Here is a 144,179-nt window from a genome sequence, read left to right on the forward strand (position 1 = left end):
CAGCGAGCTGCTCCCCGACCACGTTGCTCTCAGGCTCTTTCACCATCAACCATTCGAGCCAGTTGGACCCCTTCTCCTCATCGTCGTCACCCTCGTCATCATCATCATCATCGTCGTCATCATCTTCGTCTGTCATCGCGCCTGGGCCCCTCTGCAGCCTTCGAAAGCTCGCCATGGCTTTATTCTTCTTCCTCACCGCCTCCTTGTCCTTCCTCCTCTTCTGCGCTTCGGCGGCAAAGTGGTTTCGCATCCTCTACTCCACATCCTCTGGCAACGGTGGCTGGGAGCGTATGGTGAGGTTTAAGTTGCCCTGCAGATTTAAAAACCCCGCGTCAAGATGACAAACTAGGGAAAAGCAGGAAAAAAGAACGAGAATGCGATTTTCTCACCAGCTCGATGAAACCCTCATCCGGACGCATCAGAGGGTGCCCCGACACCAGGAACTCGACATCCTTGTCGCCCAACGCCTCCCGAACGCGCTGCTCGATCTCGGCATCGGCAATCCCCTCTGTCGGGAGGACAGTGCCGTTGGTCAGCGTGCTAGGAACCATCTTGTCGAGTGAGTGGGCCCGCAGCGTCAACGGTGCCACCCTCCGGGCTTGATACGCCCCGATGACCTCAGCCCCGGTCAGGCCCTTGTTCTTCAGACGATTGAGGGCCTGGAGGAGGTCCCAAATCTGTTTCTTCTCCTTCTCGACAGGGTCGTAAGACCACGTCACCAGCGCTTCCTCGATAGGGCGGCCGGTGTACTCCGGCAAGGAGACGTCGGCACGGTTCTTCATGTAGAACCACTGCTGATGCCACCCCTTGTGGGAAGATGGGGTCTTCATTGACGTGTACTTCCTGGTCCGGTTGCCACGGAGGTGGATACCGGCACACCCCACCGGCACCAAAATCTGCCGCGTCTGGTTTCCCCTCCTCTCGATCCTCTGATAAAGAGTAACCGCGAAGAAGTACTTCCAGAGGGAGAAGTTGGGCTCGATCCCCAAATATCCCTCACACAGCGCAACAAACACCGTGATGTGCTGGATGTCGTTGGGGTTGAGGTGCTGCAGCTCGATGCCGTAGTAGTGCAGCAGCCCTCGGAAGAAGCGGCTTGGGGGAATCGCGAACCCCCTCTCATGGAAGTGCGCGAAGGAGACCACGTACCCGTCTGCCGGGTGCGGCTTGGCCTCATTCCTGGGAAACCGCCACTCGTTCGTGGTGGTCCTATCGCGAAGAAGACTCTTCTTCATGAGGCCGGTCGCGCGCGCGGTGTTGAAGCTTGACGGAGACCACGAATCCATCGCCAACTAAGGGGAAGGTTTGTCGGCGGTGGCAAAAGGAACAACTGCTCCGGCTCGAAGGAGGACAAAGAGTGGGCAAGGGGGTGAGAAAGCTGAAGGCAAGCCCGGGGCAAAACCAGCGAGGAAAACTCTTTCGCTTTATAAGGGGCGCGCGGCGGACGAGAGATGAACCGATTGCATTTATTGCGACAACAGGTACATCCCATCACCCCCATCTTTTTTCGAAAGTCGTGTGCATGATCCCGTTGTAAACCACAGGGAATGCCGCGCCTCCTCGCCCCACACGCCCGGCATTGTCTTCCACTTTGCATCCTAGAGGCCATGCGCACAAACGTCGCCCACCAGTGGCCCAAGGCCTACTTCATGTAAAAAAGGGATACAGAGCTGAAAACGCTCTTACGTCCCACTACGGTCCAGGGGTTCGAAGCCTGGCCCTCCCATGGGTTCGACAGCCGCCCCAGGACACTTCCCGAGCAAGGGGTGAGATGGGATGGGTCCGCTAGCGGCCTCTACCTTGGCGAACGAAAGCCAAGGGCATCCCGACCTCACGTTCGAGTCCTGACTGGCAATTAAGTTCATGGTTTTTCCCCGAAGAAAGGCAACGAGCCCCCGGATCCAGTCAAACGGATCCGGGAACTATATGAACTAGCCGTCCGGAATCATGAGTGCGCCACCAGGTTGGCCCAAGCTGGATCCCCCCTAACGGGGACCGAGACTCCACTCGAACTGACCCGTTAGCAGCTCAACGAGCACCATGGTTCGTCCGACGAGGATAACATGGCATGGCTCAGCCCCTCGATAAAAGATAAAAGATGAAGGGTAACGATAAAAGATGAACGGATCCGAACGGACGCTTGAAGGGTAACGATAAAAGATAAAAGATGAACGGATCCGAACGGACGCTTGAAGAGTAACGATAAAAGATGATTCGACCTCTCGATCGGTCTCCTGTAGTGCGCAGGGGCTCGGGGGCTGGAACCGCAAAGAACCAGCCATGTAGGTGGTCACATTTGGTCCTCAGGTAGAAGTGATAAGCGGAACGATGGGAATCTGCCCAAAACTCCCCAATCAGGCCAACGGCGAAACATTTTCGCTAACCAAACCCAGCTACGGTTATACAAACACTCTGCCCAGAGCCAATCACAGCCTCTGGAGGAGCACATCGCTCCACCAGAGGCTCGGGGGCTACTATCGGGGAGAAATATTAACGGCCTCCATATGCTCCCTAATCAACAATCATAAGGATCAGGGCCCACCCCCGGCACCCGTAACCTCCACCGACCAAAACACACCCTAGAGATACCTCGCTCCACCTCGCCCGACCCCAGGCGCAAGGTCGAACGCGCCCGACCCCTCAGAGCAATTTTCCACCCCGCTCGACCCCGGTCGCGAGGGGTCGGACGCGCCCGACCCCTCGAAGCAAGTTTCCGCCTCGCCCGACCCCGGGCGCGAGGAGTCAGACGCACCCGACCCCTCGAGGCAAGACTCCGCCTCACCTGAAGGCACGTGCAGATCATCAAACGGAGGCACAGGTCTTGTGGGTCCCCCGATCTCGCCAAAACATAACCGATGGGATGCACGCTCCAGGATACGGTTATGACACATGGAGAGGCGCCTGCATTCTTCAACGTGACCTGTCGGAATGGTGAGCTGCACATCGCTGCCACGACAGCACAGGACTACGACTGCACCGTCTTATCCCTCTGCAACACCTGTCATAGGGCACTCATCGCCTATGCCGTCTAATAAAGGAGGGCAAACCGCCTGGTTTCCTGCGTAGCTTGGCAAGAAGTGCACATTAACCGCACCGCCCTATCAGAACATATGGCTACAGTGGTCGGCCGCCTCCTACCACTTACACGGCTACAGTGGCCGGTCGTCACCACCAACTTGCACGACTACAATAGTCAGCCGCCATATGCGATCGCGTGCTCAGCTACAGTGGCCGACCACCGAATCATCGATGAGACCTAACGGCAACCGCCCTTTCCCAGTAGCAGTACCAACAAGACGTAGAGACAAGAAAGGAAGATGGCGTCTCTAGTAGCTCCTCCCGCTCCCTTGTTTTACCTTTTTACCTTTTTACCTTTCTTACTCCCGGCTCATTATGTAACTCCTGTGTCCTCCTTACACTATAAAAGGGGGACTAGGGGGCCCGAGAGAAGGAGGAGGACAACGGAACAACACCGAACACACACAACAACTCCCGTAGAATCCTAGAACTCAAGACATTTTGAGCATCGGTACACACCCACAGAGACCTGGGAACCAGCTTCCCTCTCTCGCCTGTTTGTAGCCCCTACTGCAGACTTGGTACGAGTAACACGAGCAGCCACTCGCACTGGACGTAAAGCTATTCCTGCCCGAACCAATATAAACCGCGTGTCCTCCCGTACAACCATCCGAGCCTAACGCGCAAAGAAAATAAATTTACTAAGCTGGTAGTCTCGACCCGTGATTCTTGACACCGACAGTAATAGTGTGGAATCTAAGTACTTGAAGCATGGAGATGAAATATTATCACAGTACAAATAACAGTACAATGGCATGTGAGGCACCCAACATGACAAACCTAAAGAGCACCTTGCTGTTTTGGAGGAACATTCTCCCTAATGCTTCTTCATCTTCTTCTGTCACTCTTCTTCCTAGAGGAGTTGCCCCTGACCAGCTTCAAATTCTTCCTTCTGCCGTTTCAGTGCTGCCTCTCGAGCACCTAACTAGTCGCGCCGCCTCTGCAGTTCATCCTCCTTGCCCTTCAAACGGATCTGTTGTTGGTGGATGCGTCGCTCTTGCTTGAGCAAGATGTGCCGCGTCTCGAGCCGCTTCTAGCCTACCATATTATTGGGCTTTGGTCTATAGCACCACTAGAATTATACCCACCTCCCCTAAAGGCCTAGTGTCGATCCATTCCATAAATGTGCAAGCCTGCATGTTGATTCGTGATTAGTTCTAGGTACCAGTACATAGATAACATATTGAAAATGTTTATGAATAGACTAACCTTGAAATCATCATCAATATTGGGACACTTGAAGTACCTACACCCCTTCTTCCCCTAGGTACTCGATCCTCCCATACTTGCAACCACGCACGGAAGTCGCAGTGGCATTTGGGGTGCTCATTCTATGATGGAATCCCATTTTGCTTATCCCTCCACGATGCCATTTCTTAGAGGAAGAAGCAACCTCACTACAAGCGTTGCATTCGGGTTGGGAAGTGGTAGTAGTGCGTTTGAACGTTGCCTGGACGTCCGATATATAGAACGCTAGTGACATGATTCGTGGACCATGTCCATAATGGAAAAAGGAAAAGTACATGCATGGACATCATAGTCTGCACCGGTCTACCTATCAGAGTCTATGCACCATCCTTCATAATATAGTCTACAAAGGACCACACATCATAGTCTACAACATGGTACACATCATAGCATGCACTAGCCTACAAAAGATAAAGGAGGCTTGTTGACGCTTGATTTTGACACGTATGGAATCGGCGTCAAGAAAAGGAAGGATTAGCCGATGCGGCGAGATGAAAAGGTCACGATTGGGAATCGGCCGATTGGTGCTACAGTTGGGGATCGGCCGATTGGCGCTGCAGTGTTTTGGCGGATGGAGTTGGTAGAAATCGGCCGATTGAGGGACTTAGGCAATTGGGCCAATATGGGCTTAAAGTCGATTACGACGAGAAATTAAAGGGGGATTGGCCCATAAGGGCGCAACGACCAGCTCCGATGCGAGTTATACTTGTAAATATTCATTTTCGTTTAAAATTAGAGAGAGAATCCTAGTCGGTTAAGAGATTGGTTGTAACAGGCTATAAATAGCCATCCTTAGAGATCTGTAACATCAACATCAAATCAATACAACAATCTACTATTTCCTCGTACTTTACTTTCAAGTCGGTGACTTCGCCAGTACTTTTCTTTTCACGAGTTCGTACGGGTTGGCGGGGCTGCATCAACTTGATCTCCAGCCGATTCTGTACTTTACTGATAAGCTTCCTCGAGATCGGAACCTTAGCCGATCGTAACCTTTGGGATCTGACACGTTTCTTTCCTTGCCAATCAACAGGTCAGATTGGCTGGCACGCCGCGCGAACCACACCAGGGCGATCACCCGAACAGGAGTTAAGCAGATTCTCCCGGGTAGTGTGTCCGACGCTCAGGTTCAATCGGTCGATCTTTAGTGCCAACACACTTTTGACATGCCCAGTGGGACCAGTACAACCACTACCATGTCGAAAGCTGCCGAAATCTCCAAAGACAACGTCATCGAGGTGACGGAAGCAGACCTCAAGGACGACCAGAAGGAGGAGTTGGAGAAGCAAATAGCACAGTACCGAAAGATATGCCTGCAATCCTTCAGCCGTACCAGGAGTGGGGAAACTGTCAAGAAAGCTCCTTTTCCAACTCCCCGCTAGATTACAATCACCGAGGACTCGGGCAAGATGTCCGAGATGGTTCAACAGTCTGTCTACCAGGCTTTCATCGATCAATCCTCGGTGATAACCAATACGGTATACAATGCTGTCATTAGCTCCCTGGCCAATGGTGTGTCTCAAGGATATCAAGGGCCGGCGTACACCCAACCTATCACAGCCCCGGTCAGGAGGTTTCAAGCATACCCTACTCGGCTCCTCAGTCAATCCAAGCTCAGCCTGGAGGATCCAGCGCTCCTTCGCCATCAATGCATCTGGGTCACAACGGCACACCATACCTCCAGTCACATACGCCGCCTCAATCCATCCAGATATCCTCCGCGCAATCGTCTTCACTAAATTCAATGCCTTGGAGGGCACCATCGACGACGGCCGTCCAAGATCAATCAGCTGTCTATGGAGGCTCTCCGACCCAGGCACCCTTCCAATCAGTCGTACGGCCGACAGCTCTGCAGTATCAACCAGTCACGTCGGTGATGGGCAGGGGGGCAGAGACTGCAGAAGCACTTCGGGGCACTGCGCCGATTATACTATATGAAACGGTCGATTCACTGAGACACCAGATGCCGACTACAGAACCGGCCACGTCACCACAGAACCCACCGCACGCTTTCGTCCATCACCCGGTCATCCCTCCGCCGATCTACCAACACGTGCCAATCCCCCAGCCAATAGTTCATCAACAAAAAGCAGACTGGACGGCACAGATAGCAGAAGTGATTCAAGATCAATTCGGTTTGAAGCCGAAGGTACAAACTTACACATACAGAACGCCGTACCCACCCACCTACGACCTACTACTGTTTCCCCATCGGTACGAAGTTCCCGATTTCACCAAGTTTTCGGGGCTCGATGATACCTCAACTGTGGAGCACGTGAATAGATTCATCATCCAATATGGGGAGGCGGCTACACAGGATACTCTAAGGGTGCGTCTCTTCTCATCGTCTCTATCCGGGTCGGCCTTCCAATGGTTCACTACGCTACCACCCAACTCCATAGTTACTTGGGCCGACTTGGAGAAGCAGTTCCACAAGTACTTCTACGCGGGAGTGCATGAGATGAAACTCTTAGATCTGACCAGCCTCAGACAAAGGAGTGACGAGCCAGTGTCCACATACGTGCAGAGGTTCAGGGAAGTCAGGAACAAGTGCTACACCCTAATCTTGACCGATGCACAGTTGGCCGATATAGCCTTCCAAGGTCTCCTGCCTCACATCAAAGAAAAATATGCTTCACAAGAGTTCGAGAGCCTGAGTCAAATCGTACATCGACTGTCTGGTCAGGAAATACACCCCTTTGATCAACAAAGAAATTTTTAGAAGAAGGTGGCATACTTAGAAGGATCTGAATCCGAAGAAGAGGCAGAAATCGGCCTGGCAGAGTGGGTTAAGGGCAAAAAACCGATATCGTGTCCTTTCGGGAAAAAGGAACCAGAGGCGTTCGGTTTCGACACGTCAAAGGCTGATAAAATTTTCGATCTACTCCTCCAACAAGGACAGATCAAACTCTCACCCTACCATACGATCCCATCGGCCGAGCAACTAAAAAAGATGAAGTATTGCAAATGGCACAATGCCACCTCCCACGACACGAACGAGTGCAAAATCTTCTGATAGCAAATACAATTGGCCATTGAGCAAGGCAGGCTAGAATTCAAGGTCCCGACGAAGCCAACAAAGTCGATGAAGATCGATCAGCATCCTTTCCCTACCAACATGGTTGATATGGGAAGGAACGCACTCCATACCAGGGTGCTGACATCAGAATCGGCTAAAAAGAGCGGTGCCGTAGACCCTAGAAATCAAGCTGCGCCCGAAGATGTCAAAGGGAAGAGACGGATGGATGATGAAGGCGAAGGATCGGGAGAGCCATGCAGGCCCATCACTTCCCAATTTTTGCTCAGCAAGTATCAGCGGCAACAAGAAAAAGTTCAAGGTTTCGTGAAGAAATGATGCGACGACATGAAGATCACTGGCGATGCCCGTTCTTCATCCAATGCTGGGAAAATAACCTTAGGTTGCCGTCGGCCGACAATTGCCCAGAATGTAGCGGTCCATATCGCAACAATCATCCATTCAGAAGGTCTCGCTCCAGAGATGGAAGGCCAGAGCCGATCAGCAGAAACTGGCGCGAGCATGAGGATCGGCACCTTTCAGTGCATGATTGGCTGGGGGGCAGAAGTGACCGATATGATTGGCCAAGAGACGGGCGCGAGCGATACGATAGGCCGGGGGGCAGGACCGATTGGCACGACCAACCAGAGGGTAGAGTCAGCGCACACGATCGGCTGGAAGAGATGGCCGATGCTCGGGTATCAGACGAAAATCCCTTGGGGCGGGAACCAGAATGGGAACACGCCAAACCATCGGCTAAACCAGTAAACCCCAGGTGGTGCCCTGATGGATTGACCAAATCCCAAAAACGAAGAATCCAGCATCTCCGCCAATGGGAGCAACAGGAAGAAGAACGACAACAGATGATAGACAAGAAGAATGACAGGCCTCGGGTTTGGCACCCCAAAAGAAACGACAGGGAAGGCGATGACAACCAGGAATCGGCAGCCGATGTCAGCATGGTTTTCATTCTGCCGATGGAGTTCGTGACTCCCGCTGACCGACATAACATGTCGGAGATAGAAGAGCAGATGGCGCAACTGGCTTTGGAGCCAATGACAGCCACGTTCGAGAAACCCGAAGATGAAAAACAGCATCACCTCAAGGCGTTGTTCCTCAAAGGACATGTCAACAGCCGACCTGTCACTAGGCTGCTAGTAGATGGAGGTGCTGCAGTCAACATCATGTCGTACACCATGTTCCGAAAGTTGGGAAAAAGCGACGACGATTTGACCAAGACGGACATGATGCTCAAAGACTTCGAAGGCAACGTGTCTCCCGCCCGCAGCGCGCTTTGCGTCGACCTCACTATCGGTAGTAAGACTCTCCCCACCACTTTCTTTATTATTAATGGCAAAGGGTCCTACAACATGTTACTCGATCGAGACTGGATACACGCAAATTGCTGCGTCCCATCTACATTGCATCAATGCCTCGTAACATGGGTCGGCGACAACATCAAAATAGTCACCTCCGATTCCGCATACAGCGTCGCGGCGGCCGATGCATAGCAATGGAGCTGCGAACACGTCAAGTGCATATCTGGGAAGACTTGGGACACTGATTTTCTGAAGGTGTCTGATTTTGGCCTACAGCCGATCCGAGCAGTCGGCTCTAAAGATTCATATTAAATGGATCAGTTCGTCCGGGAAGACGGGAAGCTGGGGCACGGGTTTACGTCGGCTGATTCATTAGAGATGATGGATTTAGGTGATGGCACCAAGCCAAGGCCGACGTACATTAGTGCTAATTTGGATCCGGAATACAAATGTAAATTGACAAATTTATTGAAAGAGTTTTCCTACCCGATCACAAGGCTGAGATCACAAGGCTAACGTAAATTAGTGCTAATTTGGATCCAGAATACAAATATAAATTGGCAAATTTATTGAAAGAGTTTAAAGATTGCTTTGCTTGGGAATATCATGAGATGCCTAGATTAGACCGGTCCATTGTTGAACACCGGCTGCCCATAAAGCCGGGATATCGACCATATCAGCAACCCGCACGGTGATGTAATCCTAAAATTCTACCCGATATAAAGGCCGAGATCACAAGGCTGATTGAAGCGAAATATATTTGGCAATGCCATTATGCCGAGTGGATCTCCAACATTGTGCCCGTATGCAAGAAGAACGGGAAGCTGCGCGTGTGCATCGACTTCAGGAACCTTAATCAGGCTACACTGATGGACGGATACTCGATGCCAACAGCCGATGTATTAATAGACGCCGCCGCAGGTCACAAAATCATTAGTTTTATGGACGGAAACGCCGGATACAATCAAATACTAATGGCCAAAGAAGACATTTCAAAAACGGCTTTCAGGTGCCCAGGCCACCTCGGTTTGTTCGAGTGGGTAGTAATGACTTTTGGGTTGAAGAACGCTGGCGCTACATATCAACGAGCCATGAATTACATATTTCACAAACTCATCGGCGTACTAGTAGAGATTTACATCGACGACATCGTGGTCAAGTCAAAGGGACACCTGGAACATCTGGCCGATTTGCGGCAGGTATTGGAATGCACGAGAAAGCATGGGTTGAAAATGAACCCGAACAAATGCGCTTTCTACGTGTCCGCCGGACAGTTTTTAGGATTCATGGTTCACGAGCGTGGGATAGAGATCAACCGGAAAACCATAGCGGCTATCAATAAAGTCGTGGCCCTGCAAAATAAAACCGAGTTGCAATCCTTGATCGGCAAAGTCAATTTCATCAGGAAGTTCATATCCAACTTGTCCGGACGCTTCCAAGCCTTCACACCGTTATTAAAATTGAAACCCAACCAAGAATTCGTATGGGGAGACGAACAACGCAAGGCACTAGAAGATATCAAACAATACTTGGTCTCGCCACCCGTGTTGGTCCCACCACAAACTGATAAGCCATTCAAGCTATACTTATTGACCGATGAGCGAGCTATCGGGTCGGCACTGGTCCAGGAGTTTGAAGGAAAGGAACGGGTGATATATTATGTCAGCAGAAGGCTTCTGGACGCCGAAACAAGATACCCCCCCCCCGGTAGAGCGACTATGCCTGTGTCTTTACTTCTCATGCACCAAACTCAGACACTACTTGTTATCGGCGGAGTGCGTAGTCGTATGCAAAGATGACGTGGTAAAATACATGCTGTCATTGCCGATTTTGAAAGGGCGGATCGAAAAGTGGATTTTAGCTTTATCGGAGTTTGATCTAAGATACGAGTCGGCAAAAGCCATCAAAGGTCAAGTCATGGCTGATTTCATCGCCCAGCACTGCGGACCAGAAGTCGCTGTCGTGGAGCAAGTTCTGTGGACTCTATATTTTGATGGCTCATCATGTAGGGCCGGATCACGAATCGGCATCGTCCTCATATCGCCTCGGGGGCAAGTTATGATTTCTCTTTGCTGATAGAGGCATCCGCTACCGGGCTGTCCTAAAAGGGATACAATTGTTGAGAGAGATTAAGGCCGACACTATGGAAATTTTTGGAGATTCCATGCTTATCGTGGACCAATTGACAGGAAGATCCGAGTGCAAAGATGATGTTTTGAGGATTTATTATGAGAATTGCCTCCAACTTTTGAAGGAATTCAAGTCCGCGGTTATTGAGCATATCCCCAGGAACTATAATGAAGAGGCCAACAGGCTTGCCCAGCATGCATCCGGGTATCGGCCGATTCAAGGCGCCATGCCTCTGGAACGCACGGGCGACGACTGGCGAAAAGAGATTGCCGATTATTTAAAAGATCCGTCCAAGAAAGTGGATCGGTGAGTGCGTTTTTCAAGCCACGAAGTATGTATTTGAAGATGATTTGTTCTACCGAACGATTGATTGCGTTCTGCTCAAATGCCTGGGGGCGGAGGAGGCAAAAATCCTGATGGGAGAAATCCACGAAGGCGTGTGTGGAGCTCACCAATCGGCGCATAAAATGAAGTGGATGATTAGGAATAATGGATATTATTGGCCGACGATCCTTGAAGACTATTTCAAATATTATGAAGGATGTCAAGACTGTCAATAATATGGAAACATGCATCATGCACCCGTATCGGCCATGAATCCAATTATCAAGCCATGGCCATTCAGAGGTTGGGGAATAGACCTCATCGGACAAATTTACCCTCCATCAAGTAAGGGGCATGAATTCATTCTAGTAGCTACAGACTATTTCACCAAATGGGTGGAAGCAATTCCATTAAAGGTCGTAACATCGGCCGCTATGGTCAATTTCGTAAGAGACCACATTGTCTATCACTTCGGCATCCCTCAGACTATCACAACCGATCAAGGAACGATGTTCACGTCGGAAGAATTCGAGGAATTCACGGCCAATATGGGGATCAAGCTGCTAAACTCCTCCCCGTATTATGCTCAAGCTAACGGCCAGGCCGAATCTTCCAATAAGGGGATAATTAAGTTGATCAAAAGGAAGATTGAGGAACAGCCCAAAAAGTGGCACTTATGTTTAACTGAAGCTCTGTGGGCGTACAGGATGGCTTGCCACGGGGCTACCAAGGTATCTCCTTATCAACTGGTGTATGGTCACGAGGCAGTATTGCCATGGGAGTTGAGAACGGGCTCAAGACGTACATCGCTTCAGGATCAGCTGACGGCCGATGATTACTCCTCACTCACTAAAAGGGAACTCGACGATTTGGCGGGTCAACGATTGAGGGCCTTGATCAGCATTGAGGAAAACAAAACGAAAGTAGCCAGGTGGTATGACAAGAAGGTCAAAGTCAAGCAGTTCTCCCAAGGGGATCTGGTATGGAAGTTGGTACTGCCGATTGGATCTAAAGATCCTAAATTCGGTAAATGGTCTCCCACTTGGGAGGGGCCGTATAGAATCGGCCGATGTGCCCCGGGAAACGCATACATTCTTGAGACAATCGAAGGGGAAGAATTTACTAGGGCCTTGAATGGGAGGTACTTGAAAAGATATTACCCCAGTATATGGGTCGATGCATAAGAATCATTATGGGGCATGACGAGACAGAGTGGTTATTTCCTGGATAATCATGTAGCCGATGCAGAAAAAGGAATCGCCTAGAGGAGAAAAGTAATCGTTCAAGTTGGTCGATTTATCATTCGGTACGGATGATGAGTTACACGGCCGACACGGTACAAGTCGCCCTTAGAACAAAAAATACTCAACTACGCTTCTTCTCAAGCTCCTTCTCAATCCGACCTAATTCCATCAGAAGGCGGGCACTTTGTTCTTCCACATCTTTCATTGTGGCCTCCGCCTCAACCTGGCGAGGAAGAGGATGGCTCCGATCTAGCACCGGACGAGACGTTCCCGCCACGGCGTTCTCAAGGGCAACCGGGTGAGGGAGTGGGTGGCTCCTGTCGACTTGCGGCCACCTGTAACAGTCGCCGTCGATGAAATCCCAGATCCGTTGAATGTCGCTAGGGACATGATCTCTGAGTTCTTCACGGTGTGCCCTGATTAGGTCCCTATCTTCCTGCGACAATGGCTCGTCGGAGTGCATGAGTTCGATCGCCCGTTCGAGTTCAGGGCTAAGGCGCCTTGGCTGAAAAGGTTAACATATAACCGCCTAAAGTTAGATCGATCAAACTGGAAGGGAAAAAGCGAAGACGGATCTCATACCTGATTGATAGAAGAAGAGGAGAAAGAAGAAGACGAAGAAGACATTTCTGCGAGTATTCCGATGAAAAAGCAATCGGAGGGAAAAAGAATCAAGTGGAGCAAGTGCCCTTGAAAGCAATACCACGGCTGGTATTTATAGGAAGAGAAAGGGCGAGGGTTTGGTAAGACGCGTCCCGTCAGAATAAAAAGGGTAATAAATAAAGGGGTGCCACGAAGGACGGGTCAAGATTGAGTTCGGGCGTCAAACGGTCAAAGGGTATTAATGTTCTTACAAAATGACCAGTGCTTTTACAGATCATCCCAGAAGGGCATTAATAGCCACAATCGCTCGTCCCCTGATCTGATCGGCCGAGTCTAAAACCCGCTGGTCATCCTCCACCGATCCCGGGACCTCTGGCATGTGGCGATGAAGTTTGAGGGCCTCATGGGCCAGGTGCTGTCTCTCCTGCTTCAAATTGGCGATGACGGAGGGGAGATCTTGAAGTTTCTGCTCTTCGATGGCTATCTCCTTGGCCACCTGCTCCATTTCTTTAGTGAGTTCCGCCCTTCGGCACGTGAGGCGATCTATCGTGCTGACGATTCCAGAGCGGGAGTTCTCGAGGAAGTGGATCCGATATTGTACCTCTTGGGCCCGGTGCTTGTACGAGTCCTCCTCCTTGCGAGCCTTGGCCAGCTTGGCACGATCGGCCATATGGCGCAGAGCCCTAAACACCGGGATCCACATCGATTCAATGTATGCGGCGGGCGCCAAGGCTTCTTCCACCTCTTTTGGGACTCGGCCGCTGACGTCACCAAAGAGCTGCCGAATCGGCGAGGCATCCTCCACTAATCGACCGATGTCTTCTTGGAGAAGGGTTCGTATGCTCTCAAGTTTGGCGCGGACATCGTCGGGGACGGAGCTCAGGGTAACTTGACGAGAGGCGACTTCTTCGTAATCAGAAAGTGCAACCGCAAATGAGAAGAGGCTATTATTGGGAGTGTCCTGTTCCTGCAAAAAGGAAAATAAGTCAGCTGACGATGATAGCGAATCGGCCAGTTCAGATAATAAAATTACTTACTGCTTTGAAGCAGATTTCCTCTATCTGCACCTGCGGTATCGTTACCCTCGGTTCGAGGGCTGGTGCGATTGGTTCATCGGAGGAGGAGGATTCGACAATTATCAGCATCCGGCTCAGACCGGCCTCCTGAGGAACTTCTCTGGCAGACGACTGTTCGGAAAGCACAGTTAGTGTGCCGATAACCTGCATTAAAAGTGGTAAGGTCATTGTTTAAATGTTAAAGGATTGAGTTAAGAGACCATGTACCTCAGTGGGAGGGAGCACTGGTACCTCAGTTTCTGCTTGGGGCGTTGCCGATTGCTGTGGATCCACCGGGGCGGTTCGTGCGGCCTGGTATAGGGAAAGGTCAGTATTTGAAGTAACGACTGGGAGGAATTAGATGGTGAGTTTACCTGAATGGCTTCTACCAATAGTGATGCGACGGCCGCTCCAGCTTCTGTAGCAGCCTGGGGGTCAACCTCCTCAATGACTGGGAAGGTTGACGCAGCCAAAGATTCCGCCGATGCAGTCGCGGATGGATCGGTCGATTCCGTGCGGGCGCGCACCCGGCGGCTTGTTTTCTTTATAATCTTTCTCTATGCCTGCTTCAATCGGCCAGTGATGTCGTCAACGGAGGGGGCGTGATAGCCGATGAGGGGAAATTCTATGTACGGATAACGGTTCTCTATCGGCCGACCGCTCCGACTGCGTTTTAGGGGGGACACGGCTCTCAGACTGATAGAAAAATAAGAGTTAGTGGTATAAAAAGAAAGAAGGAATTAAAAATCGGCTAAAGGGGGAGCGATAACTCTGCATTCGGATCAATGTTGTCAGGGTCCAGGATGTTGCAATATATCGCCGCAGAAGCGCAGAAGAGATGTTGTTTCCATTCTGCCCACCATAGCTTGAACTGTTGAACGGCGAAAAGAGCCACTACCCAATTGGTCTGGTCTACAGTGCTGGAATCTGGGACCTGATCGTACAGCCAGCTGTAATCGAGGCCTTTGGTGAGCTCGTCTCGGAATTTTGCCCGACCGGTGAAGTATGCATAAATCGGCAGTTGGCCCAAGCCGAATTGCCGTGCTGCGACAGATGGATTATAAAACTCATAGGTGGGGGCGTCCTTCCCCGAGAAGAAATTCGCCGGCAGGATCCCTGGCTTGATCAACTCATCCGTGAGGTTGTCATCAAATGTGTTGGTCGTCGAGTCAAAACAAGAGGGGAGCTCGATGAGTGGTTCCGACCTCTGATAAGGGAACCAGCTGGTTGCGTCCTCACTAAAGCCATTATAGAAACATCTAAAATACTCGGCTACCTTGGTGGCAGAGTACGGGCAACCAGAGAAAGCCGATGCTGCTTCGCCGAAGGAAGTACATGGGCGCCGTACTGTGGGATTTTCTGCCGATTCAATATTGGGAAAAGTCATGTGCTCCACTCACTGCTGCAAGATCTTACTCATGTATAGATTAAGTCATAAGTTGATAAACCATCAGGGTCCACTTGGATTTCCAATCGGCTCTCCCTTGGATAACTTGACGCCTATCTGATGCAGCATATGATAGGCTGATCCTAGTAGATGATTTCCGAGAGGAACAGAAGCTCCTATCGATAGCGCCTCGGCCAGAGCCTGTGTGTTAGAAGATGGACCAGCTGCCCTCCCGCAAAAGAGGTGCTTCTCCAGCCACATCATCAGAAAGGCCACATGCTCCCTTTCTACGACTGTCCCGATCCTTTTGTTGCTCTTGATAAACCCTTTCCACCCGCCGATTCCTTTTGTTTCCAGCCGATGGGATGTTTTGACCAGGTAACGGAAACGGGTATCAGGGGAGGAGATGTCAAGGCCGGTCAACATCGGCCAGAGTGGGAGTCATAGGCCCATGTCCGAAGAGAAACGCGTTGAGGGCGTCTAACCAGAAATAGGAAGCTGCTATCACTAAAGGCTCATTCCTTTCCATCTGGGACAAGGACAAGTCAATACACTGGCATATTTTTCGCTCATCCCATTGAACTCTTTTGGAGGCGGCTATCCTTTGATACCATTCTCTCCAGCCAGGGGTTTCATTCGGCCATGATCTGAAGGTGCCTAACTAGTGATCTAGGTCCATGGTTGATTGCTTAAATGGAATTCTATGGGTTTCCAAGTTGATTAGATCAGTTGGATCTAGGTTTCCCATGGGACCAAGACAGATAAGACCGGGGGTTTCGATAAGGCGAATGGTGATCTAGTGCCTAACCACCTAAAAAAGGTAAAAAGGGAGAAAAAATAAGAACGGATCTAAGGTAAATGCCTTGGCATTGAAAAGTGAAAAGAAAAGTTTTCAGTAAGAACCTCTGGTATGAAGCTCATCGTGGTTGGCGGGATTACTGGCGGAGCTGCAGATGCCGAAGCTGTCGGTGGGGCCTCTGTTGGGATACGAGGTAGGCTACACTAGCGTAAATCAAAATTTCTACCGCGTAAAACCAGGAAGAACTGCCGTATAAGGATCACGGGATTACCACTCGACGCACTACAGGTGCGGAAGATGTAGATTTGCGTCGATGCAGTGAAGACGATCAACGTAGTCGTACGTAGTCGATCAACGTAGTCGTCCAGCAGCTCCTCAGCAGCTCGTCCACATGCAGCAAGATCGCCCTCGTGCCGCGGCTCGTCATCGGCTCGTCGTGGCTCGTCAGCGACTCGTCGTGGCTCGTCGGCGGCTCGTCCAAGTGCTACAGGCGCAACACCTCCAAGGTATCCACACGTGCAGGGAGGAAGCGTCGCAAGCCGGACTGCTAGATCCGCGAGTTGCAACAGGCGAGGGCGTGGGAGGCGCGGCAGGTGTGTTTCGCCAAAAAGGTGTGAACCCTAGGGCGTCCCCACCCCTCTATTTATAGAGATTCCTGACGGGCCTCTGGGTCTGAGGCCCATTAGTACTTCTAAACCTAATCCAACTCGGATCAGATCTGAATTGGGCTTCCAGCCCCTTAAGTGTGTGACCCTATGGGTTCGGATACGTATAGACATGGCCCGAGTACTCCTACTCGGCCCAATAGTCAGTAGTGGCCTCTAGCAAGACGTGCCAACTCCTATACGCACACGAAGATCATATCAGATGAACCATCACAACATAATATACATGCTATTCCCTTTGCCTCACGATATTTGGTCTAGCTTCAAGCCGACCGCTCTTTCTCGATCCTGTGATTCGGAATCCCTTTGTAGGTTAACTCTTAACCGTACGTAGCATGGCCATGCATTTTCCGATCCGATCACTCGAGGGGCCCAGAGATATCACTCTCAATCAGAGAGGGGCAATCCATCTTGATTGACCATGTCTCATAGCATGCTTCTTGACAAACCCGAAAGCTACCTTTATAACTACCCTGTTACGGCGTAGCGTTTGATAGCCCCTTAGTAGGTCGATCCACATCTAGAATACATGCGACAATCTCAGGTCTAAGGACAAAGCGTATATATTGTTTAAAGAGAGAACTACTTCTCATGTTGGGTCAGTCCTAGCACATGTCTCCACATGTGTCCACATTATTAGTTCAACATCTCCATGTCCATGACTTGTGAAACATAGTCATCAACTAATACATGTGCTAGTCTAATATTCATGTGTTTCCTCACATGAACTCCGACTAGGGACAACTTTAGAATAACCATACAAGTAAAGAGTTTCACATACAATTCACATAATTGCAAATCAATTCAAGTAGCCTTTAATGGATATTCAATGAACACAATATACAAATCATGGATACAAATGGAATATCATCATCTCTATGATTGCCTCTAGGGCATACCTCCAACAGCCTCCATCATCGATGAAACTCCCGCTCCTGCCAATTGAACTGCTGCCACTGCCGCTGGAGCCACCGCTGGTGGAGCCGTCTCCCGGGCCTCGGATGTTGGTGAAGTTCCTGAAGGCGTTGCCATTGGGGAGGTGGAATGGAATGCAGATGGAAAAGGTCGCCGGAGGAGGAGATTGGAAGCTAAGGAGGCACCGGAGGAAGAAGGAAACCAGTGCACCAAAGAAGGAAGACGTGGGCTTGTGAAAAAGAAGTGCGGGATGTGCTGATATTTAAGGACGGTCTGAGAAGGGGTAAAAGTGGGATTTTTACTGCGCCGTCGATGCGATTTTTTGGGAGGAGTGGTTGTCATAGGCGCCCGTTTTGAAAAGATTGCAATCATCAGGCAGAAGATCGCGAAACGGAAAGGTATTTTTTTTAATGCGTTTGTTTCGGAAGGGAAGTTGAAAGGAATTTCGAAGTAAAGATTATGTTTTACTCCGAAACTAGGGGGCATGTGTTGACGCCAGATTTTGACACTATGGAATCGGCGTCAAGAAAAGGAAGGATTAGCCGATGCGGCGAGATGAAAAGGTCACGATTGGGAATCGGCCGATTGGTGCTACAGTTGGGGATCGGCCGATTGGCGCTGCAGTGTTTTTGCGGATGGAGTTGGTAGAAATCGGACGATTGAGGGACTGAGGCAATTGGGCCAATATGGGCTTAAAGTGGATTACGACGAGAAATTAAAGGGGGATTGGCCCATAAGGGCGCAACGACCAGCTCCGATGCGAGTTATACTTGTAAATATTCATTTTCGTTTAAAATTAGAGAGAGAATCCTAGTCGGTTAAGAGATTGGTTGTAACAGGCTATAAATAGCCATCCTTAGAGATCTGTAACATCAACATCAAATCAATACAACAATCTACTATTTCCTCGTACTTTACTTTCAAGTCGGCGACTTCGCTAGTACTTTTCTTTTCACGAGTTCGTACGGGTTGGTGGGGCTGCATCAACTTGATCTCCAGCCAATTCTGTAAGTTCCGTTTATCAAGTAATATCTAAGCTTTTACTTCAGGCGCATCGCTGTCGTTTCGTTTAGATTTATTCATTAGTTATTGATATTTACTAGAATTCTAGATTTTACCTACTGTTCTAGTTTTATCACCAGTTATCCAGCTTGGAATTAGAGCTTTTGGCTTACTTATATTTTATCGCTTATCTGCCGCTTTTGCATAGCCGATTAGATCTGTTCCAAGTGTTGCTATTGTCGCGTTCTTTAGTTTACTCTGGTAGTTTTCTTCACGAACGTTACCTAGTAGTCAACTGCGCTATAGCCGATTTCCTTATTATAGCAAATCGACCGATTCACTGATAAGCTTCCTCGAGATCGGAACCTTAGCCGATCGTAACCTTTGGGATCTAACACGTTTCTTTCCTTGCCAATCAACAAGTCAGATTGGCTGGCACGCCGCGTGAACCGCATTTGGGCGATCACCCGAACAGGAGTTAAGCAAATTCTCCCGGGTCGTGTGTCCGACGCTGAGATTCTATCGGCTGATCTTTAGCGCCAACAAGGCCCTATGGACTTAATGCGTCATTTCTTTTGACGCACAACACAAGGACCATGTCTCGCGGCCCGCTGCGCTGCTCTGGTCTATAGCTGGTCGTATGTAAAGAGCTCCAGAGGGGCAACCTCGCGACCCAGATGTCCTGGTGCGTCTGCAACTGGTGGAGCCCTGTGTTGGAGGCACTGGTGCTTCACCTAACTGCGAAGGACCTATCTCCCCAGCGGCTTCTTCATCATCCAGTGCTCCCGGTCTTGTAGGCACAACATAGACAGCCCATGCGGGGCACGAGCGTGGATGTCCACTGTGGTGTAAGGTATCCACCTGACGTCGGTGTCGACAAGAGCGTCAAACTACCCGGCAAAATCTGGGTACGACTTCTTCATCTGAACTCCGACCCACGATCGCTACAAATTTTTTTTTCACAATCAAGTGTAGTACTCGAAATGTCAATACATGCAACATATGAATGAGTACGAAAAGTAATTATAGGTTTAGTATCGTAGCTTTCTAAAAGCACAACATAGACCCCATCGTGGGTCTGTCAACGTCGTCGTGGTCGAAAAGCAACTCCGAGTAGGGTGCCACGCTAAATAGTGGCCGACCTATCGGGAAGTGCTCATACGACCAAAGCTGAAGAAGCAACGAGCAACTAACAAATATGGGCTCCATGGAGTTTACCTTATAGTAGCCCGTGCAAACCCCCTATAGGTCGCCACCAATACAGCTTAACCCCAGTTGTATTGTGGAACCTCATCAAGCGGGGCCTCCACTATAGCCCTCACATAAGGAAGGAGGTGCTTCGGCACCGAGTTCCCTCGGGACGTGCAGAACATGAGCCACCCAAAATGCCATAGTAAGTACGCCTCCAAGTGCCTCACAACTGTGGCGTCGTCGGTGTCGGCTCTTATGTAGTCGGCCTGCACAACCATACAAGTTAATTTATACATTCACAAACGTTAGTGATAACGAAATAAAAAGACAGGTAATTAACTACTAACACTGAACTACATGAACCACTTCTTTGTGGGTCCGTGTGTGGAGCTGAACGTGGGCAAACCGGTCCAAAAACTCCTCACACCAACTATCTGGCACGTCCTGCTCGCCAACGGCCCTGCCGGCACATGGCAGTCCCAGCAGGAGCAATGCGTCCTGCAGTGTAGGGGCCATCTCACCCACTGTGAGGTGGAACATGTGAGTCTTAGGCTCCCAACAGTCAAGAAGAGCTGCTAGGAGTGACATGTCAGAGTAGAAATGTGTCATCTTGTCCACGCGCTTCACTCCTGTGTCCACCATGTCTCCCTCAACCAACCTCGCTATCGGGAGGAGTCCCGCAGCGCGTAGCCTATAGCATGGATAGCATTTATTATTCAACAAAACACAATGTTAGACCTAAAATTGAGTGAACTAAGGAAAATGTACCTCGGAATCCACCGAGCGTAGATCGACATCGTCAAAAGCGGCACACGTGCGCGAAGCATGCCGAGGTTGGCACCCCGTATGGCTGACATGAACGACCGGTGAACGGCGTCCACGCGAGGGTCGAGCAACTTGGGGGTCTTATACCCCTCTCCAGGCTCCTCCGCCATACCTGCAACATGTATAATATTATTACATGACGAATGAAATATATACGACTGACATGGAGACAAAATAATATAATTACATATATTTGAAATAGAATTTACAACACATATGAGTTATATGAAATACAACATAACTGAAATATTACAGGATATAGAATAATTAATATGTCTTAATATTATAACGTAGCTGTCCACAGAGCGGAAACATGACGAATTACGTTACGTATGACTTAATTGACGAAACGTAGGAGTTCATAAACATACAACACACATTACTAGTGGTGCATACATTAATCACAGAACCCCATCGTTGTTTCTATGTGCACGATGACCCCGACCACGTGCTGGAGCATTTGCATCACCTGTTGATGGTCCAGCTTGGTTACTCCCGCCTCCATATGTCATTGCAGGGCACTTCTTGTACGTGTGACCTGTTTCTTGGCCCTTCGAGCAGAGGCGCACTTTATGACTAGCTTCAGATTGATCCATGTTGTTCCGGATGTGTCTGTTCTTGCGTCGCCCAACCCCTTAGAACATTTCTGGATTAGGGTCAGGAATGTAACACGCAGCATTCCCAGGATTATTTATGAAGTTTCCTAGTAAACGATATCCTAAACCTCGTTCCTCCAAGTGGCCCATATAGTTTCCTTGAGGAAGTAATGTGGTACGAACCTACGAGGCTGAAGTCTCCCTGCCTCAAGGCATGCAGCAATGACATAGGTGCAAGGCCTATGAAGTAGTCTTGGCTTCTGGCATGAGCAAACACATTCTTCATTGCTAATGATGCACTCCTGTGTGCGTTTCTCGTGCATCCCTCCCAATCGACCTTTACCCCTGCAAACAACCTCGTACCGACATTCAATGGCACCCACTTCAGTAACACGATGCTTACGAGCCTTTTTAATCGTCTGGTCCATGTGCTCTATCATTTTGTATCCATAAATTTTATGATTATCAGCCATTGACTTATTAGCCACCGCGTAGCATTCCCTGAAGTACTTCATGGTGCGGTATAAAAAGAATTCCACGATACCAACTAGAGGTAGTCCCCTAACACCATGCAAGACCCAGTTATACACCTTAGCTAGGTTTGTAGCAATTATACCCCACCTAGCACCTCTCTCATCATATAGCAATACCTACTTTTCCTTCGGCTCATGCTCAATCCACTGTGAGAATGTCTTAATGGACCTACCCCGTCTTCGCCTGACATTTGGACCATCCATTCCAACGTCCTCCAGAGACACAGGGTGGTTGGCCTCGCTGTTTACCGGCCTCTTACCTAGCTCTTCAGATTATTTCTTTGTAAGCTCATCAAGTTTCTTCCAAAGTAGATTGAATTTCTTCTCCTGATTCTGGGTACATAGCATTTAAACATTTGCATAAGGGTCTTGTTTTTGCATTGGCTATGAAAGTTTGCCCCCATATGCCTCATGCACCACCTACTCTTCAAGTTCGGCAACTGCGCCGTCCAGCGACGTTCCACATAGCCATTTTGTAGGTCTTCGATTGCTTGTAGAATACCTTTGTGCTGATCATGAACTATGCAAACGTCCTCCATGTACTTCACAATCATCTTCTTAACCCTTTCCAAGAACCAATACCAACTACCTCCAGAATCTTTCCCCACAAAGGCGATCGCCAGCTGCAACACCTGGTTGTTACCGTTGGACCCAATAGCTGTCAAGATTGTACCTTTATACCTTCCAGTCAAAAACGTGCCATCAATGCAAATGAGTGGGCGACATCGTTCAAAAGCCGCAATGCATGGACCCAAGGCCAAGAATGACTGCTGCAGAACCTGTTTGCTTGGATTTCTGAGCACAGGGATAGGTTTCAGGTTGTAGTAGTTTCTTAGATTCCTCTAAGCATATGGTGTGCAACAGGGCAAGGAGGTTATCATACGATACTTTGCATGTATCCCACTTCATCTCTAATGCTTTCTGCTTACCTCAGTAAGCTTTGTGGTAACTAATCTTATATTTGAATTTCTCCTCTATGGCACGAATAATCTACTTGGGCTCATAGCTAGGATTCTCCACTATCTGAGGATACATGTATTGAGCAACAAAATCAACAATGAGGTTGTGGTGTTGTGGTTGCAATTCATCCAGCAAGCATTGGTGCTCCACCAGTCTAATCACCTCCCAGTAATCCTTCCACTTCCCCTTGCATGTGTGCACCCTATACGGGCAATTTCTTTTAACACAACACACATCATACATTGTCGGGTAGCTCTTTACCATCCTGAACTGCCGTTGCAAAGATAAAGTTGACCATCACTTCACAGCTGTCTTCACCTCATCCCCACTAGGGTACAAAGCACTGACACAAATCTCATTCTCCTTGTACTCCCAAGGGACATTTTTCCTTTCATTGACTGCTAGATTTGAATGGTCATAACTTGACCAGTTCCGTAGGATAGGATTAACATCATCCTCATCTGATGAGTCATCATCCATGTACTCTTCTCCTTCCTCTCTACCTGCTGAACAAACCTAGGGATGTGCCCTCATCAGCCTCGCCATTTGGCTCACGGGTGCCTCTTCATCCTCTGCATCTCCTTCTTCTACCCCATGTTCAGTATCTTCTTCAGTTTGCCTATCAGTAAACTCCAGACCTTCCTCGCCTCTAACTTCCCCACCTTCAACTTTTTCTTGCGACTAACCCCTAGACCCAATCTTCTGGAACACTTCAACAAACAATATCAGCGATAAACCACGCTCAGTACAAGCATTTACATAGGCTCTCCAGTTCTAGGTTCCTTCAAGCAGCATCAACTCCCAAAATATTATGTCAGTTCGAAACCTCACTACAGCCCTAACAGACAGCTCAACTTGATCTCTATCAGGATTGAAAGCCTTGAATAGTTAGTTGCATATTGATGCCCAAGTCCTCTCTCTTGCTCTTGGTACTTGTTTGCAGAACGACTAAAATTCAGACAAATCTACCCCCTATGAACCATATCTAACCTCCCCAGACCATAGAACACTTGGAAAAATAAACTTGCCTATCAATATCCACGACATGAACAGATATTATTACTAAATGTTAAACAACACCTACATTTCAACAACTAATAAAGATATAACTTATGCATTGCCAATAATAACAATTTTAGAGTTATCTAAATATATCAACAAATTAATTTTACTTTACCTTGTCAATATACACGACATCAAGAGAGATCATTACTCCCCGGCCTCCTCCTCCCGCCGGTGGCGCGGTCCGCGCCACTCCGCCCCACACCTCCTCTACCGCCGACCACTCCTGCGCCACTCCCCCGCGCCCGCCGCTCCACCGCTGCACCCCTGCGCCCCCTCAGCTCCTCCTCGGCCTCGACCGCTCCACGCCTCCTCCTCCACCGCTACGCCCCCGCGCCGCCCGCGCCCGCTGGCGCCGCTCCGCTCGAACCGCCGGCCCGCCTGCCCTTGCCCCGCTGCCGCTCCTCAGTGCCAAAATAAATAGTATCACTTTTGCTATGTATCTATGTAGAAAATCCAAAACGAATAATAATTTGGGAAGGAGGGAGTAGTTTATTACTTGTATATATTTTCCAGAAATAGCAACTTAAGAAAGTTACTATATGTGTACATCATCCAAAAGGGACCTAACAATTAGTACTCCCTCTGTTTCAAATTATAGATCGTTTTGCTTTTTTAGGTTCATAGGTGTTTGTATGCATCTAGACATACATTATATTTAGGTGCATAGCAAAACATATGCATCTAGAAAAGCCAAAACGACCTACAATTTGGATGAAAGGAGCAATAGATATTTTCCAAAAAAAAAAAGTAACTTAGGTAGGCTACTATAAATGTACATCATAAAGGCACCTAACATCAATTTTTTTTAAAAAACAAATCATGCAAATTCATCTAAAACCAAGAAAATTGTCATGAATAGGCAGTGGCATGGTCTATACCTATGAGAAGTATCATAAACGCACCTTAAAAAAAGTATCATGAAGAAAAACGATGTCGTCTGCATGACAAGCAGGGGAGAAATACAACGTTTAACAGTGTCATATAGACCATGCTCTGATCTAGGCCAGACATTTCTTTTAGATTTTATGAAATTATTTTACATTTCATTTTTTTGCTGGAGTTTGTACCATTTTTACAAAAAACACTTTAATGTGATTTCTTTTCTAATTTTCATTTGGATGCCACTAGAAGTAAACTGTAGACGTTACACATCACCTTTAGCAGAACGGCATCCGCAGGCGGGATGAACTAAATTATTTTACATTTCCTTTTTTTTGCTGGAGTTTGTACCATTTTTAAAAAACACTTTAATGTGATTTCTTTTCCAATTTTCATTTGGATGCCACTAGAAGTAAACTGTAGACGTTGCACATCACCTTTAGCGGAACGGCATCCGCAGGCGGGATGAACTCCACCATGTCGCCTGCGACGGTGTCGACCAGCCCATTAACCGGAGCAACAGCATCGACCACCTGCGGAAGTTCCAGCACCGTGCACCTGATGCTCGGGAACGCCGCGGCCACCGCGCCGGTGCCCCCGGCGACGTCCACCAGCGACGAGATCCCCTCAGCTCGAACACCTGGGGCGACCCACGGATTGCCATGTCCATGACGAACCGCGTGTCCGACGCGAGCGCGTCGTTGAAGAAGCCGCCCAGCGCGGCGTCGCGGCCGAGGACGCCCCAGATGTCCCCGCCGTGCGTCATCTCGAACGCCGTCGTCGTCGCAGCGGCGCTGCCGCCGCTCCCGTCGCCGGCACCGGCGAGGACCCACTCGGTCAGGTTCATCACCGGCGTCACGAAGGGTGGCGCCACGAACAAGAGCGTCGCCGGCGCGAGGCCGCCGCCCTGGCCACTGTCGCCGTCCACGAGCAGGATGGAGACGGCGGTGACGCGGTACTCGCCGTCGTCGCTCCCCTCGGCGAAGACGCCCGACGCGGCGAGCTCGCGCATGACGCCGCGCAGGCAGGGGAGCCTGCTCGCGTCCAGGGAGAGCTCGGCGAGCAGGTCCTCGAGGGACGTCGCAAAAATCTGTCTAATTTGTGGTCTTTGATCAACTTTGGTATTTTGTGAGGCCTTTGATCAGATAGACAGTTTTTTTTTTTATCCATGAAGGCATTTGTATCGTACTGATCGGAAAGGTACTTCACTTTGAGTGAACCCTGCTGAATCGATGACCGGCGAGAATGTTTTTATCGATCTGCAGGTTGTCATAACCACAAATTAATTTTTCCTCGTTTTCGAGATGTGGTTCTTGTTCTTTTTTTTCATGTGTTATTACTTATTACTAGAATTGAAAATTAAGGATGTTCAGGATAAAACTAAGGACCCGTTTGGTTTTCTCAGAAATTAGCAGAGCTAAATTTAATTAGGCCCAAATCTGAATTATGTGTTAAAAATCTGTCTAATTTGTGGCCTTGGATAAGAGGGGAATAGCTAACTGGTAATTAGGTACTCTGGGTATTAGAAAGACTTTCTACTTTATTAGGGGCGAATTCAGCCAAGAGCATCATCGGGGTCATTAGGAATCATTACATTATATGACTTTTTATGAGTTGTAATAGTGGTTTACTAAGGATTTGCAAATTTCATCGGGTCAGCTAACCCCGATAAACAGTCTTAGATCCGCCCCTATCTTTATTATACGTGAAATCTGGTTTCGTATTGGAATTTCTTATTAGGGTTTAGTATTTTTTAAGGGGAATTTGTGTTCATATCCCTGTTTTGAACGTCGATGGTGATTTTACCCTCGTATTTTCAACTTTATGATTTTGCCTCTACTTTTTGAAATCGAAGAGAGAGTTTGCCCCTATTATGTGAAGTGCATTTAACGGTGTTAAAATTGGTAAAAGAAGACAAGTTTGTCATTGCGGATTTACCCTTACTATTATGAGTTCTTTGTGCTTTCACCCCTGTTTTGACAAAAAAAATGGATAGCATTTTGACAGGCTTTAACAAAAAATTGTCAACCAATCTGATAAAGATATTTGGATCTGACACAAAATTTGTCAAAGTATTAGACCAACATCATGACACAAATATCTGATAGGAAAAGCACCAGATCACATATATTAGACCAACAACAGCACCATATGACATATATGCCCAACATAAAGCACCAGATCACATATATTGGAAAACAAAAGCACTAGATGTTCACATTTCATCCCATCATATCCATATCACAACCCAACAAGTTCACATGTCATCCCATCATGTCCGGATCACAACCCAACAAGTTCACATGTCATCCCAACTACTAGAGAACGTACATGGCAAATGGAAAACAGGTCATTCAAGCATCTATGCCTAGCAATGCAGCCAAGTTTCTTAAGTTTCCGCCTCTTCCCCTTCCCCTTCCACCTGCACCTGCTGCTCCCCTCCCTCTTCCCCTTCCCATTCCCCTTCCAGTTTGTGTTGCACTTCCACTTGCACTTGCATTTCATATGACAAGAGTAAAAGTGTGTTATTAAACAAGTTGGTGGTACAAAAATGAATAAATAAGCAAATAAATTGAAATGAGTATCAATCCATGACTCAGATTGATGCTTGTGCTAAATTGAAATAAATTGAAATGATGATCCCTCTAATCTATCTTTGACATGAAGTAGTTGAACTTGTCAGTTGTGAAGCTCTTTCTTGTTGCCCACATATTCTTGCCATAAAGCTCACCATTGAATCCATTATTCTTCATATTCTTCCACAAATGCCTCATGCACTCTCTATGTTCCACTCCTGGGTATACATCTTCTACATCCCTCTCTATCCTTTTACCGGCATTTGTACTAATGACCAAACCCGTAGGATGACCAATTGCCTTCTTCAAGTTGTTGACAAATCAAGTCCAACTGTCCTTGGACTCGGTCTCATTCACTCCATATGCCACTGGAAATAGCTAGTTATGACCATCCACTGCCACAACTGCTACTAACTGACCTCTTGCCCTTCCTGTAAGATGAGTGGCGTCCATGGCAATGTAGGGCCTACATCCTTGCAAAAATCCATCAATGCATGTGTTGACGCCAAATTTTGACACGTATGAAATCGGCGTCAGGAAAGGAAGAAATCAGGAGATGCGGCAAGACACAGAGGTCACGGTTGGAAATCGGCCGATTGGTGCTACAGTCAAGGGTCGGCCGATTGCCCTTTAAGAGTGCAACTCCGCTTCGCCCGACCCCTGAGTCCTGGGGTCGGATGCGCCCGACCCTCTGAGGGAGGAACTCCGCCTCGCCCGACCTTAGGTCCCAGGGTCGGAGTAGTCAGAACCCCCGACATGTGGGCCGTAATCGTCTGTCCCTTGCCGATGGAGTTGGTAGAAATCGGCCGATTAGGAGGCTGGAGCAATTGGGCCGGTGTGGGCTTGAAGTGGATTATGAAGATAAAAAGGGAGTCAGCCCATGAGAGCATGATGATTGACCCAGTACGAGTCGTACTTGTAAATATTCTTTTTTTGTTTAAAATTAGAGATAGAGTTCTAGTCGGTTAAGAAGTCATTTGTAACAGGCTATAAATAGCCACCCTTGTAGATCTGTAATCATCATCAAATCAATACAACAAACTACTATTTCCTCGCACTTACTTTCAAGCAGGCGATTTTGCCAATACTTTTCTTCTTTTTCACGAGTTCATACGAGTTGGCTGGGCTGCATCAACTTGACCTCCGGCTGATTCTATAAGTTCCGTTTACCGAGTAATATCTAAGCTTTAACTTCGGGCGCATCGCTGTCGTTTCGTTTAGATTTATTCACCAGTTATCGATATCCACTAGAATTCTAGGTTTTACCTGTTGTTCTAGTTTTATCACCAGTTATCCAGCTAGGAATTGGAACTTTCGGCTTTCCTGTGCCTTATTATTCAATCTATTATTTTACGCATAGCCGATTTAGATCTATTCCTAGTGTTGTTACTATAAGCATTGTTTAGATTACTCCAGCAGTCTTCTTTATTAACGCTGCCCGGTAATCGGCTGCATTATAGCCGATTTCCTTATTACGGCAAATCGACCGATTCGCTGATAAGCTATCTCGAGATCGGAACCTTAGCTGATCGCAACCTCTGGGATCTGACACGTTTCTTTCCTTGCCAATCAACAGGTCAGATTGGCTGGCACGCCGCGCGAACCGCACCAGGGCGATCACCCGAACAGGAGCTAAGCAGATTCTCCCGGGTCGTGTGTCCGACGCTGGGAATTCGATCAGCCAATTTCTAGCGCCAACACACTTTTGGCACGCCCGGTGGGACCAATACAACCGCCACTATGTCAAAAGCTGCCGAAGTCTCGGAAGACAACGTCATTGAAGTGACGGAAGCAGACCTCACAGAGACGAACAGAAGGAAGAATTGGAAAAGCAGATGGCATACTACCGGAAGACGTGTCTGCAATCCTTCAGTCGTACCAGGAGCGGGAAACTGTCAAAAAGACTCCGTTTCCAACTCTCCACCAGATCACAATCGCCGAGGACTCGGGCAAGATGTCCGAGATGGTTCAACAATCTGTCTATCAAGCTTTCATTGATCAATCCCCGGTGATTTCTAATACGGTATACAATGCCGTCATCAGCTCCTTGGCCAACGGCGTGTCCCAAGGGTACCAGGGGCCGGCGTATGCCCCACCTATTACGGCCCCGACCAGGAGTTATTCAAATACACCCTACTTGGCTCCTCAGCCAATCCAGGCTCCAATTGGAGGTCCCGGCACCTCCTCATCATCAATCCCTCTCGGGCCTAACAGCGCGCCGTATCTCCAGCCGCAGTCCGTTCACTTGTCCTCCGCGCAGTTGTCTCCTTCGAATTCAATGCCTTGGGGGGCACCATCGGCGTCGGCCGTACAAGATCAATCGGCCAGCTATGGAAGCATTCCAATCCAAGCACCTTTCCAATCGGCTGCGTGGCCGATGATGCCACATATCAGCCTATCATGCCGGAGATGAGCAGGGGGGCAGAAGCAATGGAAGCACTTCAGGGCATTGCGCCGATCGTGCTATATGACGAAGCCGTCGGTTCACTCAGACAGCCGATCCCGACTACGCAACCGGCCACGTCACATCAAGCACGTTCTCACCCACCACCCAGTCATCCCGCCGCCGGTCCACCAGCACGTGCCGATTCCCCAGCCGATAGTCCATCAGCAACAACCAGACTGGATGGCACGTATAGCGGAGGTGATTCAAGAGCAATTCGGTTTAAAACCGAAGATGCAGACCTACACATACAAGACACCATACCCGCCTACTTATGACTTACTGCTGTTTTCCCATCGGTACAAAGTTCCCGATTTCACCAAGTTTTTGGGGCTGGATGACACCTCCACTGTAGAGCACGTGAACAGATTCATCATCCAATGCGGAGAGGCAGTGGCGCAGGATGCTCTACGAGTGCGCCTTTTCTCATCATCCCTGTCCGGGTCGGCCTTCCAATGGTTCGCTACACTGCCACCCAACTCAATAATTACATGGGCTAACCTAGAGAGGCAGTTTCACAAGTATTTCTATGCGGGGGTCACGAGATGAAGCTTTCTGATTTAACCAGCCTCGGACAGAGAAGTGATGAGCCGGTATCCTCGTATGTGCAGAGGATCAGGGAGATCAGGAACAAATGCTACTCCCTAGCCCTGACTGATGCACAATTGGCCGACATAGCCTTCCAGGGTCTCCTGCCTCATATCAAAGAGAAATATGCTTCACAGGAGTTTGAGAGCTTGAGCCAAATCGTGCATCAACTGTCTGGCCAGGAAGTACGCCCCTTTGATCCATGAAGGAACTTCCAGAAAAAGATGGCGTACTTAGAGGAGGTTGAATCCGAAGAAGAAACAGAGATCGGCCTGGCGGAGTGGGTTAAAGGAAAACAGTTGATATCGTGTCCGTTCGGGAAAAAGGAGCCGGAAGTATTCGGTTTCGACACATCAAAGGCCGATAAAATTTTCGATCTTCTCCTCCAAGAAGGACAGATCAAACTCTCGCCATACCATACGATCCCGTCGGCCGAACGGCTGAAGAAGATGAAATATTGCAAGTGGCATAACGCCACCTCCCACGATACAAATGAATGCAAAATCTTCCGACAGCAAATACATTCGGCCATCGAACAAGGCAGGCTCAAATTTGAGGTCCCAACAAAGCCGGCCAAGCCGATGAAGATCGACCAGCACCCCTTCCCCACCAACATGGTTGACACGGGGAAGAATTCGCTCCAAACCAAGGTGCTGACATCTGAATCAGCTAAGAAAAGCGGCGCCGTGGACCTCAGCAATCAAGCGACGCCCGAAGACATCAAGGGAAAACGGCGGATAGAGGATGAATACGACGGATCAGAAGAACCACACAGGCCTGTCACTTCCAAATTTTTGCTCGACAAATATCAACGGCAGCAGGAACGCTCAAGATCCCGAGAAGAGGCGATGCGGCAACATGAAGATCACTAGCGATGCTCATTCTTCATCCACTACTGGGAAAGCAACCTTAGGTTGCCGTCGGCCGATAATTGTCCTGAGTGCAACGGCCCGTATCGTAATAATCGGCCATTCAGGAGGTCTCGCTCTAGAGATGGAAGACCAGAGCCGATCAGCAGGAATTGGCGCGAACAAGAAGACCGGTGCCCTCCAGTGCGTGATCGGCTGGGGGCAGAGGTGACCGGTATGATCGGTCGGAAGACAGGCGCGAACGAAACGATAAGCCGGGGGGCAAGTTCGATCGGCACAGCCAACCAGAAAACAAGGTCAGCGTTCATGATCGACTTGAAGAGATGGCCGATGCTCGGGTATCAGATGAGAACCCCTTAGGACGCGAACCAGAATGGGAACGCGCCAGGCCACGGACTAAACCGGTGAACCCCAGGTGGTGCCCTGATGGATTGACCAAGTCTCAAAAACGAAGAATCCAACGTCTCCACCAGTGGGAACAACAGGAAGAAGAGCAACAACATACGGTGGACGAGAAGAACGGCAGGTCTCAGGTCTAGCACCCCAAAAGACACGACAGGAGGGACGACGAATCGGCAGCTGACATCAGCATGGTTTTAATACTGCCGATGGAATTCATGACTCCCGCCGACCGACAGAACATGTCGGCAATAGAAGAGCAGATGGCAAAATTGGCTTTGGAGCTAATGATAGCCACGTTCGAGAAGCCCGAAGACAACAAACGACAACACCTAAAGGCATTGTTTCTAAAGGGGCATGTCAACGGCCGACCCATCACCAGATTGCTAGTAGACGGAGGAGCTGCTGTTAACATCATGCCATACGCCATGTTCCGGAAGCTAGGGAAGAGTGATGATGACCTGACTAGGACAGACATGATGCTCAAGGACTTCGAAGGCAACGTGTCTCCCGCCCGCGGCGCACTTTGCGTCAACCTCACCATCGGCAGTAAAACCCTTCCTACTACTTTCTTTATTATTAATGGCAAAGGGTCCTACAACATGCTACTCGGCCGAGACTGGATACACGCAAATTGCTGCATCCCGTCTATGATGCACAAATGCCTCGTACAGTGGGTCGGCGACAACATCGAGGTGGTCACCGCCGATTCCACATACAGCGTCGTGGCAGCCGATACGCAGCAATGGAGCTGCGAGAATGTCAAGTGCATATCCGGGAGGATATGGGACACTGATTTCCTGAAGGTGTCCAATTTTGGCCTACAGCCGATCCGAGCAGTCGGCTCCGAAGATTCAGACTAAATGGATCAGTTCGCTTGGGAAGATGGAAAGCTAGGACACGGGTTCACGTTGGCCGATTCATTAGAAATGATAGATTTAGGCGATGGCACCAAGCCAAGGCTGACGTATATTAGTGCAAATTTGGATCCATAATACAAATGTAAATTGACAAGTTTATTAAGAGAGTTTAAGGATTGCTTTTCTTGGGAATACCATGAGATGCCCGGATTAGACGGATCTATTGTCGAACATCAGTTACCCATAAAGCTGGGATATCGGCCGTATCAGCAGCCTGCATGGCGGTGCAATCCTAAAATCCTACCTGATATAAAGGCCGAAATAACGAGGCTAATCGAAGCAAAATTTATTCGGCAATGCCGTTATGCCGAATGGATCTCCAACATTGTACCCGTATACAAGAAGAACGGAAAGCTCCGCGTATGCGTCGATTTCAGGAATCTCAATCAGGCCACGCCAATGGACGGATACCCAATGCCGACGGCCGATGTGCTGATAGATGCCGCCACGGGGCACAAAGTTATTAGTTTCATGGATGGAAATGCTGGATATAATCAGATACTAATGGCCAAAGAAGACATATCCAAAATGGCCTTCAGATGCCCGGGTCACCTTGGTTTATTCGAGTGGGTGGTAATGACTTTCGGCTTGAATAACACTGGTGCTACGTATCAGCGAGCCATGAATTACATATTTCACAAACTTATCGACATCCTGGTTGAAATTTACATCGACGATGTCGTAGTCAAATCAAAAGGACACCAGGAACATCTAACTGATTTGCGGCAGGTATTGAAATGCACAAAGAAACATGGGCTAAAGATGAACTCGAACAAGTGTGCTTTCGGCATGTCCGCCGAACAATTCCTGGGATTCATGGTTCACGAACGAGGGATAGAAATCAACCGGAAGACCATAGCGGCCATCAATAAAGTTGTGGCCCCGCAAAATAAGACTGAGTTGCAGTCCCTAATCGGCAAGGTAAATTTCATCAGAAGATTCATATCTAATCTATCCGGGCGTATCCAAGCCTTCACACCATTGTTAAAGTTGAAACCCGACCAAGAGTTCGTATGGGGAGAAGAGCAACGCAAGGCACTAGAAGATATCAAGCAGTACTTGGTCTCGCCACTAGTATTGGTCCCACCTCAAACTGGTAAGCCGTTTAAACTATATTTATCAGCCGATGAACGAGCTATCGGGTCCGCTCTGGTCCAGAAGTTCGAGGGGAAGGAACGGGTAATATATTATGTCAGCAGAAGACTTCTGCACGCCGAAACAAGAATGTGTAGTCGTATGCAAAGATGACGTGGTAAAATACATGCTGTCATTGCCGATCTTGAAAGGACGAATCAGAAAATGGATATTGGCCTTATCGGAATTCGATCTACGATATGAATCGGCAAAGGTCGTCAAGGGTCAGGTTATGGCCGATTTTGTTGCCCAGCACTGCGGACCAGAGACTACCTTCGTGGAACCAGTGCCGTGGACCTTATATTTTGACGGTTCGTCATGTAGGGCCGGATCAGGAATCGGCATCGTTCTCATATCGCCTCGGGGGGCAGGCTATGATTTCTCTCTGCCGATAGAAGCATCCGCCACTAACAACCAAGCAGAGTACCGAGCTGTGTTGAAGGGGTTACAATTATTGAGGGAAATCAAGGCCGACGCCGTCGAGATTTTTGGGGATTCCATACTTATCGTGGACCAATTAACAGGAAGGTCTGAATGCAAGGATGATGTATTAAGGATTTCTTACGAGGATTGCCTTCAACTTCTGAAAGAATTCAAGTCCGCGGTTATTGAGCACATCCTAAGGAATCATAATGAGGATGCCAACAGGCTTGCCCAACATGCATCCGGATATCGGCCGATTCAGGGCGCTATGGCTCTAGAGCTCGCGGCCGACGACTGGCGAAAAGAGATCGCCGATTACCTGAAAGATCCATCTAAGAAAGTGGATCGGCGGATACGATTTCAGGCCACAAAATATGTGCTACTAGAAGACGACTTGTTCTACCGGACGATTGATGGTGTTCTACTCAAATGCCTAGGAACAGAGGAGGCGAAAACTCTGATGGGAGAAATCCACGAAGGAGTATGTGGAGCCCACCAATCGGCACATAAGATGAAATGGATGATTAGGAATAATGGGTACTACTGGCCGACAATCCTCGAAGACTGCTTCAAATATTATAAAGGATGCTAAGATTGTCAGAAATACGGGAATGTACAGCGTGCGCCCGCATCGGCCATGAATCCTATTATCAAACCATGGCCGTTCAGAGGATGGGGAATAGACCTCATCGGACAAGTTTATCCTCCGTCAAGCAAAGGGCATAAATTCATTCTAGTAGCCACAGATTATTTCACCAAATGGGTGGAAGCAATTCCGCTAAAGGCCGTAACATCGGCCACCATGGTTGATTTCGTAAGGGACCATATCGTCTACCGTTTCGGCATTCCCCAGACTATCACAACCGATCAAGGAACGATGTTTACATCAGGAAAATTCGAAGAGTTCACGGCCGATATGGGAATCAAACTGCTAAACTCCTCTCCGTACTATGCCCAAGCTAATCGTCAGGTCGAATCTTCCAATGAAGGGATAATTAAGTTAATCAAGAGGAAGATAGAAGAACAGCCAAAAAAGTGGCATTTGTGCCTGACCGAGGCTCTATGGGCATACAGGATGGCTTGCCACGGGGCCACCAAGATGTCTCCTTATCAGTTGGTGTACGGTCACGAGGCAGTACTGCCGTGGGAATTGAGGACAGGATCGAGACGCACGTCGCTCCAAGATCAGCTGACGGCCGATGATTACTCCTCACTCATGAAAAGGGAACTTGATGACTTGGCGGGCCAACGATTGAGAGCTTTGATCAGTATCGAAGAAAACAAGAAAAAGGTGGTCAGATGGTATGTAAGAAGGTCAAGGTCAAGCAGTTCTCTCCGGGGGACCTGGTATGGAAGTTAGTGCTGCCGATCGGGTCAAAGGATCCTAAATTCGGTAAGTGGTCTCCTACGTGGGAAGGGCCGTATAAAATCGGCCGGTGTGCTCCGGGAAACGCTTACATTCTGGAAACGATCGAAGGAGAAGAGTTTACTAGGGCTTTGAACGGGAGATACTTGAAAAGGTACTACCCTAGTATATGGGTCGGAGCATAAGGATCGACCGCAAAATATGATAAACAAACGCACAGCCGATACAAGAGAAAATCGCCTAAAGAGAAAACATAATCGTCCAAATCGGCCGATTTATTATTCGGTACGAACGATGGGTTACACGACCGACGCAGTACAAGTCGCCCTTAGAGCAAAAAAATAATCAACCACGCCTTTTCTTGAGTTCTCTCTCAACCCGGCCTAGTTCTATCAGAAGACGGATGTGTCGTTCTTCTATGTCTTTCATCGCGGCCTCCGCTTCAACTTGACGAGGAAGAAGATGACTCCGGTCCATTGCCGAGCGCGATGTCCCTGCCGCGGCATCTTCAAAGGCAACCTGACGAGGAAGCGGGTGGCTTCTGTCAACTCGAGGTCGCCTATGGTCGTTACCGTCGAGGAAGTCCCAGATCCGTTGGATGTCGGTGGGGATGTGTTCTTTGAGTTCTTCACGGTGAGCCCTGATTAGGTCCTTGTCTTCTTGCGATAATGGTTCGTCAGAATATACGAGCCCGATGGCTCATTCGAGTTCAGGACTAAGGCGCCGTGGCTGGGAAAAGAGACAGCATATAACCGCCTAAGATGAGGTGTTTCAGAGGAATCGAATTGAAATGAGGCGGAGGCAGATCTCTTACCTGGTTAACAGAGGAAAAGGAAGAAGATGAAGAAGACATGACTGTAGAACGCTCCGACGAAAAACAAGTCAGGGAAAAGGAATCAAGTGGAACGGGCGCTCTCAAAGGCAAGACCAAGACTGGCATTTATAAGAAGAGAAAGCGTGGATGTTTGGTAAGACGCATCCCATCGGAAGTGAAAAGGGCAATAAATAAGGGGACGTCGTGAAGGACGGTCAAAAGAGGCATTAATATTCGTTCAAAAACTACCAGTACTTTTACAGATCGCCCAAAAGAGCATTGATGGCCGCAATTGCTCGACGTCGGATCTGATCGGTCGAGTCCAGAACCCATTGGTCATCTTCTGCCGACCCTGGGACTTCTGACATATGGCGGTGGAGTCTAAGGGCTTCGTGAGCCAGATGCTGCCTTTCCCGCTTCAAATCGGCGATAACGGAGGGGAGCTCCTGGAGCCTCTTCTCTTCAGCGGCTATTTCCTTGGTCACTTGCTCCATCTCCTTGGCAAGTTCTGCTCTTCGGCGCTTGAGGCGGTCTATCGTGCCAATGAGTCCGGGGCGGGAGTCCTCCAGAAAATGAATCCGTTGATGTACCTCTTGAGCCTGACGCTTGTATGAATCTTCTTCTTCACGAGTCTTGGTCAGTTTGGCGCGATCGGCCATGTGACGCAGAGCCCTGAAGACCGGAATCCGCATTGACTCAATATACGCGACCGGCAGCAAGGCTTCTTCGGCCTCCTCTGGTACTCGCCCGCTAACGTCACCAAAGAGCTGCCGAATCGGCGAGGCATCTTCTACCAATCGGCCAATGTCCTCTTGAAGAAGGGATCGTATGCTTTCAAGCTTGGCACGGACGTCGTCAGGGATGGAGCTCAAAGTGACCTGACGGGAAGCAACTTCCTCGTCATCAGAAAGTGCGACCGCAAACGAGAAGAGGCTGTTATTAGGGGTGTCCTGTTCCTGTAAAATAGTAAATGAAAAGAGAACAAGTTAGCCGATGGTAGTAGCAAATCGGCCAATAAGGGTGGGAGATCTCTTACCTCTTTAAAACGGATTTCTTCCATCTGCGTTTGCGAGACCGTCACCCTCGACTCTGGGACTGGCACCATTGGCTCGTCAGAAGAAGAGGACTCAACGACAATCGGCGCTCTGCTCGGGCCAACTTCTTGAAGGGTGGCCAATGGTCGATCAGGCAACGCGCTTAATGTACCGGTAACCTGTGTAAAAGTTAGTAAGAGCATCATCCAAATACTAGAAGATCGGGTTGAAGGATCGTATACCTCAGCAGGACAGAGCGCTGGCATTTCATTAGCTGCTTGGGTTACTGCCAATTGCTGAGGGTTCGCAAGTGTAGTCTGTGCAGCCTAATATAAGAGGAGTCAGTATGGAAATAGCAATCGGGGAGATCGGACAGTGAGTTTACCTGCATAGCCTCCACCAATAATGACGCGGCGGCTGCTCCGGCTTCTGTGGCGACTTGAATGTCTACCTCTTCAGCAGTCGGAAGGATCGGCACAACCGAAGTTTCTGCCGATGTAATCATGGGTGGATCGGCCGATTCTGTATGGGCACGCACTCGGCGACTGGTCTTCTTGACAACCTTCTTCTGCGCCTGCTTCGCTCGGCCGGCGATGTCGTCTACAAAAGGGGCATGATAGCCGATGGGGGGAATGTTGTGTATGGATAACGGTCCTCTATCGGCCGACCACTCCGGCTACGTTTTGGGGGAGCGCGGCTTTCAGACTGAGTCAACAGCAAGAGTTAGTATATATGTGTAAAAAAATAAGGGGAAATGAAAATCGGCTACGGAAAAGAAGAGTACCTCGGCGTTCGGATCGATGTTGGCTGGATCCAGGAGGTTGCAGTATATCGATGCAGAAGCGCAGAACAGGTACTTTTCCATTCGGCCCACCATAGCTTGAATTGCTGAACGGCGAAAGGGGCTACTATCCAACCATTCAGATCTATGGTACTGGAGTCTGGAATCCGATCTCACAGCTGGTTATAGTCAAGACCCTTGGTGAGTTCATCTCTGAACTTTGCTCGGCCCGCGAAGTATGCGTAAATCGGCAATTGACCTAGGCCGAATTGCCGTGCTGCGACGGAGGGGTTGTAAAACTCATAAGTAGGAGCGTCTTTCCCCGAGAAGAAGTTTGCCGGTAAGATTCCCGGTTTGATTAATTCATCTATGAGGTTTTCATCGAATCGGCCAGTAGTTGAGTCAAAACAAGAAGGGAGCTCAAAGATTGGGTCATCCCTCTGATAAGGGAACCAGCTGGTTGCGTCTTCGTTGAAGCCATTATAAAACATCTGAAGTATTCGACCACTTTGGTAGCAGAGTACGAACAACCAGAAAAGGCCGATGCCGCTTCGCCGAAAGATGTACATCGGCGTCGAACAGTGGGGTTCTCTGCCGATTCAATGTTGGGGAATGTCATGTGCTCCACTCGCTGCTGAGAGATCTTGCTCATGCACAGGTTAAGCCATAAGTTGATAAACCACCAGGGCCCACCGGGGTTTCCAATCGGCTCCCCTTGGGGATAATTTAACGCCGATTTGGTGGAGCATATGATAGGCTGCCCCCAGTAGGTGCTTTCCAAGGGGAACAGAAGCCCCTGTCGATAATGCCTCGGCCAGAGCCTGTGTGTTGGTGGATGGACCGGCTGCTCTCCCACAGAAAAAATGTTTCTCTAGCCACATCATCAGGAATGCCGTGTGCTCTCTGTTCTCGACTGATCCGGCCCTTCTATTGCATCTAATGAATCACTTCCATCCGCCGATTCCCTTTGTGTCCAGCCGATGAGATGTCGTCGCCAAAAGGCAAAAAGGGGTATCTGGGGAGGAGATGTCAAGGCCGGTCAATATAACCACATCGGCCAAGGTGGGAGTCATAGGTCCGTGGCCGAAGAGGAATGCATTAAGAGCGTCGGACCAAAAATAAGAGGCTTCTATCACTAATGGCTCGTTTCTTTCCATTTGGGATAAAGATAGATCGATGCACTGGCCGATTTTGCGCTCATCCCATTGGACTCTCTTGGAGGCGGCTATCCGTTGGTACCATTCTCTCCAGCCGGGGGTTTCATTCGGCCATGACCTGAAGGTACCTGACCAGTGATCTAAGTCCATGGTTGATTGCTTAAAAGGGATCCTATGGGTTTCCAAATTGATTAGGTCAGTTGGATCCGGGTTTCCCATGGGATCAAGACAGATAAGGCCGGGGGTTTCTATGAAACGAATGGTAATCTGATGCCTAACCGCCTAAAAAAGGAAAAAGAGGGTGCGAGAGTAAGAACGAATCTAAAAGTAAATGCATTATTAAGGAAAGTTTCGGTAATGACCTCCGGGATGAAGCTCATCGTAGTTGGCGGGATCGCCGATGGAGCTGCAGATGCTGAAGCCACCGATGGGATTTCGGTTGAAGCCCCAATTCCCGCTGATGGAGCTCCTTCTCCCGTCGATGGAGCCGTCGCCATTGCCGCTGGAACTTCCGCCGATGGGGCCATCTCCAGGGCTTCGGGCGGTGGTGAAGTGCCTGAAGGTGCCGCCATTGGAGAAGTAAGGGGGAATGTAGATGGAAGGAGATGCCGGGGAAAAGCTGGAAGCTAAGGAAGGCGTCGGAGGAAGAAGAAGGCCCGTGCGCTAAAGAAGGAAGACGTGAGCTCATAAAGGGAGTACGGGACGTGCTGATATTTAAAGGTGGTCTGAGAAGGGGTAAAAGCGGAATTTTTACCGCGCCGGCATTTCGATTTTTTCGGGAGGAGTGGTTGTCGTGGGCGCCCGTTTCGAAAAGATTGCAATCATCAGGCTGGAGACCGCGAAACGGAAAGATATTTTCAATGCGTTTGTTTCGGAAGGGAAGTTGAAAAGAATTTCGAAGTAAAGACTATGTTTTACTCCAAAACTGGGGGGCATGTGTTGACGCTAGATTTTGACACGTATGAAATCGGCGTCAGGAAAGGAAGAAATCAGGAGATGCGGCAAGACACAGAGGTCACGGTTGGAAATCGGCCGATTGGTGCTACAGTCAAGGATCGGCCAATTGCCCTTTAAGGGTGCAACTCCGCTTCGCCCGACCCCTGAGTCCTGGGGTCGGATGCGCCCGACCCTCTGAGGGAGGGACTCCGCCTCGCCCGACCTTAGGTCCCAGGGTCGGAGTAGTCAGAACCCCCGACATGTGGGCCGTAATCGGCTGTCCCTTGCCGATGGAGTTGGTAGAAATCGGCCGATTAGGAGGCTGGAGCAATTGGGCCGGTGTGGGCTTGAAGTGGATTATGAAGATAAAAAGGGAGTCAGCCCATGAGAGCATGATGATTGACCCAGTACGAGTCGTACTTGTAAATATTCGTTTTTTGTTTAAAATTAGACATAGAGTTCTAGTCGGTTAAGAAGTCATTTGTAACAGGCTATAAATAGCCACCCTTGTAGATCTGTAATCATCATCAAATCAATACAACAAACTACTATTTCCTCGCACTTACTTTCAAGCAGGCGATTTTGCCAATACTTTTCTTCTTTTTCACGAGTTCATACGAGTTGGCTAGGCTGCATCCACTTGACCTCCGGCTGATTCTGTAAGTTCCGTTTACCGAATAATATCTAAGCTTTAACTTCGGGCGCATCGCTGTCGTTTCGTTTAGATTTATTCACCAGTTATCGATATCCACTAGAATTCTAGGTTTTACCTGTTGTTCTAGTTTTATCACCAGTTATCCAGCTAGGAATTGGAACTTTCGGCTTTCCTGTGCCTTATTATTCAATCTATTATTTTACGCATAGCCGATTTAGATCTATTCCTAGTGTTGTTACTATAAGCATTGTTTAGATTACTCCAGCAATCTTCTTTATTAACACTGCCCGGTAATCGGCTGCATTATAGCCGATTTCCTTATTACGGCAAATCGGCCGATTCGCTGATAAGCTATCTCAAGATCGGAACCTTAGCCAATCGCAACCTCTGGGATCTGACACGTTTCTTTCCTTGCCAATCAACAGGTCAGATTGGCTGGCACGCCGCGCGAACCACACCAGGGCGATCACCCGAACAGGAGCTAAGCAGATTCTCCCGAGTCGTGTGTCCGACGCTGGGAATTCGATCAGCCGATTTCTAGCGCCAACAGCATGGCTTAAGAGCAACAAAGAATCTCGTGAAACACACATCACCATTGTGCTCTTCAGTGTCTAGCTCAACAATACTACCAGGAACAGATCTCAGTAACTCAGCTTGATATGTGGGTAGCAAATAGCTGTCCTCCCACTTTCCATATATCATGTCCAGCGCTCTCAGCTTTCCTCTAACAACTCTATCATATGGAACTTCAATGGAGTACTTCTTCTTTAACTTGTCCTACAACTCCCTTCGTCCGTTCTTCCCGTAACAAGTTGACCACTCTATCAGCTACTCATTTATTTGAGGCCATTGTATCACCACAGTTGTTGACTGAACCACAAGTATGCTTTGGTCCACTTATCTTAACCTGCAACAAAAAAACAACAACAAAAAGTAACTTTTCTGAGTCAAAACAGCAACAAAAAGTAACTATGAAAATTAGAAACAGCAACAAAAGTACTGAATTTACCTTGCATCCAATGTACTTCTTGCTTGTTGATGCATAAAATTTCCAATTGCATCCCTCTTCGGCTCTCTTGCAGATTGCTCTAAATCTGCTCTTATCCTTTTTCACGATCTCAAAAGCATTATCATTCAAGATAGCATGATGGGTAACCGCTGATTTGCATTAGTCCACATCTGGGAACACCACATTAACATCAATACATGGATCATCAACATCATATGAAAATGGAGGAGGATCAAACTCATCAACTATTTCACCATCAGGATCAAATTCAGGGTCAGACTCGTCAGAGCATGAAGATGCAGCCAAAACAGTGTCATAGCTGCTATCACTTGGTGCTAGAAGTGAATCTATGTCGGAGTACATGCCCTCCTCATCAACTCCTACCCTCTCATACATGGCTCTCTTCTTTTTAGATGTGGATTTGGCTCTCAAATTTTTGGCTATCTCACTTGTGTCTCTCACATTTGTGGCTATCTCACTTGTGGCTGTCTCATTTGTGGGTACTCTATTCCTTAGAGAAGGGTGGCACCTACATTTTGTTGGAGAAAAGTATAATGGGCCCTCAAAATCATTTATCTGGGCAACAATACAGACTACTCCATTCTCTAGATTGAGTTCAAACCATTCAGACAGATGTTCATCAGATTTTATCTCAAAAGAGTTATTGTCCAACTCACGACACAAATATATATATTGCTTTGAACCCCACAAGTAGTATTCAGCTATGAAGTTAACTAACTGCATCAACCCATAGTTATGTGTGTCAACAACTTGTGGTGTTAATGTTTTACCCTGCAGCCATGACTTTAGGCCCCCATTAGGCAAGCTGAAAAATGAACGAACTCTAACAACAAGTTGCAAATCATAGCACCGAATATGAAGTTAGCTAAATCGCTCTAAAGACCATAGCTATAGCACATTCCTACAGACCCATTTCAATTAAAATCTATGGCATACATGGATATTTAAGATCAGGAATTACCTAGCCTTTTCCATGGTGTTGCACTCTCCCTCGCTATCCTTCTTGTACTCATGCTAGAGCAGAGAAGGCGTCGGGGTTGGAACCCGTATCCGACGTTGGGGCTGGAACTCGTGCCCCCTGCGCTGGGCCCGCGCCCGGCATCGGGACTTCAACCCGCGTGCCCGGGGCCGCACCCAGGCCAGGCTGCCTCCTTCCGCTGCCATCGGGGTCGGACGGGCGCAGGTGCGCCTCCTGCCGATGCGTGGGGTCGTCTCCTGCCAGTCCGCCGCCTGGATGGCCTCCGCCCGACCTCCCCAGTCCGCCGACGCCAGTCGCCGGCTGCCGGCCGTCCCTAGGGTTTCGTGGGAGAGGAGCCGGCCGGCACTATGGTGTTTGGCTTGGAGCAAAAACGAGCGAGGGAGGAGAATAGTAGATGGATAAGGTTAGGGGTAGTTATGTCTTTTCCCATTGTGTTTAGTATTTTTCCTATTTCTTTTATTTTTTTAAAGGGTTCATCACTTAACAGAGTTAGAACCACGGGTAGACGGAGGCTTCGTCTACGAAAAGGAGGGGCAAAATCACAAAGTTCAAAAATTGAGGGCAAAATCACCATTAGACTTCACGATAGGGGCAAGATCACCAATCTTCCTTTTTTGAACCTACATTGATAATAAACCTCTTGAATAACCAAAAAGTTTTTTTTGTTGTCTTTCATTTTCTTTTGCGTACAGAGCCAGATCCAGAGACTCACATACACGCAACCACACTCACCCCTATGAGCACTTTCAAGAGACTAAGTCGGCAGATTCGCGAGATTGACAAAATTATCACTAGTTTCTCGTTGTCGTTGAGCACATTATCTACCAATGAAAGAATAACTTTGCTTAAATCGTGAAATAAATTCAAAAAATGCGAACACGAGTGTTAAGTCGATGACTCAATCTTTAATGAGTAGATTACACCACAAGGAATCTTAACTGATGAGATTTCCTCTCTCGTATGGCTGCTTTTCGTCGGCTGAAATTACAGATAGATAGATAGACAGGCTGCTACAGTCTTTTTCAGGAAGAGGTCTCACGAAACTGACACGACACCTGGCAGCTCGACCGCCACCTGCTGTTGGTAGTCTGGGGCTGAAGGGAGTTTCAAACGGGAAAGCAACGAGAGCGTGTAGGATTCACCCATTTCCATTTGTATTCTCAACGAATTTTTTTTTAAAAAAAGTGTTCTCAACGGATAACCTGCGCGTGTTTGCTATCTTCCCGTAGGCGCAGCGCATGCTCCAGCTGGCCCTTCTCGGCGTCTCCCCCATCCCCTCCCGTCGTCTCCGGCTCTCCGCCTCGGCGCCTCCCCTCCTCTCCGCATCAGATACCCGCACAAACCGAGCCAAAACCACGGGGGGAAAGGAGAAGCCGTCAGCGCCATGGCGATCTCCACCTGGAGCGCGCGCCTCCTCCTCACCCCTGCTCCCTCCCGCGCCGTCCCACTCCCGGCTCCCCCTCGCCCTGCCGAGAACCCGACCCGCGCCCCCTCCATTTCAGTCTCCCGCCGCCGCCTCCACCTCGCGCGCCCGCGCCCGCCGCGGGCCTACATCTCCGCGCCGGCGCCGGGCCCTGAGGCCGCCTACGCGCCGCCCTCCCTCGACGCGGCGGCGGCGGCGGCCGACGTCGCCGCCGCGATCTCGTCCTCCGACGCCGTCACCTGGGCGGGCGTCTGGGCGCTCCTCTCGCGCCACAGGGCCCGCATCGCGGTCTGCCTCGCGGCGCTCGTCGCCTGCACCACCTGCACCCTCTCCATGCCGCTTTTCTCAGGTGAGGCGCTGGGCAGTCGGGGGGCAACTAGCACTTGCGCTCACGGCACCGCACAGCACGCCTGCCCCTGGGTACCATTAGTTTCTGAAATGTGGTGATGAATGCAGGCAGGTTCTTCGAGACGCTGATTGGGCGGGGGAAAGAGCCACTGTGGAGGCTCCTGTCCAAGATAGCCGTGCTGTACACGCTGGAGCCCATCTTCACAATCATGTTTGTGATCAACATGACCGTCATCTGGGAGCAGGTTATGGCCAGGTTGCGGAGCCAGATATTTCGGAGGATTCTCATCCAAAAGGTACTTTTCCTCCGAGATCAAAACTGGAAGTCCTGGACATAGAGATTTAGACCCTACCGTTGTGCTGCATTGCGGTAATCTTGTTGCTAAATATAGCATACAATGTTTGCTTTACTTGTTAGATATCTATGATAACTGAATTTATATTAGCTGATGTTTAGGTGACTTTCTATCTTGTCCACGGAGCTGATCTAGTTTATCCGCCATTCTGCCAAGTACAACTCAAACGAAGCTAGAATTTTTTTGACTTTTTGGTACACTTCCAAAGTTGGCACCAGTTTTCATGCCATGATGGAATGATTCATGTCATTTGCTTCCTAGGTTGCAGAGGCACTTACTTAATACAGTTCTACTAGGTAAACAAACTTCTATGTACCTGACAGATGTTTACAAGTTATTTAAATATTTGTGGAGTGGAGTAAAACCAGACTCCAGTGCCTTAGTTATTGCACTTGTTGATTATGAATTCTTAAAGGACTGGAAACATGCTATGTGCCTGTTTATGACAGTTAGTGCATAGACTGTTAAGTTCCATGTACTATGGCAATTTCTCTCATAATATTATTTTGGGTAATGCATACATTGTTTTCTCTCTAGAAATTATTTGATGTCACATTTTCTCATTACGTTTTCAATTTGGTACCGACCAAAAGAGTTTTTATTTACTTCTTGCTGTTCACTGCTCCTTGTTTTTAAGGCGCTTTCTCTAAATATTCCTGTTTCTGCTTTTTGCAGATGGTGTTTTTTGATCGCCACAAGGTAATACATTTCCTAGTGATTCCCACGCCATCTTCATACTCAATCATGACAGTTACAAAGAGGGGAAAAACCTCAATAACAAAATGCACATGGCATTTTAAAATATCATCAATAGTACTGTAGATTGGAAAGAAAATATATGGTTTTATTTATACTGTTACATGTAACATGCGCCGCTTCTTCCATAATGGCATAAATGGAACTAATGTTGATCTGAGCTGCCTGATTATTGAAGAATTATATAAGATTTACTCAAAGATTAGATGAAAATCCAGCTTTCAGTAAGAAAATGGTTGATGGTGTTAATTATTCTGCAGTTTACGAAGTAGTAAAGATAAGAGAACTGTCTTGCTTCTGCGTCAACTAGTTGTAGTATAGTATCAATGATTTAGCTTATTTAGTCTATAATGCAATGTATAAGACACCATCTATTACGAACATATTTTTTTAAAAAGATTTGAAGTAATAAATCTATTGGTCAACCCAAGTTCCATGTGTTCTGAGTTCTAAAAAAGAGTAAAATGCACTGGCGGTCCTTAAACTTGTCCAATAGTGTCATCAAGGTCCCTAAACTCATTGCACATCTAGGTGCATAAACTTGTTAAGTGTGTCATAAGAGGTCCACATCACCCTAATCAGCAAGTAATTACATATATGGCACACTTCCATGGAGTTCGAGATGTCCCCATGTTCTACGAAATGTTCATGGCCGTCCCCAGTACTACATGCTCATGGCCGTAGCCACTGTCGTGTATAGTGCATATCAAGTGCCATGTTTGCGTGCCACACAGATTAAGTTTGTGCTGATTAGGGTGATTTGGACCTCGAGTGGCACACTAAACAGGTTTAGGGACCCATATCTGCATTTTAAGAGTTTAGGGACCTGCATGGCACCGCAGAGCAAGTTTAAGGACTGCTGGTCTGTCACATTAGGTAGCATATAATGATGAGCTATTTCACTCTGTTGAGTTAGAGTATGATTTTGTCTTTGGTTGCGTCTCAAGCATGTGTTTTAGTTGTATATATCTTTCATGAAAACATAGGAAACTAGTCTCAATAAATTGGAAGTGATTTATCTGCTGCATGTCTTGGGGGTAAATATCTTGCTATCGTTTGACGGCAGGTTGGTGAATTGACCGGCTTGTTGACATCTGATTTGGGTTCCTTGAAGAATCTTGTAAGTGACAACATATCCAGAGACCGGGGACTAAGGGCACTCTCTGAGGCAAGAAACTTTACACTATGAGAATGTAAGGTTGATACTGCTAAGTGCTGAGAATTTGATTAGTACAATTGCAAAATCTCTGAGGTGTACTAGTAGTTATCTTAAAATATTAACTTCTACCATATTTGACCTTATGTTCTCTTGATATCATATATTCAATTAATTTTGTGGTCCATGTTAGTTACACCTTATTTCAGGTGAGGGTATTTAAATATAACTTGCTTTTACTTTTTCAGATCACCGGTACACTTTGTATACTTTTCACACTATCTACTGAGCTAGCTCCTGTTCTCGGGCTCCTAATGGTCTCCGTCTCCGGGCTAGTTGGTAATTTTCTAGAAATTTAGTATCACCAGCATTTGTCACTTACTGTTAGAACATAATGTCATATATGATAAACACAAAGCACTTAGCTAAAAAATTAGGATAAAATGATGGAATCAGATCCCTTGTATCCTATACTGTCGCAGTTTGTTTTTTATACTTGGATGAACCTAAAATTCAATCTTTGCTGTGTGCATGTCTGATTTCACTTGAGAAGGTATTGTATATGCTGAAAAGCCATCATGCCTCTGATGGCTGTCCTGTTTATGTGGTCTGTATGTAGATCCAGAGATCATGTTTATTTGTGAGTTCCACTTGTATAAATGTTCATAACACAGTCAATTCTGCACAGTAGTATTTGGTCATCAAATATGATTCCTTGGCATGGAGTACTAAATTCTTCTAAAAGATAATTTGCTATGGTTTTTGTTGCATATTTTAAAAACATTACACATTTACATATCCTTTAACATGGTTGTTTCTGTTATTGTTGTTTGATCAGCTCTTTTCAAGAGGTCAACTGTTCCCACTTTTAAATCTTATGGAATCGTGCAAGCACAAATATCAGATTGTGCATCAGAGACATTCTCAGCTATTCGTACAGTGAGTGCTACTGTTTTGCAGACATTCACATTTAGACGTTGCTTTACTTTCACTATTCTATTGTCATGTTATACTGAAATGGTTTGTCTCCTATCATCTTCTATACCTGTTAACTTCTTTAGTTATCCTTTATTCAAAAGTTCATTTTCAGGTTAGGTCTTTTGGCGGTGAAAAACGTCAAATTTCTTTCTTTGACAATTTGGTAAGCCATGAATCTCTTAGTGTTGTTCTCTAATATTTAGCAATCATCGTGCTTTTGTATTAGTAATTATCATGACTAAGGGTGTATACGGGGGTTGAGCCAGAGTTCTGTTGGGTCCTGGGCTCAGCTTGTTAAAAAGGCTGAAAAACCTTGTGGCTTGAGTATTCTATATTTTCTTAAGTGGGCTTCCATGGAATTTTTTGGTTTAGAAGCAGGGCCGGAGCATGCTCAGGCCATGTCTTGTCTCCGCTACTGGGCATATATTAAAGTACATACTGCCATTTATTGTTTATGAAAAAGACTAAACCATTTTGCTTCTGAACTTTCTCAAACATCCACATTTTTTCTTGAACACGCAGGAGAACTGCGTATCATTGTATTAATAGAAGAAGAAATGAGTCATACAGAAGGACCCACACCCACCCACCCACCCACTAGTTAGAGAGACTTAATTGCCTGTTACAGAAAAGATCGACCTGAGACCAATTAGGGCACCAGAACAATTAGGGCTTTCCCAGACATTTCGGAGACCCTGTGCATAACTTAGCATGTTAGAGCTGAGCTCTAGCTCAAAGAATTCTTAGAGCTGGGTATCCCTAGATAAAAAAAATTCATGGAGCTAGAGCTGTGGATAGACTGGTATTATAAACTAAAAACAAAGACTTTTATTCCCACATGAAAAGAACATACCAATTAATAGCTCTAAGCTCTAGTTTTTAATTTCATAGCCTTGAGTCATGACCCTTGAATCCTGAAAGGGAGTGGACGAAGATATCTTCTAAGGACCTTAGTACGTACAGTAGTAAATAGTCATGAATAAGTTTGAAGTGGCAGAGTTGGCACAGAAATGAATTAGGTAATGCACGCAGAGTTGGATTGCTAAATGTTTCTCATCTTCTACGTTTAATTCAGTTTTTGAACATAAAAGCAGGATACAGTTAGTAATTTCCTATCTAATCTTTCAATTAACACACTTGTTCGTATTTTGGGATCTTGTTCTATAGATCCTGAAAGTCAAGAGAACGATGATGCTATCTGTTTGGTCCCTAATAACCGACATGGGCATGTGTCAGGGTGATATTTTTGTACAGAAGTACTGTAGCAGTATGCTTACGTAGTTGAGTTGGGACCTGCTGGTCCATTATTTAGTTGGAAACACAGATAGTAATAGCTGGTTGAGTTTGAGATTTGTTTGATGTATTTAGAGACAAGTTCCCATATCTATAGGATTGTTCCTTAGGGCTCAAGTCAAATCATCGCTAGAAATGGCATACCACTGCTTCCGTTATTAATAAAGCGAGAAAGTTGAAACCTCTCCTATGTTATGCTTTCTCAACCCAGTGTATGTCTATCCCTCTCATCTAGAAGCCTTAATATCTTTCAACGCATGCTGTCTATCTACTGTTGCGAGCTAAAGTTGAACAGACTAAGTTAAACAGTATATAGGTTTGAGTGTTTTGTTAAAAAAATTAATGAAGGAGAAAAACAAAATGTACTCAATATGTTTAATGCACCAGTTCAGTTCCTAATAGGCGGTGATACACTTCATGAGCTCACCAGTTCATTTCATTTTCTTTTTTGGTTTAACAGGCACGTGCTTACCAAAATAGTGGCACAAAATTAGGAGTGCTGAAATCTGCTAATGAATCATTAACTCGTGTAGTGGTTTATGTATCCCTAATGGCGCTTTATGTTCTTGGTGGAAGCAAGGTCAATGCGGTAAGCCACAGAAACACTTACAATTATAATATATGCATTATTCTATTCTTACTTTGATTTATATTTGGAAACTATGCTGCACTCGTTGGTTCTGTTATGGAAAGTTCCGTGTCGTTCAAAGAATCATCTAGGTTTTGAATGTGTAACATATAAGGTGTAAGCTTTAGCAGATCAGTTACAGAGTTGGTAAGATAATCTATGCATGGGCAGTTGCGTGATGCGCGTAGTTCCAGTCCCTGAATGTGTGACTATGTAGTTAGTTTGCCACTTTCACGATTGTTTTGTTACCCCTGATTTCTCCCAATGCTCATTGCTATATTAGCTACAGCCCTGAATTCCACAATAGAGCTCTGCTGTTTGGATGTTCGTGCTATCTGTTTAGTGAATTGCTAGTGTTTTAGAACTTTTGGCACATATGGTGATAAATAAGTATATTGTTGTGCTAGATTCTGAAAATATTTGAATCTAGTGTATCTAGATTACCCTTAATTTTATCCTTGGTGTCTATGATCACACCAGTTCACATCAAAATGCTTCTGAACCACTGTAGCAAATTTATTTGCATGAACGCGCTTGCAGATTGTAGTGGAATTGAATATGTGTACCTTTAGTATAAAAAAGGAATATGTTTAAAAACAATTCACTTGTCTTGCTCTCTAGAGCACAAATTACACCTGCCTTAGGACTGCATACATGGAGAAACTCAGTTTTAATAATTAATAGTCAGTAGGATCCCATTTGTGTTTTGAATTTCATCTAATGCTGCAAGCTTGGACTGGCTGATCAAGAATAAAAAAAATGATTCATATTTCAGGGAAAATTGTCAGTTGGAACCATGGCATCTTTTATTGGTTACACCTTCACGTTAACCTTTGCTGTAAGTAGTAATATTCAAGATGTTTTTGTAGTTTCATGCTGTTTTGTTCCATATTTAACTATTTTGAACATATATTTTAGGTTCAAGGAGCTGTTAATACCCTTGGTGATCTACGCAGCACACTGGCTTCTATAGAGAGAATAAATTCTATTCTGTCAGCAAAGGACATTGATGATTCACTTGCATATGGTTTAGCCAAAGAACTCGATAGCAAAGAGATTGGAGATTCCAATGGTGGACTGTATGAAAATGGATCTGTTAACAAACATTTCATGTCAGAACTGAAATCATCGAGTAGCTGTAGTAATCTAGCCTGGTCTGGTGACATTCATCTGAAAGGTCTGTTTTGCATTTGTATCTAGGGCTACCTTATATCTAAACTTCTGCTATATTTCACCTTGGTCTGCATTATATATTACAACATATTATTCCTTAGCTTAAAGTTTCATTTTGAATTTCTTGGTAACTCAAAATTGTACTATAAGCTCATAATATTTTCATCTTACTTCACTTTTCTTTTTGTATAAAGAACAGAATTAAGATGAAATATGTTCAGGCATCAATTTTTTGAATAATCATGGACATTTATAATATAATATTTAACGATAGTTGTAGAGAGATAGGATTTGGGGAAACACCACGCACCCTAATGGGGGGGGGTTGACCTTTAATATATAGCCAATATGGCTTGGTATACAAGGAATACAATCAAGTATACATGGTAAGCATAAATCAGCTATACAATTCCCTAATACCCGCCTGCAGTCGCAGCGGGAGGATCTCGGACGCAAAGACTGGACCTGAAGTCAGTGAACAGCTGAACTGGTAGGCCTTTCGTCATGATCTCCGCGAATTGATGGGAAGACGGGACATGGAGGACCCAGACTTGCCCCAAGGCGACCTTCTCGCGGACGAAGTGGATGTCAATCTTAATATGCTTCGTGCGCCGATGATGACCCGGGTTGGCTGTCATGTAGACAGCGCTCACGTTGTCACAGTAGACAACTATGGCCAAAGCAAGAGGGACGTGGAGATCCTGAAGAAGCTGGCGAAGCCAACAGCATGAGCCACGGCTCGGTACTCAGCCTCAGCACTGGACCAGGACACTGTGCTCTGGCGCTTGGAGGACCAAGACACCAAGACACCAGATTGTCCCCGAGGTAGACGTAGAAGCCGGAGGTAGAGCGTCGAGAGTCCGGGCAGCCAGCCCAGTCCGCATCAGAGTAGGCGGTCAGAGACTGGACAGGGCCGGTGCCGATGTGGAGCCCGGAGGAGAGAGTGCCCTTCACGTAGCGCAGGATGCGCTTGATCAGCGTGAGATGGGGCTCGCGTGGACCATGCATGAAGAGACACACCTGCTGGACCGCATACGCCAGGTCGGGTTGAGTTAGGGTGAGGTACTAGAGGGCCCCCTGCAAGACTCCTGTACTCAGAGCCATCCTTGAGCTTGGCGTTGTCTGTAGCTGAGAGCTCGACATGAGTGTCAACAGGGGTCGCCGTAGAGTGACACTCAGCCATGCCGGCGTGCTGGAGAAGATCCAAGGCATACTGTCGCTGGGACAGGAACAGGCCATGGGTGGAGCGTGTGACGGAGATGCCGAGGAAGTGGTGGAGATCGCCGAGGTCCGTCATGGTGAACTCGGAGTGAAGACGAGCCATGATGTGCTGGAGGAGTGTCGAGGACAAGGCTGTGAGGACGATGTCGTCGACGTAGAGCAGGAGGTAGGCGATACTCGTGCCCTCTTTGTAATTTGTAACAAGTTACAAAGAGGGAGGTGTTGGAGGTGGAGGTGACAAACCCGAGCTGTCGGATAAAGGAGGCGAACTGCTGGTACCACGCTCGTGGGCCTGCTTGAGGCCATACAAGGACTTCTGTAACAAACAAACGTCAGCGAGTGGACAAGTCGAGGCAGCAATACCCCTTGTGAGAGGATGGATAACCAAGGAAGACACAAGAGGTAGAGCGAGGGGCAAGTTTGTGGCGTGCCGTGGCAGAGAGGTTAGGATAGCATAAGCACCCAAATACGCGCAGGTGGGAGTAGTCGGGGGGCTGTGCATGGAGTAGGTGGAAGGGGATGTCATTCTGAATGGCGGAGCATGGGCGCCTATTGAGCAAGTATGTAGCGGTCGCTAGGGCCTCAGCCCAATAGGTGGCGGCCATGTAGGAGTGAATCAGCAGGGTGCGGATCACACTGTTTAAGGTGCGGAGGACACGTTTATGTTTCCCATTTTGTGGAGAGGTGTATGGACACGAGAGGCGCAAGTGAACACCCCGAGAGGTCAAGAAAGACATGAGTCTTGCTGACAAACTCAGCCCCGTTATCTGCTTGGATGCTCCGAACGGGTAGGCTAAATTGTGTTTGGGTACAGGCACAGAAGGTAACAATGTGTGTGGCAATATCGGATTTGTGAACCAGGGGGAAGGTCCAACAAAAGTGTGAGTAGTCGTCCAGAATGACAAGGTAGTAGCGGTAACCAGATATGCTAGCGACGGTGGAAGACCAAACATCACAATGCACTAGTTCAAAGGGGGTAGTACTGCGTGAACTAGAAGAAAAAAAAGGTAACTGCACATGTTTGCCTAGCTGACACGAATGGCATAAGGTAGGAGTCCCTTTATTACAAATAATGGAGGAATTATTTCTAAGTGTGTCGATGGCGGCGGGACCAGGATGACCGAGACGAAGGTGCCACAAGTTGGAGGAGATGGCGAGGCTGGCGTGAGGAGCCGCAGTGTTGGCGGCTGGAGGGATGGTGTAAAGATCACCGACACTATTGCAGCGAAGAATCACGCGTCTGGTCGGAATATCCTTGACAGAAAAACCAAGAGCGTCAAATTCTATAGTACAATTATTGTCCCTAGTAAACTGACGAACGGAAATTAGGTTACGGATTAAAGATAGAACAATTAGAACATTATCAAGGCGAAATTGCGAGTTAGGGGTGGGAAGGGTGGAGTTGCCACGGCACGTGATGGGTAGGGTTTGACCATTGCCTACTGTGATGAAGGAGTGAGAGGAGGGTAGGTGGGAGAAAATACCATCCGAGGACGCCATGTGGTTGGAAGCATCTGAGTCGACGACCTAGCCACCGTTCTGCATCGCCATCTGGTTGAGGGCAGCAACAAGCCCAGCCTGATCCCATGTGTGGGTCGGGGGGATGCTTGGAGAGGAGCAAATGCCGTGTGGGCTTGAGAAGGCGGCCCGAGGGGTCCTGGAGCAAAGGCGTGCCAACCCCCACTCCCGCCAGAGGTATACTGGCTGTTGGCTTGCTGGTGGCCCATGTTGCCATAGGGGCCGACCCTTGGACTGAAGCAGAACCACGGGCCGGTGGGGCGCGGTGGACCGCCGCCGTGCTGGCCGCCGTGCTGGCCGCCACCAGCAGGCGACTAGTAGCTGCCGCCGGCCTGCTTCCCCTTCCACTTCTTCTTCCCTCCGCCGCCGCCACCGCCCTTCTTCTGCTGGAAACTGCCGCCGCCGCCGGTCTGAACAGGGCCAGAGGTAGAGTGGCACCCGCCCGGGCAGCTGTAGGAGGAAGACGACAAGCTGGTCCCCGCGAGGAGGGCGGTAGTGTTGGAGACCTTCTTCTCGTTGGCGAGGCAAAGTTCTTTCAAGGCGAGCATGTCGCGGGCTTGAGCGAAGGTCAGGAAGCTGGCGGTGGAGTTGGTGATGTCGTCGGCGGTGTTGGAGTAGCGCGGGTTGAGGCCGCGGAGGAGATTTAGCACCAGCTGGGAGTCCTGGACAGGATGACCAATGTCGCGGAGAGCATCGGCGAGATTCTTCATGCGTTGGCAGTACTCCGAGATGGAGGAGTCCCTTTGCATCATGGATTGGAAGTCGTGGCTGAGGAAGATAGCCCGGGATTGCTTGTTGGCGTGGAAGAGGCTTTCAATGGCGAGCCAGAGAGCCTAGGTGGTCTGCTCGTCGTCATCCGTGGTGAGGTCGAGGACGGAGTCATCAACGGAGCTGAAGATCCAGGAGCGGACACAACAATTTGCTTGATCCCAATCAGGATCGTCGGGGCGTGGTGCCGCAGTGCCGTCGATGTGCGACTTGAGGCTGAATTTGCCGCACATCGACTTGAAGAAGGAAGCCCACTTGGAGTAGCTGGAGGTCTTCATCGTCAGGGTCATGGGGATGTGAGACTTGATGGAGATGGTGGCATAGGGGTGGACGACAGCCGGCGCCGCCGGGTAGAGGATGAAGCCACCACCACCGCCCTGTGCCGTGCCATCACTTGCGCCGGGAGGGGATCCAGAGCCGAACACAAGCTCGGTGCCGACGCCCGTGGCGGGCGTGGTGTTGGCGCCGATTGCCGGCATGGTACCAGCGCCCATGGCGGGCAGAGAGCTGGCACCGATCGCCGGCATGGTGGCGACGCCTGTCGACAGCAGCGTGCCGGACATGGAAGACTGAGCGGTGGAGTCCTGGGCCATGGGTGCCGCGCAGGGAGAGGAAGGGAGCGGCACCGCCTAGGGTACGGCACGCTGAGGAGGTGGACGCGTCACGATGAACTCGCGGCGCGGTTAGGGTGGAGACGAGTGGAAGGAAAGGCCAGATTAATCCCGGACTCGTGATACCATGTAGAGAGATAGGATTTGGGGAAACACCACACACCCTAATGGGGGGTTGACCTTTGATATATAGCCAATATGGCTTGGTATACAAGGAATACAATCAAGTATACATGGTAAGCATAAATCAGCTATACAATTCCCTAATAATAGTGATTTGATAATTTTTTATTCTTTTGATTGTGTTTCTCTAAATGTGAAAAGTACTTACAGCATACAACACCTATTGCAGTAATATATACATTCAGGGGCGAAGCTAGCGCTGAATTGACCGTGGTGCACTGCTTAAGAGACTTGAAAATTTTCCTAGAATTATATGATATTTTGAGCCTAATTAGTGGTAAAATAAAAATTTTACCTGGTGCATGTGCACCGGGGAGAGGCAACATGGCTTCGCCCCTGTATACATTCTTGGATGTTTGGCATGTCTACTCATCATCATGTGTTCCTGGCAGATGTCCATTTCTCTTATCCACTGAGATCTGATGTGGAGATTTTGAATGGCCTTGATCTTATGATTGAGTGTGGGAAGGTCACAGCACTTGTAGGGCCTAGTGGTGCTGGGAAAAGCACTGTGGTGCAACTTCTTGCACGGTATTATGAGGTGCTGCTACTTATATGTAGTGATACTGATAGTTTTCATTATTGTAGCAACATCTGAGTGTTCTTCATTTTTGCAGCCAACTCAAGGCTGCATCACTGTGGCAGGAGAAGACATCCGCATTTTTGACAAAAGAGAATGGTCTCGAGTGGTATCTCTAGTAAATCAGGTATGCCATCACAAAAACACAAATTTCCACACCATGTATTTTGCTGCTATATCTACGAACTTATTACTCCTTCCGATCAAAAATATAAGCAGTTTTGGACAGAGACAAGGTCTTACAAGGTGGACTTGGACTGCCAATTTCTACAACAATATATTATTTTAAATAGAAATGGCTTTATATTATGAAATGACTATATTTTGAAATAACTTTTCATGATTAATCTGATTGCATCAACCTTATGTTGCTACACTATTTGGATTGTTAGCTCTTAATGATCAAAATTTAAAAACTTTGACTTAGGCCAAACCTAAAACTGCTTATATTTGTGGTCGGAGGGAGTATATATTTTGAGAATAGAAAAAAAAAACTCGACCGGTGGGGGAAGAACCGCCCCCACGGCATTGCATTAAGAAGGGATTGTATGATCCCGGTTGAGAAAATCCCCCGAACCCTGGCCCATGCCTGTTTAGGTCCAAACTGAACTTGGGTCGGCGACCACCGTTACACACAGGCTGGCGCAGCGCACCGTAACCTGGGCCGGCGACGCATCAGCAGCCCAAGCCAACGAGGTGCAAATACCAGGGTTCGAACCCTGGCCGGTGGGCACAACCAACGACCGCCACACCACTGAGCTATCGCTCAGTTTGCTTTGAGAATAGAAACATGTCCTTTTTTCATATGGTGTTATGAGATTTCCTGTATCTCCTTAAGTCTCTTGCAATTAGTTTGATGTGGTTACAATTTACAATGCTCAATTTCGATGTTCAATGGCCGCAAAAAGTGTTTTTAGAGAAACAAATTTAATGTAGCATCAAGAGACAAAGCTTTAGTGAGTGTGGTGATATTTTGTGTTTCTTATCAGTGCACATGTAGCATTCAAACCATAATTATTACATCTCGATAAGTTATCACCTTGATGCTTGGTTCATAGGTTCAGCCGTTGGTTCACTGGTTGAGCTGGTTCAAACTTAATGCTCATCGGTGGATGCTATCCTTGAGTCATTAGTCAGTGGTGTGCACAGCTACCTACCCTTAAGCATAAGTCTTGTATTTGAGTGCCACCATCCACAAATTTCTCACATTTATTGTACACATTGCCTCTTGAAGAGTGCCCTGGGTTTGAGGTGGTTTCTGGGAAAAATTCAAGTTCAACTGCTATCTAATGTGCAACGCTAATACTTGAACTGCAGTTCACCCTTGCTTGGGTTTTGGTTGTTTCCAGAAATTATTGGCAGTCGAGCAATTCTTAGTTTTATTCAAGGCTATTATGGCATGGAGCATCCCGCACCAGACAAAGGACTCGTTTCGTTTTCTTTTTTCCCCCATTGAGCTGTCTGGCATTGGCTATAACGATTTGGACAATTGTACTTTTTTGGCAAGCATTCCTCAATTCCTTAGAATAAGGGCATACGGATATGTTTCGTCGTACTATCGCTGTTTATAAAGGTATATCGTTTTGAGCAGGTGAAGTCAAAATTATCAAACATTTACTGATGATGTGCACAAATATATCATGGTTGACCATGTGAAACTGTTATTGTAAGGTTAGAGAGTGAAGGGGATAGGAGTTGGAGGTTAGCTCTTCACCTTATATGTCAAACTGGAGCTTTGTGGACAGGAGGGAGAGCAAGACAATGTAACGAAATAACTACAGTTAAAATTTAACAAGCGTAGTGTTTCCTAACTCAATTTGCAGGGAAAGCTGTTCTCTTGCTAGCTGTGTTGGGGCTCCAGGTGGTTGGGTGTTCATGTCCACCCTCTGGCCCTACTGTTTTAGTGAGGGCCCATCATAACAAAAAATAACACATAGTTATTTGTTTGTTACAAATTACATTTTTAATCATCATACTATATTTTCACTGTTTGGACCTACATTTATCATAGAAATTAGTAGTCAAAGTTGTTGCCTCTCATTGACCATGCCATGTTTGAAACACCTTATTATATATGGAGGGAGTAGTTATTTATTTTATATAGATGTTATTGTAAGATTTTTTTTTTGTTTTATGAAGGACCCAGTCCTATTCTCGGTGTCTGTTGGAGAAAATATTGCTTATGGTCTCCCAGATGACGTTGTCTCCAAGGATGATATAATAAAAGCTGCTAAAGCTGCCAATGCTCATGAATTTATCATTTCTCTTCCACAGGTAGCCTATCATTGATTGGTACTCCCTACGTCCCAAATTATTATTCGTTTTGGCTTTTCTAGGTACATAGCTTTACATATGCACCTAGATATATACTATGTCTAGATACATAGCAAAAGTTATGTATCTAGAAAAGCCACAATGAATTGTAATTTGGGATGGGAGGGAGTACTAGTTATCTCCAGTTGTATGCTAAAATCTTTGTTTCATTGCATTTTAGGGGTATGACACTCTTGTTGGTGAACGAGGCAGTCTCCTAAGTGGGGGACAGAGACAGGTGATCTGCTATATTATTATTTAAAGGAAGTTCATAATTATTCCATAGCCAAGTACTGTACACTCTTTGTTGCTTTGTAGAGAATTGCAATTGCACGAGCCCTTCTGAAAAATGCTCCTATTCTAATACTTGATGAGGTATCTCTTTCTTACTATTGAACTGGCTTTATTCTATTCTTTATATTTTCAAACATTGTATCTAGAATTCTAGATTGTGCGCTAACATAATTTTGATGTGGAGAAAAATGACCTAGGAAGGGAATGCACAATTGATCAATTCATGTGGCACAGGAGATAAAAAAAGATGAATTATAACTATGGTCTGCCATTGCCCATGCTTGGGTGTAATGTAGATATGTTGACAACATTAAAGGTGTTGGCACATGGCTAGGTTTAAATTGGTTTGGTCATTTGGTGTATGGACTGAGGGAACTCCTTTTTTTCTTTTCTTTTTTGAGACAAGGACTGAGGGAACTCAAGGCCATGAATACATTGATCTGGCAAAATAAAACAAAAAACATGAATACATACACATGAAGCAGGTCAAGGTCGCTGGTGATCAAGTGTCAACCCTCAGAATAATTTTTTGGACAAGCTAAAAGTATTTAGAGTCTCAAGCTTCGAATTTAGCCTTTTTACAGTACTATATATAGATGGATATCTGCTAATATTCTATACTAAAGATGTGATAGATGTGGGGTCGCTCACCCTTAATCTTTTAAAAAGTTTCAAGATGATGAATTTATAAAGTAGGAGTATAAGTGAAGAATATTGGTGGCAGCAGGCCTTGTTTCTCATTCACTGCCAATACCTCAGGCTGACTCAAGAACTTATGCTGTTTGCAGGCTACTAGTGCACTGGACGCGACAAGTGAGCGGCTTGTGCAGGAAGCTCTCAATCTTTTGATGAAGGGAAGGACTTCTCTGGTGATTGCCCACAGGCTAAGCACTGTGCAGAATGCACATCGAATTGCTGTTTGCTCAGAGGGCAAGATAACTGAACTGGGGACACACGCCGAACTGGTTGCTAAGGGAGGCAGTTACGCATCACTTGTCGGGACACAAAGGCTTGCTTTTGAGTAATAATACTTCAACAACCGAGTAACAGGTGCATTCTATATTACTCTATTTTCCTTTTACATCATTAGATTCTATAGTTTCTCTCTAGGGACAAAAAAGGAGGAACTGTACATGAATCAGGAACCACATGTAATGAAGTTGAAAAGCAAAACAAAGGATAAACAACTTCTCATCTTACATTTCATATTTGATTTCCTCTATCACTGATAATTGAAGTCTTACATTCAACTATCTTTCTTATGAAATGAAGTTCAGATGTATTCTCTCAACAACCTAAAATCTGTGATCTACTGCCACCAGTAGATTAAGGGTTGCGTCAACACAGTTTTCATTTTCTTGTGACATGTTTAGTTGAAAGTAAATCTCTGTCGTTTGTAAACAAACGCAGTGTTTTTTTCCTCCTCTCTAAATAAGTGGATTAAGTTTTTGAAACTGTTGCATGTCCTGCAAATTATAGTCACCTGGACAAACGAGTGGAAGAAAGTCTATGTACGCTGCCCGGACATAGGTTAGTTGTGAAGCCAAATATGGACCGCAAACTATGAAAAATGACCTTAACATGTTCCCGTGTTTGATTAATTTGTTCATTCTGTCCAACTCTTTCTAGATGATTGTCAAACAGAAGAATAATTTGTTCTTACGAAAATCATGCAGACCTTTGGTAGTCTCTTCGTAAGAGACCAACAGGCCAAGGCTATGCAAGTTTATACTGACTGACCACAAGCTATGAAACAGGACCACAAACGGAAGAACGGGACCTTCTGTAAAACAAAAGCAGATGTGCTAAACTGATCAGAAATAGCTCGCTAGATGAGAAAATAGTACTGTAAACTGCAAAGAAAGGAAAACACTATACCCTAATTATGCCTTCTTCGTTGATGCCTACGCCGACGGTGGAGGGCTAGGAAGATCCATAGGCGGGATGTGGTCCTCTGTTTTGATGTATTGGAACCCGTTACATGAGTCTTCCAACAAGTGTATATATTGTAGATAAAAAAACCATGATGCGGAAAAAACTTAGTTACACGACTTAACTCAACGTGCTGCAGAGGTCGGACAACGCATTTGGTGTAATCTGGAAGTCACACGCGATCAGGAGGGGAACGATGCGCCTGTGTTTCAATGGCGCCGGCAGTAGCTGGGCGATGTCGCCGTTGGTGAGGTGGCAGAGGCAGGTGAGCATGGCCGCGTCCTTGTAGAATGGGTCGAAGGCGGCGCAGCACTCGCTCGAGGGCGCGAAGACGCCGCTGTCGGTGAGGAAGCCCGCGCAGGGCGTCATGTTCTTCAGCGACGACCGGCACTCCGTTACCTCCGGCGGTGGTGGCGGGGAGGGTGTTTTGTAGCAGGGGATCAGCGGGATCTTCGGGAACAGCGGAGGGCAAGGAAGCAGCGCCGGAATTGGTAGGTCAGGGATACTGAACTCGGCCTCCGGGTGCAGAACCTCGCTGTTGGCCGGTGATGGAGCGGTAGCCGTGCCTTCGGCTCTGATCGCCGCCAGGTTGGGCGTGACCACGGAGAAGCCGACGAGCAAGAGGATCAGGGAGCACTTATTGGAAGGAGCCATCGCGTTGGGATCAGCCTAGGGGCAAGGCAACGTCGACGATGATGAATTTATAGGGATGCATGGACTGGTGTTGACTTTGACGTAGAGAATCTAAACCGAACTGCGCCGTACAGTCTCTCGCCGGCTGTTTATATCGAGTTACTGGCCGTCTAGTCTGTTGAGTTTGTTAGCTGTAACAAGAAGTGGAATTGATCTTCTCGATCCTACTGATCTGATTGAATCGCAGCTGGAATTCATCAGTTCTGTTTGGCTGATTAGCTCTGTGTGTGTACATTTAGGCTTATAGATCTATGCAGAAATGAAGACACGCACGATAGGAACGCGGAGTTGGTAGAAAGATATGCATACGTGGATCTTAGTTTTCCAAAGCGATTTGATGGAATAATGTCATCTCTTGATGGATCCAAAAAATATGCTGGCATCGGAGTTTGATATCTCCATTTCTTTTCTGAGTAACTCGTCCATCTCATGCGTAGGTGTACTGTTCATTTTCCAATCCGGAATTTAGTTTTGGAGAAAGATAAGCACTTTGCTAAGTTTGGGGCTCGAACTCAAGTGTACATGATATCCCAACTAAGTATATGGGCGAACAAATAATATCATATTAAAGCCTCACGCAAATGGAAGATTATTTATATGTTGTAAATTAAACAAATTGAGAATGTTTTTTATGGAACAAATGTTACTAAACAAATTGGGATTTGAGAATATGCCTGAGATAATATTATGATTTTTTTTTGAATCATAAACTTTGCAAATTGACGATGTTACTAAACTGAAGTCGCTTCCCTGGTGGACTGAGAACATATATTATCTGGCATTCATGAGAACACAGGTTACATGCATGGACTCATGCATGGATTTCAGAGGTATATATATGCACATATGCAGCTATCCAATCTACTACATAATAAACAGCGCTACGATAATCTTAAGTTGAATAAATATCAAATCAAATCCCATCTGCTGCACTCATAATCGAATAATGTCTGCATTAGTTACCGTCCTTGGTTGCATAGAGGAACAACGACTGCTGCTATATGACGCATGTGTCACTTGGCAGATACATTCAAGATATATTACCTCCTCCTAGCTACTTTCTCCATCCCAAATTACTATTGATTTTAGCTTTTCTAGGTACATGACTTTTGCTACATATCTAGATATGTTATATGTCTAGGTACATAGCAGAAGCTATGAATCCAAGCCAACACGAACAGTAATTTGGGATGGATGGAATACCAAGAGGTCTTCTCAACACCACCACTAATATTGCTCGTCTTGACGACAGAATGCTACTTATGTGCTCCAGCTGCAAAAGAAAATCCAAACAAAGAAAACATATATAGATTTTACACGAAAACAATTAATTTTCTGTTGGAGAAATAAACTAGTAACCGATAAGAAAAAACACGTACCTTAAGCCTTGGTCCCTGCTGCTGCCGATGATGAACTCGGAGGGTCAATCGGCGGCACTTGGTCTCCTGTTCAATGCAATCGATATCACTATGGATTAGTTTCGAGTTCAAGGATCTTCTGACAATCATGGGAATGAAAAAATAGTTAAAATATATACTTACTATTATTTTTGCAGAACCTTGACAGTGCGTCTATCGGTAGGCCGAGACCACACACTTCCATGATGGACGCCGCGCGCGTGTGGTTCATCGGCGCCGGTAGAAGCTGGGCGATGTCGGCGCTGGCGATGTGGCAGAGGCAGAGGAGCGCTGGGCTGCTTTCGTTGGCGAAGAAGGGATCGAAGCCGTCGCAGCAGGTGCTCGGAGGCGCCCGGACGCTGGCGTTAGTGAGGAACCCCGCGCACGGCATCAGGCTCCTCAAAGATGATCGGCACTCCCTCGGGTCCGTCGGCGGCGGCGGCGGCAGCGTTACGTTGAAGCAGGGGATCAGCGGGATCTTCGGGAACCACGGAGGGCATGGAAGTATCCGTGGCAATGGCAGGTCAGGGATGTTGAACCCGGCCGGTTGCAGAACTTCTCCATGGGGCGACGGAGCGGCAGCTGCGGCGGCCTTGGCTGATCCTTCGACTCCGGTCGCCGCGGATGGACGGAGGCTGGGCACGGCCACGGCGAAGGCGACGAGCAAGGAGATCAGGATGCGCCTGTCGTCGGATGATGCCATCGATCACAGAGAGCTGAGGGATGCTCTCGTGAATGGAGGCTCTCTTTCGACTGTTTGGCTAATGCCCTAGAGAATGGGTGCGGTGTGAAAAGAACCAACGTGGAAGGTGATGATCGATTTATAGGAACGGAAGTGTTGAGATAGAAAAGAATCTAAACGCAGCAAACGTCGTACAATCTTCTGCGGATACCTAACCCTAACGTCGTACAATCTGTAGCAAAGAGCAGAAATGATCTTGTAGATCCTCTCGGTTGTAATCCTAACTAGCTAATTCTGTTGATGGTGTAGATTGTAGCAAAGAGCAGAAGAAAAGTAAGATCGATGGGAATGCATAACGGGTTTCGATATACATGGGAATGTCATTCAACAGATTAATCTCAAGGATGTCTATTCGGTCGTTCTTAAGATATAGTTTGAGGACAAAGCTAGAATGTTTTTTTAAGGACCGAGCGATCAAATGGGGTGAATGGAAGCCTTTAAAAAATTCTCTGCGAGAACAAGATATATACCCCGAATACAACCCAACCTGCATCTCTTCTAATCACTAAGATCTCAATCAGTGATGTGTTAACTCTAAGAATGATTAGGAAAACTCAAAGCAACGCGGAAATCAAAGAGCTGCTCACTGATTACCGGCTAAAACAAGAGCTCTAGTTAACCAACTAGAAAAATAAATAGAGCAAAACTAGCTGCACAAGCTGCTATAGAACCATTGCTACTCCCATAGATAAGCATGTACTACTATAAAAGCAAATGATCAGAGTACGTGCGCTATTACAAATAGGGACTTTCCTATTATCCGTCTAGTTCTTTTCCTTATTTGGTCAGTTATGTTGTCCTGCACGTAGCTTCCATACTGAGTTTTAGAAAAGAAGTCTCATGAGTTGTCCTTCCTCGTGCATCATCTATGATATTTGTGAAGCGGTTTCTCTATTTTCCGTACCAAACATGTTGGCACCACAAAAGCTCGTGAAGTTTTAAAGTATAAATAAAATAATACATAAACCAAGACTTCTGTGGTGGCTCTTTCATGCTTCCGATCCCCTTGCACAAACACAAAGTGAAAATTTTTCATGCTGATTCTGAGCACTCTGCAATATTTCTGGTATTAAAGCATTTATCTGCAGCTAAGTTAGTACCGGTTGGTAACAGTTAGTACCCTTTAGTACCGACTTGGCGGTACTAGTTGCGAAACCGGTGTAATCGGTATCTGCAGAAGGTATTTTGGTGAAGTTGATAAAGAGGTTGGTGAAAGCTGAAGAGGATGCAAGTATCTGGCAAGAAGAATGGGGAAATGCTACGAGGGAGCTCAATGAAACTGCTAGTGAACTGAAGAAGATGATGCGATACCATGGGGAGACCACCTTGCAGCTGCTGAATATGAAGTTGAAAGCTAAAAGATCATATGCAAGGATGTGGGAGCAAAAATTGGGAGAGACACGATGGGCAGACGATACAGAGGCGGATCTTAAGGAAGGTCACCTTGGAGATGATTGGTTCGTGGATCTTAAGGAAGGTCACCTTGGAGATGATTGGGACGAACCAGAAAGGTGAAAACGATGCAAGGATGTTGTAGGAAGAATGCACAAAGGTCAACATAGAGTTTAAAGAGACTGCCGATGAGTTATAGAGGACGAAGCTATACCTAGAGCAGGCCACCAATGTGGTGATGAAGGTCAAGCAATCGTTGTAGGAGACCAAGAATGTGGGAGCAAAAATTGTTAGCGCTCGTTATTGCCACACTTTTAGTGCTATTTAAGTGGTGTATTAATTCTTATACTAACCTACTACTTGACATATGAAATTACCCCATATTGGAATATGTCTCGTGTTTTGGATCATATTGCAAAATGACAAGAAATAGGGGCTAAACGAGATGATTTCCACAAGACCTACTTAGAAGCACAAGCCCAACAAATATCCACGTGCAATGAATCTTGGGCTAAGGAAACTTAAGCATGAAGAAATTGGAGTTTTGAAAAGTTATCCACAAGATCAATTCAACTCAAGGGATATTCGCACGGCTCAGGACAACATGAATTTTCGGTGCAGATTTGGAAATGTAAATGACATCTAATGAAGAAAAGTTGACTACAAAGTTGTAGCCATCGTCGAGTGTTTCGATTTGGACATATGGAAAGCATAATTTGGATTCCGAAGCCCCCAAAATGCATGCAGCATAGAGAAGTTCAAAATCAGACTTCTTGCTACTTATTACGAGGATCTTAACTTTGTTTTCAAGGCAACTGAATACAAAGTTGTAGGACCTTTCTTATTTGAAGTTTGGATTTGGGAAATATGACATCTGGAAGGAAGGGCTGTGAAAAAGAAAAGTCTGACGAATTAGATTCCATGGAAATCAAGTTCTGCTAAATCCTAAGCAAAGGGCTCATGCTAAGGAAAGTTGAGCACACCCCAAGGATCCTCAAGGGTATAAATAAGATGCCCTAGGCATCCTCAAAGCATAATTCATTCATCAGAAGTCAACAAAATAGAGGGACACACACTATAGGAGCTGAGGGCCGCTACAAGTCCTCAAGATTTCCTAGGAGATTGCTTAGGCTAGACCCTAGCCACCATGATCGTCCTTGTGTGGTGAAGCCTTGGTGGAGTTTCAGAGCCAAACCTTGAATTCATCAATGCATGTGTACATTCGATGATGATATCAATATGTTCTTGTCTCTACTTTGATCTACTATAATTCTTGCTTATTCATATGCGTAGCAACTAGATGCCTTTAGTAGGAATAGATGTAATCATGGTGATTAGTCTATGTCTTGCTGATAGATCATAGTAGTGTTCAGGAAGTCACTGTTTTGACTCTTGTGTGGTGATGACATGCGAGAAGGAAAAGGTCGAAAGATTGTGTAATGGATGACTCTTTATCAAGGTACAAGATGGGTTGGTAATCGCTTTAGCTAGAGCTGCTACTAGAAGACGCTAGGCTCATGCTACCTTTGATCACGTTACCTCGTGTCATGAAATTGTGATCTATTCCTAATATTCATCTCATACTTGTGTTTACCCTCATATGTGTTAGAGTATATTTGGTAGTACGTCTCATAGACTGTCATATGTATCGGGGAGCTTTGCCCCCCCCCCAGCCTTGTACTCTATATATTTTCCATAGCTTTTTTGACAAGTCTCAGCAATTCCATAAATCTCTCTCTTCATTTGATAATATTTCAAATATAATATTTTGCAAGGATTGTTTTTACCTAACAAGATCCACATAAGCTGATGGGAACTAGGGTGCTTGATTTTCCGTCAGGTAAGGATAACTCTCGATTTGGTGGAGTAGCAATACACTCGATCTGGCTTCTGATCAGCAAGATCCGAACCCCACAATCAAAGTACCATTTCTCCTCTAGCTATCAACCGTGCACAACACGGTTGACCTCGCCATGAAAGCTATCTCCTGCAAGCGAATTAAGGACACAAGCAAGAGCAAGGAAGAATGTAACTCAATTGCAGAAAATCTTGGATTAAGCACACGAAGTTGGGGTCTCACAAACCGATGAATGGCGACTGTCAATGACAGATTGAATCTAAGAAAAATCCAAACCCTAACTTTGGTGACTCTACTGAATGTAATGTGTCTAGGGACTAGCAACATCCCTGGATGCGCCCCTAATGGGCTCCAATACGATACACGGCCCGAAAGAAGGTGGCGCAACACCCTGACAGATTTTGAACGTCCGCTTGTTTTGACGATTTCTGTTGACTCAGATGGGATTTTTACGTGGGATTGGGTCCACTTGATGGGAAAGCGTTGGGATCAGAATCAAATCTTCGAAACCAACAGGAAAACAAGCTAGCCCGACATGGCGCCGTTGTTGTCTTCATCCTACGAGAAGACCAAGGAGGCCATGGTGGCTGCGACATCCGTGGTGGCATCCATGATGCTGGTGCGGAGGCTCACCAACGACTTGCTCACCCATGAGGCACGCAACCTGCTCTCCTCCTGCCTCGCCGGCCTACGCTCGCACCTGATGTGGCACTACGTACACCAACCGCGTCTTCTCCGCCATCAAGACCTACCTCGCCACACGCTTGGACACCATCGAGCAGAACGACGGGTGGTACACCATCGAGCAGAATGACGGCTGGTACACCAACCGCGTCTTCTCTGCCGTCAAGACCTACCTCGCACTACGGGAAATAGCAAATTTGCCGAGTGCCATAGGCACTCGATGAAGACCCAAAAACACTCGGCAAAGAGTTTGCCGAGTGTAACACTCAGCATATGGCACACGGCAAATTTTGTGTCGGCAAATAGATGTTTGCCGAGTGTCAAAACTCGTGCACTCGGCAAACATTTTGCCGACGGCCAAAAACACACTCGGTGAAAAAACACACTCGGCGACAACGACGGTGACGGCGTCCAGGCTAACGGCGAGTTTGCCGAGTGCCAGACGGCAGACACTCGGCAAACACCTGGACCTTTGCCGAGTGTCGGCCTTGAGGCACACGGCAAAGTCGAGGCTGTTTGCCGAGTGTTGGTGCCTTGGCACTCGACAAATACGTAGATCTTTGCCGAGTGTCATGGTCGTGGGACTCGGCAAATACATAGATCTTTGCCGAGTGTTAGCCCAAACACTCGGCACACAAGCAACAGGAGGTGGTGCAATTGCCCATTTTGCCGAGTGTTAAAGCCAAAACACTCGGCACTCGGCAAAGTGGACAGTACCCCCTTTTTTACCCGTTTTGTCACGTATAACGGACCCCTCTGAATTCACAATACACATCATCACAGGCATTTGTAATAAACAATCACAGGCATAATTCACAACCACCATTACAAGCATTATTCATAAACATCACAGGCATAATCCAACATAAGCATGAAACAATCCATAAATCTAGTTCCGTGGGGGCCGGGGCGCTGCCGGTGGGGCGGGCGGAGCGCGCCGGCGGCCGGGGGTCGGGGAATGGCGACCAGGGGTGGCGCGGGGGCTGGCCCGGCTGAAGGGGGGCGGCTGGGGGCGGCGCAGGGGCCGGCGCGGGGGTCGGCCGGGGGTGGCGCGGGGGCTGGGCACGTGGGCGGCACGGGGCCGGTGGCCGGGCGACGTGAGTCCGGCGGGCGGCGTGGGTTCGGCGGGCGGCGCGTGTGGGTGTGGGTGTGTGCGTGTGCGTGAGTTAGGGTAGGGGTGGGCCGGATTAATTTCCAGGCTTTGCCGAGTGCTAGATCGCGGGCACTCGGCAAAGGCCTTTTTTATTTTTTTTCGGATTTTCCAGGCTTTGCTGAGTGCTAGATCGCGAGCACTCGGCAAAGGCCTTTTTTATTTTTTTTCGGATTTTCGAACGGTACCATCACTGGGAAGTGGACCCGTGGAAATGTTTGCCGAGTGTCCTAGGTTTGATGCGACACTCGGCAAAGTACGCTTATATTTCATGTTCAAACCACTGTTTTAGTAATTTAAAGTCTGTAAACTTTGCAAAAATCTAGTCAAATTCACTAAACAATGCGTATTTCATTTTTTTACTAATAGTATTCCATTATTTCATGGATTTATAGCTTATATTGAGTTTGTATCTATTAAATTTATATAATTGCAATTAATAAATAAAAATTATCAAAAGGATCCGAAAAATTCCAAAAATTTGACATGAACCAATCTATGTTGTCTATGGCCTATAAGAAAAATTTGAACTCAATGACAAATTCAAGTATCGATTCGACTCAAAATCTTACCGGATCGTTCCAACTTCTACGAATCCTCTCCGGAGATGCTTCGATTTCTAAGAATCATATGTCAAAATTTGTGCGAAACCTTCTCAATTTTTTACCATAGCCTCCACATATGAAATCATAGCATCTTGGCAAATATTGTGATTTTCAAACTTTGTTTGTATTTTTAAGAATTAATAAATCATTCGGCCACACGTTCATAATCGTATTTTCTTAACAAAATGTTCGAAAGTTCTTTTCATTTCCTGGATGAGACCTCAATTCGGACTCATTAACATGAATACGATTTTTCCACTCATATTATTCCATTAATCCAATCACTTGCAGTTCAAATTTGACTTAAATCAACAAATTACTCTAAATGAAATTAATTCATTAAATATACTAAACAGGTCAATAAATAGTCCACCTTCTAACATGCAGTGCCAAATGTCATACATGGGGAGTACAAAAAGTTTGGAGGGTGGAGGAGGGAAAAATTGTTTTGGTTTTGCCGAGTGTCGCAAAAAACACTCGACAAACCTTCATGTTTTGCCGAGTGTCGCAAAAAACACTCGGCAAACCTTCATGTTTTGCCGAGTGTCCCATAAAGCACTCGACAAATATTTAGTATTTTTCGTGTGTCCCATTAAACACTCGGTAAATCTTCATCTTTGCCGAGTGTCGCCAGCGGACACTCGGCAAACAACTAACGTCCGGCACACCCCTTAACGGACGCCGCACGTGCCGGTCACGTGGTTAAGGGTTGCCGAGTGTCTGTTGGTTGCCGAGTGTCTGTTGTTTGCCGAGTGTCGGGTGCGAGTTTGCCGAGTGTTTTTTGTTTGACACTCGGCAAATAGGATTTTCGCCAAGTGTATAATGTTTGCCGAGTGTTTTCACGGAGACACTCGGCAAACACCGCCTTTGCCGAGTGCCCGAGAGAATGCACTCGGCAACTTTACTGTTTCCCGTAGTGTCGCCACGCGCTTGGACACCACCAGCGTGCAGTGCGTCCGCCTTAGCGGTGGAGTGGACGTTGACTTCAATGACGACAAGCTCCTCCTCGGCATGGAGGAGGGCGAGGATCTGGTGGAGGTGTTCCAAGGGGCGGAGTTCACATGGTGCCTCTACTCCCACGAAGTTCCCGCCAGCGACAGCGACACCACCAAGCACATCGTCGTCGGCTGCGTTCGCAAGCTCTACTTTGAGCTCAGCTTCCACAAGAAGCACAAGGAGAAGGCGCTCAAACTTACGTCCCCTACATCATTGCCACCGCAAAGGCCATAAGAGATCAGGAGAGACCTCTCACCATATGGATGAACGACGGCTCCGAGTGGTCTCCCATGGACCTCTACCACCCTTCCACGTTCGGCACGCTCGCCATGGACCATGCGCTCAAGCAGTCGGTCATGGATGACCTCGACAAGTTCATCAAGAGGAAGGATTACTACAAAAAGATCGGCAAGGCATGGAAGAGGGGCTACCTGCTCTATGGTCCACCCGGGACCGGCAAGTCCAGCCTGATCGCCGCCATGGCCAACCACCTTAGGTTTGACATATATGATCTTGAGCTCACTGGGGTCGAGAACAACTCACAGCTCAAGAAGATTCTTATTGAGATGTCCAACCGATCCATCCTCATCATTGAGGACATTGACTGTACGATCGAACTCAAAAAAAAGGAAGGAATCAGGCAACAAGAAAACTCGCAAGTCCTCCAATTCTAAGAAAGGAGACAAGGTAACATTGTCCGGCCTTCTCAATTTTGTGGATGGACTATGGTCCTCGGGTGGGGAGGAGAGGATCATCGTCTTCACAATCAACCACAAAGAGTGTCTCGACCCGGCGCTTCTGTGGCCTGGCAGGATGGACATGCACATCCACATGGGCTACTGCACCAGAGAGGCTTTCAGGATTCCTGTCAACAACTATCACTCCATTGACGACCATGTCACGTATCCGGAGATCGACGAGCTGATGGCGGAAGTGCCAGTGACACCTGCACAGGTCGCCGAGACCTTGATGAGGAGCGAAGACCCAGATATCGCACTCCGTGATTTTATTTAGCTTCTAAAGTCAAAGAGGGATGGAAATAACCAGGGTGGAGGAGGAGGATGCCAGTGAGGATCAGAGTAGTGATGACGATGATGATGATGATGAGGAAGAGGCTGATGATTATGATTAGTAGATTTAAAAATACTTTTAAATATCTGATGCTGTCCATGTAAATTGCCATGATATAATAGTATCAAAGATTCTTGAACTGGGAAGCTGAAAAAGTCAAGCGTCCAACGATAGTCTGACTCTGACCCTTCGAATACAAGAAATTCTGAATTTTTAGGATAATCTTTCATGCTTTTATGAAGTTATTGATTGGCCAATTACTGGCCATACCGGTGCCTGATTAGCTAGAGATTGAAAACTTTAAAAATGTTATATTTATGGGCAAAATTATTCAAACACCAAAACTCCTTGCATTGTGGACGGAGAGACTTGTAGCTATCGTGGCAGCTTCTTTCGTCGTGAATTGGCATTACGATCGATGCACAAAAAAAACTAAGAGCATAAACGTTAGGTTTTACTTCACTGCCTCAATGATATACAAAAATAAATAAACTTGAAGTATCAGTGTTCCTGTATTTTAGTCTGCTGACACAATACAAATGTTTAAAAGTTCAGTTGAGCATATTATCAGCTAGATGCACATTAAAAAGTAACTTTAGTCTGCTGAAAATGATGGAACTTTCAATCGAGGTTTAAATGTTCAAAAGTTCAAATGATCGAACTTCGAGGTTCACCTAAAAGCCCAAGCCCAAAGGAATCGAGCCCAACAAATATCCATATTCAATGAATCTTGAGCTAAAGAGACTTAGGCCCTGTTTGGCACGGCTCCACTCCTAAACTCCAGCAACTCCATCAAAAAATTCAGCCAAACACCCCAACTCCAAAACTCCATGGAGTTGCCAACTCCATGGAGCTGTAGTGCAAATGGAGGTGGAGTTTTGGAGCACTTCTTTTGCTGCTCCAGAAACCTCTCTTTTGAACCTCCTCGTGGAGTTGGTGGATAATTACCCACCAATGCCACTGGTTATGAAAAAAAAATGTTTCGTTCTATTCTATTGTTCCCCATCGTCAAGGCGAGTCGCCCGCCCAGCGCTCGTCGCCGTCGCCGCCCAGCGCCGCGCCCATCGCCGCCCATCGCCGCCCGCCGCCCGTCGGCCGTCGCCACCCCGTGTCGCGCCCGTTGCCGCCCGCCGCCCGCCGCCCATCGCCGCCCGCCGCCCGCGTCGCCCGTCGCCGCCCACCCCGCCGCCCGCTGCCCAGCCCCGCTGCCCGTCTCGCCGCCCGCCGCCTGTCCCGCCGCTCGCCGCTCAGCCCGCCGCCCACCCTGCCGCCCGTTGGCATATTGAAAGTGGAAGATTTTGACAGACCATGGGAAACATTTGCAAAAGTCTTTTCAGTTTCACTCCTCCTGACCATGTTCATCCATTCATTTACAACATATGTTGGGATATTGAAAGGGGATGGATGGATGTAAAATACACACAACCCGTTGGCATATTGAAAGGGGAAGAAGAAGATGGGATAGAGAGGATGACAAGTGGGGTCTTAATTGGGGGGCAACAATGGCAATCCACACTGAAATCGATCTTTTTTGGAGCTGAGAGCACCCATCTAGCCAAACATCCCATTTTAGTTCTGGAGTTTTGGAGCGGAGCTGGCTCCATGTGGAGTTCTGGAGTGGAGCAGCTCCACCCAGAGTTGGAGCCATGCCAAACAGGGTCTTAAGCATGAACAAATTGGAGTTTTGGAAAGTTATCCACGACATCAATTCAACTCAAGGGATATTCGCGCGGCTCATGACAGCATGAACTTTCGGTGTAGATTTGGAATCTAAATGACATCAAATGAAGAAAAGTTGACTCCCAAAATTGTAATAATCGTGAGGGCTTCGATTTGGACATATGGAAAGCATAATTTGGATCCAAAGCTAGGAGATATTGCCCCCAAAATGCATGCTGCGTAGAGAAGCCCAAAATTAGACAAATTATCTTGCTACGCTATTCTGGGATCTTAACTTCATTTTCAAGGCAACTCATGAATACAAAAGTTGTAGATCTTTTTGTTCTACACAATTTTGGCACCAGAGTTGCCTTATTTGGAGTTCAGATGTAGGAGATATGACACCTGGAAAGAAGTTCTCAAAGCATAATCCATTCATCATAAGTCGACAAAACAGGGGGACACACACCATAGGGAGATGACAGGTGCTGCAAGTCCTCAAGGTTGTCTACGAGGTAGCTTAGGCTAGACCCTAGCCTCCATGGTCCCTACGCGGCGAAGTCATGTTGGAGTTCTAGAGCCAAGCCTCGAATTCATCAGGAGATATGTATATTCGGTGGTGATATCAATATGTTCTTGTCTCTACTTTGATCTACTATGATTCATGCTTATTCATATGTGTGTAGCTGCCATGTGCATTTAGTAGGAATAGATGTAATCATAGTGACTAGTCTACGTCATGTGGATAGATTATAGTAGTGTGTAGAAAGTCGGTGTGATTACTCTTGCATGGTGATAGCATGTACGAGGGAAAAGGCCGAAAGATTGTATAATGGATGACTCTTTATCAAGGTACAAGATGGGTTGGTAACCGTGTTGGTTGGAGGTGCAACTAGAAGACGTTAGGCTCATGCTACCTTTGTTCGTGTTACCTCGTGTCGGTGTCATGGGAATGTGATCTGTTCATAATATTCATATCATACTTGGTTTACTCTCATTGCAATCTATGCTTCATGATAAAACTAGTCTGTTACGTTAGATAGAAAACCCTGATCAGTTCGCTGTCGAGCCATGGATTGATAAATCAATGAAATACTCTAGGGGAAAAGCTGCAACTATTCACAAACTGACACGCTAACTGCCACCAACAAACGTGATGCTAGGGCAGGGGCCGCGGTCACGTGGGGAGGAAAGGGAGCGTGGTGGCAGGCGCTCGGCATGGCGTGGAGGTGCAGGAGACGTGGGCGGATGGTAGTGGCGAGAAGGCTCGTACATCAGAGCAGGCACGAGGGGGAGGAAGAAGATAAGAAGTGTAGAAAAAAAGAAAAAAAAATTAGAGGTGCTGACTGGTTGGCCTCGTCATCGGAGGTTGCTAACGGTACGAACCTAGTATCCATCTTACATCTCTCCACCCTTCTAACCAAACAAAAAACTATGTTCAACTCAACCCTCTTATCCAAACACAAGATGAGTCCAACCTAACTAAAAAAGTTGGATGTTGGATGGAGCCACCCAACCCACTTAATCCTAAACCAAACGCTTAGTGATTAACTGATTATTGGCCTTAAAGGACAGCTCCACTTAAAGAAATCATATCAATATATATCTTGTGTAATTGGAACAAATTTTAGTCAAATTCAAAAAAATCTCTGAATTTTCATCATACGTCATCAAAAATGGAATTTACGGGCCACGTTATTTCGGTTTATTTGTATTATGTGACCTTAGTATCCACAAACAACGTGCTTGACCTGATTGAGAGTTAACAATCATAGACTCGATCGCTGAAAGATTGGCATTACACAAGTTGGCTGAAAAAAGGCAAGTGGTTGGAGACGGTGAGATTGTTGAGGATTTACAGAATACAGGACACTACTAAAAAAGTGCTCGTATTTGATGGATTAATTACTTTACACGGTTCTTTTTTTTTGGCACTGTGATAAGCTATGCGAGATAATTTATTTGCTAGGGTTCTTTTTCGAGATTCGTATCTTATTTTGTGGCGTAGAAAAGGACCATAGGGCATTTAAATCGTATCTTAATTGAACGGCCAATGCATTTGCCAATTCAACGTGTGGTTTGAAATTTCGCGTACCGCATAGTATATTGCAATCAGAACACAGAAACAAAAAATGTTATAGTACTAGTGTAGTCGGATAAAAACAAACATCAGTAAAAGCAGCTGAAAATGTCTGCATATTTGCCATCTCTGATTGAATAGAGCAAATGACTGCTCCTATGACACAGGGCACGTATAATTCTTATAAAACCTATATCCAACTAACTTCCTTGACAAGAGCGAGGTTGCAGCTAATCCCTAACCTAACACACTACTAATAATACTACGTTGATGACGACGACCATGAATCTGCAACCCAAACCCATAGCTCTTATTAATCTTGACGAACGAAAGAATTGACCAACCTCTTGGCAGGTAACTTATGGCGCTCAAGCTGCAAAAAATACCCAAAGGAAACACGGATGTTGTACACACACATAAATTCACTGGCTCAGAAACTGGTAAATGAAAAGTAATTAAAAGCACACACACCCTTTGTTCCCTGGCGCCGCGGTGGTGGAGGACTCGGAGCGTCCATCGGTGGCACTCTATCACCTCCTGTTTAACGCAATGATCGGTATCATCAAGTATTAAATCTTGTTACAAGCATATTAGGGCTTCCGTGTCATTATATTTGAACAAAAACTTATGATAGCTTACCTTCTTCGCAGATGTCAGAACCTGTGTCCGGTGATATATTGTAACCACACTCTTTCAGGAAGTTGAGGGCGCGCGTGTCGTTCACCGGCGCCGGCAAGAGCTCGTCGGCGTCGCCGTTCACTACGTGGCAGAGGCAGAGCTAGCGGGGTTGAATCCCGGAAGAACGGAGGGATGGCGTTGCCGCACTTCTTGCTCGGAGGCGACAGTACGCTGCTGCCGTTAGTGAGGAAACCGCCGCATGCCGGCACGAGCTTCGCCAGCGATGATCGGCACTCGGTGACCGCGGTGGCGGCGGCGTTACGTTGTAGCAGGGAATCAGTGGGATTTTTATGGGGAAATCAGGAGGGCAAGGTAGTATTCGTGGCAGAGGCAGGTCAGGGAGATGATGATATGCCCTATGATTTCATCGATCAAGCCCATTGAGTGCAGAGTTTCGCCGCTGGCCGATGGCGCCGGAGCCGCGGTGGCGTCCTTTGCTGCTCCTCCGTCTCGTGCCGCCGCAGATGGAGGCAGGCTTGGAGCGAGGACGGCGAAGGCGACGAGCATGATCAGCATGCACTTGCTAGATAGCGCCATTGGTCTCTAGAGGATCAATTTATAGGAAGGGTTCTCGGTATTGAGATCGGAACGATGTCATGCGTTAGGATATCCATAATTTTTTTAAACGAAAGGGTATCCCTGATTCCATCAGCAGTTTGTAGTGTTTGTTAATTAGCTACGGTCTCTGTGCGTGCAAAATCCTGAACAACGTGGAAAATGTGGATCTTGTAGATATAGCTAACTAAAATAGAAAAAGAAGATCCGAATCAACAACATGGAATTATGGTAAAATTTTCTCAATGCACATGTGGAGTTTTAAGTTAAAATTTTAGGATATGAGAGTAGACATAATAAACCATGTTAGAAAAATTAATCATGTATTTTTATCATTATTTTGACAGGGTATGATATTTAATAATAAATTAGTTATTGGGATACAAAATTATACAAAAAGTAATTATGAAAAATTCATAATATGTTTTTTGATATACATTGTGGTGTTCTTTACCACCCTGAAAAATTTTAAATTAAAATTCAACTTGTGCATGGAGGAAAAAAGAAAAATTCTGTTAAGGGAAAAATTGAACTTAATAACATAGTTTAGGAGTATATTGAACAGAAGAATACATTAAGGGTTTATCCATACTTTTGCTACACTTGAGGGTAGTAGTTTGGACTTTTTCTAGAAGGAAAAACATCCCATCCAACCAGCCACAACGACACCACCTACTGCTATGATGGTATAATTTTGTAACAAAATATGCACGCTTTCGTTTACAGGGGTTTGAACCTAAGGCTTTGCGCGTACCCTCCTCCCCACCACACCACACGGCCATTCTCCTGTACTAACTCGAAAAAGATTTTAAGGAGCAGGTGATGCCATATCCGCACCTAAAAATTATTTTTTGGAGCGGGTGACGCCATCACCGCTCCTACAATTATGTATCTAATTTTCTTATTTTAAAATATAAAAATATATCTATATATACTTATAGAAGATATATTTCACGTATCTCAAGTATTTTTTTAAATATTCAAATTATCACAATCCTAATACATAGGAGCAGCTTGCGCACGCGACAGGGCGTTGCTAGGGGGTGAGGATGTGGTGGGATCTTCGGCTGGCACAGAGCATCTCGGTAGGCCGACGAGCGGTAGCGGCGTGCAGCCGGCTAGGCGTGCAAGCCGTTAGGTGGGTACGGCAGCATGGGCGTGCAGCGGTGGCTGGTAGCCGAGCGTCCGACCATGCTTGCTCGCCGGCGTCAAATTTTTTTCTATTTTTCTTTTTTTTTTGCATTTTTTATTTTCTAATCAACTTTCCGGGCTTGTAATCACCTGTCCAATCTGAAAAGGGTATTTTGCACGTGCAGGTGACGCCATACCCTCTAGAAACTGATATGTAGTAGTAGGTGAGGCCATGACCCACCTCTGGAAACGGGCAGATCTCATGTTTGATATGGTGATGGTGTTCTCCAGAATGATGATGAGGATCAGCTCAGCTATCACATCACCTCTGTAGGCAAAAATCACACATGCTTTTCGAAAAAAAGACACACCTACTTGAATTTTTTTTCATTTTTTTATTTGACCCAAAATAGCTCAACTACCGCCGCGCCCAGTAGTATCAGGTCATGGAAACCTTGTTTAACAACCTAGTATGCCCTCTTGATCTCCAGCCCGAGTGGTATAGTACTCCCTCCGTCCCAAATTACTATCTGTTTTAACTTTTCTAGATTCATAGCTTTTGTGATGCATGTAGATATATACTATGTGTAGATACATAGTAAAATTCATGTACCTAGAAATGTATCTAGAAAAATCAAAACAAATAGTAATTTAGAACAGAGGGAGTAGACTACGGGGCATCAGGCCAACAAATGCTCGCAGTTTCCCTCTTGGCTCCCATCTTCCTCGTTGTTCCCATGCGTCAGTCGTTGAACCCCCGCCCGACGAATCGATCTTCCCCACCGCGCGCAAAAACTTTTCCCCACTTCATCATTAGTATCTGCAAAGATCGATCAGTTTCTACTTTTTGTTAGGGTTGCACCCATCATAGCTAACAAATGCAACAACCACGCTGGTGGAATGTGCGATATCCTAACCGCATGCCATCATCCTGATCTCAACACCAGCCCATTCCTTCCTATAAATTGGTGCTCCTCTTCCCGCAGGGTTCATCCCACACACCCAGCCAACCAAAGCCTCTCCTTCTCTGCGCATCCATCCAAAGAGCTAAGCTATGGCGTCATCCAACAAGCACACTCTGATCGCTTTGCTCGTCGTCTTCGCCGTGGTCGCGCCCAGCCTGCCTCCATCTGCGGCAGCCCGAGACGGAGGAGCAGCCAAGGCCGCCGCGGCTCCGGCGCCGTCGGCCAGCGGCAAAGCTGTGCACCCCATGGATTTGTTCGATGATTTGATCCATGATTTGATCCATTTTGATCTGCCTCTGCCGCAGATACTCCCTTGCCCTCCCGTGTTCCCAAAGATCCCGTTCATACCCTGCTACAACTACACTCCGCCGCCGCCGGTGATGGAGTGCCGGCCGTCGCTGGCCAAGTACATGCCCCCGTGCTCCGGCTTCCTCACCGACGCCGGCGTGCCGTTCGACCGTTCCTCGACCAATTGCTGCGGCGTCATCCAGCACTTCTTCGACGACAGGAGCACATCGCCGTCCTGCCTCTGCCACGTCTTGAACGGCGACGCCGATGGGATCCTGCACGCGCCGGTGAACCACACGCGCGCGCTCTCCCTCCTGCACGTGTGTGGTTACGCGATGACACCGGAACTCTTTCCCAAGTTCTGCGACTATAGTGAGTCACAAGTTTTTCTTTTATTTTGTCTCGTGATTATCGACGCCATAACATGCTTGTACAACAGGACTAAATACTTGATGATCATTGCGTTATGTAAACAGGTGACGTGCCGCCGATGGACGCTGCGAGTCCTCCACCACCGCTGCGCCAGGGGACAAAGGGTGCGTGTGCTTTAATTACTTTTTAGTTACCAGTTTCTGATCGATCGAGCCAGTGAATTTTTGTGTTTATGTAACATACGTGTTTTCTTTGGATGTTCTTGGCAGTTTGATCGCCGTAAGTTCCAGCCAAGAGGTTGATCGATTTGTTTCATTCGTCAAGGTTAATAAGAGCCATGGATTGCAGATTCGTGATCGTCGTCATCATCCTAGTATTACTAGTGTGTTAGGGTTTTAGGGATTATTAGTTACTACCTCTTGCCAAGGAAGTTATTAGATCTAGATTTTATAAGAATTATATGTGCCCTCCGTCATAGGAGCAGCCGTTTGCTCTATTAAATCTAAGATGGCAAATATGGGAACATTTTCAGCTGCTTGGAATGATTTTGTTTTTTTATCCAACATGAATAGTGCTACTACTACTATAGTAGGAGTTTCCGTGATCCGATTGCTATATATGCAGTACGTGAACGCTCAAATCCACACGCACGCAAATTAAATAAGATTTCGAAGGTATGCCAGACAAACAAGTTCTGAATCCTGTAGTACCGAAAAAACGACTTCAAATTAGTATACCATCACATAATAACAAAACAACAACCTTGTTGTTTACGTAGACAAACTTCCACCTATGGCGGCGGCCCATATCCTCACGGCAGGAGCAACAGAAATTCAGTTAGAACAAAATCATACTTGGGAATGTTTAAGATTAAACTTTGCAATCCTAGCTGGAGGTTGATGTCTTGATGATAATGTACACCGTGCCATCAATCTGTTAGTTTATGATTCAAAAAATCCATTCAATTTACATCTGTTTCTTGTTGTGCCAGTCATATACTCCGTGAGATGACGAACTCCTAGCTAGATATGCTTTTCATGCCAAAACACCGGAGGTTTTATATATTTTCAGAAATCCAGCTTTCAAGGATAATAAACCTGACCATGGAAATATTATCTACTACTAGTTTAGGAAACACTTTTATTAAGATTATATTACCTCGGCCATTTCTCCAGAATAAAAGCGTTACGTAACATACTTACTATCTTATTTCGAACTCGAAAGGCCAGAAGATAAACTTACTAGTTGAGTTGTTCGTAGATTGACCCTATTCTCAACTTACTTCACTCCCTAAATAAGGAAGCTAGGAGGTTCCTTGACATATATACTACTAATATACCGAAGAGTCGTTGCTAGTTAATCATGGCCATCCTGCTGCAAAACACAATCAGATGTGCGTATTTGGTCAGAACGTAACTGATAGATCATATCATACGATTCCAACTTGCTAGAAGAAATTAATTAAAAAGGCAACTGAAAAGAAAAAAAACACATACCCGACGGCGATGGCGCTGGCGGCTGGCAACGGCAATGGCGTCGACGGCGGAGGACTCGGAAGGTCTATCGGCGGCACATCGTCCACTGCTAGTTGTTCCAATACTCGAATCAACATTCGGTACAGGTTCATTTCAATACATACTTGTAATATACATGTATATATATAAGTATATATATAACTTTTCAGTTATCTATACACTAAGCATGAGGCCGCAGCAGCTAGGACTCTAGGAGCAGCTTAGCTGACTTACTCATGTTGCATGCCGCGGCAAGTATCTCGACGGGCACGTCGTGGCCGCACACCGAGAAGAGCTCCACCATGCGCATGTGGATCATCGGCGCCGGCAGGAGCCGGCCGACGTCGCCGTTCACGACGTGGCACAGGCAGGTGACCGTGTCGTAGGTGAACATGGAGTTGAAGCCGTCGCAGCAGGTGGGCTCCGGCGCGTACACGCTGGAGTTGGTGATGAAGCCCGAACATGGCATCATCCGCATCAGCCACGGCCGGCACTCCCTCGGCTGCGGCGGCAGCGGCGGGATGCCGCCACCGTCGGGAGACGACGGCGCTGCAGCTTCAGTGGCGCTTGACGCGGTGGCCCTGGCGAGAGCTCCTTCGACGACTCTGATCGCCGAAGATGGCTGGAGGACCACGGCAAAGGCGACGAGCAGCAAGGCGATCAGCGTGCAGTTGTTGGATGGCGCCATCGATGGACGTGGATCGATAGCAGCCCTGTTGCATTCGTATGAAACTATGGCAAAGTAGGCTATCACCAATTTATAGGATGGCCCGTGTTAATAAGCACATAAAGAGCTCAAACGCAGACATGTCTTACGATTATTTCATGATAATTTAGCCAGGACACGTGCTTGGTTGTTAATGTTTCTTCGTTTGATAAAGAGCGTGCCTAGCTAACAACTCCACTGTTACCCAACTTACTATGGTGGGTCACAATCTTTTGATGAGACACAGGCCATCAGCTATTCATTTGCTTCAAGTCTTCAATGGCAGGCAAAATTCTGGGAATCTAGATGGCTACATGGTGGGCTACCCAATAGATCCCTCCAACGTCCATCCAGTCAATAAAAAACCAAGATGTTTTATACAGCAATACTAATTAACTTGCTTTCTATCAGAGAACCTGTGCCAAATTACCAGGATGGGAATTGGATTCCACGGTTGAATAGCGCCAGAAATCCCAACCGCCACATTTTGAGAAAATCAACAGTATTGTTGCCTCCAAGACAAGGGTAATGCAATCGGATACACAGTACCAAAGGCATCTAATGTTCCTAAAAAAACATATGCAATGACTATATCAGTGTCATTGCTGATTTTTTGAGAAAGTAATTGTTGGTGATCTTAAAACCTTATTCCAACTGCCACATTTTGTTAAACAAAAGGATTAAATCCATATTCTATGCATTTTTTTAATTTATCTACACTATAAAGAACGAAAACAATTGAAAATCTTTCTCACCCAGATTAGCCCACCGTACCCCTCACATCGGACCACTTGACAGTTTTTAGGGAAAGAGGATAAGATGCAGACCTATGAAAATTGATAGAAAGAAAGTGTTTCTACCAAAACTTACACTGGTAGAGAAACGAGTAGTAGTCCCAGTTAGGAAACTTCACAAATCTCGGTTTTCCCAACTGGAACCAATCATTCGGGACTAAAGGTCCTGACCTTCTTTAGTCTTGGTTGGTAATACTAACCGGGACTAATGGATTTTGCGCTAAAAAAATTAGAAATTTCTGGGAGGCTCCCACACACGCGCACCTCGCAAGTCACAAGTCGCACGAAATATACGCGATGTGTAATTGAAAATCTTTCTCACCCAGATTGGCCCACCGTACCCCTCACATCGGACCACTTGACAGTTTTTAGGGAAAGAGGATAAGATGCGGACCTATGAAAGTTGATAGAAAGAAAATGTTTCTGCCAAAACTTACACTAGTAGAGAAACAAACAGTAGTCCCGGTTGGGAAACCTCACAGATCTCAGTTTTCCCAACTGGGACCAATCATTCGGGACTAAAAGTTCCCGACGTTCTTTAGTCCTAGTTGGTAATACTAACCGGGACTAATGAATTTTGCACTAAAAAAATTAGAAATTTCTGGGAGGCTCCCACACACGCGCACCTCGCAAGTCACAAGTCAAGTCTCGCGTGTAGCTTCCTTACCATCTCACCTACACAGCACATCTGACCGAGTGGGGGATGCAATCATTTTGTAGTAACTCATGGAGGACCCTTTAGTCCCAGTTGTGTTACCAACCGGGACTAAAGGATCACCATTAGTACCAACCGGGACTAAAGGATCACCATTAGTCCCGGTTGGTATTACCAACTGGCACTAAAGGTGCCTCCACGGACTATAAAATTTAGATCCGGGACTAAAGCCTCTTTAGTCCTGGGTCCAAAACAACCGAGATTTTTGTTGAGGATGGAAGGTCATTTTTCCACCAGTGTTAAATGTTTTGCACCAAGCGTAATCATATCCGCCCACCATACCTGCGGGACCCACGCGACGTTCCCGGGTTGGACTTCTTTGTGCAAGCGCACACTCGAGTATGGAGAGTTGGGAGGAAACCCAGCATGGCCTGCCAGCCAAGGCCGATCGGGGTGGGAGGGAGTGGGATAAAGAAAAAGTGGAAGGGGGACAACAGATCCCTTGTGACCATGTTGTGCCGCCTCAGCTCACAACGCTGCCAGCGCCTATGCAACTCCGTTCCACGCGGACCATGCCGCGACTCCACTCCGCCCCGACCGACTTTTAACCATATTTATCTTAAATAATGACATGAATTTAATACCTAAACTATTGATCACACCTAATAAACCGATCATTTTCGCATGAGCGACATATTTTGGAGGATATTTCTATTTTTGTAGGGAATTGGACCTAAAAGTATATTTTTGGATAAAGCACTGAACGAGCAATGAACCAGTAGAAGATGAAGGCCAATGGGGCTCAGGAAGGGCCTAGGCTAATTGGCCCAAAGGAGCCCAGGCCGATCAATCTAGGGCCCTCTAGCGCCCCCTGACGCCCATAAGGCAAGCAATCCTCCGAGATGACTTATGGGCTAAGTTGTGAAGATATGGCAAGGACCACTTGGGGATCAAAGAGGAATAAAAAAAGATCAAGCGAAGATTTGGAAAGCTATTGAAGATCAATCTCATCCCGAAGCTACCGACGTGCTAGGCCCACATGCAAGTGAAAATAAGACTCCTAAGCATTTAAGAAGACTTGGGGATGTAGCAAGACATGAGAGGGCAAAAGGAAGGCCCAGGACAATCGGCCTAAACCCTCCCAAGCCGATCGGCTTGGGGGTTTCCTTCACCCCCTTGCCTTCCAATTTTTGCCATGCACTCTCTGGACTATAAATACCCTAAAAATCCACCGAGCCCGATATCCAAGATAACGTACTCGACGTGAAGCAGCAGAGAAGCAAAAGGAGCTTGAGGGACACCTCTCCGTAGAGCCGAGGGCCATGCAATGGTTTGGGGTTGGCGTAGCTGAACCTCTATCGGTGTGATCACCCTGCGAGGAAGATCACGCTGGAGTTCTGGAGCTAGGAGTCATCAAGATCAAGGTAGGATCTCAATGGCGATCTTGTGATGTACAATCATTCATGGTGAAGTAATAGATGTGTTCATGTTCTTAGCGATCTAAGTATCTCCTTCGATGGTTTTTTGCTTTATCAGGTTTGCATGCTTTTCAATCGATGAACTGATGATAGATTGCCTAGGATGTTCATGTGGTCGTGGTGATTAGATTTGCATGCCTAATCTATCGATGAGTATAAAATGTTCTTTTGATCATGCCCTTAACCTGCTTGCACTGATAGAGGTGATCGTGACACGATCTTTCTTGTGTAAGGTGGGGGGTTTCGAGATCCGCACCGAAGGTGTAGATTTAAATGTGCTTTTTACTAGGATCATGTATGTGTTGCTTTTGTATCCATGCTTTGAATTACAACATATACATAGTCTAGGTTTCTCTAGATTGGTTACCTCTGCTCTATCTGTTATCTATCTATATATGCTTAGTAGATTGGATCTGAATCTCTCATAAACACCAAGTTAATGCTACCAATGCTAGTTGAAATAGATCTTGTGCTATAAGTTCCACGGATTTATAAACCTTGGGGGAATACTCTGAGGGAAAATCTACACCGATCCGCGTCCTTGCGGTTCACAACTTGGCATGCTAACAGCCATCAACATGCTTATCTAGTGTCGTTGCCGGGGAACTAATAGTCAAGTTCTAGTTTAACTATGCATCTGTAGATATAACTTTTTGTTCATTATTTTTTCAGTCTTTTCTTTTTAATCTTTTTGTTTTTGTGCAATCTCAATAAAAATTTCAGATCTAGGCTTGTATATATGTGTTTGCTTTCACTAACACTAAGAGGAGATGGACCACTACCTCTCCCAAAAACTGAAAAATTTTGTGGATGATCCAGAAAAACTGTACAGACTAGGGAGATGTTTAGCACAAGCAAGAAAGCTAGAGATTGAAGCCTCAGCTGTTAAAGAAGAATTGGAAGTGTCGGAAACATCATCATCTTCTTCAAAGGCGACACGAACAGCAAGTCCAAGAGGGGTGCCAGTTGCGCAAGTTGTGCCAGTTGTACCGGAAGCACCTGTAATGGGAGATTGACCTGAAGAAGAGTGTACTGTCGGGGTGTTGTGCATCCCGAACATCAATGATTTACCTATCCACGAGTTGGATGGCATCAGACAACCGTTCACCATCGATACTTCAAGACTCAGGATGGTGCAAAGTTCACCTTTCACTAGCAAGGAGGACGATAATCTTCATCTACAAGCATTTACGCAGCTATGCAACACCTTCGATATGGATGGAGTTAACAAGGATCAACTAAGAGCAAGGTTGTTTCCCTACTTTCTACTTGAGATAGCACTTCAATGGTTTTATTCTCTACCACTAGAAACAATTTAGAATTGGGATGAGTTGATGAAGGCCTTCATAGCAGAACATTATTCGCCAGCCAAGACTCAGAATCTGAAGTAATATTGTGCATCGTTCTTTGGTTTCTTTGATCAGAAGTTTCATATTGCGGGGCGTTAGCTGATAACTCGTCCTCTGAGACGTTGTCGAGTTGTGCTATCCATCGAGGGGTTCTCTGTTGGCTAGTACCCGCGTTGTTATTTTGAGTAATGACAAAGACTTCTCTATCTAGGTAGTAGCTTCCAGAACTTGATGTTGCAATTTCTGTGGAACTTTCCTCATGGCTTGAAGTGAGTGGGACACCTTCCTGGTACGGGAGGTTGTCTATATGAGCGACAAGGCGTGACTCGTAGTCGCGGGCGAGAGGGGATGGTCTCATTCCTGGCCAGTGAACAAATTTTCCTTGCGGTGTTGAAGTTATTACCAGTCCTTGGGCTGGTCTTCATAGAGGGATCTCTGGGACATAGTCCAAGTCGAAGTCGTCATCCTTGTCCTCCCTATATTCGAGTCGAGTTCGAGTAAGGAGACCTTTGTAGACCTCAGCTGTATTGCGGAGTCTGTATGGGAACCGTTTTGGAGTCGAAGTTGATTTGTAAAGTGACTGGGAGCGATTAGTCCGAACTGGGGTCGAGTCTGTAGCGTAGTCGAACTTGGTGTTGTTGATTTTGAAATTTTGGTTTTTCCTGACCGAATCCTCTGTTTTCGGCTAAGAAAGGCTTTTGTCAAGAGATTTCTTCTCCTGGATGTTGATGATTTGGCACTGAAACGATCCAGCGTCGCCGGCGATACAGAGCCAAGATCCGAAAATGAAAGTTGCACCTGCCTCGAAGGTGAAAACAGGCTTGATAACGACAGGTGCCATCAAGCTCGCGCAGAGAAACTCAACGACTTCCCATACCTGGCGTGCCACCTATCGGTGTTTTAGATCGGCAACCCGCCTACGGGGTACCCTAGGTGGTCTTTTGTGTGGTAAGGGCCGTCGAGAATCAAGGAGTCAATGGTGACGCAAGGAACACAATTTAGACAAGTTCGGGCTGCTAGATCGCGTAATACCTTATGTCCTGTGAGTTGGTTGTATTGAACTTGGATGAGTTGAAGAAGTTGTCTTTGAGAGGGTCCCTACCCGCCCTTATATACTCGGGAGGGCAGGGTTACAAGTTTGAATCCTAGTCGGGTACGATTACAGAGTTCTACTCGGTGTAGACCGAGTAGTTTCTATATGCACACCTAACTAGTCTGAGTGGGATACGCTTCTTGCCGCGTAGCCCCCTATTCTTGATTGTGTCCAATATGTCCCTTAGTGGGCTGCACAGGACCTACTCGTGGGCCTGGGATGCATGCCTGACAGCAGGATAGCTACCTTTGCTCAATATTCTTCTGAGAACATTGCTGAAGCCTATGAGCATTTCAATGACTACGTCCGTGCAATTCCAAATCATAGGTTCCCAAGGGAGGATCTAGTCAAGAAATTCTATATATGAAGGGCTAACGCTAGCATCAAGGGTAATCATCGATGCATGGGCTGGAGGATCAATTATTGGCCTCACCCTAACTCAAGCTTTCAAGTTATTCAACAAGGTTGCAGACAACAATGCATGGGCATCATCTAGGTGCCTGTTCCCAGTTCAACCAGCTGGAAATTCTCAACGTGTGTTGCAAGTGGGGAATAATAAATTACTCAAAGGAAATATCGACTCGCTGATGAGGAGACTAGAGAAGATGGAGATAAAAGAAGCTCATGCTATAGACTTGAAGGCAGCAGGAGCAAGGTTAACATGTGAAGAGTGTGGTGACTACGGCCATGTTAGGAAAAACTGTTCAGAGGAAGAAAAGTTTCTAGACTACATGAAGAAGGGAGAATGGTTTCCACCATCTAACTTTCAGTATAGATAGAATAGACCTCAATTCAATGCAAGCTCATCCATCCAGAACACAGTGCCTTTATGTATTCAGCTGAAGGAGTTCATGGAGGAGCAATGCATGATTAAAAAAAAGACACTGTCACTAAGTTCAAGGCTATGGACAAGGTTTTAGAAAATATTGATAGCAAGGTGATAGAAGTCGGAAGTTCGAACCACCAAGTAATGAACATGATGAAGATGCTGGAGACTCAAGTGACACAGTTAGCTGGGCATTTTACAAGCAATGAAGGAAAATTGCTGGGACTACCAAGGAATCCAAAGTCAGCAAAAGCTATTCAAACTCGCTTAGGCAAGGAAACAGAAGATCCAGAATGTCCGGCGAGAGCTAGAAAGTCTAAACCAGCTGCTGAAGTAGAGATGACTTCAAAGGAGAAGACACCTACCCCTGCTCTGGAAATTGAGATAGAAGAGCCAGAGTTTGAGATGGTTGATCAAGATGACACCAAGATTTTTTCAGGAAAGCCACACCATTGTCTAGGTGAAACTGACGAACAATTTGAAAAATTTGTTGAAGTTGTGCACAGGTTGAACATCAATATGCCACTGCTGGACGCTCTACAAGTTCCAACCTACGCTTGCTACTTCAAGGATATACTTATGGACAAGCGAGAGATCCTGTAGTTCACTATATACCATATAAAAAAATGACAAAAGAGTGCAGCTTTGCGATCGCTAATCAAGCTCCCAAGAAGAAAAGAGACCAAGGATGTCCAACCATCTCGTGTTCAATTGGAGTGCTGATGTTCGAAAGAGCATTATGTGATCTTGGCATGAGTGTGAGTGTGATGCCGAAAGCTATGTTCAAGAAGCTATGCTGTTGACGGTTGTTAAGTTCCAAATCTAGACCGTCACCTCTTGCATAAACACATAAAAGATGAGTATCAACAGCAGTGGTAGGGTTAATTACTAACCATTTCCATAAGTGTTGGTGAATATTTTTATGCAGGTGACTTATACTTAGAAAGGAGGAGGAAACACACCCAAGAAGCAAAGAAACACAACTCCAGCCAATAAGGAAAGAGCACACGGATCCATGAGCCCACATCAGGGGGTAAACCGCCTTATTTTGGTGTGGGCACCCTAGACCGACTTGAGGGCCCACCAGGCATCATCCCCAATGAAGGGTGGTGGGAGAAGCAGTCTGGCCCCCTCAAGCTTAGCTTCCATGTGTCGACTCCTAGTGGCTTCCTAAAGGCAGTTATGACCGTTTCACTGGGAGTTACCGCCTTGAAGCCTCGGATCCTGCTAGGTGGCACAAGGAGAAGAATTGGAGGAGAATATTGCCTTAAGATTCCCTTGAGATGCTTGGACGAACTCCACTCTCCCAAGGCACCTCCCCTCTATAAGTAGAAGGACACACCAACCAAGAGAGAATTAGAGCTCCATTGCAAAGGTGAAGCGTTGCCTAGCTAGTGCTTAGAGTAGGGAGAAAGTGAGGGGTAGTTCGGGGAAGGGTCGGGTCCGTCAACGCTCTTCCCTAAGCTTGTACCTCTTCCTGAGCTCAAGTAAAGTAAGTTCTTATTCATGATTTGTTTGTTTTAGTAGTGATTATATTTGAGTGAGATCAGTTCTCTTCCTTGCGGGTTCTTTGCTCTGTATTTATACAGAGTGCCATAGTTTGCTACGGGATATCAGATATAGTTAGACTACGGTCAGCCTAACGGTTATCCTTTGTTTGCCTTATATCCCACGGGTCTCTAGAGGTAGGCCGTAGGTGGTGATAGCCTTATTGGTCCTTTGTAATCCTCCATGTTCGGATATAGCATAGAGCTGGGTTCGTAGAACTGCTGGCCAGAGTCTCCTGATAGATTAGGGGTAAGCCAGTGCCTGAAGCAAGTTCTATCTGAGAGATCGACCTCTAACTCACCTATAGGGCTATCTTTAGGAATGCTCTCTACCCTCGCCACCTACCTTGATGTGTCCTTGGACCGACTAGTATAGAGTTAGTGCACACATGTTCCCATGGATTCGATACCCTTGGAATATTCTGAGGTGAGAGCTACAATGGTATCTGTGTGCTTACGGATTTATTCGCTATCGCTAAAATACCCAACAAGCTTTCTGGCTCCGTTGCTGAGGAACGGTTGTTGTATCTATCTTCGTGACTAGTCATCCTTGTATCTTTTTAGTTTTCTTTCCTTCTACCTTTACCCCCACTACCCATGGAGAAGCCATCCTTTCAAAGCCTGTCTACCCCAAAGGGTGAGTTCTTAGAGCCACCACCATCTTCACAACCAATCCTTACATCTGGCTGTGAACTCTGCCCTGACAGAATCGCTAAGGTTCGGAACCTTTCCTTCTCTAGGTTGGATAGTGAGACCCATACCACCATCTACATGAGTTCGAGCACCTATGTTCAAGTTTCACCATGGCAAGCATGGCACAAGATATCCTCAAGTGGAAGTTGTTCCCCTGCTCTCTTTTCGGGAAGGCTGAGCAATGGTAGACGTATACCGTAGGCAACGTGAACGGCAGCTGGGATGAGCTTAGAGGCAAGTTTTGTCTTGAGTTCTTCCCCCTATCCTGTTTCGTCACTCTACGAAGGGATATCCACTGTTTTCAGCAGAGAGAGAAGGAATCCATAGGTGTAGCTTGGTTTAGATTTTTTGCTTTCAGAGACATCCTATCAATGCCCAAATCCTTGCTACTATGCAACTTTTATGAGGGCCTTGATAAGGATTCCGCCTATGATCTCGATGTCATCGCTGGAGGGTCGTTTCTCCATAAGACTTCGGCTGAAGGTAGGAAAATCCTAAATTGTATCAATGAGGGCACCTCCTTCATAGTCGAGCCTGAACCCCTCCGAGAAGGGCGTAAGTCAAGCCATGAGGATCTTCCAGCGGCCGAATCCGATCCTTCACCTTCCACATCCTCAGATTCAACCATAGAACCGTCACCCGAACCAGGAACATCAGAGGGAGAAGAAATTCAACCTCCGAAGTTCCCTTTCCAATTCGAGGATGATCCATCTAGGAACCATAGAAACACCTCGAATTTCTTCGATGCCGAATCAGGGGAGGAACCTTCTTCTGTCCACACTGATCAATCTAGAAATCCCTTGATAGAACCTTCACTCAGGCTTACGGAACCTCCTTCACCTCCCGATCCTCCTAACAAAGCATTTCTTGAGGAGGCCATGAAGGAGAAATGGTCGAATGGAGTGGAATGCTTTTCCAAAGCAATTTTGATTAGTTCACCCTCTACAATCATTCCTTGTTCTATAAGGGGAATTACCATAGAAGCCCATCTTAACCCCATCATGGAGGTTAATGTTATGCCATGGCACTTAGCGCACACTCTTTTGGGCAATGTTCCACTAAGACCATCCAAGAAGCTCCTCAAAAGTTGTCCCTTTGGACACATCCTTGAATGTCGGGGGGTCGCAAGAGCCGTGCCGCTCACAATAGACAAAATCAAGGTCAACCTAGACTTCCACATCTTTGATATCCTCGATTTCGATGTTCTCATTAGCTGCCCATTAGAAAAACTCCACCTAGATAGTGCATCTCTAGGGAGCCTAGATGAAAAGCTTAGGGAAGCCGCTCCCGCCACCGCTACCTCTTGTTTAGAAAATCCTATGGCGAAGCCTCTTCCCAAGAAAAACCCACTCGAGAAGGTGATGCATGCATCTCCGTTCGTATCATCCAAGCCCGTGCTCTTTGAGGTCGTCGAACCTTCTGCCCCCAAAGGGTACTACTCGGAAGAAATCCTTCACCTTTGTGAAGATGAACGATCACCATCACCCTCCATCAAGTTTGGCCTCTTCCTGCTAGCCTAGATTATGTTGTTCTCGATCATGATCGAGATCCAACCATTATCTTCCACGATGAATCTTTTGAGGTGGAGAACCCATAGGCCGTGGAATTTTGTGAGGCACTAACTCTGGAGTCTGAAGGAAAGGATTCCATAGACAAGCGTGGGAGCTTCATTCTTGAAATAGCACAAGAGCCATGCTCGTTCAATGCCTCCCCAGAGTCAGCCATGTTTTCCACCAAAAATGATGTTGACCGTCTTAGAGGTAGTCTGGAACTCGCCTTCACCTTTGTCATCTTTATTGACCTTGCCTTTACCCTTGTCCTTGTTCTAACCAATGTCTTCGGGAGGTGGTGGTGCGGGTAATTCTTGCATTACTCAGTGCATGCTGTAGCAATCGATCACCGAGTGTTTGCTGTTTGGATGCCATGGGCATTGTTTCTTGAGTAACTCGGTGAAGGAGGGCCCGTTATTGCATTTGTGTGACCCTTTCTTGCCTGAGTTGGCAATAGTTGTGATAGTGTTGTCGGGTTTGGGCTTGCAGTTCTGATTACCTGAGTAGTTGTTTCGAGTATCATTGTTGCGGTTTCTGTCTTGTTCATGATTGTTGTTATTGTTGTCGTGACCGTGGTTGCGATGAGAGCCGAATCTCTCACACTCTTTGTCTTCTTCATCTGCCCATTGTTGCACCATGATTTTGAGATCTTTAATGGTGGCTGGATGACGTCTGCCAAAGTCTTGGTATGTTCGATGATCATAGAGGCCATTTTGAAAGCACTCAATGACGTTTGCTTCTAAAATGTCGACTATTGTAGCCTTCTTTTCAAAGAAATGGCGTAGGTAGTCATGAAGTGTCTCGCTTTCTTTCTGTTTGACTTGGTTTAGATCAATTTTGTTGCCTCAGCAAGACATGAAGCCCGCGTAATTATTGGTGAAAGCCTTTGTCAAGTCTTCCCAGGAGTCGATTGACTTGGGCTTGAGTGACTCGAGCCATGTTAACAACGCGGGTTCCATGCATATGGGAAAGTGAATGACCTTTGTATCATCCTTTCCCCCAGCTGCTTGAACTTCTAGTGAGTACCATCATAGCCATTGGACTGGATCTTGCTTGCCATCGTACTTGGTGATCCCCGTTGGCTTGAACTTCTTGGGTAGTTTAGTCTTCATTACCTGTGTAGTGAAAGCAGGGAAGTGATCATAGTCATTGGCTTCGTGTTCATGTTCGCGGCGACGGTTGTTATTGATTACCTCTCTTAGGTCACTGAAGATTGAGGCTTCGCGATCAGCTTTGCGATGGTGAGGGCTCTTTTGCAGAATTGGTGCAGCTAGCCTCTCATGCATCCTTGTTTCAGCTTGGGGCCTCACGTTCATCTCTATTTTGCCTTTTTCTATGTTGCCTTAGCTGGTTGACTACTTCATTACTATTTCTTGGAGCGTCGCGATTGCCTTCGTAGACTGCAATGTCTCTGCTGCCAACCTGGTGGGCTGAGTTGCGAGGGATAGATGGGATTGGCGATTCCTTATCGAGTAATTTGTAGGCTTGTTCTGCAAGTTGTGCTGTTAACTCGTTATCTCTATTGTGAGGTATGAGAGTTGATATGAGATTGATTGAGGCAATTGCTGCGAGTGGAGTGTTGTGCTCTCAAGCTTGCACTGCGTCGAATGCTCTTTCGAGGTTCACGATAGGAATGTTCATGGCTAGTAGTCGGCGATGGTATGCTCAGGCAGCATTGCGTACCGTTCTTTGATTTCTCTATTCAGAGGTTTCATTTTGCGGGGCGTCGGCTGATGATTCATTTTGTGAAACATCGTTGAGTTGTGTAGCCCGTCGAGGAGTTTTTTGATGGCTGGCACCTGCATCGTTGTTTGGTGATGTGATGACAAAGATTTCTCTATCTAGGTAGTAGCTTCTAGAGCTTGATGTTGCAATCTCTATAGTGCTTCCTTCTTGATACGAGAGGTTGTCTATGTGAGCGACTAGGCGTGACTCGTAATCTTGGGCCAGGAAAGATGGCTTCATCCCAGGCCAATAAATGAATCTTCCTTGTAGAGTCAAAGTAATTACCAAACCTTGAGCTGGGCTTGATAAAGGGATCTCTTGGATGGAGTCTGAATCGTAGTCGCGGTCCTCGACTAACTCAAGTTCGGATTGGGCTCGAGTGAGGAGTTCTTCGTGGACCACGGCTGCGTTGCGGAGTCTGAGCGAGAATCGACTTCAAGTTGAAGTTGACCTACGAGATGACTTGGATGTCAGCCTGTGTGGGCTAGCCCGAGTCAGAGTTGAGTTCGAGCCGTAGTCGAGCTTGATGTCATTGACGTTGAAATTTTGGATTTTCTCGATGAAATCCTCAGCTTCTTGATGAAAAAAGTTTTCGTCGAGGCGCTTCTTTCCCTGGTTGCTGATGATGCAGCATTGAAAAGATCCAGTAGCGTCAGCGATGCAAAGCTAGGAACTGAAGATGAAGGTTGCGCCTGCCTCAAAGGCGAAAGCAGGCTTGATGATGACTGGTGCCATCGATCTCACGTGGAGAAACTCGACGACTTCCTCTACCTAGCGTGCCAACTGTCGGTGTTTTAGACCAGCAACCCGCCTAGAGAGTACCCAAGGCGGTCTTTTGTGCGGTGATTGTCCTCGAGAATTAAGGAGTCGATGGTGATGCAAGGTACATGATTTAGATAGGTTTGGGCCGCTAGATCACATAATACCCTACGTCCTGTGTGTTGATTGCACTGAACTTGTGTCGAGTTATTCTTTGTTGTCTAGAGAGGGTCCCTGCCCGCCCTTATACAGTCGGGGGAGCAGGGTTACAGGGCGGATTGTGTATGAGTCCTAGTCGAGTTCGTTACAGAGTCCTACTCTAACTCGATAGAGTAGTTTCCTTTTGACCCGACTAGTCTTCGTGGAGTTCATGAAGCCTACACGCCCTGCAGAGTAGTCTTCATGTCCGAGTAGGTTTCAGGTGCGTTCCCTTGAGTGGGTCCATACAAGTCTTTTGGTGGGCCCGGGGGTGCCTAGCCAACAAACGGTGCAACCAAAATTAATACAGTCGGCAATCTTTTTGACTTACAAATATTTTTGATGCTTCAAAACTCCTCTAAAATACATTTTAACTCATTGCTAGCTCTGACTTAATTTTTTAATTTTTGAAATTAGAGGAGGATTAAGCATCTAAATATGATTTGGAGGATTTATGAGCTTCATTAACACTAATGGCTTGATTTGAGAGTATGGGAATCATCAAGAGGCACTCCCACCTACCACATGCATAAAGAAACAAGGTGTGGCCTACCATGCTTATTTGCTGCAGATCAAAGGACAAGGCATTGAATGTAATTGAGAAAACAACAAGCCTATGACATGTAGGTGCATGATTTTGAGCAAACTGACAACACAAAGGAGAGGTGGAGGTTGTTTTGGTGGTGTCCTTCAGGTGAAGACCTGAATTTTTGCGTACAATAATGAGCAAATGGCCATATGAAGGAAGATGGGAGCCAGAGGAGGCAAAAACACGCCAGGCCGATTGGCCTGGTGTGCTTCAGGCCGATCGGCCTGGGGTCTTTTGAAACCCCCTCGTGGTGCCCTTTGCTAGGTAAGTCATTCAGCTCCTTGTTCATCATATTTTCAACCAAGAACACCTCTGGTTAGCCTATGAAAATTTCAAAACTCCTTTTAAGGGATATGGGCACCTCTTGCTAGTTCTTGCCCTTGTGCTAGTTCTTCAAGCTCCTCAAAAAGGATGACATCTCTTGCTAGTTGCCCTTGTGCAAATTCTTGTCAGCAAGAAACCCCGGCGAGGAGTTTTTCTTGAAGTGTGCTGAGATGAAGAGCATTGGAAGGCTTTTCGGGAAGTCAAATAAGTCACAATGATTAGCCAAAGCTTCGTCTACATCGAGCACTTCACGGCGGTACTCAGTCTCCGAGTCGCCGAGAGGTGGTGACGTCGACATGGAGGCACCACGCAGCAACCGCATGCTCCTCGGTGGGATGAACACTAGAAGCTCTTCCATGTGGTTTGGTGAACCACATGGAATTCCCAAAGATGTGCCGCAACCTTCAAGGAGAGCAACTTGCTCTCAGAGTAGCTACGCCGAAAAGAAGTCTATATATGACTTCACAATAAAGAGCAAGGATGAGGAAAAGAGGCTCAAGAATATTGAAGGAAGGCTTGTTGCGGACCATGATTTCGATAACGACTTTCTTCAGAATATTGTGTTCCATAATGACATCTACAAGCTTCTGAGCAATATTGGTTGGATGCAATTTTCTCTCAATGTTCCAGTTAGTGTGCAAAAGGATGTGGCCATCGAGATGTTCATGACTATGAAGCAAGTCATGAGGTGGAACGAGGAAGGGACTGAGCAAGTTCCATGCTTATCCTTCAGAATAAGAGATGAAGAAAAGATTATCACATATGGTGGCATCACAAGTGTTCTGGGTTTCAATCCACAGCCCCAGAACTTGGAGAAGTAGAAGAAGAATTGAAGGAATTTTGGAAGAAAATTTCCAAGGAGGATAATTGACAAAGGAAAAATATTTGCAATCCCATCCTAAAAATATTTAATTTTTGGATGTGCCATCGTGTCTCTGGAAAGATGGAGACAAAAATTACTAACCCCGTGATGAACTGGCTTTATTGTGCAGTTGTGAAGAAGCAAGTCATTGACCCCTCCTATATGATTATCAAAAGATGGCTTGCTAAAGCTATATCTAGAACTGGAGTTGTTGGGTCAGGTTGCTATCTCACTGTGATAGAAGCATATTTGAAGCCAGATATTGAATGGCTCCCTAGTTGTTTCATAAAAGCTGGAAGGATCGATACCAAGACCATGAAGAATCCACATTTAATTGGCGGTGACGGAGAGAATGGTATACAGTTGGGGTCACCAATTTTAAACGACCCGATAGAAGACTTGAAATTTATCATGTGGGCAAAACCTACTGGCTAGAAGAGGGAGTATTATTCCCAGCAAAGAAAGGAAAAAGAGGGCAAAGAATTGAAGAAGGCTCATCCTCGCAAGTAGCTTCATAAGTACCACCGCTAAGCTCAAGCTATTGGTAGAGTGAGTTCCAAAATGCACCAACTTACGAGGGAGTTTCTGAAGGATGGCAGCAGGAGCAATGGTTGGAGGCGCCGACAGACGCATGGGCGCAAGGCCCATTTGCACCACACTTTTAGCAGCCGGTGTATCAACCACGACCGGAATTCAGCAACCGGCGCATCCACCATTGCCACCACCGTATGCTTTTCATGGTTACATACCACCTCCTTTTAAAGGACGCCCACCATATGCCCCATTGTTTGCTCAGTTCAGCCACCTACCACAGCCACAGAGAAGTATGAGCATCATAGACACATATGCGCAAAGAAATTTACAAGATGCAAATGCTGTGAGGCAAGCTGCCCATAGGATTGAGGATGGAAACATAAGCATCGTCTGTTAGTTCGGCATGATGGGAATTGTGCCTCCAGATTAGTATCAAGTGGAGCACAGGAGCACTACGAGCAAGGATATCATGAGTACCAGCAGTAGGGAGAGCCACATTATGAGCCGCCACAAGATGACCTAGATTGAAGACCGAAGGATCGAATAAATACGCGCATGTGTGTTGGGTGTGCGTAGTGTTTTCTATTTTATTTTCTTTTTATTTTTAGTTTGTGTGTTTATTTCACCATGTCATGCTTAAATAAAATATGCATCACCTGAACCTAATGATATGTGATTAATTGTGATGGTTTAAGTTCTTGTCATTTTGAAAGATGATGATCGTTGCTGCTTTGTTTAATTTTTGGACTTGGTTATTGCACCATTGAACTAATGCTCTCTCTAACACCCGCTTATCTTTTTGTGGATGTTATGATATTTTGGACCCATATATTTGTTTATTGCTCTCTCTTTTAAATGGATCAAAGGATCTTTTATTTTGGTCCCAAATCATGCCGACCTTGTCAATATTACTTCTTGCAATTGCTCTACCCATCCAAAGCCAAATATTTATATCATGATGAACCATAGATTACAGGATTTATTTTTGGGTGAATTGATTAAGGATCTACTTCTGCGGTATGACACTTAGAAGCTAGTCATTCCTTTTGTGTAACCTTTTATTGGTAGCCTTTCTATCCATGCATTGTGAATTTCTACACTGCAAATCTTGCAAACCTCGCTGGGCATCCAAACCTAAATCCAAATATATCATTTTTGTACCTACGTCCTTGACCACAACCCATTTTGAGTATGGAAAATATTTCAACAAAGATCCGGAAGATTAGTAAGTGCCTTTTCACGAAAAGCAAGACCAGGAGGCATCCACCAGTGTGTGGAATAAAAAGTGAAGGAAATGGAGGCCGGAAGGGACCAGGCCGATCGGCCTGGACAATCTCAAGCCAATCGGCTTGGGGTGGTCCCCCCCTCTGTTGCTCTTGAATTTTGGCATGGAAGAACCTCCTGAGGAATAAAATAATTTATTCCAGAAGATCGAAGATTTTTGGTACTTACATCAGCAGTTTATCTTTCTTTCATGCTCAAGGACAAGCATTATCTAAGCATGGGGGAACGAGTCATTGCATTATCTCTGACTACTGCTGAGTAAGTATTATGTTGCAAAGAGTTTTGAGGAGCAAGAAAAAAATATGGAGAAAAGGAATGAAAGAAAAAGGAAAAAGAAAAAAAGAGAAAAAAAGAAAAAAGTACTCCCCAGTTCTTTGAGCTTCATAAAACTTTCTAGTGCTATCAAGATTATGGATTATTCCATACTCATTTTCAAACCAGGTGCAATCCGATTATGAGAACTTCATTTATATCTCGTGGTCATCCTTTGCCCTTGCACATTTCCACCATCTAAATGTGTGTGTTCGTTCTCTCCCTCTCCATAAACAATTACTTTCCATGACCTTTTTGACAAGTCTCAGTAAGATCCATCAGAAGTCTTTTTTGTTTTGACAATATCCTGATTATAATATTTTGCTAGGATTAACCTTCCCAAAGATCAAGATAAAGCCTTACAGATATTTTATGAGTGATGACAGGTTGGAGAAGTTCTAGCATAGGATTGAGAGACTTGATGAGCTGAGAGAACATGAGCAAATGCAATGAAGTTTAAATTGTTGATCTCGGTTTAGTTTCTTTTTGAAAAAGTTTATCTTCTAAGGTTTGTTTAAAATTGAGAGCAAAAGAATTAATTTATTGTGGGATGTGCTTAAATGATATCTACCCTCCAAATTAGAGAAGGCTGGTTGCAACTTGAATATTAATTGAAAAATCCTATGAGAGCATTATGTTTTCTTGTGTGTGATCAAGTGCAGGATTGAACACTGAAAGGCAACGCTGATTTCTATTGAAGAATTACTTGAGGATGAGCAAGGTTTAAGCATGTGGGGATTGTTGATGCTCATTATTGACACACTTTTACCCCTGTTTATCTTCAATAATGACATGAATTTAATACCTAAACTATTGATTGCACCTAATAAATCGGTCATTTTCGCATGTGCAACATATTTTAGAGGATATCTGTTTTTGCAAGGAATTGGACCTAAAAGTATATTTTTGAATAAAGCACTGAAGGAACAATGAACCAGTCGAAGACGAAGGCCAACGGGCTAAGGAAGGACCTAGGCCGATCGACCCAGTGGAGCCCAGCCGATTGGCCTAGGGCCCTCTGGCACCCTCTAACAGCCATCTTTGGCAAGAAATCCTCCAAGATGACTTAAGACCTAAGTTTGTGAAGATACGGCAAGGATCACTTTGGGATCAAAGAGGAATCAAAGAAGATCCAACAGAGATTTGAAAAGTTATTGGAGATCAATCTCATCCCGAAGCTACCGACGTGTCAGGCCCACATTCAAGTGAAAATAATACTCCTGAGCATCCGATCTTTGTAGCCAGCAAGAAGCAAGACCTGGAGATCAATGTGTCCACATGCATGTATGTGAATCAAGAAACAAACCATGTACGTGCACATGCATCTACAAGCAAAAGCTAGCATATGGGATATTTCCTACTGCCAATCTACATGGTGAAAACTCTGTATGCATCGGCCCTCTCCCTACGATCGAGTGTCATCCAGCATAATGCATCGTCATGCATGGCCCCGTGGAGCCACGACAATGGCAGTCATCGCCAACACATTTGTGAAAGGATCATGTGATACCTAGAGGGGGGTGATTAGGCTCAATCTTTAAAACCTTAAAATTCTTTGTAGTGGAGTTAAATGGGTTGGAACTTTTGACATTGTGCTGGAACTTCCGACGGGGTCAGAACTTCCTATACAGGGGTGGAACTTCCGACAGAGATAAAATTACTCTACAAAATTCAAAATAAAATAAGTTTCAGTAGAATCTATTTAATTCAAAAGTTCAAAAATGATGTATAGAGACTACTGTAGGTGATCTTTATGAGAGAAACTTCACAAGAAAATAGATCAGCACAAATCAAGCTGTAGGTCAACAAGAACTTGAAGAACACAATAAGCACAAGAGACAAAGGATTTGCTTACCGAAGTTCACTCCCACAAAGGAAGCTACATCTCCGTTGCGGAGCTCACAAAGAGCCAGGTCCTCACTAACCATTACCTCTCTCAATCAACCACAAAGGAGGATTGAGTCATTTACTATGAATCCTCCAAGGGCAATACAAACTTCCCGGGCACACCACGACAAGAGGGTCCTCAAACGGGCAACGCTGAACCGTTTAGAAGCAAGCTTCAGAGTAATAAATGTGAATCAAAGATCGAAGATGCTTCAAGTGCTTTTTAGATGAACTTGGTTGACCTCACACTCAAAGCTAGAGTCACACACCTCAAATTCTTCTCTCACCCAAGCCCTAGCTCAAAACTCTCAAAGATTTATCTCAACGAGGGAGTGGGGTGGAGTATTGAATGCTCTAGGAGGTGTTTCTCTAGGGTTAGGTCAGCAAAAAATGAAGGGGAGGCTGAGGGGGTATATATACCCAAGCCCTAAAAACTAGTCGTTGATGTTCTGTTAAGTTATTATCAGAACTTCCGACACTGTTCAAATAAAACAGCTGAGCACCCCCAATCGGAAGTTACTGGGAATTTTTGGCACTAATCATCGGAACTTCCAACACTGGGTCAGAACTTTCGACACTATTCAATTAAATCTACTCAGAACCCCTTGTCGGATGTTTTTGAAAACTTCCAGCTGGTGTCGGAACTTCCGACACTCACAGAAACTATGAGAAACTAAATGTGCAAGTGTGTGAGTGGGGTCTCTCATAGGTGGTTAGCATCTAAAATAAGCATTTTGACATCTTCAAGCTATCCATCTGCTGTAACGGCCTCGGATAAAAATCCGTCGCGTCAATCTTAATCCAAGTCCCTTATCACCTGTCTCAGTTTTCCAAGCCTAAGTGTTCGACCTCCGGATCTCCCGACCCCTTCGATCCGACCCCTCGCCATGTTTTCCCCCAGTTCCGACCCCGCCGACCCCCAACCCACTGTCGGATCTTTCTAAGCCATCCCACAACGTCGCCCTTCAATTCGAGCCGTCGACCACCGAGACTGACCGGTGGGCCCACGAGATCTTTCCCCCAGATCTCCCGCGATAGACGCACTTGAGTTGCATGCCCGCTTCAGAGTTCCCCTGCCGCGTGGCTCGACTCCTCCGACGCCCGCCGCTCCGCCTCGTCGCCGGCCACGACCGGATGGATTCTCGCACCCCCTTCCCCAATCGCGGCGGAAGCTCCTCTACTACCCTTTCTGCAGCACCTCGCCGCCCGCGCCCATCATCATATCGCCAGATCCCGGCTGCAGAGCCCGATGCCGCCCGTCTTTTCTGTCACCTCTCCACAGTCGCGCCACCCCGGTCCTCTCTACACGACGATTCCTCCTCCGCCAACCCAGACCGTGGCAGCGACAGCTCCCTTTCCGCCTTGTCAGAAGCCACCCCGACAATCTGTTGCTCCGCGCTCGCCCGTGCGACCGCAGCCGCCTGTCTTCTCACCTGTGCGCCCTCGTTTCTAGCGCCGTTTTCCCGGTCACTTCCATCAGATCCACCGCACGGCGACGCCCACCTCCGCCAAATCTCAACCACCGGCAAACCCGCGCCTGCGCCGCCCTGACGTCAGTGCCCAATGACCGCCGGTGTCATCCCCGAAGTCCTACTCCACCGCCCTCGTCGCTCAATTGCCGCCCCGGCAGAGCACTCCATCGCTTCGTCCCCAGCCTTCGCGTCGCTCCCCCCCTTCTCACTTCCGCGCAGCCATAAAATGGAATGCCGGAGCCCCGCCGGAGTTCCCCTTACCATCGCTGCCCTCTCGCTTGCTCCCTGTTCGTGCTCACAGTGCCACCACCTAAGTCTGAGGAATTCTCCCCTCCGCGCAAACACCACCTCCCCCGATCCACTAGCCCCTACTTTCAGTGCTGCTCAAGAGCTTGCTTGTGATCCACAAGAAGCACCGCCGCCGCCGGAATACCACCGGACATCCTCGCCGCTGTCCCAAGCCCCTTAGTCCTTCCGCCCAAGCCTCCTCTGTAAGACGAAGGTAAGCTGCCGACCCTTGTTCGCCTCGTCCGACCCCTCCTATCCGCCCGACCCCGGTTCCGTCTCGCCCGACCCTGCCTGTTCCGCCGACCCTTCTCCGCCTCGCCCGAGGGCTCGGCTGTATCTTTTTCCTTGAACCGAGGGTATATGTGTAAAACTTGGGGACTTTTCAGCATTAAGTCTGAGGACCCCTAGCACATCTATTCCTCTAGATTAAGGGTCTGATCATAAGTTCCTCCCCATCCGACCCTTGTACCTTGATCTCCATCGACCCCATTGAACCTCCCCACCCTCCTGTAACTTGCCGCAAGTTTCTGGGCTCAAACTTGCAAGTGTTGCTGTTGAAATAACCGTCTAAATGCTAACCAATGCATTGCATTCGTGTAGAGCTGCGTCTCGCCGACGGCTACTACGAGCTGCACCCGGCGCCAGAAGACGAAGGTGTAGCTGAGCTCCTGCCTCCAGAAGCCGAAGCTGCCCGAACAGACGAGCAGTTTCCCTCCTCCTTGCTCGAAGGCAAGCCCCGGATGCATGAATCCCCCTATGTTTTACCAGACTTGCACATGCCTTCTTTAACATGCTTGTGCATTTACATATAGGAGTTGTTTGGAACCATAGATGCATAACTTAGTTCCCTTGATCTGAACACTAGCTGTTGGATCGGGTAGATGCTTTGCTTAAATAGGAAATGGTAAAAGCCGAGTGATTTCCTAGCACTCGCGAGTTGTAGGAGTTGGTTGTTTTCCCCTTCTGTTACAACTATAAGGACGATGGACGGGGCAGGGTGTTGGGTAACTCTTTGGTGGTCGGTTGATCGCCCCGTCTGTCTATGAAACTTGCTAAGGCCCGACAGTGGTGGTGTTCGTGATCAAATGTTTGAAAGTACAAATCTCATACCTAGTATGGGATGGGGAAGCCTAGTACCTGATTGAACTAGGGCGTGGCTTATACCGCTGCTGTCCCTGGAACGAGGTTCCCATGGTGCATCATGTGGGTGCAAGTGCGGTAGAGGCCGGGACTGTGGAGCATTGCATGCCAAGGGAAGTTTGGACCTGACACGCGCCTGGGAATTGATGGGGACGGCCGACACAGGAAGCGACCCTTGTGGTGCGTGGATGTCGTGAGATTAGGTTCACCATGCATGGTTAAGAAACTCGAATCGATTTGTCTGCCTCTCACAGTTTGAGATTGCTTGATCGCTATGTCACCCTGAGTAAATAAGGAATTTGATGATGACATGGTTTTGTTGATGATGTATATACGTTTGGTTGGTTCTATGTTTGTTTAGAATAGATTGCAAACCTAGACCGGATAATGAACTTAGAACCGGAGCTAAAACTTGAAAGTAGGGGTACGCCTAGCGCTTTTGGCAAACAAACCCCTTAGCCAAAAAGCCTTGCATGTCTAGAAGAGTTGAGTAGCGTACTCCCTGTCGGTTAAGTCTTGTTGAGCTTAGTAGCTCAGCCTTGATGTGGCTCTTCTTTTTCAGGTGAAGTTGCTGCCTCTGAGCCTCCCTCTGTTGGCACTTGGCCGCCCCAACTCCCTCCGGGTTGGACGGTTGAGTGGGATCCCTCCTCGGACGGCGAGGAGCGGGATCACTGATGTCCCGGTTGGCCTCACCAAGGATGTTCGACCCCGACGAGTTAGCTTCCGCTAGTTGTTTTATCTTTTGTTGTTTTCTTTCTGAACTTGTAAACTCTGATGTTGTTTTATGGCCAAACTAAATGGTTAATTTGATAACTCGATGGACTTGTTGTATTCTCTGGAACCGCTCACCTTCGTGTGGGTTTGCTATTCGGTCCTGTTCAAGTGGTTAAATCGGATGAAATCCGACGGCACTTCGTGTTTACTCAGTTTAGGCGTGAGCATCGCGTATCATGCGGCTTAATCATGTTTAACCAAGTAAATCCGAAGTGGATCTGCCACAGCTGCGTCCCCCTATATAGTTTGGTGTTCCTATACTCAAATTCAAAAATAGAAAGTATAAAAGATCTTCATTTGTGCTTCAACACCGTCCTTCAAACAAATTGGGGTCCTTTTCTACACTTTTTCATTTCTTAATATTCAAACTTGTTAATTTCTTGATAAATTCATTAATTCCTTAATTATGCATGTCATCAACACAAAAACCCACTGTTGGGATACGAGGTAGGCTACACTAGCGCAAATCAAAATTTCTACCGCGTAAAACTAGGAAGAACTGCCGTATAAGGATCACGGGATTACCACTCGACACACCACTGGTGTGGAAGATGTAGATTTGCGTCGATGCAGCGAAGACGATCAACGTAGTCGTACGTAGTCGATCAATGTAGTCGTACGTAGTCAATCACGTCAATGTCCAGCAGCTCCTCAGCAGCTCGTCCACATGCAGCAAGATCGCCTTCGTGCCGCGGCTCGTCGTCGGCTCGTTGTGGCTCATCGGCGGCTCGTCATGGCTCATCGGCGGCTTGTCCAAGTGCTGCAGGCGCAACACCTCCAAGGTATCCACACGTGCAGGGAGGAAGCGTCGCAAGCCGGACTGCTAGATCCGCGAGTTGCAACAGGCGAGGGCGTGGGAGGCGCGGCAGATGTGTTTCGCCAAAAGGTGTAAACCCTAGGGCGCCCCCACCCCTCTATTTATAGAGGTTCCTGACGGGCCTCTGGGTCCGAGGCCCATTAGTACTTCTAAACCTAATCCAACTCGGATCAGATCCGAATTGGGCTTCCAGCCCCTTAAGTGTGTGACCCTATGGGTTCGGATACGTATAGACATGGCCCGAGTACTCCTACTCGGCCCCATAGTCGGTAGCGGCCTCTAGCAAGACGTGCCAACTCCTATACGCACACGAAGATCATATCAGACGAACCATCACAACATAATATACATGCTATTCCCTTTGCCTCACGATATGTGGTCTAGCTTCAAGCCGACCGCTCTTTCTCGATCCTGTGATTCGGAATTCCTTTGTAGGTTAACTCTTAACCGTACGTAGCATGGCCATGCATTTTCGGATCCGATCACTCGAGGGGCCCAGAGATATCACTCTCAATCAGAGAGGGGCAAATCCCATCTTGATTGACCATGTCTCATAGCATGCTTCTTGACAAACCCGAAAGCTACCTTTATAACTACCCTGTTACGGCGTAGCGTTTGATAGCCCCTAAGTAGGTCGATCCACATCTTGAATACACGCGACAATCTCAGGTCTAAGGACAAAGCGTATATGTTGTTTAAAGAGAGAACTACTTCTCGTGTTGGGTCAGTCCTAGCACATGTCTCCACATGTGTCCACATTATTAGTTCAACATCTCCATGTCCATGACTTGTGAAACATAGTCATCAACTAATACATGTGCTAGTCTAATATTCATGTGTGTCCTCACATGAACTCCAACTAGGGACAACTTTAGAATAACCATACAAGTAAAGAGTTTCACATACAATTCACATAATTGCAAATCAATTCAAGTAGCCTTTAATGGATATTCAATGAACACAATATACAAATCATGGATACAAATGGAATATCATCATCTCTATGATTGCCTCTAGGGCATACCTCCAACACCTACTTAGGGGGCTAAATGCACTTTCAATCTCCCTCTTTTTGGTGATTGATGACAACACAATTAAGGCTCAAAAGTATATAATCATTTTGAATCCAATCATATAGGTAAGCTCCCACTTAATATGTGCATCTTTCAAGATAAAATGAAAATGGCCTCAAATGCCATTTGCACATTTTAAGAGAGCTCCCCCTATATCCTTGCATTCGTGGGCTGCAAAGTGTGGCATGAATATCATCGTGATGCATATGATAAGATATAGCACATCAATAGGAAGGAAATAAATAAACATCAAACCATGATCATCACACAAGCATTGAGTTCAAGATCCACATGAACATAGCAAAGCATGAATAAGTCTTACAAATTTTAAAAAATCTCACTTGGCACACCACACATCACAACACATCAATGTCTTACATGTCCACAAGCCAACAAACTAAAGTTCATAGATCAAAGATAAAGGATAGATAGATATAGCAGCTGCAACTCCAAGCACCATAGTCTATGGTGAGCTCACTCCCCCTTTGGCATCAAGCGCCAAAAAGGAGAGGTCCTTCCATAGATATCACTCACCATCCTCATCATCATTGTCATCATCATCTTCATCCTCACCTTCATTAATTGGTAGGAGTGTTAGCTTCTGGGACATCTTCTTCTTCTATTGACTCCTCTCGCCCACCCAAGTCTTCATCATCTCCATCATCCTCTTCTTGTGGAGCCCCAAAAACCATGGAGGGTTGTCCTATTTCCTCCCAAGGATTATAGAAAACCAGTGGAGAAGGAAAATCCATAGGAGCACGAACGGGAGAATGTGGTATATCATTTTTAGCCATAAGCTCCTTTTGCCTTTTCTCAATCTTCAACAGCTGCTCATCCACATGCTTCTTGTGGGCATACATCTCTTCAGCATTATGGTGGCCCACATTGAAAAATGCAAATAGACCTTGAGATAAGAAATTGAAGATTCCTTTCTTCTTAGGAGCACGGGAGGGTGGAGGACCTCTACAGCTAGATGGTCTATGAGAGGATGATGGCCCTTGAGACGGTGAATCTCCATGAGATGGTCCTTGAGAAGATGAAGCCGCATGAGAAGGTCCTTGTGGAGGTGGAGGATGAATAGCATGAGAACCCATCTTGCATAGTCGCTCAATGTGACCTTTCTTGGGCTTGTATACCGGATGGCCCTTGTCCATCGAGATCTCCAATTGTGTCACTTCCTTGATCATAGCAAAGATATAAGGAGCATAGTGACAACTCTTCTTGGGTGAGTAAGCATGAATGATAATTTCTTCCCAAATGAAGTCAAAGACACTAAAATCACCCCTGCCAGGGGCCATTCTTGCAAGCAAATTCTTTGACATGTTGGAAATATTATCCGCATCACCACCTTTAGGACAAAGAGTATACCAGAAGAGTTGATTGAGCAACTTGTAGTAAGGAATCATTCCCTTGGTAGTACCATGCTCAATTGGCACATAAGCACTATCATACATGAAGGACATCTCACCATCTTCAATGACATTCTCCATCTCATGAATCTTGTATCTATTGAGATAATCTTCATCATAACCAATTATGCTCCCAAATTCTGCATATGTCATGGAGAGGGGCTTCCCTTGAAGAGTCTAATGCATTTTCTTATTGACACAATCAATATAGAGATTTGCATAGAATTGAGCAATAACCTCTTCATTCCAATCACAATTGAGTTTCATGAGAGGGGCAAGATTCTTATCCCTACATGCTTCCTAAACTTGCTCAATGACTGGTAGCTCAATAGCATTGAAGTACAACCAATGAATAGATTTCATCTCAGTGGTAGGATGACTCTTGCAAAAGATCACTAACTCATACCAATCGGCGTGAAAGCGTAGCCAAAACCGAACATCCCCAAAGAACTCCTTTTGATATTGAGAGGGCCTATGATACTGTAGAGCTCCTATGTCATGCTTGCCCTTTTGATAATCAACCATCCAAACTCCATTATATCCCTCCCTCTCTTGTCGAATGGGTTTGGACATGCGAAGAATGATTTGTTCAAGAAAATCCAATGTGATCCTCTCATTGTCATCCATATGAGCATCCGGAGTGGAGGCATTCTTCATGCGAGGTCTACCACCTTGACTAAGACCTCCAGCTGGAATAGGCCTCCCCCTGCCTTGAGCACGCATGGGAACCTTGGACACTACCTTCCTCTTCCCCTTGCGTTGGGCAATAGGCATTTGATCTTCGGATTCGGTAGATGAATTTGATTCAATCTCTGGTGTCTCCTCACATTGTTTTCCTCTCTTGTCACAACCCATCTAACATGGTTTAATAAAGGATTAGGATGGAGTCAAGAGATGATACACATGAACCAAAATAGAAACACCAGGCACTTGCTGGAGCTTCCGACACCGGTCAAAACTTCCGACCCGGGGTCGGAACATCCCACAGAGCCTGAGTCCGCCCAAAGATTCATGGAACTAGAGATTTTGCCCACCAATTTTGACAAGATCATAGGTATGAGTTCTAAGGCATATCTAGAGTCTATTCCCCAAAGGAAGTTGCTTAACTCCAACTACATTGAGAGATTGGGTGATGGGATTTTTGAATGAGTTACGTCAAAGATTTCCTGCGCGAATCGAAGAACTTCCAATGGGGATTGGAACCTTCGAGGAGTGGGCAATTCAAAGATACCACTAGCAAAGATTTCCCATAGCTAGAACTCGAGATCTCCTCACGGGATTGAGAGAAGAGAGACCCGTATTGGTGTTTGAAGAGAGAGAGAGGGTATAGGGTTCTAAGGGGTATCTAACAGTGAGGGATATGAGTACCCCATGGGTCCCCACCGACCAGGATACTGGCTGGTCCTAACAACTGGCCCCGCCCGACCAGAATGTGCGGGCCAAGGATGTGAAGATACTTGGAGCACAAGTCAAGGAGGCCGGGCGATTCAAATCAGCCCAGATATTGCGGGATACTTGTTGTAATCCAACTTAGATTTATTTCCATGTAACAACCGAGTAGATTAGATTCAAACCGACTTGTAACCCTAGGTCATCAGCCTATATAAGGTGGCCAAGTGGGCCTCCCTAGGACACATCAACTCTCCGCGAACAATACCAACAATACAATCCACCAAAATACAAGACGTAGGGTATTACTCTTTGGAGGCTCGAACCTATCTAAACCTTCATGTTCTCATGATCACATTCGAATTCTTGGTCTCACAATCCCCTCTGCCTACAAATCAACCACTCGAGTAACCCCCTGGTGGACTGCCGGGCTACTAAATCCGATAGTTGGCGTGCCAGGTAGGGGTGATTGTGAGATCCTCTCCAGTGAGCTCAATGGCATCTTGTCCTGGTGTCATCTTCCCTAAGAGCATGAAGGACTTCCTCACCAATCCGATCCAGCTCCGCTTCGGGAGCATGCCGGTGGACTCTGACTCCACCGCCTTCTCCGTTGGCTCGGCGTCCGCCGCCAGCTTAGCATCCGTCGGATCTACTTCGACAGAACAAGACCTCCACCCGAGGATCATCACACAGCTTGCCCAGGAAGTTGGCGATCTCTCTCTCTCTCAGAGAGGATCCCACACCTCCTCGCAGCAACCCGCCTACCCACTCCCTCCAACCTGATTGCAGGTTAGGTCGCATCAGCAACACAATTGCTGAGTGCATCGATCTCTTTGAGGCGGTGCTGCAATCAATAAGGTCGGCGTAGGGCCCTTCCCGCGTTCCCTTTGGCCTGAGGAACTCGGCTGCCACGTTTTCCACGAAACTCGCGTAGTCCCTTCAGATCCAATCTGAAGACCCACCTGTACCCACCCAATTTCTGGACTACAATGAGTTTCAGATCCCCTGCATCATCTTGACTCTAAACCCTTACAAAAACAATGTTAACTCTACTACGCCAGATCGCGAAGCCTTCGTGGTCTCCGCCAACGATCCACCTAGTGATGACGAAACCTCTTCTTAGAAAGAAGGTCACAACGCCAAGAACAGGAATCGTGCAGTATGGCGCCAATAGGAGCAAGCTGGTGCCCAGCAGTGCCAACAACCTGCTGCTAACATGGGAGCCGAGGCAGCAGGCGACCCGCGCTGACCTCCACCCTTTGCCAACGCTGACCCACTGCGCGCCAACAATGGCGACAACATCGACCAGGATGATGCCCGAGGGCAAACGTAGGCGCTGTCCACGCACTCGCAATCTACTAGCCAACCTCGAGGAGGCCAGCCACTATGTTTCCATGACACCCAGGCTAATCTAGGGACTACCTTCACTGACCTAGAAAACCTTCTAGATTTGGAGCCATTCCGGCGGATCCGGGCACGTATCTGCATCACCAACACCCAGATCAAAGAGTGGGCCCGGAGCTGGTCAACACACTCCTGTTCCACATCTACCCAGCACTCTCGAAGCCGATCCGCTAATAGTAGAACTGATCACCACCGGGATGACCACAGCAACCGCATGGGAGCTCGGCTGGAGCCTATCCACGAAGAGGAGGAAGAGTCCTCCCGACTTCAAAAAAAAGGGCCCACGAGGTCCTCACTGTTGAAGCCGATCCAGTTAGATCAACCACCTTCCACTAGGAAGAGTTTGATGACACCATGAATGCTTTATGCCCCTTCCATAAGGACGCACATCACAATCTCCAAGACTGCATAGTCGTCAAGAAAGAGCTCGGCGCCCTGGTGAAGTACAAGCGACCTCGCCGCAACAACTACCACAGGGATCACAAACATCGCGACAACCTGTGACATTCCTAGAATTCAAAAGGGCAAAATAAGAATTCCAAAGGGTAAAGCAAGAGAAATTAAGAATAAAATTTTGGATGAATCAAAGTTGCAAAATGCCAAACCCAAAAACCCTTCAAATTTCCGAAGTGTTGAAAAACACCATAAAAAGCTCTTATTTGGGGTACGAGTTAAAAACAGAAATTCATATGTAAAATCAACTTTTGGCCAATATAAAAGTTGTAGAAATTTTCAAACTAAACAACTTTTGTTATTTGCACTTTCTCTGATTTGGAGTGGAAAGCATTCAAAAATTGGATCAAAGTTGGTCAAATTTGGGGCAAATTCAAATTTCAGCCTAGCCGGCGTTCCACCAAAGTTTCCACGAGTTTAACTCCAAATCCAGCCAAAATTTTAACAGGTAGCCTTTGTAAAAGTTGTAGCCTGTAGTTCCAACTCAAACTTTTGTATTTGAACTTTTCAAAGTTTAGTTTCAAAATATGGAGCAAATTTGCGCCAAAGCTGCTGCCCTCACACGCCACCCGCGACACCCACGGTGCACCGGACCGGGGTGATCGCGCATAGCCAACCCTCGCTGGTGACAAGACAAGTCACTCCTGGGGCTTGCCCAACCCCCATGCGTGCTTATCCTCCCTTGGCGCGGCATATCCTAGCTGGCCAACCCACAGCCGCGCACGCCAGCGCACCACACCCCGCCCCAGCCACTCCCCGCACGCCGCCTGGCTGACCTCCGCCGCTCGAACAACCGCTGCCAACGACGGGACGGAACAAGCTGGCCTTTGCCCAATCTTTGGCCGTGCTATCTTCTCCTCCCCACACCACAATATCCTCTGGCCAACCACGGCACGCGGCCCACGCGTGTGAACGCCGCATGCCACTACTAGCCTCTCTTGGCGTGCCTCTGCCTGCCACCTCTGTCTGGCCACCGCCCTCTCGCCCAATCGCGCGCTAAGTGCATGCTGCATGTCGCCAGCTCACTCACGCTCTTCTGCCGCTATAAAAGGGCAATGCCCAGCTCGCCGGTGCCACCTTTCACCGCCCCCACACCGAAACTCTGTCGCCTCCCGTAGCGCCGCCCGTGGAGCCCTTCCCTCCAAGCACCCTCGTCGCCACCTAAGCACCCCACAGCCACCTTCGACCACCACTCTACCTTCCCGACTGCACTCCTGGCCATCTCCGCCACCGCCATCATCAGAGAAGATGCGCCCGATGCTCCTCCGCCGAGCCACCTCGCCATACCTCCTCTACCCTCAAACCCTACAATGGAAACCTCTCTAGTGAGCCCCTCGCTACATTCCTGCCCCTAGCCGTGCCCTCAAGGCGACCCCTCGCCGGATTCCACTGCCCTCGCCACTGGCGAAACCTAGGACCACATTGCAAAACCAAATATCATTCCAGGGTCCTTAGCGCAAAAGTGTAGGGGCATCGTTGTAGAGTTTCAAAAGATACAAGGGCTTATTCGCGAAACGTTTATAACCTTTTCTGTTTTAAATGGAATAAATCGGCTGAAACTTTGAAAACAATTAGAAAAATGTAGAAAAATAAAAAAAATGAAACTAATTTTGGAACCATACTAATGATGAAAATCTAGTTAAAAATCATTCTTGGTGTTCTACAATTTAATACTGTTTAGTTTTTAGTAAATTATGTAGAAGTCAAATGCATCTCAAATTTTTATAGTAGATCACTTGTGCAGAGGGGAAGCTTCTGTTAGCATTTCATGATCATATCTTAACAGATGCTTCCAAAAACATTTATTCATGTTTAAGAGCTAGTTTAATTTTTAATAAAAATTGCTACTAGAAATGGTAGACTAGCATAATGATTAATTATGTTTTTATTTAGAAATAGGATAACTTTTGAAATGATTGCTAAACAACACCAACATGAGACCACCTTTCTTGTATGAATTCTAAGTTGTTAAAATCTTATATGTGTACACAATCACCATCAGAGTCGAATCCAAGTTTTAATCACAACACACCTTTTTTCATGAAGAAAAGATTTGTTAAAATCTTGTCTAGGCGAATGTGGCCAAAAAGAAAGAAAGGGTTAAAATCTTTTCTACGTGAATATGGTCAAAATGCACCCTAAGATTTTACAATGTTAACAAAATGCAACCTTGAAAACTTGTCATTGAAATCTTATGCAAATGCCCCTCGTGTAGAAGCTAATATTGCTGACGGTACGTACGAGTTGGTTCCGGAAGCTAAAGAGGAACACTCGGCCGCTACGGTGAACTTGATCGAGGTCACACAGGACCCGAGCCATGCTTCGGAAGAGCCACAAGCTAGCGTAGTACAAGAAGGCAAGCCCCAGAGCATAACCTTGGTTTCTAAAATTATGCAATACTTTTGTTACTTATGTTTGTGCATTAAGTTCATAGGAGTTGCTTGAAACCTTAGTTGCATGCTCCTAGTAACCATGTGTTGAATACTAACATGATAAGTTGAGTAGTTGCTATGCTAAATAGGGACATAGTAAAAGTCGAGCAATTTCCAGTCACTCGCAAGCTATAGGAGTTGCTTGTTTACTTATGTTGGAATCATAAGGTTGACGGGCGGGGCTTGGTAATATGTTTTGGAATTGGTGGATGTCCCGTCTGTTTAGAGGAAAACTACTAAGGTCAAAATATGTTAGAGTTGTGGTCAAGTATTTGAAAGTACTAAACACATACCGAGTATGGGATCGGGAAGCCTAGTACCTGATTGAACCGGCGTGGACCTTTTCCCTGCTCTCTCTGGAACTGGGTTCCCCTAATGCATCATGTGGGTACAAGTGCAGCCTCGGTACGGCATCGTCCTGGACCGGTGGGGCCTTGTATCCAAGGGAACTGGACTCCGGACAAGCACCGCGAATTGATGGGAACCGCTAATATATATGCACCCATCATGGTACGCATATGTCATGTGTTTAGGTCCATGTTGCAAGGTTAAGAAACTTGATTCGAATCATCGGCTTCTCATAGTTTTGGACTGCTTGATCTCCTTTCTGCACTGAGTAAGAAAAGAAACAAAGGTTGATGATTAATATGGATGATTGATTAATTTGCTTGTTTCACCATGCTTGCTTAGAATAGGTGCTTACCTAGAATGGTTAATCAACTACAACTTGATGCTAAAACCTAAAAGTAAGGATCCACTTTAGAAGCTTTTGGCGAAAACAAACCCCTCAGCCAAGAAGCCTTGTATGTCTAGGAGTTGGTGGATTAGATGCCACCTGACAGGTAAGTCTTGCGGAGTATTAGCATACTCAGCCTTGCTTGTGGCTATGTTTTTAGGTAATGTTGATTTTGAGGATATGATTGCCAATGTGACTTGGCCATCCTAGCTACCTCTGGGTTGGACGGTTGAGTGGGACCCATCCTCGGTCGGCGAGGATCATGGTGAGTGATACCATGGCAGGCTTCACCATGGTATTATGTATCATCATTAGAACCATCATTTTCTTTTTTCGCTGCTATGAACTTGGAACTACTCTTTTATGCATTTGAACATCCAGCCTATAATAACTTAATTTGGGACCTCGTGGGCTTTGAACATCTGGCCTGCTATGAATATGTTATCTGGATTGTTGTAATCTGTGGGCTCGACTTCATGTGAGCTTTGTATGCTTGTTTCGATTGGAAACACGTGGTTGTATCGGGTGAAACCTGACAGAGTACCATTTTAATTCGATTAAAGTTTTTATTTGCATTTGAGGTGATGTTGGGAACACTTTAGCCGGGTTAAATTGGGTGGTTCTACCACACAAACCACCACCACGATGACCATGAAACCCCTTCATCATCCGAGGGGTCACCTAGCCAGGCACCTATTGACTCCAACGGATGGACAACTCAGGCATCCCCAATCCATGGAACATCGAGCACCTGCGGCGCTTCTACCCTTAAGGCATAAAAGCTACGTATTCTACTTTTCCCTTTTTACTGAATGAATAAAACCTCCAAGGTTCTTTGCATACCTACCACCTTCCTATCCCTTTGCCCGAGTTGTTCCTGACACTCGGGGGTTGTATGACCTGTTTGACAAACCACGCGCTCTCAAGCTTGGGGGTTCCCCCATGCGCTGACCACTAGGTCTCGCATCCTACTCCTACCCTCTCAAGGCAATACAACTAACTCATGTGGTCAGCATCCTAACCCACAGGACCTAGACAACCTTGCGTTCACCCCAACTACAAGCTCTAAGCGGGATGCTAGTCAGGCAAGGTGCTTAGCGGCTACAGGGCTCGGCTACACGTTGTCCTGTCGTATACACCGAGGGAGGGATGGAGCCCCTTTCCTTCCACATACTATTAAGTTAATTACATCACATGTCCTATCATATAGTTTAATACACTACAGATTTTCATTTTATAGGTCCAAGTCATTAACAATGTTTTCCGCTACATCATGATACTGGTTGGCTACTTTTGGAAGTGCATCCGAATCGAAGTCAGTCGTGACCCCTCCTCTAGCACGCTCCAAGGGGATCCATGGGAAGTGTGTTGCCAACACCGCCAAGATGTTCTTGATGCACTCCACCGCAGTTTCCTTCAACAGCTCCTTCAGCCGACCAGGGGCAACCTTGAGGCGATCGAGCAGCACCGTTGGCATGGTCGGGTCGGTCTCTGGCTGGACCATGTCCATCACATAGTCGGCCGCCTTACGAAGATCTTCCAGCTCCACCTCCAACCTTGCAATCACCGATTGGTCACACTAAAGACTTTGTAGTGCAGCTTCTAAATAGCTCTCAGTATCTTTGCGTGCGTTGGCTTCATAAATCAGCTTCCGCGACACGGCATACTCACAATGAACTGCCACATCATGTTCTTGCTGAAGGCGTGCATTCAAATCCTCGCACTCTTTGAGGTGCAGCTTCAGCCTTTGCTCCCTGACCTCGGCATTTGCTCATTCAAAACAAGCATTCATCAGCACCGAGATTACAAGGACAAAACTGAGTAAACAGGTCGGCACAACATACCTCTCAAGTGCAAAGTAAGAACCTCTTCCTTCAGGGCATGATCCAGATCTTTCCGCACAGCATCCTCTCTAGCCTTCTTGAGGTCGGCCTCAAGTCACTCGGCTTTCAGGCTATAATGCTCAGCCTGCTGGATCGCGTCTGCCCTCTTATGCGCATGCTTGGCTAGATTCTCCTTACATTCCAATAGTTAGAGCTCTGCAAAGCAACTGCATTTCAGATATCAGTTCTTTAGGTTGGTCAGCACACTTACAAATAGCAGCTTGGAGATTTTGGACGATGACTGCAGCAGCTTGGCAAGATCCTTCTTGTCCTGTGTCATGTCCCTAGCAACGTCAGATCCGAAGAGGTTCACGGTATTAGTATCTTCTTTACCTTGCATGCCATGTTAGCATCCCCGATGGACCTCTCTGGCAGCGGATCATCCTTGGGCAACTCCTCCAGGTGAGGCTTGGCTCTAGCTCCCTCACCCGATACCTGCTCGACCCTAGGGTCGACCACATCAGTGTCTGCAGCCCTGGAGCCGGCCGCCCTTTGTTACGGCATCGGTCTGGCACAGCTTCCCTTGCGCGATCATCTTCATCCGTCCCAACCTCCGGAGGTAGCAGCTCTTCAATGGTGCGGCCGCTGACCCCTGCAGCTTGGGTAGAGCAACCAATCAGTTGCGCACTAGATTCGTCATCCAGCACGGCACTCCTGCATTGTTGATGCACGCAGTAATTTCAGCAAAATAGGCGGCAACAATAACAACGAGACAGATAGTATAACTTGATTGCACTTACATGGCGCTCCTCTTTTTCACTCAGAACTTGGGGCACAATGGCGGCGGTGGCACCAACGCATCACTGCTGGACCCCCCGCAGATCTTTTCCTTCAATGCCTCCTTGACACGCTCCGTGTCGGCTGTGGTCATCTTAAGGAGCTCAGACTTTTTCTTCTTGGTGATCGGGCTTGGCGTGTTGGGCTCCTCGTTCGTTTCACTAGCTGACTTGGCCACAGAGGCTGTGCTTGGGGCAGCCTTCTCTTTCTCCTTCCCCTTCTTGCTAGCCATCTTCATCCTCTTATCGCTTGGCTTCTGCGACTTGGAGGTGGAAAGTTTATGCACGGCCTACCATGTTCGACATCCCACTAGCTCGGAGCCCTCGGCCTAGCCTACCTCTTTCGACATGCTCTCGTCCGACCCGATCGAGGAGTCTAACTCCCAATCAAGGGCTACAGGCAGCTGGTCGGGCTCGTCAGTTGGGTGGATCATGGGCCACTGCTGCTCGGCCCCTCCAGGAAGCAGTGCTGGGCAAAAGAATTCAAATTTGTCACTCTAATTAGACAACAAGATTAGTCAAAGACAACACAACAGCAGAATGAAAACAATAAATCACCACAGTTAAGGTCATATCGGGTTGACCGACCTCTTCAGGGAATAAGCTTTGGGGCAGATCTTGTTCTTGATAAGGCCCCCAAAAAACTCAGACACCCGGTTGATGATTTCTTCATTGCGCACCTTTCGCTGGACCTCCCGGGTCAGGACTTGCGGCTCCGTGTATTCATACGCCGGATAAACTCGGTTCTTGATCGACTGCGTCAGTCTCCGAAAGAAATTGATGCTGACCGCTCCAGCTGTTAGACCACGCACCTTCAAATCAACAATCTTCTCCAGCAACTGCTTCACTTGAACCTGCTCCTCCGAGGTCAGCTGGTTCGACCACTTGGGTATGGTGACCGGCCTGTATCCAGTATACGGCGGGAGCTCGGGCTGCTAATTGGCTACTGTGAACCACTCCTTGTGCCAGCCCTTGTTGGATTCCTTCAACTAGAGGTCAAAGTATTCCTGGACTTTCTTTAGCTGCAGAAAAAAAACCACAACCCCTAATCACTCGTGGCTGCTTCCCCTTGGTTGACACAATTTTCAACTTATACAAATACTTCCAGAGATCAAAATGCGGGAGGATGCCCAAATATGCCTCATAGAGATGGATGAACATTGCAATATCTAAAATTGACTTGGGATTCAGGTGTACCAGCTCAATCTTCTAGTAATGCAGAAGACCTCAGAAGAAGTCCCCGCATGGGATCCCGAATCCATGCTCGAAGAATGATGCAAAGACCACCATCTCCATCTTGTCCTTAGTGGGGAAATCCTGCCCGACGGTAGGCTTCTAGTCGAGCAGCACCTTGGGCTCGAGGAAGCCTTGGTCGAAGAGCGCCTAGATGCACTCCTCAACCTTCACAGACTTCATCTAGACTAAGAATGGATCTGGAATCTATGCTTGCACCATTTCTTCGGTTTCTATGCCTTGTGATTTGGATATAATGACTGCAAGGGTGTTGAGGCGCATACAGCGTGCAGCGGCTTGGGTGGTGGTGGTGGGGCGGCTTGGGTGGCGGCAGCAAAGTGCACGTGAATAGATTGAGAATCGTGGCAGCGTGGCCTAGGGTTTGCGGGAGTGGCGGCGGTGTGCTCTGTGGATTGTGGCGGCAGTGACGCGAGTGTAATGGATCAAAATGAAAATGCATCTATGCTCCTTGGGCTTTTGAAGAGCCTGATGGCGTAAACCTAGCGACTGAATCTGTGGGGTTTCCGTTACTGCGGTGCACACATCGGACGAAGTCCATGGGTTTTCCGTTACGCTTTCAACAGTATGCATCCGTGACTCAGCCAGTCCTCGTCCTTGGGGGCTGGGCACCTATTTCTTGTTGGTGAGCCTCCGCATCTGCCAGTCCTCGTCCTTGGGGGCTGGGTGACAATTTCAAGTTGGCGTGCCTCCATGGCTCTGCCAGTCCTTGTCCTTGGGGGCTAGGCGCCTATATCAGGTCGGCGTGCCTCCGCGGCTCTGCCAGTCCTCGTCCTCGAGGACTGGGCGCCTATTTCTGGTCGTCTTGCCTCCACGGCTCTCCCAGTCCTCATCCTCGGGGGCTAGGCGCCTTTTGGTCGACGATCTTCTCTAGCAGCTGCTTCACCTACACCATATCCTCCGAGGTCAGCTGGTTTGACCACTCGGGCATAGTCACTAGCGTGTATCCGGTATGTAACGGGAGCTCAGGCTTCTGATTGGCGACCGTAAACCATTCTTTATGCCAACCCTTATTGGATTCTTTCAATTGGAGGTCGAAGTACTCATGCACTCTCTTCGGCCACAATGAAAATCCACATCCCCCAATCACTTGTTGTTTTCCCCTGGTCGACACAGATTTTAACTGATACAGATACTTCCACAGATTGATCCTACTAAATTCCTCACAAAACTTTTGATTAGTAGAACCAAATATGATGCCATCAACATATATTTGGCAAACAAAGATATCCTTATCAACTTTATGAGTAAAAAGAGTAGAATCGGCATTGCCCATTACAAAGTCGTTATTGAGAAGAAAATCCTTAAGGCATTTATACCATGTTCTAGGAGCTTGCTTGAGCCCATAGAGCATCTTATGGAGCTTGTACACATAGTTGGGAAATTTGGGATCTTCAAAACCCGGTGGTTGTTTCACATACACCAACTCGGATAGGGAGTTTGTGGCGGATCCACTTTGGATTAGCTTGATTAAACATGGTTAAGTCGCCTAACACGCGACACTCATGCCTTAGTCAAGTTAACACGAAGTGTCGTCGGATTTCATCTGATTTAACCACTTGAACAGGACCGAGTTAGCAAACTCACACGAAGGTGAGCGGTTCCATAGAATACAACAAATCCACTGAGTTGAACAAATTTGGCCATTTAGCTCAACAACCAAACGAAATCAAAGTTTTACAGGTTCAAAAGGAAACAATAGGAGGTAAAACAGCGGAAGCTAAACGCAGGGGTCGGACGTCCTTGGTGAGGCTAGCCAAGACGTCGGTGGATCCCACTCGACCGTCCAACCCAGAGGGAGTTGGGGCGGCCAAGTGCCAACAGAAGAAGACTCGGGAGCAGCGGCTTCACCTGAAAAGAAAAGCCACAACAAGGCTGAGCTACTAAGCTCAACAAGACTTAACCGACTGGGAGTAACCACTCCACCACTTCTAAACATGCAAGGCTCTTTGGCTAAGGGGTTTGTTTGCCAAAAGCACTATGTAGATCCCTATTTTCAAGTTTTAGCTCAGGTTCTAAGTTCATTATCCGGTCTAAGTTAGCAACTTACTCTAAGCAAACATAGAACCAACCAAAAGGTATATATAAATCATCATCAAGACCATATCATCATCAGATTCCTTTATTACTCAGGGTAGCATAGCGATCAAGTAGTCTCAAACTGTTAGAGGCAGACGAATCGATTCGAGTTCTTTAACCATGCATGGTGAACCTAACCTCACAACATCCACGCACCACCGAGGGTCGCTTCCTGTGTCGGCCTTCCCCATCAATTCCCTAACCCGTGTCGGGCCCATTTCCTTTGGTGCAATGTTCCACAGACCCGGCCTCTGCTATTCTGTGACCACACTTGCCACCACGTGCGGCCACAGGGGAAACTCCGTTCCAAGGACAATGGGGCGACCGCTCACGTCTAGGTTTAATCCGGTACTCGGCTTCCTCATCCCATAATAAGTATGAGGTTAGTACTTTCAAACACTTGATCACGAACACCACCACTATCGGGCCTTAACCAGTTCCATAGACAGACGGGGCGACCAGCCAACCACCAAAGAGTTAACCAAAACCCTGCCCTGTCCATCGTCCTTATAGTTGTAACAGAAGGAGAACCACCCAACTCCTACAACTCGCGAGTGACAGGAAATCACTCGGCTTTTACCGCTCCTTATTAAGCATAGCAACTACTCGGACCCAACAGACTAGTGTTCAGATCAAGGGATCTAAGTCATGCATCTATGGTTGCAAACAACTCCTATACGTAAATGCACAAACAAGATGCAGAAGGCATGCACAAGTTTGGGAAACTGGGGTTCATGCTCCGGGGCTTGCCTTCAAACAAGGAGGAGGGAAGCTGCTCTTCTGCTTGGGCGGCTTCAGCTTCTGCAAGCGGGAGCTCGGTTGCAGCTTCGTCTTCTAGCGCCGGGTGCAGCTCGTAGAAGTCGTCGGCGAGATGCAACTCTACACGAAATGCAATGCATGGGGTTAGCATTTAGATGATTATTTCAAAAGCAACACTTGCAAGTTCTAGCTCAGAACTTTGTAGCAAGGCTACGGGAAAAGTGAGGAAGTTCACTTGAGTTGGAGAAGAACAAGGTAAAAGGGTCGGATGGGAAGAAGCTTATGATCTGACCCTTAGACTAGAGGAATAGATGTGCTAGGGGTCCTCAGACTTAACGCAGAGAAGTCCCCGATTGTTACACATATACCCTCAGGTCAAGGAAAAAAGATACAGCGGAGCCCTCGGGCGAGGCGGAGAAGGGTCGGCAAAACAAGTAGGGTCGGGCGAGACGGAGAAAGGGGTCGGCAGACAGACAAGGTCGGACGAGGCGGACAAGGGGTCTGCAGCTTACCTTCGTCTTATAGGTGAAGCTTGGGGTCGGGAAAGAGCAGACTTGGGCGGAGGAACTGGAGCACTAAGATTTGCAGCGGCGATGTCCGGCTGTGCTCCGGCGGCGGCGGTGCTTCTTGTGGACCACAAGCAAGTTCTTGCACAGTGCGGAGGAGCAAGCGGCTGGGTGGATTGGAAAGGGCGGATGTGAAGCGGAGAGGAGAGTTCCTCCGGGACTTAGGCTGTAGCGCTCGAGCACGAAATAGAGAGCAAGGCGGAAGGGCAGCGATGGCGAAGGGGATTCCGGCGAGGCTCTGGTATTCCCTTATATAGCTGCGCGGAGGAAAGAGGGTTAGAGCGGCACGAAGACCGGGAAGAAGAAAAGAGTGCGCTGCCGGGGTGGCGATTGAGCAGCGGGGCGGCGGAGCAGGACTTCGGGGATGACGCCGGCGGTCATTGGGCACCGAAGACAAGGCGGCGCAGGCGCGGTTTTGCCGGTGGTTGAGATTTGGCGGAGGCGGGCGTCGTCGTGCGGTGGATCTGATGGAAGTGACCGGGGGAACAACACTAGAAGCGAGGGCGCACAGGTGAGAAGACAGGCGGGCTGCGGTCGCGCGGGCGAGCGCGAAGCAACAGATTGTCGGGGGCGCAGCTCTGACAGGGTGGAAAAGGAGCTGTCGCGGCCGGGGTCGGGGTTGGCGGAGGAGGAATCGTCGTGTAGCGCATCTGGGGCGGCGTGACGGTGGAGAGGCGGCTGAAAAGACAGGAGGCATCAGGCTCTGCAGCCGGGGTCCGGCGGGGTGATGATGGGCGCGAGCCGCAAGGTACTGCAGAAAGGGTAGCAGAGGAGCTTCCGCTGCGATTGGGGAAGGGGGCGCGAGAATCCATCTGGTCGTGGCCAGCGACGAGGCGGAGCGGCGGGTGTCGGAGAAGTTGAGCCACGCTGCGGCGAAGCTCTGAGGCGGGCATGCTACTCGAGTGCATCTGTCTCGGAAGATCTGGGGAAAATATTTTGTGGACCCACCGGTTAGTCTCGGTTGGTCCACTGCTCAGATTGAAAAGAGATACTGTGGGAAGACTTAGAAGGATCCAGCGGTATGGGTTTGGGGTCGGCAGGGTCGGCACGGGGAACCAACGGAGAGGGGTCGGATCTCTGGGGTCGGGATCAGAACTGAGGGTGAGCACTCAACTCGGGGTAACTGAGAGGGAGATTAGGGACTCGGAGTTGATTAACTTGAAAGATTTGGGGTCGGTCGTCACAGAGCCATTCAAGAATGCACTTTTCACATCCATTTGACAAAGCTTGAAATCATTGTGAGTAGCATAGGCTAATAAAATACGAATTGACTCAAGCCTATAGGTGCATAGGTCTCACCGAAATCCAAACCTTCAATTTGAGTGAAACCTTGTGCAACTATCCTTGTCTTGTTTCTTGTGACTACACCATGTTCATCTTGTTTGTTCCGGAAAACCCACTTTGTACCAATCACATTTTGTTTGGGTCTTTCAGCCAACTCCCATACCTCATTTCTTGTGAAGTTGTTTAATTTTATTGCATGGCAATCACCCAATCTGGATCATCAAGTGCTTCATCTACCTTATGAGGTTCCAAAGAGGAAACAAATGAGTAACACCCACAAAAGGTTGCAAAAAGTGAATGAGTAGTTACCCCTCTTTGGATACTTCCAATGATGTTGTTAACGGGATGATCCCGTTGAATGTTTTGATGAACTCTTGGATGAGGCACTTCTGATTGACATTGAATTGGTCCATCATCATCATCTTCAACCCTTGGAGCATCTTCTTGAGCTTCACCAATTTGTTCTCCCCCTTGATCAATGCCATGAGCTTGGTCATCACCATGAACTTGACTTTGATTTTGGCTTTGTTAAGAACTTGGTGGTTCAACTCTTGTTGATGATGATGGATCATTGTTGTCCTTTTCAACCGGTGTTTCAGCCTCAACTTCACGTAGTCTCACTTCACCCAAGCCCATTCTCATGATTGATTGACTTGGTGGCTCCTCATCATCTATAAGATTTTTATCAACTTGCTCTACTTGAGAGCCATTGGATTCATCAAAAGTCACATCTACCGTGATCACAACACAACTGGTGGTTTTGTTGAAAACACGATAAGCATGTTTGTTAGTACCATAACCAAATAGAAAGCTTTCATCAACCTTTGGTACAAACTTGGAGCTTTTTGGTTTCTTGTTTAGGATAAAACATTTACTTCCAAAAACTCTAAAGTAGTGCACCTTGGGTTTGTTACCGATGATGATCCCATAAGATGTCTTGTCCAAATATTTGTGGAGGTAGAGACAGTTGATGGCATAGCAAGCCATGTTAATTGTTTCCGCCCAAAAACTATCCGGGGTCTTGTACTCATCAAGCATGGTTCTTGCGGCTTCAATCAAGATTCGGTTCTTTCTCTCCATAATGCTATTTTATTGAGAAGCGTATGGAGCGGAGAACTGATGCTTGATCCCTTCTTCATCAAGAAATTCTTCAACATTGGTGTTTCGAAACTCCGAGCCATTGTCACTCCTAATCCTCTTGATCTTCAACTCATATTCATTTTGAGTTCTTCTAATGAATTTCTTGACTATCCCTTGATCTTCACTTTTATCATGAAAAAGAATACCCAAGTGAAGTGGGAAAAATCATCAACAATAACAAGACCATGTTTGTTACCACCAATGCTAACGTAAGCAATGGGTCCAAATAAATCCATGTGTAGAAGCTTCAATGATCTTGAAGTAGTCATGATGTTCTTGGCGGGGGTGTGGACCACCAACTTGCTTCTCAGCTTGGCATGCGCTACATAACCTATCTTTCTCAAAGACAACATTTATTAGTCCTAAGATGTGATCGTCCTTTTGAAGTTTGGCCACGTTTCTCATCCCAAGATGGGCTAGTCGGTGATGCCAAAGCCAACCGAAGTTAGTTTTTGCCACTAAACAAGTCTCGGGCTCAAATTCATCCATTGTGAAATCAACTAGATAGAGCTTGCCCTTCAAGTGACCAGTAAAAGTAATAGAGGAATCCTCCCTTTTAAAAACGATCACATCCTCATTAGTGAAGAGACAATTATAGCCCTTCTCACAAAGTTGTGAGACAGATAACAAATTGTATCCTAAAGATTAAACCAAATAAACATTAGAGAAAGAATTGTCATTTGAGATAGCAATGTTACCCATTCAAATTACATCCCCTTTGCTATTGTCTCCATAGACAATACTTTCTTTAGGTGTGTCATAATGCTATAGGGATGACAACATATCCTTCTCCCCGGTCATATGATTTGAGCATCCACTGTCAAGCAACCATGCGGTGCCACCGGAGGAGTAGACCTACAAAACAAGTTAAACTCGAAATTTAGGTACCCAAAAAGATTTGGGTCCTTGTTGGTTAGAGGGATACATCTTTGGAACCCACACACTTCTAAAGATAGCCTTCTTCGTCTAGGCACTAACATACTTGACCACTATTTTACCATTGTGGTCCATTGTATCCATGTAGTTGGTGGTATAGTTTGGTGAGGGCTCATGTGCAACCACCTTGTCATTTGACATTGTCATGAATTTTTCCACAACGTTTACCTTTGTAGTTGTTTTGACTATTGACTTGACTTGAGTTGGATTGGTCTTTGTCACACCATGTACCATGTCAATCAAGTTACCAAGGTTTGCACCTTTGTTGAACATGAGAACCTTCTTACCATTTATCATCTTCCATCTTTTGATCATTTACTTTGCTTTCCTTGTAGTGTCCAAACCCATCCATATAGCTAGGATGCCTCCCAACCTTGTACATGATCTTGGGTTCGGGCTTGACACTACCTTCATAACCTTGTGTCACTAGCATATTCAATCTTTTGATTTGAACATTCCTTGCTTGAATTGATTCTTCTAGCTTAGCAATGTTAGCAACACAAGCATTTACATCAATTTTATAACATCTTGAGCAACCTTCACTTATGAAGACATTGAAGTCAAGAGTTGCCTTGGAATTGGTTTTGGTGCTTTCCCAAAGAGCACTATAATTAACTTCAAGGTCCTTGTATTTAACCGTTAAGCATGAGAAGCTTTCTTGAAGTTCACTATGAGTGGCTTTTAAAGAAGCTAGAGATTCATTTGCTAAAATGTGCTCCTTTGACATCCTTTCATTTGAATCATTAGCTAGAGACAAGTCAATAGCTAATTTTTCAACCTTCACCTTTTCTTCGGCAACGGCCTTCTGTAAAGCAAGGATTCTGTCCTTTTCAAGGATGAGAAAATCTTGTTGCTTATCGAGAGACTCTTTCTTTTTCTCTAATTTCTCCATAAACTTTTTAATCCATTTGTAATATTTCTTTCCAAATTCTTTTATCATATTAGATTTATATTTTTCTTCTTCATCTTCCAAATCATTTTGCATATTACTTAGATACGGAGGAAGAGAGAGAAGAGGAGGTGGTTGTTTCTTCTACCTTGGTTCCTCTTGCCATGAGACAAAAAGAGTGTCGTCATCATTGTCAGAAGTGTTGTTGAAGAATGAGACTTGAGTATGGCTAGAATTGCCGTGCATTTCTTGTTAGAGCTTTCATCACTTGAATTCCATTCTTGATCAACATGAGCTTGACCCATAATATTTCTTCTTGTAGTTCTTACTCTTCTCCTTGTACCTCTTCTCTTTCTTGTCCTTATTTTTTTGGATGGACAATCGGCAAGATAATGACCCATAATCCTAGTGACGCATTGAAATAAGGAACATCACTTGTCGCAGTTTATGACGCTCGATTAATGACGAAGAATTTTTATCACTCGACGTCATAAATCACGATTTATAATGAAAATATAGGTTCATGATACTCTTCTATTCGTTATAGATCGGAAGATTTCTTGTAGTGAGGAAATGATTCGGTGAAGCTGTGAAGGGGAGGTGTGTCTTGTGTGCCTGTGCGCGAGCGAGTTGTGTGTGTGACATTCTGACTGCGCTCGTGATGTTACCTGGCTTGCTTTGTCAGCCAATGGGCGTGCTTGGATTGTAGGGGCGCGGATCAGTGATGCGGCAGTATCGATGGAGCTTGTGTTTCTTTTTGAAAGGACAGAGGCGCAAAACGGTGGGTCAGGAAGCAAGGCGGAGACGCGCGGTGAGCACCGAGCAGGCCTACTGCCTCCGGCTCTTTTTTTATTTTTTTTACTGTTATATGTATGATTTTTCCTTTTTTATATTTTTTTACTGTTATATGATTTTTCGAGGATAATATGATCCTGCTTTCTAGGGCCTCTAAGCCACTCCGACTGATTTGTTAGGCTCGTTCATTCAAAAAAAGATTTGTTAGGCTCATTCATTGTTGATTTGGTGATAGTATAATATTTTTTTTATCTTATTGTGAATTGAAATCTACTCCCTCCGTTCAAATGGTTGGTTATTCCTACTTTTTTGAAGGTCAAATCATTTTATATTTGATCAAAATTATAGAGAGAATTTTTATGGTATCGAATAGATTCATTATGAAAATATATTTAATGAAGAATCTAATAGTACTTGGTATCATAAATGTTATTGTATAAATTTAGTTAAACTGAAATATTTAACTTTCCAAAAAAAATTAGAATAACAATGGACGGTGTAATTAGTTTTTTCAAATCACGTGCCTCATGCGCGTATATACCATAAATGGTGCATTAGCAAAGCACATCCCACGATGGTCCCTCGTAAAGGAGTGCCGGAGGTGCAAAAACAAAGGCGCCATCGGACATTCCAAGGCAATTCAAAGAGAGAGAAAAAAAGGCACATGAACGAGTGTCAAGATAGTTTAATTAATACATTTGAGCTCATCATGTCAAAGCTCTTGTCGAAATGATCGAAAAGGATATATATATATAGTTTGCCCAATTTGAAGTCCGAATGAAAAGGTTATAATATCTTAAAAAATTATCCAGGTATTCTAACAAGACTATTTTCAGACGAACATTTCAAATATCCATCTGAAATGACTTGGTCCATGTGACTACTGATTATTTTAAAAAAGCTATCTCAGACTTGATAAATTTCTGACGTGTTTTTTTTTACCTCATTTTCTCTTCTTAGGCCCACAAACCAAACCCTAGTCGCATAAAAAATGTGCTCTCCTCACCACCCTCTTATCTCTAACAAATTAACCTTAGATGCTCTTCTCTTCCGGAGTTAGAAATCGGAGGTGTCATGCCGCTCTATAGGAATGGACCTATAGCCGCTCTATTCGATGAATAAGGCTTTTTGTCATTTATAAACTCAAGAAATTAGCTCATACATGTGTCTTAATATGCATAAAACATATCGGGGTTTGGATACTCATTGCCAAGTAAAGGTAGTAAGCGTACTTCCCCAATCATGAAATATAAGAGCATCCTAAAGATTGTAGAACATATTAACTGTTGGGGGAAAATATTAACAACCTCCTTATACTCTTTAAACAACAGTCATAAGGGTCCGGGCCCGCCTGCGGCGACAGTGACCTCCGCCAACTTGGCACGACAGGAAATATACCACCTCGCCTCGCCCGACCCATGGTCCTAGGGTCGGACGCGCCTGACCCCTCGCCGCAAGGCTCCGCCTCGCCCGACCCCGGGCGCAAGGGGTCGGACGCGCCCGACCCCTCGCCGCGAGGCTCAGCCTCGCCCGACCCCAGACGCTAGGGGTTGGACGCATCCAGGCCCACAAGACAGGGCTTCGCCTCGCCCGAGGGCGGGCGCGGACCAGCGGACGAGGGTGCGGATCTCGTGGGTCCCCACCAATCTTGCCATAAATGCGACCTATGGGGCGCCTCTCCGGAATGCGGCTCTGACGCGCAGAAAGGCGCCCGCGCTCCTCGACGTGACCCGCCATAGTTTTCGGGCGGTACACTGTAGCCACGACCGCACAGGACTACAGCTGCACCATCCTGCCTCCCCTGTGACATTCGTCATAGGGCACTCATCACCCACGCCGCCCAACAAAAGAGGGAGCGCCGCCCGGTTTCGCGCTCGGCCTGGCGGCAGGGACGTGTTGGTCGCGCCTCCTGGTCAGCACGCGAGGCTACAGAGGTCGGACACCATCCACGATGTGCACAACTGCAGCGGCCAGACATCATCATCATCACGCATGGCTACAACGGTCGGTCGCCACGCATATCCCGCATGCTCGGCTACAACGGCCGACCGGAGGGTCAGCAATGGGGACCAACGACAACCATCCCCCTCCGGTGGGCATGCTGATAGGAGATAGAGACCGGGTGGGAAGGCGGCAACTCCGGGGGCCCGGTCCTTCTCCCTGTGGTGCCCGGAAGGGAAGGCGGTGACTCCGAGGGCGTGGTCCTTCTCCTTGCATTGTTACTTCCCTGTTTACTTTCTCCACTCCCCTTCGGCCCCTGCCTCAATTGTAACTCCCGTGTCCTCCTTACGCTATAAACGGAGGACCAGGGGGGCTAAGACAGAGGGAGCTCTCAAGCCAACCAAACACCCCCCAACTCACACTCCCTCCTCATGAGCATCAGTGCACACCCACAGAGACTTGGGACCAGCTTCCCTCTCTCGCCTGTTTGTAACTGTTGGCGCTAGAAATCGGTCAACCGAATCCCAGCGTCCGACACACGACCCGGGAGAATCTGCTTAACTCCTGTTCGGGTGATTGCCCTGGTGCGGTTCACGTGGCGTGCCAGCCAATCTGACCTGTTGATTGGCAAGGAATAATATGTGTTAGATCCAGAAATCACGATCGGCTAAATTTCCGATCTCGAGAGAGCTTATCAGCGAATCGGCCGATTTGCCGTAATAAAGAAATCGGCTATAAGGCAGCCGATCACTGTAGCCTTGTAGACAGAAAACCACTAGAGTAATCGACACAAAGCTACGGTAACAACACTAGGAATAGATCTAATCGGCAATATAAAAGTAGATGAGTTTAATAGCAGAACATGAAGGAAGCCGAAACTACTGATTCCTAGCTGGATAACTGGTGATAAAACTAGAAAGACAGGTAAAACCTATGATTCTAGCAAATATCAATAACTAGTGAATAAATCTAAACGAAACAACAGTGATACGCCCGAAGTTAAAGCTTAGATATTACTCGATAAGCGGAACTTACAGAATCGGCCGGAGATCAAGCTGATGCAGCCCTGCCAACCCGCACGAACTCGTGAAAAAGAGGAAAGTATTGGCGAAGTCGCCTGCTTGAAAGTAAGTACGAGGAAAAAGTAGTTTGTTGTATTGATTTGTTGATGATTACAGATTTACAAAGGTAGCTATTTATAGCCCCGTACAGGTGACTTCTTAATCGACTAGAATTCTATCCCTAATTCAAACAGAAAACGAATATTTACAAGCACGATTCGTGCTAGGTTGGTTATCATACGCTTCATGGGCTGATCTCCCCCTTATCCTTTTATCTCTTTCCAAGCCCATACAGGCCCAATTAACCCAACCTCCTAATCGGCCGATTCCTTATCGACAAAAGGCAACCGATTGGGACCCCGGCACGTTCGATCCGAAGCGAGACAGAAGTCATCGGCCGATCTCGCACTGTAGCACCATTCGACCGATTCCCAACTGTGCTTCTCCGATTCCCTCTCTTCTTGGCGCCGATTTTACTAGTGACGAAATCTGGCGTCAACACATGCCCCCCAGTTTCGGAGTAAAACATAGTCCTTTACTTCGAAATTCTTTATAACTTCCCCTCCGAAACGGCCGCAATGAAAATATCCTTCCATTTCGCGGTCTTCCAGCTGATGATTGCAATCTTTTGGAAACGGGCGCCCACGACAGCCACTACTCCCGAAAAACTCGAAACGCCGGCGCGGTGAAAATTCCGTTTTTACCCTCCTTCAGGCATCCTTTAAATAGCGTTTCACCCCGCACTTCATCTTCAAGCTCACGTCTCTCTTTCCCAGCGCGCGCGCCCTCTTCTTTCTTCAGCATCTTTCCCTTGCCGCCGAAGCCTTCTAGCGCCATCCTCCTGCTACTTTTTCCCCTTCTCCTCCAATGGCGGCTCCTTCCGGCAGCTCTCCAGCGCGCGATGTTCCGGAAGTAGCACCTCCGGCGGTAGTGGCGACGGCAGTTGCTCCATCAACAGAAGAAGGAGCTTCATCGGAGATCCCAATGGCGATCCCCATCACGGCCTCATCGTCCGCATCTGCACCGGCAACCACGCCGACCACACAGAACTTCATCCTAGAGGTTAATACCGAATCCTTCTTCTATCGGCAATGCATTTACTTTAGATCTGTTTCTTACTTTTTTACACCCCCCTTTCCTTTTTTAGGCAGTTAGGCATCGCATTACCATCCATCTTACGGGAAATCCCGGCCTTGTTTGTCTCGGACCTATGGGGAACCCAGATCCAATAGAGCTTATCAATTTGGAAACCCACAGGATACCCTTCAAACTGTCCGACATGGACTTAGATCAATGGTTGGGTACTTTTAGGTCCTGGCCGAATGAAACCCCAGGTTGGAGGGAGTGGTACCAACGGGTAGCCGCGTCGAAGAGCGTCTCATGGGAGGAGCTCAAAATCGGCCAGTGCATCAACCTATCTTTGTCCCAGATGGAGAAAAATGAGCCGTTGGTAATAGCGGCTTCTTATTTTTGGTCTGATGCACTCAATGCTTTCTTATTTGGGCATGGACCCATGACCCCAACACTGGCCGATGTGGTTCTGCTGATCAGCCTTGATATTTCTTCCCCGGACACGCCCTTCCACCTTCTAGCCGCAACATCACATCGGCTGGACATAAGGGGAATCGGCGGGTTGAAGGGATTCATCAGAAGTAATAAAAGAACCGGGTCCGTTGAGAATAGGGAGCATACGGCCTTCTTGATGATGTGGTTAGAAAAACATTTCTTTTGCGGAAGAGCCGCCGGCCCGTCAACCAATACCCAGGCTTTAGCTGAAGCATTGTCCAGAGGAAACCATGTCCCTCTTGGGAAACATTTGCTAGGGGCGGCGTACCACATGCTCCATCAAATCGGCATCAGACTATCCAAGGGAGAGCTGATCGGAAATCCAGGCGGACCCTGGTGGTTCATCAACTTGTGGCTGAACCTTTACATGAGCGAGATCACTCAGCAGAGGGTGGACCATATGATGTTCCCCAACATCGAATCGGCAGAAGACCCTACCGAACGTCGCCGATGCATGTCCTTTGGTGAAGCGGCATCAGCCTTCCCATGTTGCACGTATTCTGCTACAAAGGTAGCCGAGTACTTTCGATGCTTCTATAACGGCTTTAATGAAGATGCAACCATTTGGTTTCCTTATCGGCGGGATGACCCGGTCTTTGAACTCCCAACCTGCTTTGATTCGACCACTGGCCGTTTTGACGAAGAGCTCAACGAAGAGTTAATCAAGCTAGGAATCTTGCCAGCCAACTTCTTTTCGGGGAAAGATGCCCCCACGTATGAGTTCTACAACCCTTCTGTTGCAGCACGTCAATTCGGCATGGGTCAGCTGCCGATTCAAGTGTATTTTGCTGGCCGAATCAAGTTCAGAGATGAGCTCACATCCGGTCTGGATTACAGTCGGGTACGAGACCGGATTCCGGACTCCAGCACCATTGACCTGAACAACTGGATAGTAGCTCCCTTCGCTGTCCAGCCGTTCAAACTCTGGTGGGCCGATTGGAAGCAATTTCTCTTTTGCAATTCGGCATCGGCATACTGCAACCTCCTGGATCCAGCCAACATCGACCCGAACGCCGAGGTATTTTCCTTAGCCGATTTTTACTCCTCTTAACGTGATTGAATACTAATGGTTTTATTATTTTTTCAGGCCGAGAATCGTACACCTCCAACACACAGCCGGAGTGGTCGGCTAATAGAGGGTCATCATCCATACACCTCCTATCCTCTCATCGGCTATGACGCTCCGTCCGTGGACGTGATTGCTGGCCGATCGAAACAAATTCAGAAGAGGATCACCAAGAAGACCAGTCGCCGAGTCCGAGCCCGTATAGAATCGGCGGATCCTCCTGTGCTTGTATCGGCAGAGACACCAGCCGCACCACCCTCTCAGGCCATTAAAGATGCCGATACTCAAGTCGTAGCACAAGCTGGGGCAGCCGCCGCGTCATTGTTGTTAGAGGCCATTCAGGTAAACCTAAGTTTCATTCCTCCTGATTGTTGTTCTGGTATTAACCCTTCTTAACTTAGACTGCATAGAGCACTCCCATGGACACCCAACAATCGGCAGCAGCTCAATCGGCCATCGACGCGCCCCTGCTTCCATCCATTGAGGTATAGCACTATTTCACCGATTCTCCTTAGTATTTGCATAATGTACTTATTTAATTCTCTGACACAGGTCATCGACACACCAAGCGCTCCTCAACCACCGGTCTTTTCTCAGGGAGCTGGTCCAAGCACCGCGCCGATCGTTGTGGAGTCTTCCTCTTCCGACGAACCCATGGCACAGGCCCCTGAGCAAGGCATGACGGCTTCCCAAATGCAACATGAAGAAATTCGCTTCAAAGTGGTAAGTTACACTCCGGCTTTATTTAGCCGATTTGCTTCTACTTTCAGCCGATTTATTTCTTCCTCTTTATTATCTCCAGGAACAAGACACCCCCGACAACAGCCTCTTCTCTTTCGCGGTTGCCCTCTCCGACGATGAAGAAGTCGCTTCCTGCCAAGTCGCCTTGAGTTCCATCCTTGACGATGTCCGAGCCAAACTTGCTAGTATCTGATCCCTCCTTCAAGGGGACATCGGCCGACTAGTAGAAGATGCTTCACCGATTCGGCAGCTCTTCTGTGACGTCAGCGGACGAGTACCAGAAGAGGCGGAGGAAGCCTTGGCGCCGACGGCATTCATTGAGTCTATGCGGATCCCGGTCTTCAGAGCCCTTCGTCACATGGCCGATCGCGCCAAGCTGGCCAAGACTCGTGAAGAGGAGGACGCGTTCAAGCGTCAAGCTCAAGAGGCGCACCGGCGTATCCATTTTCTGGAGGACTCCCACCCGGGGATCATTGGTGAGATAGACCGCCTCAAACGTCGGAGGGCAGAGCTCGCCAAGGAGATGGAGCAAGTGACCAAGGCAATCAGTGCCGAAGAGAAAAGGCTCCAAGAACTCCCCTCTGTCATTGTCGATCTGAAACGGGAAAGGCAACACTTGGCCCACGAGGCCCTAAAACTCCACCGTAGCGCATCAGAAGTCCCCGGATCGGCGGATGAAGACCAACGGGTCCTGGATTCTGCCGATCAGATCCGGCGTCGAGCGATCGCGGCTATCGATACCCTTCTGGGTAATCTGTAAAATACTGACTGTTTTGTACAAACATTTATTATCTGCTTTGACGTCCTTCGCGACGCCCTTTCTATTTATTACCTTTCTTATTTCCGATGGGACGTATCCTTACCAAATTTCCACACCCCTTCTTCTTATAAGTACCGGCCTAGGCACTTCCTTCCGAGAGTACCAGTTTGGCTTTCAGTTTTATCCCCTTGCTCCTCTCGTCGGCGCATCTTTCTGTCATGTCTTCGTCGGCTTCTTCCTCCTCTGTCAACCAGGTGAAGCCTTAGCTTTGACTCCCCTTTATCTTATTAGATCTTAGGAAGAAGATGCCCCTTCTTATTCCTTCTTTGTTTCAGCCTCAGCGTCTTAGCCCTGAGTTCATACGCGCCACCGAGCTCATACACTCTGAGGACCCATTGTCGTCAGAGGATAAGGAGCTGATCAGGGCTCATCGTGACGAACTCCGAGACCATGTCACCGCGGAGGCTCGTGTGGTCTTGGAGTTTGTGGAGAGTAATGGTAGCCGGCAATCTTCAACCGACAGGAGCCATCCGCTTCCTCCGCGAGTCGTTCTTGAAGACGCGGCGACAGGAACTTCACGCCCGGCCATGGATCGGAGCCATCCTCTCCCTCGTCAAGTTGAAGCGGAGGCTTCAATGAAAGACATAGAAGAAGAATACCTCCGACTCATGAACGAGTTGGATCGGACTGGGAGGGAGCGCAAGAAGAAGAATAATTAGTTATTTGTATTTTTTGTTCTAAGGGCGACTAGTGTTTTGTCGGCCGTGTAACCCATCGCCCGTACCGAATGAATACATCGGCCGATTTGGACGACTATGTGTTTGAACCGTTTTGTATCGGCTGTGTGTGATCGTATTACGGTTAATCCCTTATGCTCCGACCCATATACTGGGGTAGTATCTTTTTAAGTACCTTCCATTCAGAGCTCTAGTAAATTCTTCTCCCTCTATTGTTTCCAAAATGTAAGCATTCCCTGGAGCACATCTGCCGATTTTATACGGCCCTTCCCATGTAGGGGACCATTTTCCGAATTTAGGATCTTTCGACCCAATCGGCAATACTAACTTCCATACTAAGTCCCCAGGGGAGAATTGTTTGACTTTGACCTTCTTATCGTACCACCTGGCTACTTTCTTTTGTTTTCTTCAATGCTTATCAGAGCTCTCAATCGTTGGCCAGCAAAACCATCAAGTTCCCTTTTCATAAGTGACGAGTAGTCATCGGCTGTTAATTGGTCCTGGAGCAAAATACGCCTCGATCCCGCCCTTGATTCCCATGGTAGTACTGCATCGTGACCGTACACCAACTGATAGGGAGATAACTTGGTAGCCCCATGACAAGCCATCCTGTACGCCCATAGGGCCTTAGTCAAACATAGATGCCACTTCTTTGGCTGTTCCTCGATTTTCCTTTTGATCAACTTGATTATCCCTTTGTTGGAGGATTCTGCCTGACCATTGGCTTGGGCGTAATACGGAGAAGAATTTAACAATTTGATTCCCATATCGGTTGTAAATTCCTCAAATTCACCCGATGTGAACATTGTTCCCTGATCGGTTGTTATAGTCTGAGGGATGCCGAATCGGTAGACGATGTGATCCCTTACGAAGTCGGCCATGATAGCCGATGTCACAGCTCTTAACGGAATTGCCTCTACCCATTTGGTAAAGTAATCAGTAGCTACCAGAATAAATTTGTGCCCTTTGCTTGATGGTGGGTAAATTTGGCCGATAAGGTCTATTCCCCATCCCCTGAACAGCCATGGCTTGATAATGGGATTCATAGCCGATGCGGGCGCACGCTGGACATTCCCAAACTTTTGACAATCCTGGCACCCCTTATAATATTTGAAACAATCTTCGAGGATAGTTGGCCAGTAGTACCCATTATTCCTGATCATCCACTTCATCTTATGGGCCGATTGGTGTGCTCCACATACCCTTTCATGGATTTCTCCCATTAGAGTCTTGGCCTCCTCTGTTCCAAGGCATTTGAGTAGAACACCGTCGATCGTTCGGTAGAATAGGTCGTCTTCGAGCAGTACGTATTTAGTAGCATGAAAATGTACTCGTCGTTCCACCTTTTTAGACGGATCTTTCAGGTAGTCGGCAATTTCTTTTCGCCAGTCATCGGCCGCAAGTTCTAGAGCCATAGCGCCTAGAATTGGCCGATATCCAGATGTGTGCTGGGCGAGCTTGTTGGCACCCTCGTTGTGATCCCTTGGGATGTGCTCGATTACTGCCGATCTAAATTCTTTTAAGAGCTGTAAGCAATCTTCGTAATAAATTCTTAATACATCGTCCTTGCATTCGGATCTTCCGGTCAGTTAATCCACAATAAGCATGGAATCCCCGTAGACTTCGACGGACTCGGCCTTAACTTCTCTTAATAGTTGTAGGCCCTTCAATACAGCTCGGTATTCTGCTTGACTGTTAGTAGCGGTAGCTTCTATCGGCAGAGAAAAATCATAGCTTGCCTCCCGAGGCGATATGAGAACGATGCCGATTCCTGATTCGACTCCACATGACGACCCATCAAAATATAAAGTCCAAGGTGCCGGCTCTACGAGGGCAATCTCCGGTCCGCAGTGTTGGGCGACGAAATCGGCCATGACCTGACCCTTGACGGCTTTTGCTGATTCATACCGTAGGTCAAACTCTGACAATGCTAAGATCCATTTGCCGATTCGTCCTTTCAAGATCGGCAGTGATAGCATGTATTTCACCACATCCTCTTTGCATACGACCACGCATTCTGCCGACAATAAATAGTACCTGAGTTTAGTGCATGAGAAGTAAAGACATAGGCACAACCGCTCCACTGGAGGATATCTTGTTTCAGCGTCCAGAAGTCTTCTACTGACATAATAAATTACCCATTCCTTGCCTTCGAACTCCTGGACTAGAGCCGACCCAATAGCTTTTTCGTCGGCTGATAAGTATAGCTTGAACGGCTTACCAGTCTGAGGAGGAACCAATACTGGTGGCGAGACCAAGTATTGCTTGATATCTTCCAGTGCTTTGCGCTGCTCCTCCCCCCATATAAATTCCTGGTCATGCTTTAACTTCAACAGTGGCGTGAACGCCTGAATCCGCCCAGACAGATTAGATATGAATCTTCTGATGAAATTCACTTTGCCGATTAAACACTGCAATTCGGTTTTGTTCTGCGGGGCCATGACTTTGTTGATGGCCGCTATGGTCTTTCGATTGATTTCAATCCCTCGTTCGTGCACCATGAATCCTAAGAACTATCCGGCGGATACGCCGAAAGCACATTTATTGGGGTTCATCTTAAGCCCGTGTTTCTTGGTGCACTCTAGCACTTTTTGCAAATCGGCCAGATGCTCTTCATGTCCTTTGGACTTGACTACGACGTCATCGATGTAGATCTCCACCAGAATGCCAATGAATTTGTGAAATATGTAATTCATGGCTCTCTAATACGTAGCGACAGCGTTCTTCAAGCCAAAAGTCATCACCACCCACTCGAACAAACCAAGGTGGCCTGGACATCTGAAGGCCGTTTTGGGTATGTCCTCTTCGGCCATAAGTATTTGATTGTACCCAGCGTTTCCGTCCATGAAGCTAATAATCTTGTGCCCCGCGGCAGCGTCGATCAGTACATCGGCCGTCGGCATGGGGTAACCATCCATCGGTGTGGCTTGATTAAGATTCCTGAAATCAATGCAAACGCGTAGCTTTCCATTCTTCTTGTACACTGGTACAATGTTGGAGATCCACTCGGCATAACGGCATTGCCGAATAAATTTTGCTTCGATTAGCCGAGTTATTTCAGCTTTTATGTCTGGTAGAATCTTGGGATTGCAGCGCCGTGCGGGCTGTTGGTACGGCCGATACCCTAGTTTTATGGGTAGCCGATGTTCAACAATAGATCAGTCTAAACCGGGCATCTCATGATACTCCCAAGCAAAACAATCCTTAAATTCCTTTAACAAATTTGTCAATTTACACTTGTATTCTGGGTCTAAATTTGCGCTAATATAAGTCGGCCTAGGTTTGGTACCATCGCCTAAGTCTATCATCTCTAATGAATCGGCCGACGTGAACCCGTGCCCTAGCTTCCCATCTTCTCGGGCGAACTGATCCATCTATTCTGAGTCTTCGGAGCCGACTGCTCGGATCGGCTGTAGGCCAAAATTGGTGACCTTCAGGAAATCGGTCTCCCATACTCTGCCGGATATGCACCTGACAGTTTCGCAGCTCCACTGCTGCGTGTCGGCTGCCGCGATGCTGTATGCGGAATCGGCGTTGACTACCTCGATGTTGTCGCCGACCCATTGTACGAGACATTGATGCATTGTTGACGGGATACAGCAATTTGCGTGTATCCAGTCCCGACCAAGTAGCATGTTGTAGGATCCCTTGCCATTAATAATAAAAAAGGTGGTAGGAAGGGTCTTACTGCCAATGGTGAGGTCGACGCAGAGAGCGCCGCGAGCGTTTGACACGTTGCCCTCGAAGTCCTTGAGCATCATGTCCGTCTTGGTCAAGTCGTCATCGCTTTTTCCAAGCTTCCGGAGCACGGCGTATGGCATGATGTTGACTGCAGCTCCTCCGTCTACCATCAGTCTAGTGAGGGGGCGGCCGTCAACATGCCCTTTAAGGAACAGTGCCTTCATGTGTTGTCGTTCGTCATCTTCGGGCTTCTCGAACGTGGCCATCATTGGCTCCAAAGCCAATTGTGCCGTCTAGTCTTCTATCGCCGATATATCCTGTTGATCGGCGGGAGTCATGAATTCCATCGGCAGTATGAAAACCATGCCGATCTCGGCTGCCGATTCGTCACCCGCCGATTCGTCGTCTCCTTTATCGTTTCTTTTGGGGCGCCACACCCGAGGCTTTCCTTCCTTCTTGTCCGTCGTGCTCTGTTGTTCCTCTTCTTGCTGTTCCCATTGGCGGAGACGTTGGATTCTTCGTTTTTGAGACTTGGTCAATCCATCGGGACACCACCTGGGGTTTATTGGTCTGCCCCCTGACTTGGCGCGTTCCCACTCCGGTTCGCGTCCTAACGGGTTTTCGTCTGTCACCCGAGCATCGGCCATCTCTTCGAGCCGGCTGTGAACGTTGGCCTTGTTTTCTGACCGGTCATGCCGATCAGTCCTGCCCCCCTACCTGTCACGGCGTCTATCTTCCGACCGATCATATCGGTCACTTCTGCCCCCCAGCCGATCACGCACGGGAGGGCGCTGGTCATCTTGATTGCGCCAATTCCTGCTGATCGGTTCTGGCCTTCCGTCTCTGGAGCGAGACCTGTTGAATGGCCGATTGCCACGATATGGACCGTTGCATTCTAGGAAATTATCGGCCGAAGGTAGCCTGAGGTTGTTTCCCCAACAGTGGATGAAGAAAGGGCACCTCCAGTGATCTTCGTGCCGTCACATTGCTTCTTCCCGGGACCTTGAGCGTTCATGCTGACGTTGATACTTCTGGAGCAGGAACTGGGAAGTAATGCGTGGCTCTTCCGATTCGCCATCGTCATCCTCCATCCACTGCTTCCCCTTGACATCTTCAGGCGTAGCTTGATTTCTGGGGTCGACGGCGCCACTCTTTTTAGCCGATTCGGACGTCAGCACTTTTGTTTGGAGTGAATTTTTTCCCGTATCAACCATGTTGGTAGGGAAGGGGTGCTGGTCGATTTTCATTGGCTTGGCCGATTTCATCAGCACTTCAAATTTAAGTCTGCCCTGTTCGATGGCCGACTGTATCTGCTGCCTGAAGATTTTGCACTCATTAGTATCATGGGATGTGGCATTGTGCCACTTCCAGTATTTCATCTTTTTTAGTTGTTCGGCAGAAGGTATTGTATGGTATGGCGAGAGTTTAATCTGTCCTTCCTGGAGGAGAAGGTCGAATATTTTATCGGCCTTTGTCGTGTCAAAACCGAACACCTCCGGCTCCTTTTTGCCGAATGGGCATGATATCGGCTTCTTTCCCTTGATCCATTCCGCAAGTCCGACTTCAACGTCTTCCTCGTCCTCTAACTCTTCCAGGAACGCCACTTTCTTCTGGAAATTCCTCCGTGGATCGAAGGAACGTACCTCCTGTCCAGACAATCAGTGGACAATCTGACTCAAACTCTCGAACTCCTGTGAGGCGTATTTTTCTTTGATGTGGGGCAGAAGGCCTTGAAAAGCTATATCGGCCAACTGCGCGTCGTTTAGAGCCAGGGAATAGCACTTGTTCCTGATTTCCCGAAACCTCTGTACATACGAGGATATCGGCTCGTCACTTCTTTGCCTGAGGCTGGTCAAATCGGACAGTTTCATCTCATGCACCCCGGCATAGAAGTATTTGTGGAACTGTCTTTCTAAATCGGCCCATGTGATAATCGAGTTTGGCGGCAATGTCGTGAACCATTGAAAGGCCGAACCAGACAAAGATGATGAGAACAACCGTACCCGTAGGGCATCCTGCGTACCTGCCTCCCCGCATTGGATGATGAATCTGTTCACGTGCTCTACGGTCGAAGTGTCATCCATCCCCAAAAACTTAGTGAAGTCAGGAACTTTATACCAATGGGGAAACGGCAATAGGTCATATGTAGACGGGTATGGTGTTCTGTAGGTGTAAGTTTGTACTTTCAGCTTTAAGCTGAATTGTTCTTGCATCACCTCCGCAATACGTGCCGACCAATCTGGCTGTTGCTGGTGAACCGTTGGCTGAGGTATTGGCACGTGTTGGTAAACCGGAGGCGGAATAATCTGAGGCTGAGTGAAAGCAGGTGGCATCTGATTGAAAACCGGTTGCGTATTGAACATCGGCTGTTTGAATGAGCCACTCGTTTCATCATACAGCATGAGCTCTGCTGTCTTGTTGACCTCCGGAGCGACAGGCTGGTATGGCGGTACGGTCGGCCGAGTGGCCGCATGGAAAGATGCCTGGAATGGAGGGCTTCCTTGACTGGCCGATTGATTCTGACCGGCCGAGGCTGATGGTGCCCCCCAAGGCGCTAGGCTAACCGGAGGGAAAGGTGCAGAAGACAGTTGGATGGAATTATACCCCATAGGAGCTGATGATGAGGAAGCACCTGAACCCCCGACAGAAAATTGGATCGGCTGTGAAACCGAATTCGAATAATTCTGGTTTGGTGGAATTGGCTGAAAATATGTCGGTCCCCTGTATCCTTGAGGTATCCCACCAGCGAAGGAGTTGACAACGGCGTTGTGCACCATATTTGAAAGTACCGGGGACTGATCAACGAAGGCATGATAAATGGACTGTTGAATCATATCGGCCATTTTGTCCGAGTCCTCAGAAATCGTGATCTGGCGGGGAGCAGGGAACGGAGTCTTCTTGATGGTCTCCCCGCTTCTGGAGCGACTAAAAGACTGTAGGCAAGCTTTCCGGAACTGTGCCGTATACTTATCCAGTTCTTCCTTCTGGTCGTCCTTTAGATCTGCTTCCGTCACTTCGATGACGTTATCTTCGGAGACATCAGCAGCTTTTGACATGATGGCGGTTGTACTTGTCCCACCGGGCGTGCCAAAAGTGTGTTGGCGCTAGAAATCGGTCAACCGAATCCCAGCGTCCGACACACGACCCGGGAGAATCTGCTTAACTCCTGTTCGGGTGATTGCCCTGGTGCGGTTCACGCGGCGTGCCAGCCAATCTGACCTGTTGATTGGCAAGGAATAATATGTGTCAGATCCAGAAATCACGATCGGCTAAATTTCCGATCTCGAGAGAGCTTATCAGCGAATCGGCCGATTTGCCGTAATAAAGAAATCGGCTATAAGGCAGCCGATCACTGTAGCCTTGTAGACAGAAAACCACTAGAGTAATCGACACAAAGCTACGGTAACAACACTAGGAATAGATCTAATCGGCAATATAAAAGTAGATGAGTTTAATAGCAGAACATGAAGGAAGCCGAAACTACCGATTCCTAGCTGGATAACTGGTGATAAAACTAGAAAGACAGGTAAAACCTATGATTCTAGCAAATATCGATAACTAGTGAATAAATCTAAACGAAACAACAGCGATACGCCCGAAGTTAAAGCTTAGATATTACTCGATAAGCGGAACTTACAGAATCGGCCGGAGATCAAGCTGATGCAGCCCTGCCAACCCACACGAACTCGTGAAAAAGAGGAAAGTATTGGCGAAGTCGCCTGCTTGAAAGTAAGTACGAGGAAAAAGTAGTTTGTTGTATTGATTTGTTGATGATTACAGATTTACAAAGGTAGCTATTTATAGCCCCGTACAGGTGACTTCTTAATCGACTAGAATTCTATCCCTAATTCAAACAGAAAACGAATATTTACAAGCACGATTCGTGCTAGGTTGGTTATTATACGCTTCATGGGCTGATCTCCCCCTTATCCTTTTATCTCTTTCCAAGCCCATACAGGCCCAATTAACCCAACCTCCTAATCGGCCGATTCCTTATCGGCAAAAGGCAACCGATCGGGACCCCGGCACGTTCGATCCGAAGCGAGACAGAAGTCATCGGCCGATCTCGCACTGTAGCACCATTCGACCGATTGCCAACTGTGCTTTCTCCGATTCCCTCTCTTCTTGACGCCGATTTTACTAGTGACGAAATCTGGCGTCAACAGTAACCCATACTACAAACTCTGCGTGAGTAACATGAGCAGCTTCCCACAATGGACGTCGGGCTATTCCTGCCCGAACCAGTATAAACCCCGTGTCCTCTCGCAACCATCCGAGCCCTATGCGCATAGAAAACAAATTCACTTGCCGTAGTCTTGACCCGTGGTTCTGGACAACGACAGTTGGTGCGCCAGGTAGGGGACATTTGTGCGTACGACGATCACCACCGGCTTCGGATGGCCAACCACGACATCAGCTTTGCTCCAGGCTCCCACATCCACTTCGGGAGCTTGGACTTCCTCGCCACGGGAGAGGGAATCGAGCTGATTCCTCTCCTTGTCCTGCTCGCTCACCCCGTCATCTCTGGCTCCGCCGCCGGAATGGTGGTGGGCGGCCGGGCGCGTGCCACGGGGCCTCCTTCAGAGGAGTGTCCCTTCAGCCCGCGCAACGTTGCGGCAACTTACGGTCGTCTCCTGGCATGAACCATGATCGTGCCACCCGCGAACAACGAGTTCATCGGCGTGATGGGGACAGCCTCTGATGCTAGCTCCGACAACGGGAGCCACCACCCCTCGCGTGAGTGCTTCATGGTTGACGTACACTCTGAGGGGACCAACAACAACAGCGCCGAAGGGAGGCAGCGCACTCCCCCACCGTGCGTCGTAGCTACAATCGGGGCCCTCGCCAGGGTCCCAGAGCGGCCACGTCTGCCGGAGGCACACGCGGCGCCCAATTAGGAGGTCGAGCGCCCCCGCAATGAAGGCGGAGCGCGTCAATGGGTGCACGACGTCCAGCGGTGCATCTGCGAGGACGAGGATCGTCCTCAACTCTTCGCATGCGCCAGCCAGAACATCACCGCCGCAGCGGCCCTACTCCCACAACTCCCCGAGCCAGCAACGCCCGAGGAGCGACAGGCCCAAGAGGTGCGCAACTTGCTTGAGTGCGCCACAGTCTAGCAGGTGGAGAGCTCCGCGTCCCGACGATACGGCCACAACGCCAGCAGGGTAGCGCCCACTGCACCTCCCGAAAGGTGTGGGGAGTCTGTCCACCAGCCTCCCCCTAAGGGGAACCGGGCCACGCCCGCTCGACAGACCCCACTGCCTGCAGGTAGTGGGGCACCATCCGTCCACCGGCGCGTTAGTCCTGTCCGCGACGCCCGTGACACCCTGGACGCGCGGAGGCATTCCCGCGTGGACAGGGAGGATGGAGCGGACCGTGGCTACCACGTCCACCGTGGTGGCCACTACGATAGCGAAGAAGACTGGAGCCCGAGCCCCGACCCGGCGTGGCCCAAGGCCTTCTCCGCGCACATTCTAAATGCGTCGTTCCCAACGTGCTTCAGGCAGCCCACCAACGTGGCTAAATACTCTAGGGAGACGAACCCCAGGCTTTGGCTCAGCGACTACCGGCTTGCTTGTCAGGCCGGTGGGGCGGATGACGACCTGTTCATCATTCGCAACCTCCCGCTGTTCTTGGCCGACTCTGCGCGAGCCTGGCTGGAACACATTCCCTCGGGTCGGATCCGTAACTGGAACGACCTGAAGGAAATCTTTGTAGGGAACTTCCAGGGCATGTACATGCACCCCGGAAACTCCTGGGATCTCCGAAGCTACCGTCAGGGGTGAGATGAGTCCCTCCGAGACTACATCTGGCGCTTCTCCAGGAAGCGCACTGAGCTCTCCAACGTCGCCGATACCGACATCATCGGAGCATGGGTCCCGCATATGGATCCAACTCCAATTCTATACATTGCAGCTAATTTAACTGTAGGTCCCATCTAAAAATCGGGGTTGATTCCATACGTTGGAAACGCCCGAGCTAGCAGGCTAGGACTTCGTGGCGGACAGAATGAACATGATAAAGGACACACGATCTGTGTCCATAAAGGATGCCTAAAATGCCGCGCAGTTCGCTATTGTGTTGGAAGTGGGTACAAGCAAGTTGTGAACTTTCTGTCAAACCTATGTTGGAGAACTGATCAGTCTGCTTGCTCGATATTGGACATGTAGTACTTGAAGACAAAATTGCATCAGGCACCGAATATTGAACCTAGCCGTCCAGTACATGCATGCTTGATATTGGTCGGTCGGGCTCAAAAGCTCGTGAAGCTCGTGGGGTTCGCTAGCAATCTCTGCTCGTTTTTTTGGCGGCTTGCTATTTTAACGATCGAGACAAGCACTATCGCAACCAGGATGTTCTTGGGAACCATGAAACAATTTTCTTACACGGCAAGATTAATAAATATTCTAAAATATACATCTCCTACTACCGTACTCTGAGATGACCATGGGTCATCTATATAGTTAGACCTGCATGGATAGGATAACTACCTTCAGATCGAGGTAATAGGTTAATACTTATAGTATTTTTAGTTTTAAAAATAGGATTTACTCCCTCCATCCAAAAAACAAATCATCATGTGATTCGCAATTAGTAAAAAATGACTAACAAATAGAAACAATTAAGATCATTTTACTCCGAGATTTTGACAAATGATTCGTTGCCAAAAAGCTTTGTTTTCCTCTCCGATCTTTTACCGCTTACCGTCGTGTTTTTCAAGCTTCCTTGGAGTCTTTGCTAGCTAGTAATCCGCAGTTGGGGCAACTGGCACGAATCTTTCCAAGTAGAGTCCCGGTCCTTGCAACTGTTATTATTTTTACCGTCAGTAGCAAGCACAGTCTCACGAGGCTATTGTGAGAGGAGATTTTAGCGCCACTTATCACTAGGAATTAGTAATAACTAAATTGAACAAGAACAACTCACGTGTTCATTCAACGCATACAAATGCCTATTCGCTACAATTTTGCGGCTGCAGCTAGACTCTTGTTTGACCGAACCGACGATCCCTGCTCTGGTAGGAACGCAACGCCTCCAGGTACTCGGCCTCCCCGAAGTCAGGCCACATCTTGTCGGTGTAGAAGAACTCCGAGTACGCCGCCTGCCACAGCAGGAAGTTGCTGAGCCGCAGCTCGCCGCTGGTCCTGACGACGAGGTCGGGGCAGGCGAGCTCGCCGGCGGCGCTGGTGGCGAGCCTGCTGGCGAGCACCCGCTCGTCGATGTCGTCCGGGCTGAGCTCGCCCGCCCGTGCCGCCCGGGCGAGCTCCCGGCACGCCTGCACCATGTCCCACCGCCCGCTGTAGCAGATCGCCAGCATCACGTGCAGCCGCGAGTTGTGCCGGGTTGCCTCGTCGGCCTGCGCCGCCGCGCGGCGCAGGGAGCCCGGCATCTTCGAGGCGTCGCCGATGACCTGCAGCCG

At 47.2% G+C, this 144,179-nt stretch overlaps 5 protein-coding genes and 3 pseudogenes across 11 annotated transcripts in view; 3 read left to right on the top strand and 5 right to left on the bottom strand.

Moving 5' to 3' along the window:
- Nucleotides 1-20,050: 20,050 nt before the first annotated feature.
- Nucleotides 20,051-20,618, bottom strand: LOC117846021 (protein MAIN-LIKE 2-like). The gene is made up of 2 exons (XM_072291804.1): nt 20,334-20,618; nt 20,051-20,242 (listed from the first exon to the last, which is right to left on the bottom strand). Exons 1-2 carry the CDS (start codon nt 20,616-20,618, stop codon nt 20,051-20,053), a joined length of 477 nt encoding a protein of 158 aa, XP_072147905.1.
- A 3,626-nt stretch (nt 20,619-24,244) lies between these two features.
- LOC117844124 (acetylserotonin O-methyltransferase 1-like) lies at nt 24,245-37,791 on the bottom strand (annotated as a pseudogene).
- A 3,970-nt stretch (nt 37,792-41,761) lies between these two features.
- Nucleotides 41,762-42,805, bottom strand: LOC140221832 (uncharacterized; annotated as a pseudogene).
- A 1,377-nt stretch (nt 42,806-44,182) lies between these two features.
- On the top strand, nt 44,183-63,667 carry LOC117842497 (ABC transporter B family member 28). Of its 5 annotated transcripts, none has more exons than XM_072292125.1 (17): nt 44,183-44,710; nt 44,818-45,005; nt 45,741-45,764; nt 46,888-46,989; nt 47,226-47,316; nt 47,816-47,916; nt 48,068-48,118; nt 49,709-49,837; nt 50,652-50,714; nt 50,795-51,053; nt 55,743-55,891; nt 55,968-56,057; nt 58,070-58,204; nt 58,425-58,481; nt 58,562-58,618; nt 59,326-59,587; nt 62,718-63,667. In XM_072292125.1, exons 1-16 carry the CDS (start codon nt 44,323-44,325, stop codon nt 59,560-59,562), a joined length of 2,121 nt encoding a protein of 706 aa, XP_072148226.1. In that variant the 5' UTR covers nt 44,183-44,322; the 3' UTR covers nt 59,563-59,587; nt 62,718-63,667. The 5 variants fall into 5 exon arrangements, with proteins under 5 accessions (XP_072148226.1, XP_072148225.1, XP_034578857.1 ...); XM_072292124.1 differs by lacking the exon at nt 62,718-63,667 and adding an exon at nt 60,609-61,380; XM_034722966.2 differs by lacking the exon at nt 62,718-63,667 and adding an exon at nt 60,214-60,593.
- A 3,377-nt stretch (nt 63,668-67,044) lies between these two features.
- Nucleotides 67,045-71,057, top strand: LOC117844125 (AAA-ATPase At3g50940-like; annotated as a pseudogene).
- A 6,737-nt stretch (nt 71,058-77,794) lies between these two features.
- On the top strand, nt 77,795-79,333 carry LOC117845597 (uncharacterized). The gene is made up of 3 exons (XM_034726662.2): nt 77,795-78,785; nt 78,890-78,949; nt 79,055-79,333. Exons 1-3 carry the CDS (start codon nt 78,215-78,217, stop codon nt 79,057-79,059), a joined length of 636 nt encoding a protein of 211 aa, XP_034582553.1. The 5' UTR covers nt 77,795-78,214; the 3' UTR covers nt 79,060-79,333.
- Nucleotides 79,334-79,492: 159 nt separating this feature from the next.
- Nucleotides 79,493-81,128, bottom strand: LOC117845598 (uncharacterized). 2 transcript variants are annotated; one of them, XM_034726664.2, is made up of 3 exons: nt 80,534-81,128; nt 80,282-80,366; nt 79,493-80,159 (listed from the first exon to the last, which is right to left on the bottom strand). In XM_034726664.2, exons 1-3 carry the CDS (start codon nt 80,985-80,987, stop codon nt 80,138-80,140), a joined length of 561 nt encoding a protein of 186 aa, XP_034582555.1. In that variant the 5' UTR covers nt 80,988-81,128; the 3' UTR covers nt 79,493-80,137. The 2 variants fall into 2 exon arrangements, with proteins under 2 accessions (XP_034582555.1, XP_034582554.1); XM_034726663.2 differs by having other exon boundaries at nt 80,282-80,369.
- Nucleotides 81,129-143,539: 62,411 nt separating this feature from the next.
- The window catches only part of LOC117842560 (uncharacterized), a 1,388-nt gene continuing 748 nt past the window's right edge, over nt 143,540-144,179 (bottom strand). The window contains exons 2-3 of one of the 2 annotated variants that reach the window (XR_004637533.2): nt 143,687-144,179; nt 143,540-143,567 (exon numbers count right to left, since the gene is read on the bottom strand). The exon at nt 143,687-144,179 is cut by the window's right edge and continues 78 nt beyond it. Coding sequence is in view for 1 of the 2 variants with exons in the window: in XM_034723033.2 (XP_034578924.1) it covers nt 143,739-144,179 (441 nt within the window). In the remaining variant the exon portion in view is untranslated. The other variant, XM_034723033.2, reaches the window with a different exon arrangement.

Source organism: Setaria viridis, chromosome 2, assembly GCF_005286985.2.
Source record: "Setaria viridis chromosome 2, Setaria_viridis_v4.0, whole genome shotgun sequence".
Taxonomy (NCBI): domain Eukaryota; kingdom Viridiplantae; phylum Streptophyta; class Magnoliopsida; order Poales; family Poaceae; genus Setaria; species Setaria viridis.

Coding starts and splice junctions, on each gene's coding strand:
- LOC117842497 (XM_072292125.1), top strand. CDS start 44,323: ATGGCGATCTCCACCTGGAGCGCGCGCCTCCTCCTCACCCCTGCTCCC. Junction 44,711..44,817: donor CTCCATGCCGCTTTTCTCAG/GTGAGGCGCTGG, acceptor TGATGAATGCAG/GCAGGTTCTTCGAGACGCTG. Junction 45,765..46,887: donor TGTTTTTTGATCGCCACAAG/GTAATACATTTC, acceptor GTTTGACGGCAG/GTTGGTGAATTGACCGGCTT.
- LOC117845597 (XM_034726662.2), top strand. CDS start 78,215: ATGGCGTCATCCAACAAGCACACTCTGATCGCTTTGCTCGTCGTCTTC. Junction 78,786..78,889: donor TCCCAAGTTCTGCGACTATA/GTGAGTCACAAG, acceptor TTATGTAAACAG/GTGACGTGCCGCCGATGGAC.
- LOC117846021 (XM_072291804.1), bottom strand. CDS start 20,618: ATGGTGGACACAGGAGTGAAGCGCGTGGACAAGATGACACATTTCTAC. Junction 20,243..20,333: donor CCCACAAAGAAGTGGTTCAT/GTAGTTCAGTGT, acceptor ATGGTTGTGCAG/GCCGACTACATAAGAGCCGA.
- LOC117845598 (XM_034726663.2), bottom strand. CDS start 80,987: ATGGCGCCATCCAACAACTGCACGCTGATCGCCTTGCTGCTCGTCGCC. Junction 80,370..80,533: donor TGCCGCGGCATGCAACATGA/GTAAGTCAGCTA, acceptor TGGAACAACTAG/CAGTGGACGATGTGCCGCCG. Junction 80,160..80,281: donor GCCAGCGCCATCGCCGTCGG/GTATGTGTTTTT, acceptor TGTGTTTTGCAG/CAGGATGGCCATGATTAACT.